The sequence below is a fragment of the Podarcis tiliguerta genome (genome assembly GCF_965153285.1).
Source record: "Podarcis tiliguerta genome assembly, chromosome: 6".
In the NCBI taxonomy this organism is placed as follows: Eukaryota; Metazoa; Chordata; class Lepidosauria; order Squamata; family Lacertidae; genus Podarcis; species Podarcis tiliguerta.
In genome coordinates this window covers 10,155,333-10,299,511 of record NC_139539.1, presented here as the reverse complement: position 1 = coordinate 10,299,511, position 144,179 = coordinate 10,155,333, and the positions used below count along the sequence as shown (strand labels likewise).

Sequence of the window (144,179 nt, the reverse complement as noted above, 5' to 3'; positions counted from 1 at the left end):
AGCATTGCACATGGTCAGGGAGTTATTGTTCAGCAACATCTGGGAGGGCACCCCATTGCCTTCCCCTGCTTTATACTGAATCAGACCATTGGATCCATACAGCTCAGCATTATTGAATTGAAATTGAAATTGAAATACTTTGTCACTTGTACAACTTGTATACAGTGAGATCACACAAGCACCCCCCACTCAGCTCTCTTAGTCTTAATTACCTTCGTTTACTGACACACACCCACCAAACCCGAAAGTCAGTTGCCCTGCTATTATCTTTTCATTCAGCAGCCTAACAGCCCACGGATAGAAGCTGTTCTTTACCCTGTTGGTGCGACTAATCATGCTTCTATATCTTCTGCCCGAGGGCAGGAGATCAAGAAGGTGCCGGCCAGGGTGTGAATCATCCCTGAGAATTTTCCTCACTCTCCTGAGGCAACGTTCTTTCGCGATGTCATCCAGCGGATTCACAGGACAGCCCATAATATCTTGTGCTGAATTCACCACCCTCTGTAGGCACTTCCTATCAATTGATGTCAAACCAGTGCACCACACCGTGACACAGTATGAAAGGACACTTTCTATTGTGGACTGGTAGAAGGAGATCATCAAATGTTGATTGACATCGTTCTTTCGCGATACTCTGAGGAGATGGAGTCTACACTGAATGGCCATTGCTTTCCAGGATTTTACACAGGGAGTCACCATCCCTGGACTATGGTATCAGGTAGGGCTTCAAGCAAGAGCAACACGGGCATCGTGCTGTTTTCTGCAGGCAGAGCCTTTTCAACTACGATGGTCAAGTAGCCTTAATTCAGTCATGATGTGCATACAAAGTGAGTCCATTCCTTCTGTCTCTTCGTTTCGTTTTGTCTGTTTGCCACACAGATGCCACCTGCTTACTTTAAAACGTGGGATGGAAAAATAGAAAACAACTGCTTCCTTTAAAAAGTGGAGTGGAAAAATATGCACAACAACATGGCACAGTTTCCCCTTACTAAAGTGTCAATCCCAAAATAGCACAGCCATGATTTCCTCTGTCAATGCTTAATAGATTAATACTAAAAGTGTAGGCCACCTCATTTGGCCAGAAGAGAAGACTCCCTGGAAAAGACCCTGATGTTGGGAAAGATGGAGGGCACAAGGAGAAGGGGACGACAGAGGACGAGATGGTTGGACAGTGTTCTTGAAGCTACCAACATGAGTCTGACCAAACTGCGGGAGGCAGTGGAAGACAGGAGTGCCTGGCGTGCTCTGGTCCATGGGGTCATGAAGAGTCGGACACGACTAAACGACTAAACAACAACAACAAAAGCGTAGGAATGGGAAGCCAGTGCTTAAAGCCCTAAAAGGTAAGGGACCATTAGGTCCAGTCGTGACTGACTCTGAGGTTGCGGAGCTCATCTCACTTTATTGGCCAAGGGAGCTGGTGTACAGCTTCTGGGTCATGTGGCCAGCATGACTAAGCCACTTCTGGCGAACCAGAGCAGCACACAGAAACGCTGTTTACCTTCCCACCGGAGTGGTACCTATTTATCTACTTGCACTTTGACGTGCTTTCAAACTGCTAGGCTGGCAGGAGCTGGGACCGAGCAATGGGAGCTCACCCCGTTGCGGGGATTCGAACTGCCGACCTTCTGATTGGCAAGTCCTAGGCTCTGTAGTTTAACCCACAGCGCCACCCGCATCCCTCTTAAAGCCCTACTTGGCTACAAAATTTACTGGGTGACTTTGGGCTAGTTGCCAGCTCTCAACCTCATCTGCCACATAGGCAGGGCTGGAACGAGGGTGGGGTGAACAGGGTCCTTGCCCGGGGTCTTTGATTCAAGGGTCCCCCCCCCAAAAAAACCCCATGATAAATGTTGTGTCTGTTTACAAGGATAACATGTACTAATTAATGGTTTAACAAGCAATCCCTCTTTTTTCCCAGGGAACTCTGGGAATTGTAGCTCTGTGAGGGGACTAGAAATCACCTAATAACTCTCAGCACCCTTAGCAAACTACAATTCCCAGGGTTCTTTGAGAGAAGCCATTGCAGTTTAAAGTGGTATGACACAGTTTTAAAAGCATAGCGCAGATGAGAACCAAGTTTGTTTCGAAGTGAAGTCCTATTCTTTTGAAGAAAGCACTTACGTACAGTGGTACCTCGGGTTAAGTACTTAATTCGTTCCGGAGGCCCGTACTTAACCTGAAACTGTTCTTAACCTGAAGCACCACTTTAGCTAATGGGGCCACCTGCTGCTGCCGCGCCGCTGGAGCACAATTTCTGTTCTCATCCTGAAGCAAAGTTCTTAACCTGAAGCACTATTTCTGGGTTAGCAGAGTCTGTAACCTGAAGCATATGTAACCTGAAGCGTATGTAACCCGAGGTACCACTGTATAGCTACGTCAACTTGGTAACGCTGTGGTTTTTTTTAAAAAAAGATGCACAACATCTACCCACTTTGAAGAAGGCATAGACAAACATCTGAAAATGAAATATAAATAAATTCAGAGAGGGGTGGTATAACAGCATTCATTTTCAACTTGATTAGAAAAAAAGAAACCCAGAAGCTTTAGGATAACTTACCACAAGGCCTTGGATGGGCCTAAGCAGGGTTGCAATCCTGTTGCATGGGCTCTGTAGGCTTTGAGGACATCTCAAACTGCCTCACCTGTTTTACAGGTGCAATGATTTAGACAGCTCTCTGGGGCCACACAGTGGCCAAGAGAAGTAATGCAAAACTGGTGGCTGAGGTCAAGAAGGCAGTTTAGGCTCTATAGCCTGGGTAGGCAAACTAAGGCTCGAGGCCCAGATCTGGCCCAATCACTTTCTAAATCCACTGTCCCTCAGACCTTGTGGGGGGCTGGACTATATCTTTTGGGGGGAAATGAACCAATTCCTATGCCCCACAAATAACCCAGAGATGCATTTTAATTAAAGGACACATTCTACACATGTAAAAACACACTGATTTCCGGACCGTCCGTAGGCCGGATTTAGAAGGTGATTGGGCTGGATCCGGCCCCCGGGCTTTAGTTTGCCTACCCATGATTTAAGGGGTACCTAAACACCATCATATTGGGGATATGCCCCTAAGGGGTGAGGAAATTCTGAACTATAGGCCTAACTAAACATTTGTTAAACCTAAACATTAGGAAGAACTTCCTGACAGTAAGAGCTGTTCGACAGTGGAATTTGCTGCCAAGGAGTGTGGTGGAGTCTCCTTCTTTGGAGGTCTTTAAGCAGAGGCTTGACAACCATATGTCAGGAGTGCTCTGATGGTGTTTCCTGCTTGGCAGGGGGTTGGACTCAATGGCCCTTGTGGTCTCTTCCAACTCTATGATTCTATGATTCTATGAACTATCACCTTGTTTAGCATAAGATTAGTAATGATCAACAATGAAAGATTTTCAAGGGTCCAAATTCTGCAGCCACCACCAGAATATCCTGCATTTGTAGAACAACTGACCAGTGATCCAACCAAACATTTGTAACATTTACAAGCTCTAAGAGCTACCAATTCAACCAACACCCAAAGTTAAATGCTTACTACTGATTACAAAGATGAAATATTGTTCTCTTTTTGCCCAATCCACTGAGAGTTTCCTAACCAATAGGCTCACTTTATAACCAGTAGTCAGGGGACATCAAGATGCCAGGCTACAGATTGCCTCGGATGATCACAGGTTAGCATAAACATCAACCATACTTCCAGATGATACACAAATGTCTGCAGCTGAGCTGAAACAGTTACAATCACACCCCCACCCAAAAACAGATACCTCCAAATAGATAATCAAATGAATAGCCAGATCATTTCTGTACTCTGAGAAAACAAGATTCTGTCCTCAAGGTGCCTGGTCTCTGAATTGTCTACAAGTCCCTATTGGCACTGATTTAAAACAGAAAAGCAAACCTTTTGTTATAAATCAGAGCTCATACCGGCAAGCTTAATCAAACAGCATGAAATTTAGTTCCAGTTCCGGGGGGGGGGGGGGGGGCGTGTTCATCAGAAGGAACAGCTGCCTGCTGTCAAACAATAGTGTGCTTCCTTGTTGGAAAAAGTGTTTAATTTGTTTTCCTTTGTTTACTTCAAGCTGATTAGTCCCGCAGATAATGATGGAAGGGTCTATCACAAATTCCAGATTCCACAAGCGATCTCAGGTTGTGAAGGATGCACACTGCAGATGAAAAAGAAACCATTTGCATCTCTATACACAAGATACAAATTGTTAACTAGAAACAATAATTATCGTTTGCAACTCACTTGAACCAAGCTTGCTTGTAGAGAGCTGCTCTCCTATGTGCAGGTAGACATACTTGGGATCTATGAAGATACAGTGGTACCTCGGGTTACATACACTTCATGTTACATACGCTTCAGGTTACAGACTCTGCTAACCCAGAAATAGTACCTTGGGTTAAGAACTTTGCTTCAGCATGAGAACAGAAATCGTGCGGCGGCAGCACGGCAGCAGCGGGAGGCCCCATTAGCTAAAGTGGTGCTTCAGGTTAAGAACAGTTTCAGGTTAAGAACGGACCTCCGGAACGAATTAAGTACGTAACCAGAGGTACCACTGTAGTGGTTTTGCCCAAGTGTTTTCACACAAAAAGTCCTGGGCAGAATTGCACCCCTCCAAGATTTATCTCAGTAAGTTGTGTATTTTAAGGACTGTGTTATTTTATGGATTTCATGTACTCATCTTTCTTTGACTTTGTTGTAAACCACAGGAGCAAAAGGCAGGTATATCATCTAAACAGACAGACCGTGACAGCAGACCCACAACTGCTGATGGCAGGAAGTTAAATAGGTTTATACTCACATGCCAGTTTGTGAAGTTTTAGCTATTCAGTCTCCCCCCCCCTTTAAGGACCCCTTTCCCAGCAATGAAAAAGAAACAACAGCTTTCATTAAGCAACAGGATTCTGTTCCAAAAGAAGGAATCCTAGCCTGTTTTGCACTCAGCCAAGCAATGTGAAGTTTTAGCTGAAACAGCTCAATTCAATTCAGCTGCCTTTCCAACTGTAAGTAACAGAGGAGAATTTCACAAGCTGGTGTAATGTAACCATGTAAGGGCAATAGGGCACCACTTGTACAATCAAACTCTAGTTCCTTCCCTTTCATGGCTCTTTTGAGATCTGAACTATTCTTATCCGAGAACAGCACAGGCGATTTAACTGCACACTGAAAAGAGTCTTAAAAATACATCTAGAAAAGCTTTCTAGGCTGGCCATACTCTTTTAGCCGGGCAAGAATTTTAGAGACCGTGATGTAAGCAGAAACAATACTTCAAAGAAGAAAAGAGTCATGTCCTGGTTGGAATTTATTACCAATCCTCAGATGTAGGTTAAAATCCAGTAAGATGTCACACTGATTAGGATATACATTAAGGACATGGAAACAGACAATGGAACATCTTGGGCTGAGACTTGGATTACTTAATGGTTTGTATTATTTGAAATAAAGATAATAAACAAAGTTTAACAGAACTAGTTCAGCCTCACAGAAGCATTTCTTGAGTGAAATTAGTTTAGCTGGGGCAAAGTTTGGTCCATTAATTTCAGTGAGTCTACTCGGAGCACAACTTAGTTGAATAGATTTCTTCAACTTTCCCCAATTCAAATAGTGAATTGAACATAAGTAAAATACAGGAAACAACGTAACTGCATAATATAACAATGTAACTGCATGAATAGTACATTTCCGAGCACAATGCAAAGTGTTGGTGCTGACCTTTAAAGCCCTAAATGGCCTCGGTCCTGTATACCTGAAGAAGCGTCTCCACCCCCATCGTTCAGCCCTGACACGGAGGTCCAGCTCCGAGGGCCTTCTGGCGGTTCCCTCCCTGCAAGAAGTGAGGTTACAGGGTACCAGGCAGAGGGCCTTCTCGGTAGTGGCGCCCGCCCTGTGGAACACCCTCCCATCAGATGTCAAGGCAATAAGCAACTATCTTACTTTTAAAAGACATCTGAAGGCAGCCCTGTTTAGGGAAGTTTTTAATGTTTAATGCTGTATTGCGTTTTTAATATAGTGGTACCTCTGGTTACGTACTTAATTCATTCCACAGGTCCGTTCTTAACCTGAAATTGTACTTAACCTGAAGCACCACTTTAGCTAATGGGGCCTCCCGCTGCTGCACGATTTCTGTTCTCATTCTGAAGCAAAGTTCTTAACCTGAGGTACTATTTCCAGCTTAGTGGAGTCTGTAACCTGAAGCGTACGTAACCCTGAGGTACCACTGTATTCGGTTGGGAGCTGCCCAAAGTGGCTGGGGAAACCCAGCCAAATGGGCAGGGTATAAATAATAAACTATTAATTATTATTATTATTATTATTACTCCTCCAGAATGCCTCTCCACGAGCCTCTTGATATTTAGATATTTGAGCCAGTGATGTTGGAAATTTGGAAGGTGGCAACAAATGGTACATTGAGTAGCATGCTGGATTTTGGTTGGGGAGACCTGGGCTCACACCATTCAACAGCCATAAAGTTCAAAGAGTGATCTTGATGCAGTCAATGAGCCTAGCCTATCTGCTGAAGGACTCATGTGCAAGGCCAGACCTGGCCTTCAAACCCCTACAAGCTTACAAGCACTAGAAAACACAGCTCCAGCAGATGTGTCTGTTGCTCCTGCTGAAATAAATATACCTGAGCTGCTGTGCTTCCTCTCGTATCTGCTCTACCCACCACTGAACTTGGCAAACAGATGAATTCTCAGTCGACTGTAGATATTGCAACACAATACTCTGAAAAACTGTCCAATTCAGCAGCTAACACAAGTTATGATGGAGTGTGAGTTATGGGTCAAGGGAAAATATTAGTTCAAATATATTCTTGTTCTAGGATGGCAGAACTATGTTTTTCTATATACCCTTTCTGCCTATTTTATAGCTACTGTACTTTTCCATGTATAAGACTAGGTTTTTTATTTTAAGAAGCATGCTAAAAAATGGGGGTTGTCTTATACATGGGTAGTGCATAGAGTGGATGTTTGAATTGTTGCTGCCATGGGTGTTAATGGCTTTTGTGTGTGTTATTGGTTGCTGTGTCAATGGGTGGTGTTGATTGGCTGATGCTGCGGCAATTGGGCGGGTGATTGGCAGCTTCTGCCAGCAAGGATACAGACGAGAGGAGGATTTTGTGATGTTGTGTGGGTGAGCGGTTTTCTGCAATCCCCCCTAAAAAAAGGTCAACAACACTGGGTTATCCTCCACAAAAAAAGCTCAACTCTGTGCCATCTCCCCCATTTTCTTAATTTGAGTCCCCCAAAATAGGGGGTGTCTTATACATGGGGGCATCTTTTACAAGGAAAAGTACAGTAGCTTGTCTGACATGAATCCTGAACAAATGAAATGCCATTAAGTTCAACTTTCCCTATCCCACTAGTATTAATCCTCTAAAATGAACTGAATATTTAGGCAAATCTATGCACACTATGTGGGACGTGGGTGGCGCTGTGGGCTAAAGCCTCAGCGTCTAGGGCTTGCCGATGGAAAGGTCGGCGGTTCGAATCCCCGCGGCGGGGTGCGCTCCCGTTGTTCGGTCCCAGCGCCTGCCAACCTAGCAGTTTGAAAGCACCTCCGGGTGCAATTAGATAAATAGGGACCGCTTACTAGCGGGAAGGTAAACGGCGTTTCCGTGTGCGGCTCTGGCTCGCCAGAGCAGCGATGTCATGCTGGCCACGTGACCCGGAAGTGTCTGCGGACAGCGCTGGCCCCCTGGCCTCTTGAGTGAGATGGGCGCACAACCCTAGAGTCTGTCAAGACTGGCCCGTACGGGCAGGGGTACCTTTACCTTTTTATGCACACTATGGCTCAGCTTTGTGCCTGAGCTGTATAATGTTTGAACACCTGTTGCCAGTTACAGCAGTAGAATGCTCATTTTTATATAATTTCTATAAGCAATTATAGCAGGTGCTGATGCTTATTGACCCATGAGTTATGCAAAATGCTTGCCAATCATAATTCTTAATCTGGATAATTGGAACACCAAGAGGTAAGCAGTAATTTAAATATCAACACTTTTGGCTAGCTTTCTAAAGTATGCAGTCTTCACCTGTATTTTGGCAGCCATGTGAGGAGATACTATTTATGGTGTAAAATTAAAAACGGTGCAAAGTTTTAAGAAAGCTACTTGCGCTTTTCACAACATCCTCTGTCTCCACTTTGTTCTAAGAATTTAAGGTCTCAAATATATAAATTAAATGTTCATAAATTTACAAGGCAAACACATACATAAGTATATAAACCACATGTGTGAAATAGTTCAGGAGAGCAATCCTGAAACCATTTTGACTCTCCCAAATTGACCTCAAATGTTTCTCTGCAAAGAGGAAGGAAAGGGGGAAGCCTCTCCATTGTCCTTTGCTTACCTGTCTTAAGGGCGTATTTGTATATGAATAGGGTGAGCCTGTGACCTGGATTCAGGAATTAAAGTATTTACCATAAAGTATTTACCATCACAAGGGGCGTGGGTGGTGCTGTGGGTTAAACCACAGAGCCTAGGACTTGCCAATCAGAAGGTCGGCGGTTCGAATCCCCATGACAGGGTGAGCTCCCGTTGCTCGGTCCCTGCTCCTGCCAACCTAGCAGTTCAAAAGCACGTCAAAGTGCAAGTAGATAAATAGGTACCACTCCAGCGGGGAAGGTAAACAGCGTTTCCGTGCGCTGCTCCGGTTTGCCAGAAGCGGCTTAGTCATGCTGGCCACATGACCCGGAAGCTGTATGCCAGCTCCCTCAGCCAATAAAGCAAGATGAGCGCTGCAACCCGAGTCGGTCACAAGTAGACCTAATGGTCAGGGGTCCCTTTACCTTTTATTTACCATCACAAAAGAATGGCCAAGATGCCCAAGTAATGCAATCGCTGGGCATTGTCAGGTATCCTGGCAGACAGGATTTCTGTTGTAGACCGCCTCCTTCTGTGATGTATGTATGTATGTATGATGTTTTTGTTGGGATACTGCCGGGAAGACTGGGGCATCAGGCAGAACCCCAGCTGGGTCCAGCCACCGGATGGCAGCCGGTCTCCCTTGGAACAGCATCAATCAGCAACACGAGCCTTAGATATGTTTAGAAACCCGGGCACGCTCTGTCAGCAGAGTGTGTAAATCTTCTCACAGCAGAAGAGGCGGACAGAGAAATGTGTAAGTGTAATGTACAGCATTTTATTCAGCATAGTTCAGGACCAAAGGAAAACATGTCTGCTTCCTTTCGTCTTCGGCAAAACAGCAGAGCACAAAAGCTATATACAAACAGAAGTTCCCAGCGAGTGCTGGAAGTAAACAGGCATGTGACACACAAACGTCATGCCTGTACCCTTTTAAGGTGGAACAGAACTATATCCTAACAGTTTTTAGGGGTGGTCTTGAGCTACAGGTATATATATATCAAAAGTATATATAAGGGATTGCATACCATTGCTCTGGGTTCCCCTTCCCTCCTGCATGTGGTGAGTGAGGACCCTGTTGCAAGTTTAATAAACATCAGGCTTACTAGCTGCTTCTCAATATTCTCTGGTTGGCCTCTGTTATTTTCTCCTACCGACAGTGAACCCACTTGAGGATTCTATATGGGCTCTTGGATACCCCATAAGGGAAAAGGAGGTTTTTTTATACAACAACTTCTTCAGGTGCCTTTTCGTCATTCCTACTGATGAAACTGTATCAAACCAGGTATCTTCTGCTAAGTGCCTCTGCCTCTCAAGTGAGGCACTGTCCTGAGAAGCTGCTGCCATATACATATTTACCTAAAATTCCTACTTACTGCAGCAAACTACTGGCACAGCCTCCAGAATATACCTGGATTTAAAATGGAAGTCTCCTCCTATATGGGAATGCCACTACCACCTCAGGTTTGCCATGATGTTTTAATATACCTGGCTGCTGCTATCTCCAAGTTTAAAAATAAGCCTTTGGAAATCTAAAAGGTAAAACAGCTGTGCACATCAGGTCAAAAGTGCAGCATAGTGGATGTTAGCCAGAATCAGGGGAGTGACAGATAACAAAAGTCTGTCTTCTCAATCTATTCAAGCTGTGGTTTCCCCTAGGGCTCTGTGAGGCAGATAGAATATAAGCCTTCCTACCTGATGCCAAGTTAACAGGTTATTAGAATAGACTTGCAGAATTGTGTTTGCTCAGCTACTGGGTAAAACCTAGAATCACAGAATTGCAGAGGTGGAAGGGAACCCAAGGGCCATCTAGCCCAGGGGTTGGCAACAAGTCCCCCGTGCACTGCGCTAAAGCAGCGCAGGACGTGGAGACCTGCTGAGCAGCGACGGAAATCACGTCTGCACACACGCAGATACTGAAAATCGCTTCTGCACACGCGTAGACACCGAAAATCACTTCTGCACAGGTCCAGACACTGAAAATCACTTCTGCGCAGGTGCAATTTTCAGTGTCTGGGAATGCACAGAGATTTCTGGCGCTGTGGACATGTGCAGACGTGATTTCCGACATCACACTGCGCCAGTCCGGCCCACGGATGATCTCTGTGGGAGTGATCCGGCCCATGGCCGATAAACCTTGCCGGCCCCTGAATTCTAGTCCAACCCCCCCACAATGCAGGAATCTTTTTACATTGTTCCCCTTAGAAAAACATGGTCAGCTTTTCTAATAAAGGAAGTTCTCAAACTTTGGAATACCAGAAAAAGAAATAGATCTCTCCAGAAACAAGCCATTGTACTCTGCGCTTTGGATTTTAAATTTTTTGTAATTCACTTCAGGTCTCCAGTGAAAAGAGGCGAACAAATAGAGTTCTAAAAATAACCACCCACATCGGACAGCGTCGGGATGAGGGCAGCATACACCTCTTATTCTGGGGTGTGACATTTGGTGAGCCTGGGTGTGTTTACAGCTCCTTCAACCACCGACCCAACTCAAACTGAACTCTAAACACAAAAACTTTCTTCTAAGCTTACTAAACCGAGTGCTTAAAAATCAGCCAGTTCAAGCTCCTACGATCCTTATGACAACTAGTTTACATACTTCAGAATAATTATATTTATCACAGGATATCAATGTACTGCATTTCCTCACATTTGAGATCTTAAAAAGCAAAGGGAAGTTCTCTTAACTATTGGCTTCTTGCTGTTCAGGAAAAAAACCTGCCAAGAAATACACATAATTTTCTTTCTCATGGGAGAATATATAAAGAATGAGAACCCTAGAGACAAACGTAATTCACAGATAAATGTAGCAAAACCATTTCTGCATCTTTCTAGCCAGTTAGGTGTGCCCTCTGCAAACCACGTATAAATGAAGGCAAAACGTGTGAGAACAGGGATGGAGAGAAAACCTGCAGCTTTGCAGATGGTATTCAGGGTCTCCGCCCCTGTGTTTTAGAGTTCTAAGTAGAGAAACAAATGTCATCTTGCATCTCATGGCAAGAATGATGTAAAGTTTAAGAATCTGGGACAAGAATCTAAGAATCTGTGGTCTATTTTAGCTGTTAAGTATTACCATTGCAATCTATCATAAACACAAGCCTATTTTTAAATATAAAAATAATCAATTTAAATTGCCCTATGTAATCGATATCAACAATGCTGTAATCTTCAGAATTAGTCTCTTTTAACAGTTTCACCTGTTATGAGCTGAAATGACACACTGAACTTCAGGTGCTTTCCAACAGTTTTATTTTATAACAAATTTCACATCATGCTTCTTCATCATGCTTTAGAAATTCCTAGAAAAGGAAAAGAAACAGTTACAAATGTACACATTAAGCTTAGCAAAACAGCACAAGAAGCTGGCAAACTGAGAATGCACAGCTGCATTAGTACCCGAGAGAGAGATATGAGATTCAACAAAACTTACTTGGATATTATACCATCGTTCTTTGCAAGGCGCAGGATTGAGTCATCAGATTCCCCCTGAAACAGAGAAAATAAGTTTAACTGAGTGGCAAAGGCCTGTTCAAGTGCTCTACATACAGAGCTTTAAGATGCTCTCCTGCAATCGGTTTTTGGAATGCACAAGCCAACACTTGACCAGGGTAGGGTCCACAACTGATTCGCTTTCCTTTTTCCTCAGTAGAAGGGGAGGCAACGATTCTTATGAATACTTACCTGCGAGTAAGCACAACTTAACACTATGGATCTTGCTTTTGAATAAACTTGGACACAATGTGGTTAGGCTATTTTCACAATACTAGCCTAACAATACTAACAATTTTTTAATGGGTGCCTTAGTCAGATTCTTACAAGAACGTAAGAATAACCAGTAGGATCAGTCCAATGGCCCATCTAGTCCAGTATCGCATTCTCAGTGGCCAACCAGATGTGGTTTGGTCACTAAATGTTATTCTAAGATGGTAACTATCAGTTCTCAACACTGCTTACCTCCCTGTGACAGAATTACATTACTAAGTAGTAGTGTAGCCCACTGTCTTGAGATGACTTCAAATTAAGACTCACTCTATTCATTCCAGAATGATGGTGTGTAATACAGAATGAATGATTGCTTCTTTCAGGAGCAACTACCCATGGTAGCCTATTCATTTACTGATAGATGGAGCTTGCAAAGAATTATTGCACACACAGAGAACAGAGAACTCTTGAATGCCACTGTGAGTTACCGGTAATTCATCAACCATATTTTCAGACAAATGAAAGGCTTCAGAACAGTCCATGAAGATGGTACTCAGTAATCCCTGCAGTGGTATCCAGCTCTGTTCATATTTGCTTATGTTAATCTAGTACAAGTTCATGTAAGTATTTGATACCACTTGCAAATCTGTTTTCAATACGAGCCTCATGAGTTAAACATGAAAGACTAAAAGCCCAATCATAAATATATTTATTGATTTCCATGTGTGCTACTTCTAAGTTAATGTGCCTAGCATTGCAGTCCAGCAACTGAGTCCTGGAAAAAGGATGTTTAAATGTTACTAGTGTGAAGAGCCCCTTTACATTACTCTCACAACCCAGAGGATGACAATTTCCTTATTTAAAACAGAATTAACTCCAAGACCTAGTCTCTTAACCTTAAATGAGCTGCTACTCATAAGGTAAAATATGTCAAATTAAAGTGCGAGCTGCCGTTTATATAAAAGAAGAAACCCAACATGTAGTGAGACCACCTCCCACAACAGCCAAACACTGAGGTGGAAAGACAACAGAAGTTATACTACTGGGGAAGAGAAACCATTTTAAGTACATACTTACCATTCTGCGAATTGCTCCACAAATTGCGTAAGTTTTGCATTGGCCATTGACTCTGCCTGTGACTTTATCAACCTGAAATGGGAATCAAGACTACATTTCAACATGTTAACTGTTGTGCAGTTATACTGGAAAACACAATGCATAGAAGATATCAATTATCGGCAGTGAACCCCTTGCAAATCTAACCAGGGAATTTACAGAAAGCAAATTAATAGTTTAAATATGTATGAAAAATGTATTTGCCCAGATTTACTGGATTACTGAAATCTGGGACAAATGTCAGCCATGTCCCATGTACACAAAAGGATTAATTTTTCATTTCTATTAATCCACAATACATCCAAAAATTAATAGAAATTTGTTTAAAACACAAAGGGAAGCAATGGAACAGATGATACTAACCTTTATGAATAAAAACAAAAAGTCATGCAGCAAGCAGTATTAGACCAACAGCACCCAGGGTTCAAAGCAAAAGAATGGCAGGGAAGGAATGTGACCTACCCCTTGTTTTTATTGTCTTATATTTTTATAAACTGCTTCGCGGTTTATGTTTAAATAAATAAGCCCCCCCCCCCATGTGCTTCCTTTGGACTATGAATGCTGTTCTCTCAATACTGCTTGCTACAGGAAGCAGCCCCTGTAATTTATTTTCACCTGCAGCAGGAAGTCTAGTAAAGGAAGTAATTCTACAGTCCCATGCCCTCTGGACCCAGGAGCCTGAGAGAAGCAACCATGATTATTGCTACGCTGCTGTAACTTTCAATACTCAGGGCCAGATCCTGAAAGGCAGAAAGGAGTGGAAAACTGCACATTATGCAGGGACACCATGTTGTAACCAACACTGGTTCTCTTTGTGACTGCAGTCAACTCCATGCGACCTTGTGTTAGATCAATGCTTAGCCAACTTTTTACACTTAGGCTTCTTCCTACTGTAGCCATAATAAGCCCATAGGCCTCTGGAGCTAGGAATGCATTTTTCACATAAAGTCAGCAACCCAGGCAGGTTACAAGCCTCATTAAAATGAAATTCAGTACCAAAAAGAAAACACATTCATTAACGCCTTTCAACTTGTACATTCTAATTAATTATATTTTACTCACCTCAGAAATATTCATCTGGATGGAGGCATGGTCTTTAGCACCAATTATCCGGTTGCTAGCAGAGCTGAAGGGAAGAAAAGAAGCCCCATGAAAATATATAAAAGTTCACGGCTAGAAAATCTTGCACTGAAGACAACCACCATAGTCTTACAGCAGCTGCACCCACTCTTGGCATGCCTGGGACACCCCCTGCACTCTTGAAATACATGGAACTTAAGCCCTGGGCATAGCTCTTTCTGGAATCCTCAACTTAAGCCTTTCTGTATCTTAAATCCTGCTTGTAACCACCTTGAGCTGGCAGGTACATGCACCTATCTATGCACCCATCTTTTTTTCTGCTGTAGCAGCCAAATAGCTCAATCTTATTATTCTTGTTTATTAAATTTGTATACCACCCATCATCTGTAGATCGCAGGGTGGTTCACAATGTAAAAATACAATACAGTGGTATCTCGGGTTAAGTACCTAATTCGTTCCAGAGGTCTGTTCTTAACCTGAAACTGTTCTTAACCCGAGGTACTATTTCTGGGTTAGTGGAGTCTGTAACCTGAAGCGTATGTAACCAGAGGTACCACTGTATAAAAAACAAGCACAAAGCAAGAACCCCCCTCTGACAACACATTTAAAAGGTTATCAGATGTTAATCAGCCAAAGGCTTGGTTGAAGAGGAACGTTTGAAGAGGCACCTAAAGGTGTAACCCCCACACCCTCCCCCCCAAACCCACAACTGCCATAGCTGTCAATGTTTTCCTTTTTTTAAGGGAAATTCCCTTATTCCAAATAGGATTCCTCGCAAGAAAATGGAAAAGTTGACAGCTAGCAACTGACAAATCAGTATATCATAGTTTGGTATTCTAAGAATGAACCCCAGTGAGCCTTGGGCTCACACACTCCCTCAATCGGCATGGGCACAAATAGAAGTTTGGAAGCTTTGTTTCTGTTTAAGATTAACTGCAGCTTCCTATGTCACCCAAACCTGGACATACTGTGCTCAATCTTAACTATGGACAGTTGAAACAAAGCCAACTTCAAGTTATAGTTTATCAAGCTAGCTTGCTTCAAGTACAGTCATACCTCGGGTTAAAGTTGCTTCAGGTTGAGCGTTTTTGGGTTGCGCTCTGCGGCGACCCGGAAGTAACGGAATGCGTTACTTCTGGGTTTCACTTCTTGCGCAGATGCTCAAAATGACATCACACACATGCACAGAAGCGGCGAATCGCGACCCGCGCAGATGCAGGTTGCGTTCGCTTAAGGATGCAAACAGGGCTCCGGAACAGAACCCGTTCGCATCCAGAGGTACCACTGTATCTGTACTTAATATTAACCAGCTTGTCTCAGGTTGGATGACACACTGAACTGCAGAACCTCCTGTACTCTTCCTCCTGTCATGCCAGGAAGTCAGGTTGGGAGCACCTGAGCCCAAGGAGTGTTATTGTAAGGCTAAAGCCATGATTTAACCCCATGCCCGAATGTGCCATGACTTTCTTCAAGTTGCCCAAGGCAGGCTAGTAATTTCCATGGATAAATTAATACGCACCATTTACGAGGAACGTAGAGATCCACAAACTCCCCAGCGTCGTTCTGCATTGTGTTTTTCTAGGGTTTTGCCACAAGTGACGTGCAACAGGAAATTTCTGACAAGATATGTTAAAAGGTCAGTACTTAGCAGATGGTTGTGACTGAAAATTACAGAAAAAGCCTCACCCCCAGCAGTCTCTGCAACTTATCAGAGTCATTATCTTCCAGCATCTTCCCATCTCAGTTATGCACCTATTTAAAACTACATTGTGTGTATTAATTTAATGAAGCAGGAATATTTCTTTTGAAGTGTTTATTTCTATTTAAACTCTCAGTTGTAAGCAGGAGCACTTCCCTAGAATATTAAATTATAACAATATTTTTCATTTTCAGGTGGTAGCCCTGTTGGTCTGATGCAGTCAAAATAAATAAATTTTTTTAAAAAATTGTCCAGTAGCACCTTAGAGACCAGCTAAGTTCGTTCTGGGTATAAGCTTTCGTGTGCATGCACACTTCTTCAGATACTGGACAATCTTTTTTATGTTCAAATTAACTGCTGTTGTATGATATTTCTAATGCCATAATGATCAATGGGTGTTTTCCATTTTAGCAGCAGGAAGCCTCTTCAATGCAAAGTAGGGTCTGTTTACTTGAAAACAATGCAAAATTATTTAATATATCAGGGAGGTGGTACTCAACTAAGTCAGAGTAGATTGCCTTCAAATTTTCAGATGAGATTATCTTAACAGCGACATACTATCTTTACAGCCAGAGTTGTGTCTCCTCATAGTAAAACTCAGAAGAGACATTCATAACATGTAAATGAATAATCCATGAATAAGAATTGTAAGATTCAGAATTACACACCCACTCCACACTGTATGGCAGCCTAGACTTATCTAAATACATTCCCTCACCTAAATCCCACTGTCATCTCACCTCTACTGAACAATTCCATCTCCCACTTAAGTGGAAGATATCGTTAAACGATTAACAGATGGAAAACACATTTGTGCATTTACTGCACTTCCAATAAACGGAAAGTAAGTACATGAACAGCTCCTCCTCAAAGCAACAATTTCTACCTGCCAGATATTAAGAGTACAGGAAATTGCCTTGTACGGACTCCGAAACAAGGGTGTTTGCAAACTGAACACAACAGGTTTTACCTTTAAAAAAATGCTCCCTTTCAGGCTGCAATTCTCAATTCACACTTAACTTTCCAGATACGGAGCTGCCTTATGCAGCACCAGACCTTTAGTCCATGTAGCTCAGCTCTACCTACACTGGCTGGCAGCAGCTTTCCAGGTTTTCAGACAGGGTTCTTTCCCAGCTCTACTCAGATATGCTGATTATAGAATCTGGGATAAAAGGTAAAGGTAAAGGTACCCCTGCCCGTACGGGCCAGTCTTGCCAGACTCTAGGGTTGTGCGCTCATCTCACTCTATAGGCCAGGAGCCAGCGCTATCCGCAGACACTTCTGGGTCACGTGGCCAGCGTGACAAGCTGCATCTGGCGAGCCAGCGCAGCACACGGAATGCCGTTTACCTTCCCGCTGGTAAGCGGTCCCTATTTATCTACTTGCATCCAGAGGTGCTTTCGAACTGCTAGGTTGGCAGGCGCTGGGACCGAACGACGGGAGCGCACCCCGCCGCGGGGATTCGAACTGCCGACAATGCGATCGGCAAGTCCTAGGCGCTGAGGTTTTACCCACAGCGCCACCCGCGTCCCAGAATCTGGGATATCTGCATGCAAAGCAGATGCTCTGCTACCTGGATTCATTTCCTGCAACACAGGTAAGATGCACACAAAAGCCTCACAATAAACTCTAATTTCTATTTTCTCAAAATTCCTTGGATACATCTACCGAGCAAAGTGGCTATGAAATCCTGCTTTTAGGCAAAAGCCAGTACCAACTCTGCTCATCCACATGCCTATTTGTTTAAAGAAATTCTGAAATTGCTAGTCTGCAGCTGAAATCGAGGATATATATTTAAAATATTTTGCATTTATTGCACCTGCCATACAATGTGTGTGTGTGCACGCACACGTGCAAACACTGGCACCTATGAGTGCATTATGCATTAAACATCCCTCTTGAGTCATGACAACAACCAAATCCAGTGTACTGTAAAGCCTTTGACTATTCACAACTCTCTCTTAATGCAGGAACTGTTTGTAAACAGGGAAATTGCAGCACAGCCAAGAAACCCCAGAGTCAGCCACGATTGGACCTAATGGTCAGGGGTCCCTTTACCTTTACTTTACACCGCCCCCTTCATCTGAGGATCAAAGGGTGGTTTACAAACACAAAAGTGCATAACACAGTAACAAACTAAAACACCCCCCCCCCCCAGTTTAAAAGGCCAGATTGTTTAATTAGCCAAAAGCCTGGGAGAAGAGGAATGATTTGGCCTGGCACCTAAAGGTATGTAACAAAAGTGCAAGTTGAGCCTCCCTGGGGAGAGCATTCCACAAATGGGGAGCCACCACAGAAAAGGCCCGTTCTCATGTTGTCACCCTCTGGATCTCTAATGGAGGAGGCACATGAAGGGCCTCGGAGGATGATCGCAGGGTCTGGGTCTGTTCATATGAGGAAAGGCAGTCCTTGAGGGTATTGTGGTCCTGATCCATTTAAGGCTTTATAAAGGTAAAGGGACCCCTGGCGCTCATCTCGCTTTATTGGCCGAGGGAGCCGGCGTACAGCTTCCGGGTCATGTGGCCAGCATGACTAAGCTGCTTCTGGAGAACCAGAGCAGAGCACGGAAACACAGTTTACCTTCCTGCCGGAGCGGTACCTATTTATCTACTTGCACTTTGACGTGCTTTCAAACTGCTAGGTTGGCAGGAGCAGGGACCGAGCAATGGGAGCTCACCCCATCATGAGGATTCAAACCGCTGACCTTCTGATCGGCAAGCCCTAGGCTCTGTGGTTTAACCCACAGCGCGACCTGCGTCCCATTTGGACTGGTTATGGTATGGTACATCAAAATGGGTGGTTATAGGTGCATCAGGCTTTATACCAGCACTTTAAATTGGGACCAGAAACTTAACTGGTAGCCAGCGGAGTCGGGCCACAGATCAGTGTCATATGCTCACACCATCTTGCAAGCCGGCCACTGAATTCTGCACCAGCTGAATTGCCACCTTGGCCGTTATTTGCACAGACAACCTGTTGCTGCCCGGAAATCAAGGTAGGTTAAGTGAAAGGCTGAGGTTAGGTTAGCAATTCGGGGGCAACAAAAAAAGAACCGGATCGTCTGCTGGCAGCAGCTTTCTAGGGTTTCCGACGGGGATCCCTGCAAGAGCCAGAGTCGCTCTGGGGGGAAGTCAAGTAGGGTGTGTGGAAATCTAAAGCGCCTTGAGGCACACAAGCGAGTATATATATATATATATAATTTTATATACTAATATACTGCTATACTAATATATATACATAATAGTAAGTAAAATAAAAAAATTGTATATATATATATAGGAAAAGGGTCTCCTTCATGTCCCCTCACCCCCGGGGCTCCCACCTCGGGGCACAGGAAGAAGGCGACCCCCGGGAAGAGGGAAAGCTGGGATCGGGCGGAGGAATCAGCTCAACCGAGTACGCGCCTCACCCCCGCTTTCAACCGGCCACCTCAGGGAGGGAGAAATCACGGCCCGCCCGCCCGAGAACACGGAGCAGGCCTCACCTCACCTCCTCACACGCCGCGAGCCCAGGCCGGAAAGAGAGACCTAACGTCACTCAGAAGCGACAACAAAGCCCGCAGCGGCGGCAGCGCGCAGGCGCAAGGGACCACGAGGCGTGCGCGGCGACGTCACGCGCACACAAGGTTTCTAAGGAGGGCCGCGCCGTGAAGAGTGTCGGCTTTCGAGTGGGCGGGGCAGAAGAAGCCGTTATGGAATGGGCGTGGCTAAAGAGGGCGAGTGTTGGGGGGGGCGTTTCGGGGCTGTGCGCAAAAAGGCGGGAATTTGGAGAGGTTCCTCGCTGAGGAGAATGAAGGGAGCAAATGATATTATTATTGCTTCGTAACATTTAATGCGCCTTTTGACTGAGAAGAAAACTCAAAGCGGTTTACAGGGAGATGATAAAATCAAGAAAGAGTCAGAACCGTGCTTTCAAAACCTACACAAGTTAAAATACTGAAAACAAATAAAATCACTTCCTAAGTACCTGGGTAGGTTTGTCTGAACAAAAATGTTTTCAGCAGGCCGGGCAAAAGGCTTCTGCTTGATATCAATAGGCAGGGAAAAGATACAAGCAAGAGACAACGGTTCACTTGTATTTCCCACATTACCTCATATATCACGACAAGGAAAATAATGGACAGTGCGCACAAACTGCAGCTAGAGCTTTAAAGCATTTGGAGCACATGTTCGCTCCCATCAAGTTGGTTTAAATGTCGCTGGCAAGAGCAAGAGGAAATTGCAGTGGGCAGAGTTCCATGTTGGTGTGTGAGGGCAGAGGAGGTGGGTGTGAATTGAGCAGAAGGGAAGGCGAGGCGAGGGATACCCCCTGCCCGAATTTTGGCCTTGCAGAGGGCGCCACTGAAATTTGAAAGACCAAAGTCTGCCCCTGGCAAGGGAAGGAAAATACCCACTGAAAATAATTATTCTGCTCGGGTGTTGGTACACTCGGGGCCTTTTTTGTTAGCTCACGGGAACTCCGTTCCGGCACTTCTCAGGTGGGCGCCATTGCCATTATAATAGAAAAAGGGAGGCGTTCATGGTGAATTCTGGCACCTCTTTTTCTAGAAGAATAGCACTGGGTACACTCATGTTTGCAGTTGCCTGTTTGCTATCAGATATAGTAGAGCAGGGTGTGGTATATGTCTGGGTTTATGTCTGGTAATCGGGCTGCAAAATGGCATTTACAGGCAATTTTGGGGTAATAGGTAAAATGTCTGAGAAAACCTGGATGTATGGCAAGTATGTAAATGCCTTAAAAATTCCAAAGCCCCAAAAACTGTACATTTCAACAGATGTTCCCAAAATAAGCTCAACAACTTCGGGGGTTGGTGACAAAGCAACTCAACAACCTTGTCCGGATTTTGGGAATCATATTCTTTGGCGATCACTCATAGCCGAGTAAGATTGCCTTCCATCAACACAGTTTTAAAATTGAGTCCTTAAGTGAGTATGGCAACCCTAGCTGTCGACTAGCCAGCTCTGTAGCACATGTGCTTTGCATTTTATTTGCATTTGTAGACAGTTGTGAAATGCATATACATGCTTTTAATTAGTATGATATGCTCCAATGCTCCACGCACCTAGCTGTGATGCACACTGTACTGTAGGGTGCTAGAGGAAAGTTCTGAAAGAAAATTTATCAAGTCCATTTTGATAACCTCTTCTATGAAAAATTCGGGATACAGCATTCTTGGGACAGTTACTGGGCCTAGGAACCCACCCGCCAAGCATGGCCTGCTACGGCTGACACTTGTCCTGCAACTCCATACTTAGTGACTACAAGCTGTCGTTTTAAATTTGCCACAGTGCATGAGCTCGATGCTGCATTGCTGGATGTTAAACCAAAGGTTTTTTGTTAATTGAATAAAAATAATGGATGCAATGCTACATGGCAAGACCCCAGATCCAGAGAAATTTTTTCTATCTGGACCCCAACATTACGAAAGCAGAGCTCTAGCTAGTCCAGAAAAAGCAATAGCACCCCCCCCCCCAATTACTACAGGCAGATCCTAAAAAAATAAATAAATAAAAATCTATCTGCAAAGGCAGGCACTTATAGAAGGACATATAATAAGGGTTGCAATTGTTGTGCTCCCAAGCCTTCTCAAGCTGCTTGCTTCTGTAACATTTTGAATGGGCAACTCAACTCTGGTCACTTATCTAAATATATCGCTGATCAACTGGCATAAAAAGGCAGGCACTGAAACAGATGCCCTGTTTGTACTTATAACTGGAGCGGTCGTAATGAGCTATTTGTGGATTTTTTTTTCTATTTATACAGCTGCTGAGAAGAGTCAACTTCTCATCAGCTGAGGAATGAAATGTGTAACTAATTTATCATGCTTACGTACATGAAGTTTTCTTCAAGCCCATCAGAACTGAACTTTGTTTCAAATATTTATTGCAAAGTAATTATTATGTAGTTTACTTTTACATCTGTATCACACTGCCAAAAAATTCAAACGAAGTAGGAACAGCAGGCTTTAGTGGCATTTTGGCCTCAGGAAATCAGTAGAACACTGCAAAAATTAGAAATACTGTACTCTGGTACTGTAGACTAGATATGCTAACGCAGGGCTAGCTCAGATGTGGACTGCAATTCCAGCAGAATGGCCAATAGCCAGGGATGATAGGAGTTTTAGTCCAAAACATCTGGAGGGCACCAAGTTGGGAAACCTTGTGCTAAAGTAAGTGTGTCAGCTTCCAACACTACTAAATCTAGAATAATGCAAAGTATATTTTATACTGGTGGATTTTTAAACATAAAATTCTTACTTTACAAGTTTATGGCATGTGCTTAACAAAACCACAAATCTGCAAGCTTGTATCTTCAAGGTAGAGTATAATTCGAAGTTTCACTAAAAAGCACAAATATAGCAGAAAAAAATGTGAATGTCTGCTATAGCCTTATTTTGTTTACATTCTTCAAAGTTTTGCCACAAATTGTGTCAACTGAAATCTGTTCATCTCTGTAAAAAACAGGAATGTATAAGAAAACTGCACGCAGCTGGTTATTTAGAATTCTAGGTAACCCACCCCAATGTAACAAATCTTTGTATCTCTGGAATATGTTCCAAAATCTAGTCATTTTCCCCATAGTAGTCCTTACTTACTTACTTATTTTGCATAGGTGGAGGGGAAAAGAAGAAAAGGACATGTAAACTGTTTTTTAAAGGAATATTTATGACACTAACCTGAAGTATCTTCAGGTGTGCTTGGTTATAAAATGGGTATCAAAACATTCAATTACACAGCATCTTATTAACAAATCCATTCATTTCCTTGGAAGAACATAATCAGACAATATACAAAGCAGGAACTTAAAATTTACGACAGCACAAAAATATTATTTACATAAATATACAAACTTCAGTCCAGAGTGTTTTCTTGGGCTGAAGGTAGACAAGCACCATTATTTACATAAGATTACATAATTTAAACCTCAACTGTTAAAGAGACTAGTATCTCTCTCCAACGAAAGCCTGGGATTTTACAGTGGATCTATGTTTGGTTGTAATAATATTATTTACCACACAGTGGCAGCTTTTGCATGAAAAAGGAACACAAAGAGGCATAGCTGATTGAGAATATGAACCAAAAAGATAAGGTAAGAAAATGTGAACAGCACCCTTCCACACCCCTCCCCTCAATTCACATACACAACAAGAGCCAAACTGTTTCTATACAGGTTAAGTCACAGCAATAAGATTCTCAACATACAAGTCAATTTGCAGAGTTCAAAATGGACAATTTGATACTCAGTTCTTCATCTTTAGGTCCCTTGAAACAACATTTCTCTTGAGTTATGTATATGATGCTGGACCATGGACATCTTTGAAGGCTTAATACAAACACATACCCTATATATGATAAAAGGACACTGGTAATCCTTTGCTTAACACATGGGCCAGTTGTTATCTGTAGGTACATTTGTGCAGAGATGAGAGGAAAAAGGAGTCCAGATCTTGATTGGAGGCTACAGTCTTCATCCTAGAACTCACTACTTTCAAGAATTATAAATCCAGTTCACTAACAGAACTGATGTACCCATGCATTTTCCCTCGGGTATTCAGAACAATGAACATGCTCTGAGTGAAGATCAAGCCTTAAAACATGTAAAATAAATTATCTTTCTGCCCCACAGCCTGAATAATATTCTGTGCAAATTAAATATATGATAATACATTATCCAAAATTCACATACGTCATATTGGAAATTTACAGCCTCCAGAAGCTCAAATATATCCCAAAAGAATCAATCTACTTCTCACCTCATCACCCCTGTTTTTGGTTGGACAAGGTAATGATTGCTTCAGCTGGGGGGTGGGATAAGTTGGCAACTATTTCAACTCAAACACAGTGTGTTAATACAAGTCAATTGTGTTCATGATGCAAGACTGATAGGTTTTTAAAAAAGCAAATTCTTTCAGTTTCAGGGAGAGGATTAAATGTTTTAACACTCTGTGAAGCCATTTCTAAACTTTATCTTGGGAACAGTTAGGATGTTGTCCTGCATTGGCAAAGTTTACTGGGAAATAAGCATACTACAGCTCACATTTTGAACAGCACTAGTTAGTAAGCTATATAGCTCCTTGTACTACATTATGCAAAAAGATGCTATACTATGACTAGTGTTATTATAGCAAGATGTATTAACACACAAGTCTTGGTCAGAGAAGCATTCTTAACTAGGATTGCTGCAATTTCAGTGACATCAAGCTGGCCTTATCTAAAATATAAAATGGTTTTATATTCATGCATAGGTGCTAGAAACAGGAACCAAAAAGACAAGGAAGGTCTCTTCATGTACAATAATCTTATCTGGAGTTTGGCATTGAACACTGCACACCCTTTTTCAAATGTTTCTAGCACCAAACTTTGCTATTCTCTCTCCCCTTCTCTAGTTTATTTCGTGGCTACTCAATACATATACCCAAGTTAGAATTTATGGCATTCTGGGTACTGGAAGTCATATAGCCCTCTTGACTTAACCATTTTTGAGAGACAATCTACAGGCAGAGATATTAAGAATTGTGGACTATACCACTTCAGACTGCAGCTGTGGTGGTAGCTATTAATCTTTGAATGATCTCTTGTGTGAGAAACTCCCTGTATTTAATAAAAGAGCACATCAGGAAGAACGCTTTATACTATACATGGCTTTTCACCAGTGTGCTGGTTTACTACACATCGGTGTGTATGTACTGTGTGCTTGAAAACATGATTCTGTGTCTGCACTGGTACAGTCCACAATTATGCCACCTTTGTCTACTATTTCATTCTGCATGATGTATAGAACTGGCCAAAATCACAGTTAAAAATAAATAAATCTATGAACATATCAAATCACAACACCCAAGAATATTAATTTTGTTCCCTGGCAAATATCTCTCTCTCACACACAGACACACAAACACACACACATTGACTTGTATCACAATATTGCTTAGAAAAGAAATTCAACAGCGGTCAACTTTTCTGTTACAGCACAAGAAGTTAATGTTGTTCATCCTCAACATCTGGATGGTTAAGCCAAAAACACCTGGCTAACAGTGGTAGAAGTATCATTTTTATCAACGCCGCTGTGTTGGATATTAACCTCAATGAGTTTGGCTGTCTGAATGTGCAATGAAAAGTCAGGTTCATGAGAACCATCACAGTGGCAAAAAGCTTGGAAGAACCAATTTTTCTGGTTTGTTTTTTTTTTTTTTTACAAAAGATTATCGAAGTCAGACATGCCTTTTTAGTCTCACCAGCTTAATTTAGAAAATGACAGCTGCACAAGCTGAGACACATACACTCGTCAAGAGCACACAGGAAAGACAATACATGGAATACATTGTTTATAAATAAAACAGTTCATCATTCTAGCCTACAGCAAAGCTGTGACAAAAAGATGCCACCTTTGGGAGCTACAAGGCCAAATTACCACCATAAAAATCAAAGGGCCTTCAGTCACACTCTGAAGGACAAGATAAAATGGAAATCGTTTTGCTATAGCTGCCTTGATCAACAAGTGCAATGTTTGGGAAATGTTTCAATAAAAAAGAAAAGTTTTTAAAATCATGAACCAAGTAGAATATTGTTTTCAAATATACATCTCTTCTGGAAATTATAGTAGAGATACAATGGAATTTTCCTTATAGCACAAGGTGAACAAAGGCAAAAGGATAAATTGCTGTTTTAAGTTCAGAATTTGCCACTAAGCAACAAAAAGAGAGCAAGAGAGAGACTGACTGGTACCAGCCCAGCTAAGTCTTAGGCACGTCTTTCTTTCTGCCCCGCACCCACCTCCCCTCCCCGCAAAAGAAGACAAGTTTCCATGGTTTTAAAATGCAAGAATTCTCAGAAATGCTATTGGAAGCATATGACGTTTTGGAATGGAAATGATGCTCTTTTAGATTCAAGGAAGGGGTGTGGGGAGAGAATGATAAAAGTTTAAGGAAATGAAAAAGTAGCAGTATTTGAAGGGAAGAACAGATTATATCCAAGGGGTGGGGGGAAACGGGTGGGGGGTGGGAAGCTAAATTAGGTTATGACCAGCAGCATTTGTGGCAAATGGCGGCAAACAATTTGTGCTTTAGTGTCCAAAGTTCAATGTCTCACTTCTGCCACTTCTCACACATGGAATCTGTGGTGTCTGCACCATCTTGGTAGCTCCACAAAAAATCCCACTGCAGTCTTCATGTCGGGTATATACACAATATTGTTCAATATTGTGGCACGGGAAAGGACCAGAGGCCAACACCCAAAAATCAGCGTCTAAGTACTGGCACTTCTGCTAGAATGCAGCTTTGGCTAGGATTGCTGTGTAAGACGTCGGAAGTGAGGTAACACTTGGTTTTCAGGAAGGTAGAGGGCTAGTTCCAAAGCCACAAGTACGGTAAATTCAAATCCAATGAGATCTCTTCTGTTGAATCTGAATCTTTCTTCTAACTTCTGTAAGGACAGAAAACCAGTAAAACAGAACACGAGCTGGTTGCTACAGATTACACCAGTATTTAGTATGTTTTGCAGATGTTTAAATGGCATTTTGGCCATCACCAATCTTTTTGAACCTGAGGGCCGCATTCTTTTGTGTGCAACCTTTCGGGGGCCACGTGCTAGTGGTGGCTAGGGCTAGAAGTAAAGGAGAAATAAAAGCTGTTGTGGCACTATTATTATATTAGATAGCTTACCTGCCCCAAGGGCAAATCCTGGAGCAGATTATGACAATTTAAAGATACAACATTAAAATTCAGTTTAACACCTGAAAGAGTCTATAGGTAAGGAGGTTGTCTTTCGCATACTTGCAACCAAAGTCATTTAGGACTTTAAACAAGAATGTAAGCAACTTGAACTGGGTGTGAAAACAAACTTGCAATCTCTGCCGCTGTTTTAGAACAGGGGTTATGTGAGTTCTATATGAAAACTTGGCCAGTAACTTGCTTGCTGCACTCTGGTCCAGTTGAAGTTTCCATGTTGGGCAGCTCCACATAGAGCATGTTGCAACAATCCACCCTGGAAGTTACAAGACCATGGGGTACAGTGGCCATGCCAAGCCAAGTCCGAAAGAGCTTCCAGTGGTGAACCAGCCATAGCTGGAAAAAGGCGCTCCTAGCCACTGAGGCTATCTAAGACTCCAGTGACAGCACTGGATCTCCCAAGTTATGGTCCTGCTCCTTCCAGGTGAGCACAACCCCATCTAGAACAACCTGTCTCCCAGACTTGAAAACATGGGACACATCACACCTCTGTCTATTCAGGATTCACATTCAACTTGTACATGTAGCCCATCACTACCTCTGAGGACTGGTCACTTCAATTGCCTCTCCTGATTCAGACACAACTGAGAGATTGAGCTGAGTATCAGTCACATGACACCTCGCTCCAAATCTCCTGATAAAAGCTCCCAATGGTTTCAGTTATGTGCACAGGGGACAAGATAGAACCCTTTGGGATGCCACAGGACCACTCCCATGGCATCAAACAAGGATCCTCTAATAACTGCATTATGGAAATGGCCTTGGAGGTAGGAGCAGAACCACTGAAGTACAGTGTCCCCAACCCTGAGTCCCTGAGCCGTGGTCAACGGTATTAAAAAGCTGCAAAATGAACAGGGTTGCAACTCTTCATCTCTCCCCTGACAAGAGTAATCTATGACTCTTCCTTTTCTCCTGCAGAGTTGACATTTCAAGGTGCAAGTTTCTATCTCCATCCCTCACTCCTGCCAATCACCCTGAAACATCTCTCCTGTCAAAAGGGTACAAGCCTACTTCTGGTCTCAGTGCTAAAAACCATTACATGTTTTCATTCGAAAATTATATGCATAGTTTTAGAAAACAATGTGACTTGCAAGAACCAGCATTTCCAGGGGTCTGGATACTCTTGGGATGTTATTCTGGCTATACTTACATCTATAAGGTGTTTGACCTCGTGCTTCTTGAGATCACTACTAATCTTGGCTGCAAGCAGCACACAAGCACCAGCACACAGTTTTCGGTTCTGTTTGTTGAGCTTGCCTTGCAGGACAAGCTTTTCGAAGTAAACGTAAGCCATGGACACAGTTACTGGCTCCAGGTTGCATTCCATACTCAGGTTCCGCATCTCCCGCTTTAAACTGTGGGCACAGAAAGAAGGAAAGAAAGCTAATTTTGCTTCATATAAAAAAAAGGTTACCACAACTTAGGAAACAAGACTCTCAGTTCTTGAATTCTTATTTCTGCTTCTTGCCAGATGGTCTGTGTTTGCTGCAGAAGGTAGCTGATGTTTTGTATGCTTAGGAGGAGGAAGAAGAGGGCTCGTTTTTGCACACATCCATTGTGATGTGGATCAAGCAACATGATATGCATTAGGCCCCAGTAACATTTGAATTGCAAACACATGACTGCATTAATTGAAGTGTCCTCTCTGACTTTATTTGCATCTGGAGAAAGGAGAACTCATTCTAATCTTGCAGGTAGGCGTTGAGCGAGGATATGGGTACAGGTTAAATCCGTGTCCAGGGCAGCTGTGTACCAGCTCCATCTGGTACGTAGGCTGAGACCCTATCTGCCCACGGACTGCCTTGCCAGAGTGGTGCATGCTCTGGTTATCTCCCGCTTGGACTACTGCAATGCGCTCTACGTGGGGCTACCTTTGAAGGTGACCCGGAAACTACAACTAATCCAGAATGCAGCGGCCAGACTGGTGACTGGGAGCAGCCGCCGAGACCATATAACACCGGTCTTGAAAGACCTACATTGGCTCCCAGTACGTTTCCGAGCACAATTCAAAGTGTTGGTGCTGACCTTTAAAGCCCTAAACGGCCTCGGTCCAGTATACCTGAAGGAGCGTCTCCACCCCCATCGTTCAGCCCAGACACTGAGGTCCAGCACCGAGAGCCTTCTGGCGGTTCCCTCACTGAGAGAAGCCAAGTTACAGGGAACCAGGCAGAGGGCCTTCTCGGTAGTGGCACCCGCCCTGTGGAACGCCCTCCCACCAGATGTCAAAGAGAACAACAACTACCAGACTTTTAGAAGACATCTGAAGGCAGCCCTGTTTAGGGAAGCTTTTAATGTTTGATGTATCACAGTATTTTAATATTCTTTTGGAAGCCGCCCAGAGTGGCTGGGGAAACCCAGCCAGATGGGCGGGGTATAAATAATAAATTATTATTATTATTATTATTATTATTATTATTATAGCTGCCACAGTGAGAAGTTGCTTAAGACTGCAGTGTTTGTTCTTGGCTGATGTTTGAAGGCTTCAGGGTTGAGGAAAGAACATGCACGGCTCTTTATCAGCGGAAAGATGGGGGATGTGGTGTGACCAAGTAGCGATCTTCAGGTGCCCAAAGGAGTGTTAACCCAAATGGGAAGAGGAAGGGAGACACAAAATCAAGAAACCCCTCCTTCCTAGCTCAGGGGTCGGAAACGTCTTCAGCTTGAGGGGGACATACTCCTTTCTGGGCAACCTTTCAAGGGCCGGATGCCAGTGGACAAAAGTGAACGAGGCAATGGATGTAAATGTTAGCTTTGGTTAGTTTATCCATATGCTCACATATGCCTCTCTGCCTGCCATCCAGGCAAGCAAGTGGCATTATCAGAGTGAAAAGGTATCTTCCAGCCAGGCAAAATAACTTGAGGCTTTGAAGCAGAGCAGGTAAATTGTGTGGCCTTGGGGAGACTCTCAAGGGCCAGACAGAGAGGCCTAGACCTGAGGTCTTACACCCCTGATTTCAATGATCAAGGAGTTCCTATCACCTACAGAACCATCATATCACACCCCAGCATCATACACTGCTTTCTAATAGGATCTTGACAAGTTATGGTGCAAGATGTCAAGCCAAGTTTATACGAGGTCATTGTGGCACACATATTGGGATACACCTGAGTAAACCTACATAAGAGTGGTCTGAAAGTATTTTAATCATATATATTAATTACTGTTTGGGAGGAAAGAACCATGTTTCAAAGTGGTTTAGAAACACAGTAATGCACCCTCCTATCATCTTTGCCATCCCTGTTTTAATTTACCTTCTGATTTTGCTTAGCGTCAGCTTGATGTGAGGAAACTTCTCTTTAAAGGTCTCGTTCATATCCTTCTTAAGGTCCGATGGTTTCACGTATTCTATTACTGTGGTCTAAAATAAAATAAAGGAAAAGGGTTTACAAATCCTTACGCTGCCTTTACTGAAAGAGAATGAGAATAAGGATTAAGGATTCAAAGTGTCTCCATGAGAAACTAATCTACAGTAAGGGGCAAACTAGGTGGTGCTTAGAAGGCTGAATTCAGGGTCTCCCATCCCAGCTAACTCTCTCACAACTCACAGCACTGAACATCTTTTTTAACAAGATGCACAGCCTTCTTCTGTGACCAAGAGCCCATGAGCTTGGGTTTTGACTATTAGCCTCTGTCTTGTCAATCATAGAGCAAGTCTTGTCTTCCACACATTAGGCCGGACAGCAAATGATCTCAGCAGAGTTTAAAGCTTAGCTTCAGCCATACCACATCTTCAGAGCACGGTGGCTTGAGATGGTATCCTGCAATGGGAAGTTCCTGCTATTAACCATCATTTGCCCTTGTACAGGATTACAGCCAAGTACTCCTGTATCTAGGCCATCATTGCAGAATCCTCGATGAGAAAAGTTTAATCTCTCCGAGGACAGAAGGTTTTCAAAGCTCTTGGGTAATCTCTTAATCCCGTAATACTTGGCACTTCAAGAGTGGTGCAGGACTGCAAATTTGAACAGGTTTTCTCTACGGCAGGGCGCCCTAGGGACTATTAGCAAACTCCCAAGGAGCCTAGAAGGTAATGTTAGAGGTTAACTGGAGAGTGAGGGAAGGTGGCAAATCTCTCCCTCCCATGCCTTGACCTTTTGATGCAGTGAAGCAACGGTTCACTTTGAGCCCATATAATTGGCTAGATGAAATGTGGAACTTTTGAGTTCATTAGGATTTACTCGCTGGATTAGACAAGGGCTCTGTCTAGCCTACCACCTGTTCTCCAATAGTGACCTGTCAAATACCCCTGGAAAGGTCACAAGCCACACATGATTAAGGATCCCCCAGTGTGTACCTCTAGGAACTGGAAATACTTAGCATTTGTGTTCACCTTTAATGGGTTTAAAACACTTCATACACATTCTCAGCAATCCTTGCAACAATCTTGTTATGGAAGATCACTATTATCCCTATACTGGAGATGGGGTTGAAGAGGAAACTCTGAAGAGTGGTGGCTTGCCCAAAGCCACTTGGTAAATTCACGCCAAGGTGATTCAGCAAATAAATTATATTTTTAAAAAATGATTAAAAAGAAATCAATCACCTGCTCAGCCTTGCGTCGAGACAAGAATGCTGACACCACCTCCCACAACAGCTAGTATAGACAGCTAAGTACTGAAAGCTACATTGCGCTTCCAGAAGAATGGAATAAGCACCACATCTCACTTGTATTTATAACTTGCATTACACCCCCACACAGAAAACAGGATATATTGTATTTTTAATCTTGTGTGGAAGCTGCCCGAGGAATGTTTACTGATGGGTGGCTATAATTCCAAATTTAAATGAAACATGCAAAATTTGGAAAAGGAGACATTTTTATTTGCACAGGGTTGTACGAAGTCAGAACCCAGGATCTGTACTACACTATGGCTACAATGCCTTATTTGCGAATTAATTTGCTCTACACCAGCTTCGTACCATGTACGATGCAAAGATGAGGACACGTTTGTGCTTCCCACAGGGCCACTGAGGATCCTCCAGGAGATTGGGGTTGTACTCTGCTAACTCGCCAACTTCATTTCCTAGAAGTAAAAAAGAAAAGAAAAGAAATGTACTAGGAGTTCACTGGCACAGTAAAGGAGAGCTTTAAAGAAAAAAACATGCAAGAAAGCCCTTCTAAGTGGTCATCACTACATCATATGGGAACAAATAACACAACTCATTTTTGCGCTGTGCAAAAATTCCATAATTCCATTTTGCGCTGTGAAGAAGTGGTTTCGAGAAGGTTCAGATAACAACAAAGGAAGGCTTTAGGAAACAAAATAACTAGCATTCAAGAAGACTTTATCCACGCGGATAAATGAACCCATTTATCAGAGCAGATCACTAGACAGACCAATCACCAGCTGTACCACTTCAACCCAAAGTCTAGCTTGTTTCTGCACTTTGATGAATAATAAACCCTCTATATTCAGAAGCTCCGATATGTAGAACAAACATAAAAAACGCATCCCTGCATGGCAAAATTACCAATTTCACAGGGCCCAGGAATCTCAACATGATCACTCTGCAAGAACTTGCAACCCATATAAGGGAGGCTTTGGCAGGGGTGCAATGGGGCATTCCAATAAGTTTCAGTCCCCCTATCAAACTACAGTTCCCAGGATTCTTTGAGGAAAGCCATTACTGTTTGAAGTGGTATTATACGGCTTTAAATATATAGGGCAGATGGGGCCATACTGGGCACAGAATGCTGACAACTTGAGGGGAGGGCAAATGGAAACTAGATGGAATGGCGTATCCTGAAAGAGTACAATCCTAGAACCCTGAACAGAAGCATTATATATTACATGGTTTTCTTACTGGTCTCACTTATATTTCTATAACTGTCTGCATCTTAAGCAGAACTGGCTTTCTAGTTTCAAATTCAAAAGGTGGCATTCATAAATTAGGACTTTTGAAACAGTTTGCAAAAGCCAAATGTTGGCGGGATAGGATATTTATTAAATGCCAGCTCAGTGTTACAGTAAGGTTGCTGGCACTCTGCCCAGATTCTTATAAGACCCATTTAAGGCATTGCCCTGATTCTCAGAAAATGTCTTGCCTGTATCCTTATGCCTACATATGGTTATGAAGCCCAAATAAATAGTTCTTTTTAGATGGTCCTGATATTTCAGTGCTGAAATTAAGCAACATCTAGGAATGAAATATTCCACTCAACCACAAGGAAATCTGATTAAATTGGTAGCATTTAAGAGCGGCTTTGTGTATATTCAGCATGCCTGAACATTTACTGCAGGGGCATGGAAGCTGGTATCCTATCTAGGCAGAGTTTTGCTTTTTGAAATTGTTACCCTTTTGATTATAAAAATACAAGTCTGTAGCCCTTACTGAGGGACTACTGCCCTGGTAACTTCTTGGAATTATTAAATGAATAACTAAAAAAAATAACATGATGGGAGAAATTCAGCAGATTGGTCTGTTTGTCTGACTTTGCACAAAATTGATGATGATAATAATAACTTCTATCCCATCTTTCCTGCTGAAGAAGCCCAGTTATCCACTCTTCCTTAACAACAATTGGTTGAAAACATGCGCATGAACCAGGCAGTGAGATGGGCAGAAAACTAGTTTGGACAGGCAGAATACAAGTGGAGATTGTGAAATGGGACTGCATATCTTCTGAGCAGGGACCTGTCATTCCTGTGCTCATTATTCTAAAGTATCATGTACACTAAAAGCATTCTATTAATACTACTATTCATTACTGCTAATGCTACTACTATTAATAACAAAGGGCCTTGAACCCTTGAAAGCTCAGAATCTTCTAACATATTCTAGATGGAATTCAAATTCTCTAAATGGAATTTATATTCTGATTCCTCCTAATCTCATTTTGGCCAATCAAAACCTATCGCTGACACTATTTCATCATCACCTTTGCCCTTTTTTAAAAAAAAAAACAATGTCAGCATAGAAGGACAACAGAAGGGCATAGAGGAGTCACATGGTGTTTACCAATATCTGCTGTGGAAGGTATTGTTTTGGCTGTTGCAGTTTTATATCTTGATCCACCAGTACTCCGCAGAACGGAGGCTCGGCACACAGGGACAGGACCATGGACGTCATTTTTGCGGCCAACGAGAGCGTTCGTCGGATACAAGAACTTCGCGTAAGACACAACCTGCAAGATAGCCAGTCCCAATTAACGTTAGCATAGTCACCGTATGATTTTTGCAGGGATCATTTGAACTCCGGACTGCAAGTTTAAAATTTCTTCTCTTGCAATAAATAGGAAGCCCCTTAGAATCAACTCTGAAGACACAGACTGTCTATCTCAGTTTAACTGCTGTGTCTTAAATGCAACCGATAGTTTGGGGAGAACTGGAGAGCTATTTAAAAAACAAATAGCTGCCATTTCCCCAGATAGCAGCTGGACCCCAATTCACTGTGTTTACAGTTAGAGTAAATCTGATGAATTGTACACACACACACACACACACGGACCTAATAGCTTTCGGCTGGAATTCTAAAACGCAATGGACGAAAGGGAGGCAAGAGATTACGTTAATGCTCTGTTATAGTTTCCAGGTTGAACTGAACTGCTGCTTTTAACATCTTTCTGGAATAACTTTCTAAATGCTCCACAAATGGATTCTCAGAACCTAATGCACCAAAGTGTTATTGCACTGGACAAATACCATATCAACTAGGCTCACTGTGTTCTGGTGATCAAATGAGATTTCCCCATATCTTGGGCTTTGGTTTAATTAACAGTCAGGGATGCTTCTTCAATGGGCTCTGATGGGAACATGATCCTTGGTTAATTGAACATTAACAGATCCTATCTTTTAGCTACCAAACTCGCTATACCTGCGTGGATGGGGCCTGGAGGAAGAAATAGAGTCTGGGCACAGACTTCACCAATCTGCTGTCTCCAGGGGTTTGGGACTACAACTCTCATCGGTGCTGGTGCTGATGGGAGTTGTAGCCCAAAACCTTTGAAGGGCACCAGGCTGACAGTTTTGCATTATCTAGATCAGTGTTTCCCAAACTTGGGTCTCCATCTGTTGTTGGACCACAGTTCCCATCATCCCTAACTAGCAGGACAAGTGGCCAGGGATGATGGGAATTGTAGTCCAAATGCAAATGGAGACCCAAGTTTGGGAAACACCGATTTAGATACTTCACTGGCTGTGTGGAGGAGCCTTGCGAGTTTCAAACCACATGCCATTTCCATTGGGGGAAACTGACGCTGCTGTGAAATAACAGGATTCCTGCCATACTCAAGCTGATGACTGCACATGCTCCCCATGTGGAAACCGATAATGCAAAAGTCTTCCCATCAGCCAGAGAAACAGAAAGTACTAAACAACCTTACCTATGATCACATGCAACCAACTAAACATCTAGACCAGAGGTTGCCAATAGGCTTCCTTTCAAATGCTGCCGTGCTCTAACCCATTAGCCCTAATCAGTTCAATCAACCTTTATTGGCATACAAAGAAGACAAGAATACATGAATCGAAACAGAGAACTGGCATCTGCTCACAGGAGGAGACGCTTTGAGATCAAACTATACAGGCCTAGGAAGTTAAAAAAGTACCACCCAAGTCTTATGACAATGTAGTTTCATGGCATTGCTCAGATATTCAGCTACTTTCTCCAGATCTCTCCTTAAGAGCATGGGGCTCATTGGCTGTGCTGCCTGGGGCTGATGGGAGTCCAACAGCTTGTGTGGGTGCCGCGTTGGCTACCCCAGCCCAAACAGTATCAGAAGAAGTCAAAAGAGTTTGTCTGAATTGCATTGAGAGAGCTGAAGGATCCGCGGGAGCACACGTGGGCTTAAACCACCAGGCTTGCTCTTGATTTTTGTATCGGAACTGATGAGGCCCCACAACTTCCAAGAACAAGCAAAGAGATCCACCGTTCGCCAACGGGCTCCTTACCTTGCCATCAGCTCCTAGCTCGACCCCTTCCATTCCTAGCACCATCTCCGTAGAGACCGAAACGCCACCAGAAGGATGTCTCTGCTTCTGCCCCTCTAGTCTCAGTTCACTGTTAAGGGCAGAATTGGCAAGACAGGAATTAAAGCTGTTTCTTCTCATCCTAGCTCCGTAGTAAAAAAACCAAAAAAAGAAACAAAATAAAAACAAGCCCCTCAACACAGCTAGAGATTAGGAGGCCAATTCCCACGTCTTCTCTGCTGCCATAAACATTTGTTCTTAAAAGGCTCAAGACATAAAAACTCACTGAACCAGCAAAGGGGATGTAAGCAATGGCCCTGAGATCTTCCTATTTTTAAAGTAATTTAACTCGAGGGTAATTCATACTTTATTTACACACACAGAGAGAGAGCTCGACTTTGCAAGGAATTCCCATGATTGGACACAGAATTCTGAACACATTATTGCTAGTTTTGGACGTGATCCCTGAACTGCAATTCTGGGGGTACGTGGGATTCTCAGGGAGAGGAACATGAGCTTCAACTACGTATTGCAAAATCCACATGGATGTGAATCCAGCTGTGGGAAACCATTTGACTACTTTGTCTACTCTGTCCTTGACCTTTTTTTTAAAAAAAAAAAAATTAAAATCTGCACAAAATAAATTTTCTTGTGTTTGCTAATCCATTTATAGGCTCTTTAAATCCAAAGCCAACAATGGATTGAATGTGTTCAATGATTATGTACAAATCAGTTTCAGACATAAGCAACACATCAATGACCTTGGGATTTCAGCGCTAAAAAAATTCAGTCAACAAGATTTGAAGAGATACCCAAACATACTGTTTATCATCTTATTGCGCACATGTATCTGAAGTAGGCATGTGTATTTAAGTCTTACTAGCTAGGTATATAAAATATACAGAAAAATGTATTCCTTTCCTAAATTATCCATCAGTAGCTGCCAGATGACATGTTTTACAGTCTTCTGGGATTTCTAGTTCATAACTGCACTATCCGATACCTCGCCTTGTTTCAACTCCCCCACCCCACCCCTATCATTCATCTAGTTTTCAGCAAATGCTCTTTAGAGTGACCTTGCAGTGTTCCCACTGAGCTGGAAAGAAAGTTTCCCATAGTCTATTTATGGAAGGCACATCTGTATGTCAAGTTCTGTCATAAAAATATCCGTTTCCTTCTTCAGTGTGCTATGCATATGAGCTTGAGTGACAACAGAAATCGTGTTCTGTTTGTTCTGTGTTTGGCCAGGCCTGATTAAGCGTTAGATATATGCAGAGGAGAACTGGAACATTTTTATCGGTTATTAAGTAGGACATGCCCAAAGAGCTGGAAAGTAAATGTCTGCTTACGCTGACACCCTTTTGAAAAGCAACCCACTAGTGAAACCAAATGTGTAATTTTTATTTACAGTATTCATACACCAGTTTTTCAGGCAGAGCTCGGAAAACGATTTATAGGAAATAAATAGTGAAAAGCAAATGGTAATCATGAAATAAATGGCATTGCTTTCAATGATACCGTTCTTTTTATTTGTAGTTGCTTTATTTTATCTTCTGCCCAGTTTTGGTTACTTAATTTAAATCATATCGGTGGAATTTGTATTGTTTCATACAGTGTTCACTTTAAACTCTTAAGTTAGCTTATTTGTTTTGTTTTACACTGATTGTTTTTGTGCTTGTGTTGATATTATGGTTTATAATTGTTTCCAATGTGTTTAGGACCGTTGAACTTCTCATTTCTTTGGCACATTGTGAACCACTTTGGGCCCAGTTTTCTGGAAAAGTGGCATAAAAGCAAACCAGTGATGATGTTAGAGCATCAGTAAAAACCATAGAACATAAGGAAATAGCAGGGAAACCAGGGTTCAAATCTTCACCCAGCCATGAAGCTAGCTGGGTTGCCTTGGGCCAGTCATTGTCTCTTAGCCCAACGTACCTCACAGTGATACTGCGAGGATAAAATGGAGAAGCACCATGAAGCTCCTTGGAGAAAAAGTGGGGGTCCAAATGTAATAATAAACAAATAACCAATTAAAAGTTATCGGTCTGACAAAAATAGCAGCTACTCACCTGATCCGAAAATTCTCCCCGTAGGGCATGATAGAAAAAGCCACACACAAACTTCGTTTAGCACAAATTAATACTATCCTAAAAAGAAATACAGACAGGGTACAGTGAATCATGGAAAATAACTTGCATTCATATCTAGCCTTCCTATCTTGAGTTAGAAGAGCTCTCTGGGAGCGGCGAGAACCTAACTTTGTAACACACACATACACAACTTAGCCATTTTCTCCTTGCTTTTTTAGCCCAACGGCCACATTTCCGGAAACCCTCCTTTAAAAAACACACACAAATAAACAATATTTTCAGTAAAGATTTTCATAATACAATTAAAAAACGGCTACCAAAAATACAAATACAGTGGTGCCCCGCAAGACGAATGCCTCGCAAGACGGAAAACGTGCAAGACGAAAGGGTTTTCCGTTTGCAGAGGCGCTTCGCAAGACGAAAATTGACGAAAATTTTTGAGGTTTTTTTCCGCTCCAAAACCCCTTTTTCTGAAGCGCTAAGCTGCTAAAAGCATTTTAGCAGCAAAACTGCTAATCCCTTAAGCCTTTAATAGGCGTTAATAGCCCTTAAACTGCCAACAGCGCTAACAGCGCTAATCCGCTAATGGGCTTGCTTCGCAAGACGAAAAAACCGCAAGACGAAAAGACTCGCGGAACGGATTCTTTTCGTCTTGCGAGGCACCACTGTAGAATAAATAGAATATGAAGCCCTCTCTTAAAAGTAATTCTTAGCCCTAGCAACACATATGTTTTTGACTACATTCTTGGTGGTTTAGTCCACAACATCTGGAGGGCATCAGGTCGGGGAAGCCTGCTTTTGAAGCAACACTACATCTGAGATTATTCCCACATAAGAATAAAATGACCTAGGAAACTATCTTGAAAACCAAGTGTATTTTGCTCTAACTTTCCCATTAGCCATGAGTTCTCTACCAGTCCTCCAAGTATCTGCTTCAGTAGGGCACAGAAATATCAACTGCCTATTGGGCAGAGATGAGAAAGAAGCATAGGCACTGAATTCGACCTCCATGATGGCACTGCGTAGGCCAACCCAGTTGGCTATGTGGTGCTGTTGGTGTCAGATAGTTTTACTTGAGAGTAGGCCCATTGGAATTAATGAGCGCAACTAAGTTAAGTCCATTAAATTCAGTGAGTTAAAAATTTCAGAAGATAACATCACCTTAAACTATATTCCTAATAAATGGGGCTTAACAAATGGTCAACGTAAATGGACTCTCCCTTACATCTGCAAAAAGATTAATACTGATACATTGGAAAGACAAAAATATGGCTTCCTTTGATTTATTTAAACCATAGTGACTCATGAATCAATGTATACAGGAATACAATAAGTCTATCTATCTATGTATATATTATATATTTTTATAATCCTAATTACATTTTAACGACACTTCGTTATTGCTATTATATAATGAATTCTCTTGCTTTTCTTCATCTTCCTTTCCCCCTTTTTTCCTCTCTAATTTCTTCTGTATCATTTACTCTAATCTACTGTGCTGTAAAATTTTCAATATATTTTTTTTTAAAAAATAATCTCTGTGTTTATGCAGAGTAAGATTTGTCAGTGTTTCCCAAACTTAGGTCTCCAGCTGTTTTCGGACTACAGTTCCCATCATCTCTGACCACTGGTCCTGCTTGCTAGGGATGATGGGAGTTGTAGTCCAACAACAGCTGAAGACCCAAGTTTGGGTAACACTGATTTAGATGAATGCCACCCATAATCCCCCGTTAGTAAGGTTTTCACATCAAGGTGTTTTGCACCAAACATGGTCACTCGTGAACATATAGGCCACAGCTAGTGTAGAGCCATTTGCCATAATTTAACTGCAAGGTGGATAGGGGTTCCTTCAGTTACAGAAAGGTTACCTGCTGTTCCTTGTGTCATACTGCCTCATGTTCTTGATGAAGTGGATCTTCTTCAAGCCTTTATGTCTCGGTGATCCAGATACGTGCTTGGTTCTACGATTTAAGAAGGTAAGGGGAAATGCGAGTAAGATCTGGGCAAAATGTAAATTAAAAGGGTAATTAAAAGGATGCACATGTCGGAGTCGGAATGAGTACACATGCAGGACCTGAGGAATTTGTCTTGGAAAAGGGTGTAGGAGGGAAAGGACTTGCAATGCATGCAACAAGAGAAGGTTAATGCTGCTTTTGAACAAGTACCTTCGCACACTGGCACATTCCACTATGTCTTCTAAAAACTCTAGAGAGCAGCGCTGGGAGATAAAACGCCTTCTGCAAAAATGCACAACACCACGAAGAGCGAACAATATTAGTTCATGGTCTCCGAGATCAGCAAGCGTTCTCAAGCACAACAGTGGCCCGGCATGCAAGCTTTCCCGAGCTGTAGCTTTCAACTTTCAGGGAACACCTTTCATACGGATCTGCTGAGGAATTTCCAAGTCGTTCGTAGAAACTCTGAATATTTTTGGTCATGGGTAGAAAACATCAGCCAAAAAACAACCACCCACCATGCCAATGAAGGGTTCAGCTCATATACCCCAATCAGAAATTGGCTCAATATATTATTTTGCCTAGGCTTGCAGAGCAACTATTTACAACATGCCTGCTGTCCTCATTACACTTCCTTTATGGCTGGGCAAGGCAGCTATGGTAGTGTGCGAGTGAGGACCGGCTCTACCATTAGGCAGAGTGAGGTGGCCAGCAGTAGTGTGTGCTATGAGGTGCAGCACACTGCCAGTGCTGAACGGCCAGTCCAGTCAGTTTCTGTGTGGCAGCAGCAGCACAGTTTGTGTGATCTGGTCCTTCAGTGAGTTGGCCCTGGCCACAGTGCTCTTCCTGGAAGCCAGGCACTGCTGGGAGATTACTGCTCCCCCTCCTCAAACATGAGCAGGGGGAGGCTTACAGCACCCCAACTTTACCCATAGTACAGTGGTGCCTCGCAAGACGAAAAGAATCCGTTCCGTGAGTCTCTTTGTCTAGCGGTTTTTTCGTCTTGCGAAGCAAGCCCATTAGCGGATTAGCCCTATTAGCGGTTTAGCGGCTATTAGCGGCTATTAACGGCTTAAGGGATTAGCGGATTAGCTGCTAAAAGGCTATTAGCAGCTTAGTGCCTTAGAAAAAGGGGGTGGGGAGCGAAAAAACCCCCAGGAATCGCAAGACATTTTCGTCTTGCAAAGCAAGCCCATAGCAAATTCGTCCTGCGAAGCACCTCCAAAATGGAAAACCCTTTCGTCTAGCGGGTTTTCCGTCTTGCGAGGCATTCATCTTGCAGGGCACCACTGTAAAATGGTTTATTCTGGGCCTGCACTGCAACAAAAGTGTGGGGTGGCAGCACCCTCTACACGCAAGTGACTCTCCTGGTCTGAAGATGGGACTTGCAGGCTCATGCTCTGAAAATCATCTATGTAAAAAAGAAGAAGAGAAGACTTGCCTGCAAGAAAAACTTAGTATGAAGGTTGGAATGTCTCCCCAAAAGAGATACCGCTAGTGGATTTTTAAAAATGCATCCCCATGTAACAAAAAACAAAAGAAAACAAAAACGTGAATAGCAAATTATGGATAGTGCTACTCTAAATCTCTCTTGATTAATTATTAGCTGATTAAAAGTCTAAGCATTCTAAAGCAGGGTCTCCCACCTGCAGCTTAAAACTTCTGCCACTTCCTTCTGTGCAGTGTGAAGCTCATCTCTATTGTGGCATTCAGAGATCCAGTAAGTTTAAATGAACAGGGCAAGTAGCCTGTACACTCTGGAAACCCCAGATAACTAATGCCACCACAAAACATCTCAGTTGGCTGTGACCATCTCCTCTGTGGCTTATTTAAGATGCCAGGTAATTCTGCCTTTCCTTATCCGCTAATCCATCTCAGGTTCCTTATCAGTTAATCCAAAAATTAGGTTTTCACCGCCATGTGGTGGCTTGGTCTTAAGACATCCAGTTCTGGGAAACAAGCGCCAGAGGGTATATTTAATTATAGCCATCTTAAAACAGTAAATTGCTATACAATGGCAAATCCAAATTACAAACCTTCCTTCTCACTTATTCAGGACAAGGCCTTTCTAAAATGAAGTTATTTGTGCCTTGCAACTAACATGTCAGTTGTTCTCCTCTATATAATTCACGGCACTAAATGCTGCTTGTAAACAACCATCCATCCATCCTGGAAATGGTTTATTATAACTCCCATCTTGCCTCTGCACTGAGAGTGATAGCCTCCGAATTAGCATATGAAATTACATAAAAACTAGTCTCTGGAACGAAAGCTGCAAAGGAGCTATTTCCACAATTAGTCACTGCCACCACATCCATTTGCTGTGTTCAAGTTATTAAAATCCCGTGTAACTATACTTGAAAACCATCTGTTTTGGAAAGCCTTTTGGAATGTCCTTTCTAACACTGCCCTTCTCTTAAGAACAAGCTAATGGAAATTCTGTTCCTTCAGCAGTAAAAGGGCAAAGAAAGCAAATGTGTTTAACAAGTATCCTGGGAATTTGCAAAGGGATCTTGCTCTGGTGTGGATCTTGGTTGCTTTTACTTTCAGGTAAAAAATAAATAAATCCATTTCTAATTTCAATTGGTAAAGGTGGGAAGCCTCAAGCCTGGGGATCCGATGTGGCCCTCCAGGCCTCTCTATCTGGCCCTTGAATTTTCCCCCAGGCCACACCCCCTCATGAGCTAAACCTCTCACTGGTCTTGCTTCACACACTGCTAGAATTGTGTGCCTGGTTAGAATGTGCCCTTGCACTCCAATAATTCTTCTTGCTTGCCCAGGAGAGGGATGCTTAAGTGTGTGTGTAGAAAGGAATCTACTGTCCAAAGGGGAAATTAACATTAGTTGCTCCGCCCACTTTTTTGCTCCTGGCTCCTCCCACCTCACCCTGGCCAATGGTTGCCTAGGAGGAAATGTGGCCTCTTCAAGCAAACAGCAACAAAACTTTCCCTAATAATAATAATAATAATTTATTATTTATACCCTGAACATCTGGCTGGGCTTCCTCAGCCACTCTGGGCGGCTTCCAAAAAAATATTAAAATACTGTAATACATCAAACATTAAAAGCTTCCCTAAACAGGGCTGCCTTCAGATGTCTTCTAAAAGTCTGGTAGTAGTTGTTCTCTTTGACATCTGGTGGGAGGGCGTTCCACAGGGCGGGCACCACTACCGAGAAGGCCCTCTGCCTGGTTCCCTGTAACTTGGCTTCTTGCAGTGAGGGAACCGTCAGAAGGCCCTCGGAGCTGGACCTCAGTGTCCGGGCAGAACGATGGGGGTGGAGACACTCCTTCAGATATACTGGACCGAGGCCGTTTAGGACTTTAAAGGTCAGCAACAACACTTCGAATTGTGCTCGAAAACGTATTGGGAGCGAATGTAGGTCTTTCAAGACCGGTGTTATATGGTCTGGGCGGCCGCTCCCAGTCACCAGTCTGGCTGCCGCGTTTTGGATTAGTTGTAGTTTCCGGGTCACCTTCAAAATTAGCCCCACATAGAGCACATTGCAGTAGTCCAAGCGGGAGATAACCAGAGCATGCACCACTCTGGCGAGGCAGTCTGCAGGCAGATAGGGTCTCAGCCTGCATACCAGATGGAGCTGGTAAACAGCTGCCCTGGACACGGATTTGACCTGTGTCTCCATGGACAGCTGTGAGTCCAAAATGACTCTCAGGCTGCGCACCTGGTCCTTCAGGGGCACAGTTACCCCATTCAGGACCAGGGAATCCTCCACACCTGCCCGCCTCCTGTCCCCCAGAAGCAGTACTTCTGTCTTGTCAGGATTCAATCTCAATCTGTTAGCTGCCATCCATCCTCCAACTGCCTCCAGACACTTTTACAATAGGACGGCAAAATGTTGTTCAGGAACAAGCAAGCAAGCAGCTGAAAAATCTTACGTTCCTCTCCACAAACTTTTTAGTTTAGAATATAAATAAACGGAAATAGCTTGGAACAATTTTCTCACGATAAAGCACCTCTGTTTCAGAGAACACACCCCACATAAAGGAGCACAGAACACTTTTCATCACTGCACACCTCTTGCCAAGATCTCGATCAGAGCTAGAAACTACTGTATTATATCCTTGACAGCTTTGGGGGCCTCTGTTGTGAGAAGAGATTAATACGTTTAATAAGCCTAACCTAACATTTACCTAACCTTAATTAATGCTACAACCTTGCGTACAAAATTCGCTTGGCAATTATTTTTAGCAAAGCAAGTGGAGTTGAACAAAGATGAGACACCACAGGATTTGTTCCAAGGTTACAACGAGCTCTGGGCCCAAGAAAGAACTGCGGGAGACTTTCACATCAAACTCAACAACTATCAGTTGTGGTACAAGTGCTGACTATGGCTGAAACTTGGAAAGGAACGTCCGTCAAGTGTATCCAGCCCCACCAATGCTAGCTTGCATTTACTACTTTATCGGTGAATCATCTGATGAAAATGTAAGAATATAGGAAACGGGCTTATACCAAGTCAGGACACTGGCCCACCCAACTCTGTATTGTGTACTGCAGGAATAGCCATTGTGGTGCCCTCCAGATACAACTGGTCTGCAACTCTCATTATCGCTGACCATTGGACATGTTGGATTGAGGTGGTGGGAGTTGGGGTCAAGCAACATCTGGGATGCACCATGTGGGCTACCCCTCATCTACCTTGACTGGTGGTGAGTCTCTAGCATCTTCCCGTGCCCTACCTATAAATGCCAATAACTGAAATATGAACTTCTGCACACAAAGCAGGTGGATTGCTAACATACTATGACTCTTCTACCTACAGACTGCAACAAGGGTGGATAAAAATCATTGATATACTTTTTAAAAAAATAATCATAATCAATTTTTACAATTCAAAACAGATTTTTTAAAAAAATTAAATTGGATTATTAAAATAAAATGCTTTTGGAGGAAAAATCTTTGTAGAGATAGTTTTCTATTTAAGTTACCGTATTTTTCACTCTATAAGACGCACCAGACCACAAGATGCACCTAGTTTTTGGAGGAGGAAAACAAGAAAAAAAATATTCTGAATCTCAGAAGCCAGAACAGCAAGAGGGATCGCTGCGCAGTGAAAGCAGCGATCCCTCTTGCTGTTCTGGCTTCTGGGATAGCTGTGCAGCCTGCATTCGCTCCATAAGACTCACACACATTTCCCCTTACTTTTTAGGAGGGGAAAAGTGAGTCTTATAGAGCAAAAAATACGGTACATTATAGTCCAAGGGCTATTCATCAGGAAATAAGGATTTGTTTAAGTTTTTCATGTGTGCTAAAACTTAGTCTTTTTTTAAATTGTTTAACCACATCAATTAACAAACATTGATACATATGCTATAATGTTATTTTAGTTAAATAATTTGTTTAAATTGTTATTAAGGAAATGATTATTTTTCTCCTTCTGATAAAGTACAGCAGAAAAGTTGTCCAAATAGAAACAGTTCACTTATTAAACCTCACAATAATGTCATAATTATTGGTCTATGTACTTCTAATAGTATAACGAAATCAGTAATTTTTGATAAAACTGTAAAAACTACTCTGAAAATTTATTACTGTATTCCAAAAATGAAACCTTCATCTGGTTGTGAATGTAAATATACCAGCAAGAATGAGTTTTTCTGTAAAAAAAAAAAAATCAAGTCTTACTGACTAGTGATTTAAATCAATTTTATTTAAATAAAATGCATCCTGCTTTCAACCTTCTCTTTGTGAAAAGCTAAACACGTAAGACCACAAAATCTCTATGCACATGGAAAATCAATTATAGTTGACTTGCAAAAATCACCTGTGTACTTAAATTACCAATACTATTCTCGCTCTGCAATCTTACACATATAGAGATTCCCTGACAATTCAACAAAAAATGGTGTTTAAGAATGATTAGCACATCTAATATATAGATACTGTATATAGCCTGTACATGTAGCTTTGCAGTATAATTCTTTCTCCAAATATCCATCATCCCTGGCCCTCAATGAACTGCAGTCTTGGGAAATTTTAAAGGCATCATTTGAAAACTTACTTTTTGTCCAACAAGCCTACTTAAAAACAAAACAAAATAGTATGTTACCACACACACACACTCCATCATCTGTCATGATCTCTGTTTCACAGATAGCAATCATAATCCTCATTTTATCGACTAATGGAATTATCCCAAGAACAGGCCACATACTGGGTCAACGGTGTCAGGATTAGCTCTTGGCTTATAGTTCACTGGACTATGTCGGCTTATTTCTGCCTATTTTCTCAGCAATGTTCTGTGGATTCAGGGCACAAACCCAACTGGGCTATAATAAGCTGTGCATCTGATCACTATCACCCACTGAAAGAATTGTAGCTAAGGAAACCCAAAGCTCATTGAGAAAGCTGGACAAGACCTGTCCAGCAAGCTTGCACGTTCATGCCAATGCTAGAACAACTATGCACTGATATGATTGCTTTACTACTAGGAGAAATGCTCTTAAGTTTTACCAGTTAATCCAATGATGCCACCATGACGCACATGCAATGCGATGTAACAGCATTATGCCTAGTTGGTGGTCATTTGCTATCATAATTTGCTGGGCCAGGCTGAAGGTCCATCTCGTCCAGCATCCTGTTCTACAGAGGCCAACCAGATACCTGCAAGAAGCCTGAAGGTGGAAAATGAGTACAACGATGTTCTTCCCACCTGTGATTCCCAGGAACTGGTCTCCAAAGGCATATAGCGGAGGTAGGACATAACCCTTGTGGCTAGCCGCCATATTGCTAAATGCTTATCTAAACCACTGAGCCTCTTGGGCTTGCCAATCAGAAGGTCGGCGGTTCGAATCCCTGTGACGGGGTTAGCTCCTGTTGCTCAGTCCCAGCTCCTGCCAACCTAGCAGTTCGAAAGCACGTCAAAAAGTGCAAGTAGATAAATAGGTACCTCTCCGGCAGGAACGTAAACAGCATTTCCGTGCGCTGCTCTGGTTTCACCAGAAGCAGCTTAGTCATGCTGGCCACATGACCCAGGAAAACTGTCTGCGGACAAACGCTGGCTCCCTCGGCCTGTAAAGCAGATGAGCGCCGCAACCCCAGAGTCGTCTGTGACTTGATATAATTGTCACGGGTCCTTTACCTTTACCTTTTTTACAGCAGAATCCCGTCAACAACTTCCTTTGCCACTTGCACACAAGCCAAGAAGAACAAGGGTTGAACACTTTCAAAAGTCTTGCTCATGTACTTCAACCTCGGCAACTGCATTATGATGGTGTGCGGAAAAACAATCTCTCAAGGGCATCTATGGAAGGAATGTTTATAGGTAAGGGTAAAGGGACCCTTGACCATTAGGTCCAGTCGTGGCTGACTCTGGGGTTGTGGTGCTCACCTCGCTTTATTGGCCAAGGGAGCCGACGTACAGCTTCCAGGTAATGTGGCCAGCCTGACTAAGCCGCTTCTGGTGAACCAGAGCAGCACACAGAAACGACGTTTACCTTCCCACCGGAATGGTACCTATTTATCTACTTGCACTTTGACGTGCTTTCGAACTGCTAGGTGGCAGGAGCAGGGACTGAGCAACGGGAGCTCACCCCATCGCGGGGATTCGAACCGCCGACCTTCTGATCGGCAAGTCCTAGGCTCTGTGGTTTAACCCACAGCGCCACACCGAGAAATATTGGTCTCTGTGACTTCTATAATCTGCATGTGTCCGCTTATTTTGCATTATCAGCCCGCTTTTTTGATGCAGGGCAATGAGGTCACTCAGGCCTCCTTCCTTAGTCAGGTACTGCCTTTATAAATCTAAAGGAAAAAATCAAGTTGGGAATCTTAGCATGCTCAGATCTCACCCAGTGCCAATTCCTTCCTGTAATACACACAACCAGCATGGTCAAAACCCAAAACAAAGGTGAAAAATGCTGGTACTTTTTGTTTTGTTTTTCTTATTGGTAGCCTAGCTGGAGGCCAAGGCAACTCGTGGGAACTTGATCCCTTTGCTATGCAACAAGGGCAGGCAGTGAGCTCATTCAGAGATCAGAATTGCACAAAGCTGCCCATCAATCCCCTCCAGGCATATGGATAAAAAGATACAGATTGGCTCCCCCAGGGGACGCTTTTTAGCTCGCTTTGACTACAGGGAGAATGGATTGCTGCTGTACTCACACCCACACAGCCCCCAGTGCGTGCATCTGGCTAAAATTAGGTTCCAATGCTCTTTGAAAAGTACACAAAGCACTAGTTTCAAGCACTACCTGCAATAAAAAACAGCTACACACAGCTACTGATACGATTCTTTAGTACAGCCTGTATTTAACTTGGAAGAATGCAAAGCACCGGGTGTCCAACTTTATATATAGGGATATGCCAAGACCAACACTTCAGAAGCGGATAAAGGAATTCCACAGGACTCCTGCAATATGAAATGCAACCCCTCTACCATTGTCCGTCAGGCTTTAATGTTACTGAATAAAGGGCTGCCAAAAGCAGTCATACCTAGGGACAAGTCAAAGAAATAATTAGGAATCTGGCATGGGCAAGAATGACGCAAATGGGACAATAGGTAACACCAATAGCTGGTCCTACAAGGAAATTTTACAAGCTAGAATGGGAATCTAGGAATTAGCAGATCAGGCAGGTGTAAAGAATGTATTTAGGAAAAGACCCCCCAATTGTTTTTCTGCTATACTTATAGTTTCTGTTGCTACCAAATGTTATATTTTTATTCCTTGTTGAAAGCCACGCGGAGTACTTTGCAACAGGGCAGCTGTGATATTCTGATCCAGCTCACCTACAGCACTTGGGATTTCATGCCGCAGAAGTGAATCCTAAATAGCGAGAGCTATCCAGCGTTTCAGTTCTGAATATGCATCCTTGTTAATCCTTCCCTTGCTTCGCCCCCACAAAAGCTAACTGGCCAGCTCTTTTGTAATCCAAGTTGAAAGTCATTAAGGAGATGGATCTAGCCTTCAAAGTTTAATTGGCTGCATAAACTGGCATAAGAAAATGGAGTATCTCTCACCACTGGACAAAAGCATCTCCACGGAAGGTGCTAGTGAGGTTGCCTCCCTCACTCTTTTTTTGCAAGTAACTCTGAACAAACTAGCTAAGAAAGCCTGAGATTGGCTTTATTTCAACTGGAAGTATCTGTTTATCTTCCCAAATAGGCTGGTATTTTCCAGTCTGTTGGTTTAAAGAAGATATCCCCCTCCCTAATGAAAGCTAGATTAGATGGGCATTTAAGATATGACCTTGTGTTTTTAGAATATTTCACAAGGTTTCGTTAAGTTTTACATCTGTTTCAGGATATTTATCCTTGGGGAGCAGTCTATAGTAATTACGTGGTGTAGGGAGGGATATTTATACAAAAAGGGGGTCAGCCCGCAACCAAAGCCCCTCCTCCAAACAATCACAGTGACCTACAACTACTGCAAATAAAAAAAAACATCCTTGTCCCACTAGATTTCACTGAAGTAAAACCATGTGAAAGAGTGAATCACCATCATCGTTTCATTAATGAATGAAATTTCAGCATCTCTATACGTCCGCCTTTGCTTAAGCTAATAATTCCTATTTCTATTTGTGTTGTGCTCTAAGGCTAGTTGGCACCACCATGATGCAAGATTCGAGAGACCCGGTGCCTTGTTAGCATGTGAAACCTGAGACTTCCTCCAACTGAGGCACACACAGCAGATCAGATAACCTTTCTGACTTCCGCGCCACCATCTGCTGCACTGGTTAAGTCCCAGGTATTTGGATATTCAGATTCAAGTTGCATTCATAAACCTAGCAAAACTAGGAGTTATTGTGCGGTCTACCTGCTCCCCCAAATATCTTATTACAAAAAGGGATTTACCAAGATACATGCAGCATGGATACCACAGACTGCTAACAACCTGGTTTGTTTAGGGGCTTTTTTTAAAAGAGAGAACCCCCCCCCTCCCATGCAAACTATGGGTCTAGGTTTAGTCATCTAAGTTCAGTAAACAGAACCCCGGATGCAGCGAATCACGCAAAATTCACACAACAAAATGTACTGGCAACCGATGAGCCTGGTATGTGACAAATCACTATGTCAGAGTTCAAAGGTGTTTGCAAATGGGATCATAGTGAGCAAAATCTGGAAAGTCGCAGAAACCTAAAATTCAACAGAAGCCATTGAGAAATTTGAGGATTCCCCACTAAGAGTTGCCAGCCAAGTCACCTGGCAGAAGCCCATCCGTGGCAAATCAATTCCAACGTACACTACTAGAATCACAAGGTCTACTCTGTGTACCAGTTTTCCGCCCTCGGGCTTCCACCCACACTGCTGGCACTCCTTAAGAGTGCACATCTAAAAACAGAATGTGCGTGGAGCTTGTCTGTTTTATTGACTGACACAGAATAGAAACGGTAGGTGTGACCCTCGGTCATCAATCCAGAATACACTGGTACCTCGGGTTAAGTACTTAATTTGTTCCGGAGGTGCGTACTTAACCTGAAACTGTTCTTAACCTGAAGCACCACTTTAGCTAATGGGGGCTCCTGCTGCCGCCATGCCGCTGGAGCCCGATTTCTGTTCTTATCCTGAAGCAAAGTTCTTAACCTGAAGCACTATTTATGGCTTAAAAAAAGGTAAAGGTACCCCTGCCCGTACGGGCCAGTCTTGCCAGACTCTAGGGTTGTGCGCTCATCTCACTCTAAAGGCCGGGAGCCAGCGCTGTCCGAAGACACTTCCGGGTCACGTGGCCAGCGTGACAAGCTGCATCTGGCGAGCCAGCGCAGCACACGGAATGCCGTTTACCTTCCCGCTGGTAAGCGGTCCCTATTTATCTACTTGCACCCGAGGGTGCTTTCGAACTGCTAGGTTGGCAGGCGCTGAGACCAAATGACGGGAGCGCACCCCGCAGCAGGGATTCGAACCGCCGACCTTTCAATCGGCAAGTCCTAGGTGCTGAGGCTTTAACCCACAGCACCACCCGCGTCCCTTCATTTATGGCTTAGTGGAGTGTGTAACCTGAAGCGTATGTAACCTGAAGCGTATGTAACCCGAGGTGCCACTATTAGTCTTCAGCCTTTTAAGACTGGGGTGCGAAAATGGAATAGGATTCGACATCATGTAAATATATTATATATTTATAAGGTTGGAAGCTGCCAACGCAATCCACCCTAAGGCTGGATTGTCATGCAGTGGCTGTGCTCTAAGTGGTGAAGCCCCAGTGGCTTGGAAGAGTAGTTAGTTTGTTTTGCAAATGATGGTTGCGAGGAACTCTGGACTCCCTAGATCAGTACTGGTGAAACTGTCCTTAGGAAGATATTGTGGCCTGATGTATTTTTCCACTTGAACGTGCAGGAGTAGGGGTAGTGCTGGGAATGATCTTTCCAACCATTGCATTTTATACAAGCCACCCTGGGGAGAGCATTCCACAAATGGGGAGCCACTGCAGAAAAGGCCTGTTCACGTGTTCCCACCCTCCGGACCTCTTGCAGAGGGGGCACAAGAAGAAAGGCCTCAGATGATGATCGCAGGGCCCAGGTCGGTTCATATGGGGAGAGGCAGTCCTTGAGGTATTGCAGTCCTGGGCCACAAATAATAAAACCACATGTCTGGGTAGGCTTGCCTTAACGAAAATGTTGTTAGCAGGTGTCAAAACCACACAACAAAGGTTCCTGTCTGGTATAAAGACGTTAATAATAATAATAATAATAATAATAATAATAATTTTTGTTTCTATGGAAGCCGCCCAGAGTGGCTGGGGAAACCCAGCCAGATGGGCGGGATACAAATAATAAATTATTATTATTATTATTATTATTATTATTATTATTATTATTATTATACCCCGCCTATCTGGCTGGGTTTCCCCAGCCACTCTGGGCAGCTTCCAACTGAATATTAAAAACAACACAGCGTCAGATATTAAAAACTTCCCTAAACAGGGCTGCCTTCGTTGTCTTTTAAAAGTAAAATAGTTGTATATTTCATTGACATCTGATGGGAGGGTGTTCCACAGGGCGGACGCCACTACCGAGAAGGCCCTCTCCCAGGTTCCCTGTAACCTCACTTCTTGCAGTGAGGGAACCGCCAGAAGGCCCTCAGCGCTGGACCTCAGTGTCCAGGCTGGATGATGGGGGTGGAGACGCTCCTTCAGGTATACAGGACCGAGGCCGTTTAGGGCTTTAAAGGTCAGCACCAACACTTTGAACTGTGCTCAGAAAAGTACCGGGAGCCAATGAAGCGCTTTCAGGACCGGTGTTATACGGTCTCGGTTTCAAAGTACAGTTGCTGCAGCACCAAGAGTTTTCGACAGATGCCCTTGGGCGATGGTGAAACCTCCTTCCTTGGAGGTTTTTAAGCAGAGGCTGGATGACCACCTGTCATGGATGTTTCAGCTGAGATTCCAGAATTGCAGGGGGTGGACTAGATGACCCTTGGGTCCCTCCCAACTCTACAATTCTATGATTAAGTAAGAATTAATACCATATTTTTCGCCCTATAGGGCGCACCGGCCCATAGGGCGCACCTAGTTTTCGGGGGGGGGGAATCAAGGGGGGAAAATATGATTCCCCCCACCCCACCCGCAACTCTGGGAGCAGCGGACAGGCTGCACGCAGCCTGTGCGCTACTCCAAGACCTTCTCCCTGCTTTTGCGGGAGGTGGCGGAATTCCCCCACCTCCCGCAAAAGCACCGCGCGCGATCCTCTGGGGCTGGCGATGGGGGGAAGCGCTGCTTTCCCCCCACCGCCAGCCTCCAAACCAGGTCGGAGAGTAGCGGGAAGGCGTCGCGCACCTTCCCGCTGCCCCCCATCCTCTGGGGCTGGCGATGGGGGAAGCGCTGCTTTCCCCCACCGCCAGCCTCAAAGAGCAGACTCTCCTGGCTTCAGCGAAAGCAATGTGAAGCCTCCGGAGCGCAGGCTTCAGAGGCTTCGTGTTGCTATCGCTGAAGCCAAGGAGCCTGCATTCGCCCCATAGGACGCACACACATTTCTCCTTCATTTTTGGAGGGGGGGGGAAGTGTGTCCTATAGGGCAAAAAATACGGTATATATTGCAAACACACACACACACACACACACAGGGCTCACCAAAAGTGAAATCCTGTAAACCTAAGAGAAGCCCTAAGAAATCCCCATTTGTGACGGGGTGGGGGAGTGTCAAAATCTGGTATATTGTTACAGCAATAATATGGCCTATCTATATAGTCTTTTACAAGCAGATGCCAGAAGGCTGAGGTAGGAAGATGAAGGATGGATTTCAAGTAGTACCTATATGTTAATTAAATACCAGGCGACGGTGCCAATATACCATGGTTATGGCTCTGCAGTTCTGGGAAGCGAAGCATTAAAAAGCAAGGGGGATTTTTATTTGAAGACATGGAAAGCCCTATCTGTAATGAAGCTTTCGCTCATCAAGTTTAATGGCATATTGTACATTAGATATAAATGTCAGGTTTCATGAAGAATTAAGACTTGAGTAAGAGATGGCTACCGGGGGGAACTGGGCCACAGGATCCGATAATCAAAGACGACAGCCAACATCATCTTCATCTGTTCTTGAACTTTTGGTTATATTTATGGGACTGTTAAGAAGGAGGTTACAGAATGAACACAGTTTTTTTAAGTTCCAGATTTAAGCACAGCAAAAAGGGCCGGAATGTACTAATGAATGCCAGCAGTCAAAGGAATACAGTCATACCTTGGGTTACAGATGCTTCAGGTTGCGTTTTTTTGGGGTTATGGACTGCTGAAACCCAAAAGTACTGGAACTGAATACATCTGGGTTTCGGCAGTCGTGCATGCGCAGAAGCGCTAAATCACACTTTGCGCATGCTCTGCAACATGGCTGAAGTGTTGAAGCTCACAAAATAAAACACCTTAAATATATGTTGACAAAATATGTTGACAAAACATATTTTAGAAGTAGGTGATAACCTTTAACTTTGCAGGTTGAAATGACCCACATTTAACTGTGTAGGATAATTTTTGCATATTATCCTATACTTGATACACAGGGATTCCCAAACGTCTGAGTTCCTTGAGCCCTTGATATTACAAATTTGTCACCAACCCCAACTCAAATCCCTAGGAATGCAAATAAAATAGAGTCAAGAAATGCAAATATATAATCAACATGTATTAATCACGAATCACCATCACTAGGAACCATCAAATGTAAAATAATAATAATAGGGAAGGAAAACAAGTGAAAACAACAATACCATACTTCTTATCTAATAAGATGCAGGGGACGACAGAGGACAAGATGGTTGGACAGTGTTCTTGAAGCTACGAACATGAGTTTGACTAAACTGCGGGAGGCAGTGGAAGACAGGAGTGCCTGGCGTGCTCTGGTCCATGAGGTCACGAAGAGTCAGTCACGACTAAACAACAATAAGATGCATGGGACTGATGGGCATGTGAATATCGGGCTAAAGTTTGTGCATCTGAGTCCTAAGTCAACATGTACTTCAGGGTTCAGCCTGTTTCTCTGCTGAAGAGCACTAACAAGGCTGAATCCAGCTTTGGTTGCCTTTAAATTCCCTAGGTCTTTATTCATCCCACTGGCATGTGGTTGGCCACTGTGGGAACAGGATGCTAGACTACACGGGCCTTGCGTATGACCCAGCAGACCTCCTCTAATCTTGTAAAAGTACGCCTGTATTCTGAACATTTTAACCAGGAGATTAAAACTGGCCGAGTCTGCCCCTGCCAGGGTTATGAGAACCCTGTGGATAGGTTGCAATAAAAATAGTTGGGTGGAGACATAAGGACAATGCCACACTGGAGGTCACAGAAGGACTTCGACTTCATAGACTGGAACAGGCAGTTCTTTCCCAGGGACATAATCCCTTTTGTGATGTCATCCCCTCCTCTCCACTCTAAAATTAAGTCTTATCCTGCAGGAATCTTTATTACCACCTATTTTACTTGTTCTTGCTCTCTGCTGGAGGCAGGCAACAACAAGAGCAGATGTGGGTTGACGACACCCATGCGGCAACTGGAGCACCTAGGACCCTGCTGCAGCCAACCCAAAGAAGGAAGACAGGGATTTGCCTTGTCCCGAGTCAGACCATGGGACTATCCAGCTCAGTCATTGCCAGTGCTGCACGTTGAGATGCCGGGGGATCGAACCTGGAACTTTCTGTGTGCAACACAGATGCTCTGCCCCTGAGCTATGGAATTATGTCATGCAATCATGCATTGCCTGCAGTTCAGTGTTGTGTTTTAAATTAAAGAAAAATACACATTTAGTTTAGTAGCCAAGGCATAACTAATCTGCACCAAGCAGGAAGGAGAATACACTTCTGCTCAAGTATGTGTTAAGTGCTTGGCAGGATCAGGCCTTCATCTAGCTCAGCCTTTCTCAACCTGTGGGTCCCCAGATGTTGTTGAACTACAACTCCCATCACCCCTAGCTAGGAAGGCTCAGGGTTGATGGGAGTTGTAGTCCAACAACATCTGGGGACCCACAGGTTGAGAACCGCTGATCTAGCTAGTCCAGTATTCTTTGCAAGAATCCCAGCAATCAGAAGGTAGTCTCATATGCTTTACACGGCAGCAGATGCACGTAGCCTCCCTTCTCAAAAACTTCCTTGATAGCTGAGTCACTGTACCAATGTCACCACCCAATTAAACACAGGTTATTTTTATCTCTGTTCCGCCTTATTACAGATTACTGGCAGATCTCCTCCTTACACCTAAACTATGTGTGATTGTAGAGCCATGATTTAGGGCTGGACGTCTTGGCTGCGAGCCAGAGAACTGTCGAGGATCGTGGAAAGGGGCTCAAACCATCCCAGTGGGATGCTGAATTTCTCTCTCTGAACAGCTGGCTCCCAAATCATAGTACTTAGCATTTGTGTTGTGTTTTACAGCGTGCAAAGAGCTTCACATACTACAATCTTACTGAAAAGGTTTTGCAAATGCCACCCTGTGAGTTAGGCTAGGATTACTGTACCCATATTGGCACAAAATAAAATTCCTCACCCCCATATATCTGCAACTGATCACTGTGCTAGATTTCATCACATCAGGAGGTCCACTCCCAATGCTGCAGGAATCAGGCCTTTGGTAGCAATACCCACCCTTTTGAACTCCTTCCTGTTACATATCTGGCAGGGAGTATTAGAAACTCAGATATATAAGCTAGGTTCCAAATGACTCCTTAAACCAAGGTTTCCATTGCCAGAACGGAATGTCTAGTTGCCTCTTTTTTGGAAAAATGGTTTTAAAGTCTTATTTTTCAAATGTTGGGATTGACTGTGATTGATTATCTGTTAAACATCTGGCTAGTTCAGACGACAACCTTAAGCTAGGCTGAGAACTTTGAGAACTTAGAAAAGAAAAAGTCACCTGACCCAGGGACAGTCCCCTTAATGGTGACATGGACCATTCATGGCACAAGAATATTCTTCACAACTGTGGCAACTAGACATTCCATTTTGGCGTTTGCCTGGTGCCTTCATTATATATCTTTAGGTGCCAGGCAAAACCATTTCTCTATAACCAGGCCTTGGGCTGATTAACATTATATGGGCTTTTAAATGTTTGTTGGAAGAGGGTTATTGGTTTGTTTTTGTTTTATTACATATTTTGTGCTCTCGTTTTGTATTTTTCTGCTGTGAACTGCCCTGTGATTTTCAGATGAAGGGTGGTATATACAAACTTAATGACTAATAATCCCTATGATCGTTCCCTAGATGTTTATTCTGTTATTACTATTATTATTATTAATAGTAATAACAGAATAAACATCTAGGGAACGATCATAGGGAAAGACTGGTATAAGGCAGCTTCCTTTGTTACACTTCATCAGCTCTAACTAGGCTACAACTGATCCCTATGATTTATTATTATTATTATTATTATTATTATTGAAAAACTCAATTCCTGAATTGTTACAGAATAAGAAAGGCGGAAACCTCATAAATCAACACTTCCAAAATTATGGGACCTGGGAAGTGGCAAAACGTAGGCTCCTTTTCATCTGCATTTTGCTCTGAGCAAATATTGCAGTTGTGCCTCTTTCAGAGTTCTTTACAAATCATGACAGCTTAAAAACACTTCATCCTATTTCGCATGGCAGGAAGCGGAGATATTTGACATTTTGAGAAGAAGTGGGCTGTGAAAACCCCCGGAAAGTGCTTAAAAAAATATCCATCTCTAGTCTGAGACATAAAAGCACATTCACGGCCGTCCGTTGCAAGCTTCCTACTCATTTGAGAGAAGGAAGGAGGATATTTGTGGCCCTCAGGCATCACCCAGATGACTTATAAAGCACAATCATTTTACCTCCAAGAGGTCACTCAAGTTCCAATTGCGGTGATCCTGGAAGCGAGTACTGAAGACTGATTTTTCAACATGTGGTATACTGCTGGCTAAGTGACCAAACCAAGCATCACAGTAATTTAGAGTGGCAGCAGCTGCTGTTGTATGCAGGGAGCTGCCTTCTAAAGATTTCAGACCACTGTTCCATTCAGCCCAGTACTGTCTACTTTGAGAGTGGATCTCCAAGAGGAATCTTCTCCAGCGCTGCCTGGAGATGTCAGGGACGGAACCTTTTGCATGCACAGAATGTGTTCTGACACTGAATTATGGTGCAGACAGCTCTGAAAAGGATGCAGTTGGCCCCTTTACAGAACCGAGGAAGCAGAGCCTGCTCCTCTGCCAGTTTAAAGTCAAGAAACAGCAACAAAAATATTTACAGAGTTCAAGGGACAGATATGTATGACGTGTTCAGTTTCTAGCACACACCATTCCCAGGAATCTGGTCACAAAACCACCAAAATGCACACCATTGACAAAAGCTGCATAATGGATTGGCAGCGGTTAATTTTATATAGTCACACAGAGAGAATGCTTCTTGCTAGGGCAGTTTTGCTCATATGCAGATTGAATCAGATCAAATCAAATGAGGTTTCCTTAATCAGGCGACAGACAATACCCAGTTATAAGAAGAGTCATCCCACAATGGCTTAATCCTAGCCTCTGAGAGCTATGATGTTACAGGGACCACAACTACCATCATACCCAAACGCTGTTCTTGCTGTCTGGGGCTGATGGGAACAGTATTAGAAACTCAGGTATATAAGCTAAGCGTCAAATGGCACCTTGGATCTAGGTTGTGGTCGCCAAAATGGAATGTCTGTTCACGATCGGGCTGGACTAAATGACCCTGGGGGTCCCTTCCAATGCCAGAATTCTATGATTCTATGATCTCAACTACATTGCTTGATCTGTAAAGGTAAAGGTACCCCTGACCATTAGGTTGTGGCGCTCATGTTGGTCTATAGGCCGAGGGAGCCGGTGTTTGTCCGCAGACAGCTTCTGGCTCATGTGGCCAGCATGGCTAAGCCGCTTCTGGCAAACCAGAGCAGCGCACAGAAACACCGTTTACCTTCCCGCCGGAGCGGGACCTATTTATCTACTTGCACTTTGACGTGCTTTCGAACTGCTAGATGGGCAGGAGCTGGGACCGAACAACAGGAGCTCACCCTGTCGCAGGGATTCGAACCGCCAACCTTCTGATTGGCAAGCCCCAGGCTCTGCAGTTTAGACCACAGCGCCACCCACGTCCCTTGCTTGATCTGTAGCTTGCTCTAAATTCACTGGTCCCAGTATGCAAGATGGAGAAACACACACAGCAGAAATGAAATTATCAATGGACCAAGGCAGACTGTGGTCGCCAACCTGGTGCCCAGAAATCTCCATGTAGTCGCAATTGGACATCCACCAGTAGCAAAACGCACCTGGCTAATTTCGAACAATGGATGGGAGCTGAAGATCAACAACATCTGGAAGTCTGAAGGTTGCCCATTCCACTGGGGCTCTCGAGGCAAAAGTCAACCCCTTGAATTACGCCTGGATGTTACACAATTTATGAAGGATTATCCGGCCATTTCTATTTTGGTATTTTCGGTAGCACAGTTGTGACTCACTGCAGGAAACAAAAGTCCCTTTTCCTTCTCACACGCCCCGCGAGGCAAAGATCCTATTTCCACGGCACAATGCAACAGCCTCTGGAATTGTGCAGCAATCAGCCATTTCGCAGGTAACTGAACTCACATTTCTAGCCCGGAGGCATCTGCTGTCATCTCCACTATCAAGCATGTTACAACTCCCAGTCCTGTCCCTGTTGGGTAGCAGAACTGCACTGAGCAACACTTTAAGCAGCGAGCAACCTGACAGCCAACACAAAATCAGAGCACTAAGCTGGGGGCACTGCTTGCAGCATCCCCAATAAAGCTTGCCGTTGCTGTTACAGCTTTTTATTGTCGCCCCCGCCAGCATGAAGCTCTCTTCTTCTTCACCTACAACGGAAAGCCACCTCTCCCCGCCTTCAAATCCCTCCAAACACACCATTTCTATGATGCTCTTGCAAAAAAAGCAAGCGACGCAAAAGACTTGAAGCGCAGCAAAGTCTAACTCTGTGCCACTGCATTCATTTGTTCACAACAACCCCAATTTGCTCTTTCACCCAGTCCTCTGTTCTCTCTCTCTCCAGTCTTGCTTCTAGACTGCACACTCTTTAACACAGGGACTCCCTCATTTGTGCAGAAGCAGCAAAGCGCAATGTTTCGAGAACTGAACTCACCCTCTATGTTAGAAACTGGGATAGAAAACCTAGGAGCTAAATGGCTTCTGGGACCTGGGTTGTGGGCGCCAAAACAGAATGTCTAGTCGCCACTGCGGGGGGAGGTCGGCAACACTTTTTATTTATCCTTTTTGTAAGCATGAATTAATATACAATTCACGTAAGTGGCACATTGTTAATATTACAATTTTATCAGAAATTGCTAATAAGTGTTTCATTTAGTGTTGACAATAAAAATATTGGTACCATACTTCAGTTTTCAAAACACTCCTCTCTTTATTGTTAAACTCCTTAACATCTCGTCTATCCTTAACATATAGCTTGAGGCTTCAAAGCACATGCATTTCAGCAATCCTTGAGTGTCAGCCAGGCGCAAAAAATGGCACCCAGACTTCTTGAGGTGCTTGGAAATGGAGAACCTTCAGGTGCAAAATGCACCTGGCACCCTGCTAATTTCGAACCCTGCTCACCATCTTTTCACCTGCCTCTATGAAGCAGATTTCATTTCGCCAACCCATCCTTGAGTATCCTAGAAGGTAAGGAGTAGAAAGCTTTTTGCAGCGACTGAACAGCCAAGGGTCAGAAACCCTTTGCAATTCTGCTGCAATTCATCCGCTGAAGTACCAATAGATGGGGATCGGCCTTCCACCCACCAACTGTCCTAATGGGTCCTCCCAGCCCAGTTTCTATTCTGACGGAACAGAGGGTCCTGGTCTTCGGGTCCAGGGTCCCCAAACCAGTCAAGGCCTTTCAAACATGCTAAATGGCAGTGTCTTTCTAGCAGGAAGCTGAAATATAGAGCCATTTGCATCTGCTGCTGCTGATCTATTTGCTTACCCAGATGCGTCTCTCTCTCCCTCCACCCCCTTCAAGGCCGCATTGGGACTTCAGAAGAACATAATCAAAAGCTGCGTAGTCAGGCAGATGTCTTTGCCTTCCTCACATTTCTCCGAGCTTTCATAACCTGTCAAGTTTTCAAAGCCCTTCAGCTATCTTGGATGCCACTGAGAGAATCTGGCCTCTCCCCCCCCCCCCCGGACCAGTTGCAGAAATTCATTTTAAATCTAGCCCTGCCGCAATGTGCTCCCCCCTTCTCTCCACACCTTTCCCTTTGAGAAAACCAAGGGACCAAAAGCAGGAGCAGAAAGCAGAGGGATCAAAACCTAAAAGGAAGCTAATTTAAAAAAGGAGTGGCGAGAGGAGAAGAAAAGGTAGAGCACACCGGGGGTTCTTTTATTTGGCAATCATAGCAAGCGTGCTGCCTATGGGAAGGTGTGCAGCGACAAACCCACTGTTTTCATTTGTTGCCAGGAGGGCTTAAGGCAGGAGACCTTTTTTTCCTTATTATTAAAGCTTTTTCATGGTACAACAAGATAAAAGGAACTACCGTATTTTTCGCTCTATAAGACGCACCAGACCACAAGACGCACCTAGTTTTTGGAGGAGGAAAACAAGAAAAAAAATATTCTGAATCTCAGAAGCCAGAACAGCAAGAGGGATCGCTGCGCAGTGAAAGCAGCAATCCCTCTTGCTGTTCTGACTTCTGGGATAGCTGCGCAGCCTGCATTCACTCCATAAGACACACAAACATTTCCCCTTACTTTTTAGGAGGGAAAAAGTGAGTCTTATAGAGCAAAAAATACGGTAATCTAAATACAGTCATACCTCTGGTTGCGAACGTGATCCGTGTGGGAGGGACGTTCGCAACCCGCAGCGTTCGTAGCCTGAAGCGCCATGTCTGTGCACGACGCAATTTGGCGCTTCTGCACATGACGTCATTTTGCGCTTCTGCGCATGCGCCAAAACCTGGAAGTAACCCGTTCCGGTACTTCCGGGTTCGGCGCGGTCCGCAACCCGAAAACACACAACCCGCAGCGTTCGTAACCCGAGGTATGACTGTAAAAACAAAAACAGATGGGGGGGGACGCAGAGTCTGCTCTCAAAGGTAGCTCTTGTCTCACACAGGAAGTGGGGGACCCTCCCAGAGTCCCATCTCTCACCTTGGAGATTTTCTTTCTTCTCCCAGCCTCTCAACCATCCCATCCCTGTCTGTCTCTCAGGGCCCTTCCATCAAGGCAGGTGGCATTTCCCAATTAGCGTGGAAAACTGTGTCAGGGGAGCCTGCATAGACACCATGAGTTTCAAGCACATGGCTTCCGCCAAAGGAGCCTGGGAACTGTGGTCCGTCCCCCCGCAGAGCTACAATTCCCAGTGTCCTTAACAAACTACAGTTCCCATGGGAGAAGCAATGCGCTTTAAATGTATGGTGTGCACAAAGTCCACATATACAAGCCTTGGATTATCAATGCATTCTGCAAGGTGCAACCTGGCCAGTGGCTCTTTTGAACTCTGTAGAATCATAAGAGTTGGAAGGGACTGTGAGGACCATACAGCATTCTAGCCCAACCCCCTGAAACATTCGCCCAATGTGGTGGGGCTCAAACACTTTTGGTTTCTGCTTAGATCCACACAGCTCGCTCGCTTGCTCCCCTAACACAAAACCCCACCTTTCCCCCTCCCAGCAGCATCCCACGTCTACCTGCACACTTCCAGTAGCATCCCATGCAAGGAATAAGTGAGAATGGCTAAGCAAAAACCCCGAGGGCTTTGAAAAGATCCAGTGTTTGGCATTCACTTTGCCTCTCCTATGAAACATTTTTCTTCTGAGGGATATTGACAGCATAATTGCATATGGATAACCAGAAAGGGTCCTGTGCAGAGGTGGCCACAAAACAGGAAAATGCACCATGCTTTCAGATTGATGAGTGGGCCAAACAGAGTGGAATATGTATTACCTATATATTACCTATTATGTCCAGTGGAAGGCGAGAGGTGGTTTGGGGCGCCGGATTTTGGAGTCGCACAGAGCACTGCTGAAATTTGGGGCACCAAGGCCCACTAATGGAGTAACAAAGCAGCATACAAGTCCCTTACAAGCTTACAAGGTAGATGTGTACTAAATAAGAGTTTCCTTGCACACATCCCCATGTTTTAGCATTTAGAACAGATGCTTGGTCCTAGTTACAACCTGCCCCTTTTCTCTTCCTTTGCTTTGTAGTTTGGCTTTTTCTAACAAGATAAAGGCACCCCACCTCTCAAAAAGGCTAAAAATACTACTATTATCTTTTTCGCTTGCTGCTGCGATTGTGCTCCAAGAAAACTCCTGCCAAGGAAATGCTGAAGCCAACTGATCTGCCCTCCTTAGGAAGAACGGCTTTTAGATTCTGTTTCAAAAGTGCAATTCCTAATTACGGCTTTGCTGTACCCTTTCCTAATTGTGTAACTGATCCTCTTGAAATGTCAACATGCCATTTGAGTTCCGAATATTTGCTCTCAAAAGACACCCAAAAAAGAAGAAGAGAGAGTCAAACACCACATACTAAATAAAGCTGCCCTGACCTCTTATGTAAGAACAGCCTGAGTCAATATCATGTCAGCCCTACAAGTCATTAATTTTGAAGCTTGCGGGGACAAGGTTTTAATGCTGTTTTCTTTATTTGATGCTGAGCAGCTATTCTCCAGCTCCTCTCTCCACCCCCTAAAGGGGCACAGATATAAATGATGTGAAGTTTCCCACACTGCATCTTGTTTGCACTTCCAGGGATACACATCAGCACCACAAAGCCAGCAAAGTTCACCTGCCCCAAAGACCTTTCAGTCTAAACCTAGCTGGCTCGCCCCAGAAGGGCAAGACCACCTCCAAGCCTCAGCTGGAGAGTTTTTGCAATTGCAAAAACTTTGCTGTCAGCTGCTCATTAATGAGGCACAAATTCACCTCCACCACACTTCAATCCCCCTGGATCACACAGCTGGAATTATGGTCTGCTGCACCATGGCATTCAGGGACAGGGTCGACAACAAGGTTTCCAAGACCCAATCACAGCACAGGCGGTGGGTTTGGGCAGGTGTTCTTCCACGTTCCTCATGTACTTCTTGTGCCCATGTTCCTTCCTGTGATATTTACTGTGCATGGGAGAGGAGGTCTTGTAGCCTTCCCTGGGACAGGGCTGTGGCTACAGAATCTGCTTTCCACTAAAGGTCCCGGGTTCAATCCTTGGCATTGCCATGTAGGGATGGGCTGCTTTCACGAAACCCTGGGCAGCTGCTGGCAGTCAGTGTAGGCTATACTGAGCTGGGTGGGCAGACTTGATATAAAGGCAGCTTCATATGATTCCCCGTCTTCCCTATCATCAGAAAGGGATATTACGGGATGTTTACCTAGCAATGCCACTTTGCTCCTTCCATTGCTTCCAGAGGATGGAGAAACTAAGGAAAGCAAGGCAATAAGAGAGGCCACCTGCTCCCCTGATTAATGTTTCTGGAAGAAATCTCAGCTGAGGGTTGTTGTTGTTTAGTCGTTTAGTCGTGTCTGACTCTTTGTGACCCCATGGACCAGAGCATGCCAGGCACTCCTGTCCTCCACTGCCTCCCGCAGTTTGGTCAAACTCATGCTGGTAGCCTCGAGAACACCATTCAACCATCTCGTCCTCTGTCGTCCCCTTCTCCTTGTGCCCTCCATCTTTCCCAACATCAGGGTCTTTTCCAGGGAGTCTTCTCTTCTCATGAGGTGGCCAAAGTCTTGGATCCTCAGCTTCAGAATCTGTTCTTCCAGTGAGCACTCAGGGCTGATTTCCTTAAGAATGGATAGGTTTGATCCTCTTGCAGTCCATAGGACTCTCAAGAGTCTCCACCAGCACCATAATTCAAAAGCATCAATTCTTCGGCGATCAGCCTTCTTTATGGTCCAGCTCTCACTTCCATACATCACTACTGGGAAAACCATAGCTTTAACTATATGGACCTTTGTTGGCAAGATGCTGTCTAGGTTTAGTTTGGTTTATTACAAATCACCAGCTGGCTCATACTACGAATTTTATTTGTACAGCATTTATACCCTGTCCTTTAGCCAAGAAAGGGCTTGCAAAAAATCGGTCCCAAACTGGTCCCTTCCCTAGAGGCTAAAACCCACCAGCTACTACTTCAATGGCCATGTTCTATCCTACCTGGTGCCAGGCTGCCTAGGGCTAACCTGGAGGACACTGGGTAGCTGGATTACAGCATATCATTAATGAAAGCAAAGGGATGGGTCAGGAAGAAGACTCAGTGGTGGAGTCTGTGCTTTGTGCATGCAGGTTCAATCTGCAGCTAGGAGGATAAGGTTACGGAGAAAGGATTATCTTAAGAGTCGTTGCCCATTGATGCACAGACAACCCAAAACTAAATGGAGGAACAGTCTGATCCTGTAGGGCAGTTCTCTCTGTTCTGAGCCTTTAAGGGCTGCACCTGGTTGTTTAAGCAACACCAGGGAAGCACAATTCACAATACAGACAGGAGGCACACCTGCTGCCTTTACCTGACAAGCTTCCAGCCTTGCATTTTCTGCCAGTTACGTGCATCTGGCAAACTGGAAGGAGATCTGGCAAGAAAGAGAAGCTTGTTCAAAGGGTCACGGCAAGGGCATTGCGCAGCAACCATGCTGTGACAGCTCCTTTTGAATGTGGCTTGGCACAAGAAGAGGCTGAATTATGATTTCTATGATGCAGGCAGAGCCTGGATGCTGCTGCAGCCTGTATATTTTAGTTCGGGGTTGTTCTAGATCTGCAAGAGGGGTCACCAAAGCACCTGGCTTGCTTATACGGGCTGAGCCAAAGGGCTGCTCTCCAGAAATTCTGGGCTCATTCTCAGTGACGGATGACTGATACGTCAGTCACAACGGGAAGCCTGGAACTTTAATCCTGTTTATGCCAGGATTGAAAGGGAATCACAACCAGTGTTAGAAGCTCAGATATATAAGCTAGACGCCAAACGGCTCTTTAAACCGGGGTTACAGTCCCCAAAACAGAATGTGTCATTGCCAATTGGAGGCCAGGGGGCTTGAAAGCCATATTTTTCAATACAACTTTTTGGTTCCTGAAATTTGTGCTGATTGTGCAGATAAAATATAACAGGATGTGTTGTTAGCGTGTGAAGGCAGGCAAGATCCAAGGATTCCCAGGCACACACCTCCAGATGGTGAAGACGTCAGGCCGCATCCTGGCACCTGGGCATCTTCACTTGGTCACAGGTGAACGATAGCCAGGTGCAAAATGCACCTGGCAAATTTCAAACGCTGATCACAAGAGGACTGCAGGAAGAGGTCACAGAGCAAAAGGCTTTGCGAAGGGGCCAAAGGGGGAGGGGAGAAGGGTGCATCCTTGCGCCAATGAACTAATTGCAATGCCAAAAGTCTAAGGCAACGCCACCACCGTTGCATTTTTAGCACTCGGTGCTAAAAACAACAACCCCGCTTTAAGTGTTCCCTACCCAGCCAGTCCAATATTATGTACAACCTATGAAATAGAACCCTTCCTCAAGTAATGCAAGGGAGGATTCAATGGCTAGATAAACAGGGAAAGGAGACTGCAATGTGTGGTTGTTCCTGAAGAAGGAATTACTAATGCCACAACAACAAATAATTCCAATGAGACAAACCAACCAATAGCTGGACCAAGCAAGGGGCAGATATACAAGCCATGTCATTGTACTAGAACTAACAGGTTTATATAACAGGAGAATGGATTTTGGATGAACAGTAGGAGAAACTTCTTAACTGCAAGGGCTGTTCAACCATGGATCCAGGTCGCTAGAGCGGTGGTGGCTTCACCTGCAGCGAAGGATTTTGAAGCAGAGGCTGGATGGCCTCTGTTGAGGATGCTCAGGACCCAAATTTCCTGCTTTGAGCAAGGGTGTTTTTGCTGGATGGTGTGTGTGCTCCCCTCTCAGTCCACAAAACAACTCTGATTCATTTCAATGTTTTTGATTGCATCGTTTATTCTGCTTGCCCTAGAGAAGTGAAGGGAAAGATGCAGGCCATTGGCTACACCTCCTCAAACCCCGGAAATCTTATTTGGCCATCGCTCCGGGCTCTGAGAGAACGATTGCCCACACAGTTCTCAGGCATATCACTGCAGCTGCGAGAAGCCTACTCTTTGCAAAATAATAAAAGGTTGGTATTCAGGAAACTGAATTCCGCTTCCCAAGAGCTTGTTTTGTTCCATCTTAGCGCTAACAAGAATTGCAGTACGCGCACACACAACTGTGCAGTGCTTACGCCAGCTCAGAGAAGAAGGTGCCATCTATGGATAGAAGAATATCAGAAGAGGGCTGCTGTGACAGCACAAGCGACTATCTGCTCCAGAATCCGGTTCTCACTGTGGCTCACCAGAAGAAGAAGAAGAAGAAGAAGAAGAAGAAGAAGAAGAAGAAGAAGAAGAAGAAGAAGAAGAGTTTGGATTTGATATCCCGCCTTTCACTCCCCTTCAGGAGTCTCGAAGTGGCTAACATTCTCCTTTCCCTTCCTCCCCCACAACAAACACTCTGTGAGGTGAGTGGGGCTGAGAGACTTCAAAGAAGTGTGACTGGCCCCAGGTCACCCAGCAGCTGCATGTGGAGGAGCGGAGATGCGAACCCGGTTCCCCAGATTACAAGACTACCGCTCTTAACCACTACACCACACTGGCTCCCATGGGACGCATGCAAGCAAGACTTGAGTGCAACTGAGCTCTCCCCACTTGAAAATCCCACAAGTGCATGCTGCCCCCAACTGTGGAATACCAGTATCAATGTGCTGCGAACCCTGCCACACTGTTAGCCTAGGGTGTGCCATTTTAAGGGGTGCAACTTAATTTTTCCAAATTTCTTCAGTGAGGGGTTTTATAAATATGTTTTGGGGTGTGTGAAATTCAAATCTGCTATTACCGATATTTTTTGTGACTGGACAGCTTTTGACTCGCTAAGTCTTTCTTTGATGGAGAAGCCCATGAAATGCTTTTGGAAAACCAGAGCGTTTTAATTTTGCCTTCTGAAAATGTCAGGTAATGCTAAATAACAACAACAACAACAACAACAATAATAATGAGCAATAATAGCAACATACAATATAACTGCTTGGCAATCATTTTGGCTATCGTTTTTAATTATTTCTATGCAATTTCACACACATTTCACTTACCAAGCAAAACTAAATTACATTAATTTAACAAAAATATATTTTAAATTCCCAAGTCATACTACAACCTTTTACCACCCCTCATTTTTGGAAGCTGAAAGTTGAAAAATCCAATACGCTCTCCATGTTAGCCCAAACCCAGCTTCTTTGGAGCCATTTTCGCACACCCTGGCTCAGAAAACACATAGTAGGGAGCAGAATCTCAACCGATGGTATGTAGGAATCTCCCTTATACCAAGCCACACCACTGACCCACCTAGCTCAGTATTGTCGGCTCTGACTGCCAGCAGCTTTCTGGGGGTTCAGAGTAGAGTCTTTTTCCAGTCCTTTCTGGAGATGTCGGAGATTGGACCCGGGATCTTTTGCACACAACGAATGTGCTGCACCACTGAGTTCTGACCTTTCTCACTTGCCATGTGCCCAGCCTCTGCCTTCTGGACAGCGTGCAAGCACAACTGGTTACAGAGTTCCTAATGGTAGACAGAGATTTTATGTGCACAGAACCCTTTGCTACAGTCTACCCAAAGGTTGGAGGTCAGGGGGGCATGACCTGAAGATGAACACAGACCCAGGGAAGGGGAGCATGGCTGTGATGCCACCCCTCTCCAGGCATTGATTGAACATGCAGGCTGGATTGTGGGAAGAGAGACAGGATCACAGGATCCAACCCATCCCCAACAGTTTTGCATCCCAAGATCTTAAATGGAACAGACCCCTCACATACACAACACATTCCTTACTAACTAAGCTTCAGCTCTCTCAATTATTGCACATCTCTACAGTAGTACTAAATTATCTCATGTCTGTACTAAAGTCAGATGTAATGATCCTTGCTTTAAAATAAAATAAAATCAACTGAGGTGCTAGCGGAGAGGTTAGTCAGCAACATCAGTTTTGCAAGCAGAACAGGAATAATTATGCTTTTGGTAAACACGAGCTCTGGGATGCCACAGGCTCAGGCTGGAAATTTCTGAACCCGACAGCCTGACTTTCATTAAAAGCAGCAATTCTTAATTCTTCCCTGCAAAACACTTGGCGTTCCTCTTCTCCGGAGGCTCGCCCTCCAAGCTCGACAGCGCACAACAAACCTATTATAACCGAAGAGCCAGGGCAAACAAACAAAGACAGGGCAGTGAAGCAACACAAACATACGAGGGAAATAGTTTTTGTCTGGGCAGGGTAATTTACAGGCCAGATCAAGGGATTTACAGGCCTACCGGGAACACATTGTGCCCAGGTTAGAAGAGCACAATAAGAGAGGTTTGCTCTGCTCTCACAGGGCTGGCATTTGGTGGATTAAATCACACATAACAACCCCTTCTCCCAACCCTAACTGGTCAACAGATGAGTAAAACGTGTAAGTTATTAATGTGTTAAAAGCAGTTAGCAGTCAACCTAGAGAAAAACATATTCATGACAAAAGTGAGGGTCTTTAGAAGACTCATAGAATAATAGAATCATAGAGTTGGAAGAGACCACAAGGGCCATCGAGTCCAACCTCCTGCCAAGCAGGAAACACCATCAGAGCACTCCTAACATATGGTTGTCAAGCCTCTGCTTAAAGACCTCCAAAGAAGAAGACTCAGACTCAGGTACTCTCAGAAACTTGGTGGAAGGCCATCTATGGTTCTCCTTGAAGGTCTCTTGACTCCATCGACTTCATCCTACATGGCCAATGGTCACAGATGACAGGAATTCCACAACAACTGGGAGACAGATCATCCACACCCTTGATTTATTGAGCACCATACCAGGCCACACTCGGCAAGCGTGATGGACTTAAGCTCCTGAGCACTGGGTAATCAAAACGCCACTATTCTGACCAGCTCGATGCATTTGCTTCCTCCTGGACCCTGCATACGGGTCACAGACACAATCTCCAGGTACTCTAGGAGAGTCAATGTCATGCGAATTAAATGTGGCATGCAGCACCCTAGACAAGAGTTTCAGGGATTGCCAACACCTGAATGAGAGTTGTATTCGTGCGCCATTGTGAAGCACACAGTGGACCGGAATCTAAGGGTCCCATTGTTATCAGATGACACCACAATACACATATACTTATTTATGTTCTTGATTATATGGAATGTCTGGTAGTGTGCGGGCCATGACAAAATAATAATAGTCTTTTAATAAGCCTCTCTTGCCTTGCCTTCCTATATTGACATGGACAGACTCTGGAGGAAGGGGAAAGCAAATACTGGCTTGAATTTTTCGCATCCCATTTGCATCCTGTTTTCCCAAGTCGCTCAGGGCAACTGCATCTCAATAACCCCTTTGGGCCACTCATTCTACCAGGCCGTTGCCAAAAAGCTTCATGTAGTAATAAACACTAAAAGCAAAAGATTTCTGTTGTAAATGGAACACTCCGACTCTCATGGCCTTTTGCTATTGCTCAATATTTATTAATACTGTAATTATTCCAAGTTGTTAGGGGATTTTTTTTTTTGGGGGGGGGTGTTCTTTGACATTTTCACTTGTTTGCCCTGAACAGTTGAAATGGCTTGTATGTGTGTGATGAGACTCCTTGGTTGTGCAAAGCTTGCTGTAAAACAAAACATAGCATTTCTTATTGCCTGCTTAGGTTTCCAGCTCCTAGATATTGGGTTGGAAGGAGCATCCTTTAATCCATCGGCCCACTTATGTTAGGATATCACTGTCTTGTATTGTTTTGCTAGCTGATGGATTTATGCCATTCTATTGCACCCCTCGTATATATTTTATGGTATTTAATAGGCTGTTCACTCCTTTCAGGGGGTGTGTGTGGACTTCAGGTCAAAAAAGTGGCATATAATATACTGCAAGAGGATCAGCGCCCCATCTTTATTTACTCTCTTAATATGTTTCTTCCTACAGAGATGCTGCTGCTAAATTTATTTACTGTTGTCTAAGAGACTTCAGCGGCTCCTGCAGGCAGCCATGAACGACTGTTGGTTTGGGAATCATAGAATTGTAGTGCTGTAATGTCGTTTCTGTGTGGCTAGACAACACACAGGGAAAATCTGAGGTGGGAGAGGGGTCCAGAAAAAAGTTGGGCTTCTGGAAGGATGGGCTGACGGAAGACTACTCCCGAATCTTCGAATGGGACATTATCATCAACTCAACAGAGATAAAACCACTTGACTCATCTCTAAGCACAACACAGGGCTTGGGTCACCACTGTGCGCCATTCCTTGAACACACAAGCACAACCTTACATGCCCTTTGGTAAAATCTGCTTTTCCTCTCAACATACACACAATAATTTTAAGGACTCTTAAGGAGCAGCTGGTTTATTTTTGAGCAGCAAATTAAAGAGCATCCCCAACAGACCTAGCAAAACAAAGGCACAGCTCATGCCACCTTTTGCTAAGTCCCATAAGGCCAACACAGAAACTGAATTCCACTAGTGGAATTCTCAAGAGCATCCTCAAAGCACAGTCGAGTTATGACTCCCAGGAGAAGTTACTTAGGCTCTCATAATATGAAAGGGAAAGAAGTAGGGTGTTAATTTGGACTCATCACCCGTCCTCTCCGTAGGGCAGTGAGGCCCATAAGCAGAGCGGGAGATATTCCCTAGGGTTTGGGGGAAGCAGAAGCTTAGTTCCCAGCAAAACATTAATTTCCCAGCAAGAAATGAAAAGAAAAGATGGACTTACGTTAATAGGACATTAAAATGTTGTAAGACATAGGCATGTAAGTTTATCATCAGTCACTTTATCTGTATGCCAAAGTTAAAACCTTTCTCAAGGCGGCCATACCACATATTTTAAAAAAGTCACAAGCATAATAATACTAGTCATAAACATGAAACAAGCCATCAGAAAGTACACAGTCAAATTGAACAATTTCCACATAATTCCCAAGAACCAAAATAATGATAGAATAAAATAACATCAACAATAGCAGCAACCCTATCCCCTGATAAGCCTCATAAACCCTATTAGCCTATTAGACACCTTATTAGCATCTAAAACCAAATGCTTTTGGGGGGCTGGGAAAGGAAAGAGAAGAATCCACATCAAAAGTAAAGATGCCAGGAAGACTCTCTCATCCTTTACACACTTAAGATAAAGAGACTTGTTGGAGCAAGTCTGCAATCCTGCACAGACTTGCTTTAGAGTAAGCACCGTTTACAGTGCATCTGTTTGGATGTTTACTCACAAATACTCCACACTGAAGCCTGCACTGGAAAAGGGCCCTAGCTCAGTGATAGAAGATCTGTTTTGTCTCACGTTCAGCCCTTGGAGCTGGGAGGGAAGGGGCTACGGGTGAACCCTGCATGAAACGCTGGAGAGATGCTGCCAGCCAGTGTAGACAATATTGAGCTACATGGACTAAAAAAAAGAGAAAAAGTCCGGGCAGGTAAGTTATGGCTGTAGTCTTAGGGCGGCTCTTCTTCGATAAAGAAAAAGTCAACAATATAAAAGCAGGTGGGCCTTTTTAACCCCTTCGTGCTCGTTTGTTTATTGCAGCGTTTACAAATGACGCCGCTGGGGCAGCCTTTAGCTAGCTATAAAACAAAACAATAAAATCACACACCGACGGCAGGATCTCCAGCCTGCAAGGGACCGATTATATCTGCCCAGCAATCCAATAAAACGGACAGGTGGGCGTGGGGAACAAGGAAGAAAGGGGCGACTCTGAGTAGGTGTAAGAGGAACCGATTGCCTTCGGAGACAAAACCCGACGTAAAGAGGGGAAGCGTTTGCGCAGCGCAAGAAGACTGAAGACAGGACACATATGTATATATGTGCATTTAGATCCGGAAACTGGTCAAACGCAGGCACCTGCCCGAACTCCCCCTCCCACCCCGCTTTTTCCAAAAAGGACCCAGGAATCCGAGACACACCTCCCCCCCCCCCGGGCCCTCCTCACCTTTGCCTCTGCACTTCCAAGGGGAACCCTCCTCCGGCGGCGGCGATGCTCTGGGTGGGGCTCAGCAGCCCCGCGGGGGCGACGCCCGGCTTCGCCAAGACCCCCGCGGCTGCGACGGCCGGGGCGGGCACCACGGGGCAGAGCGGGCTGCCCAGCAGCAGCTGGGGCAGGAGGGCGGCGGCGGCGGCGCCCAGCCCGCGGGAAGGGTCCAGCTCGGCGGCGGCGGCGGCAGGCAGCAGCAGCCCCGGCGGGGTGGCGAGCAGGAGCCTCGAGGCGGGCAAAGCATCGTCGTCGGGCCGCTCCCCGGGGGCCGCGGCGGAGGACGAGGGCGGCGGAGGCGGCGGCTGCTGCTGCTGCGGAGACTGCAGCGGCGTCTTGCCCGGGGCCAGGCACGGCGGCCGCCCGTCCAGGGAGATGTTGTTGAGGAAGAAGAGGGCGGCCTGCCGCCGGCGAGAATCCCCGCCGCGCTTCCTCGCCGGCGGAGGCGGCGCGGGCTCCCCGGGCGGCGGCGGAGGAGGCTCCGGGGGCTCCCGGTCTGCGGACGAGCCGCACGCAGCCGCAGCCATTCTCTCCGCTCGCTGCTGCTGCTGCTGCCACCAGCGGCCGCCCGGGCAGCCGTCGCGGCCGCCCCAAGCCCGGCCGGGTGGAGCCCTCTTCTCCGCGCTGCCCAGCGAGAGGGCGCTCGCCCAGGCGGCTCGCAAGGCCATTGGCCGCGGCGCGCCGCTATGCAAATACTCGAGGCGGCCCCCGCCGACCAGCCCATTGGCTGCCGCGCTTCCCCATTGTCTGCCTGGCGCCGCCCCGTCGCCTCCTTCCGCCCCGCCGCAAAAGCGTTTTTCTTTCTCCCTCGGCGCCGCCTCTTCCTCCCTCTTGCCGAACGGAGTCGGCCGGGTCCTAAAGGGCGCCGGGTTCCGGGACCTGCGTTTATTATTGGGCAGGGCGAGGGGACGAGGCTAGTCCTCATGGAGGATCGTGGGGTTTTTCCTCTTTCTTATCCTTGTTGAATCAGGGGCGGGTGGGGGAAAGCCGGCGGCCCTGCAGATGTCTCGCTGGGTTTGGTTTGGTTTATTGTATTTCGGTGCCGTTTTTAGTGCAAATGAATCCTAAAGCATAGCTGTCAACTTACAGATTGGAAAATAAGGGACCAGCAGCCTCGAGAATAAGGGATCAGCAGCCAAAATAAGGGATTTTAGTCAACCGGCTGAAATACAAAGTTAAAAGGGACCAGATAATTTGGGAGAGCAGCGCCGGTTTTTAGCCCTTCGTTTCCAGAGGTTGCTGCTCAAGACACCAGCTGATGAAACACTGCAATTAAATAACTACAAGCAGCAACCACTTTCCGCGCAAAACCCTTCCGCAGTTTGGTCAAACTCATGCTGGTAGCTTCCAGAACACTATCCAACCATCTCGTCCTCTGTCGTCCCCTTCTCCTTGTGCCCTTGCAGATGCAGCTTGAATTGTATGAAATAATTAACAAATAATCAATGACACAATTACAATTTAAAATGAAACCATCTATATGACACTGTTAACAAAACAACAACAAAAAAATAATCACAGCTAAACGCTATTAACAAAACAGCAGCTGAAAAATAAGCTGAACGGCACCATTACAGCAAAATCCATATTATATGGTTAGCATATCAATATGGCGTTTATAATCTAAAATAATACTAACAGCATTAACAGAAGAGCAGCTAAAAAAACGTAAGCTAAGCACTGTTAAGTTCATACAAACGTTCTCCACGACCCCATGACTTGTGATCATTAAGATACACATAAAATACACACAATGTCCATTGTTAAGCCAGTGCAACCAGCAGCTGCGCTGGCTGTGGTCCTAAGGTAATGTGCCATAGGGGAGACCATGGGGCTCTTACCACCAGTGGAAAGAAGAAGAAGAAGAGTTTGGATTTGATATCCCGCTTTATCACTACCCTAAGGAGTCTCAAAGCGGCTCACAACTTCCTTTCCCTTCCTCCCCCACAACAAACACTCTGTGAGGTGAGTGGGGCTGAGAGACTTCAGAGAAGTGTGACTGGCCCAAGGTCACCCAGCAGCTGCATGTGGAGGAGCGGGGAATCGAACCCGATTCACCAGATTACGAGTCCACTGCTCTTAACCACTGGAAAGGTGGACTGCAGCTCCTTCACTGGTTGTGCCATGCGAAGTTGGTAGGCTCCTCCAGTCAACAGCTTACCTGCATCATCCTGTGCCAACTGCAGCTTCCGGGCCAACATTAAGAGCAGGGAGAACATTGCAGAAATCATATATTGGAGTCACCAATGGCTGAAACATTGGCGGCCAGGTTATCCTAGTCCAGGAACTGCTGTCGCTGAAGTTTGTAGCAGGCAGGCTTGATCACTGAGCTCATCAGGGCCTCCAACAATAATGATGGATCAAAGAGCACCCTGGACTATGCACCTGTTCCTTTAGATGGAGTGCCAGCCCATCCAATACAGGTAAGGCGATCTATCTTCCAGATACCCACAGGGACTATGCCTTTCAAGGATTTAAACTGCACGGCATAGCTCATAGCTTCTCTGAGTTATTCAAGCCCCTTCGCCACGGCAAGGCAGTGATCAGTTAAAGCTATGGTTTTCCCAGTAGTAACGTATGGAAGTGAGAGCTGAACCATAAAGAATTATTGATGCTTTTTAATTATGGCGCTGGAGGAGACTCTTGAGAGTCCCATGGACTGCAAGCAGATCAACCCTATCCATTCTGAAGGAAATCAGCCCTGAGAGCTCACTGGAAGGACAGATTGTGAAGCTGAGGATCCAAGAGTTTCGCCACCTCATGAGAAGAGAAGACTCCCTGGAAAAGACCCTGATGTTGGGAAAGATGGAGGGCACAAGGAGAAGGGGACGACAGAGGACGAGATGGTTGGATAGTGTTCTCGAAGCTACTTACATGAGTTTGACCAAACTGCAGGAGGCAGTGGAAGACAGGAGGGCCTGGCGTGCTCTGGTCCCTGGGGTCACGAAGAGTCGGACATGACTAAACGACTAAACAACAACAACAACAAAGGATTTAAACTCAGTTTATAGGCCCTTCATCCACTTTCTACAGGGCGTGCATGACCACACCTGCTTCAGATATCATGGAGAAGAAGAGCCGAGTGCCATCGCCATGAGGACGACATTTTGCTCCAAATCCCCCACATACAGCTGCTAAATGGCACAGGGGACAAAATAGTGCCCTGAGGCACCCCAGGGCAAAAATTCCATGCTTGGATGCCTTCTTTTTTTGAGCGTGGCCCAGTCACTCACTCTCAGCCTAACCTACCTCACAGGGTTGTTGTGCAAATAAAATGGGGAGGAGCGTTGTTGGGAAAACAGAAAGGGCGGGAGCTGGAGACTCATGAACGTTGCCTTTATCTGCCTTCTTCATTATTCGTGAGGACAATTGTGAGAATGAAGAGTTCTAAATGCAAGGTTCTTATAGAGATAGGTGGCTTTGCCACTACTCCTAGGGTGGCATAAGGAGCTGGATCCGACTGGTGGATCTGGGTCCCGCCCCCGCAGGTCACATTTGACAGTTGGACAGGACCACTCTCCTGTCAATCACCTGGTGTCACAATGATGGCAGGGGATCCATTTTTGCATAGCATTGTGCATGGAAGGCCCAACTACTGTATCAGCTGATTGTTGACTCTTGACATGCCCTGTGGACAGAGTTTTGCAACCCCGCTTTCAGCTCTGTTTTGCCTTTACCGTTTTGACATCAGGTAAAGGGACACAGGTGGCGCTGCGGGTTAAACCACAGAGCCTAGGACTTGCCGATCAGAAAGTCGGCGGTTCGAATCCCTGCGACAGGGTGAGCTCCTGTTGCTCGGTCCCTGCTCCTGCCAACCTAGCAGTTCGAAAGCACGTCAAAGTGCAAGTAGATAAATAGGTACCACTCCAGCGGGAAGGTAAACGGCGTTTCCGTGCGCTGCTCTGGTTCGCCAGAAGCGGCTTAGTCATGTTGGCCACATGACCCGGAAGCTGTACGCCGGCTCCCTCGGCCAATAAAGCGAGATGAGTGCCGCAACCCCAGAGTCGGTCACAACTGGACCTAATGGTCAGGGTTGCCTTTACCTTTTTATAGGGCAGGTGGGCAGGCCAAATAGGGAGGCCTAGTGGCCTGAGGTTCCTCACCCTTACATTAAGAGGAGACAGGGGCCACCTCGTCTGGCCACCTCCTGGCTGCTGGAGTCTGTCTTACTAGGGCTGCACAACAGTGGCTTCTGGTGAGCATCAGTCCAACTCATGAGCAGGCCAGCCTTGGGAGGAGGAGATAAAGGCAAATTTCTCAATGAGCACAGGTGCAAGCCTTCAGAAGATCTGGGGGTCTTAATAGACCACAAGCATTGCAGTCAACAGTGTGATACAGCAGGGGGGAAACCTAAATGCGATTATAGGCTGCATCAACAGAAGTATAATTCCACATCAAGGGAAGTAGTAGCACCACTCTATTATGCCTTGGTGAGACCCCACCTGGAATACTGTGTCCAGTTCTGGGCGTCACAATATACGAAGGATATTGACAAGCTTGAACGTGTGCAAAGGAGGGCAACCAAGATGATCAGTGTCTGGAAACCAAGCCAGAGTTGATTATGTTTAGCCTGGAAAAGTGGAGACTGGGGAGATATGATAGCCATCTTCAAATATCTCAAGGGCTGTCTCATGGAAGAGGAAATAATAATAATAATAATAATAATAATAATAATAATAATAATAATAATAATAATAATTTATACCCCGCCCTACCCTGCCAGAGCTGGGCTCAGGGCGGCTAACACCAATAAAATCACACTAAAAACATAATGGGAGGGGGGGGGACCAATTTAAAATACAGGTTAAAATGCAATTTAAGATGCAGCCTCTTTTTAAAAGTAGCCCATAGATCAAAACCATAAGGGAAGGGAAACACAAGGGTCAGACTGAGTCCAAACCAAAGGCCAGGCGGAACAGCTCTGTCTCGCAGGCCCTGCGGAAAGATGTCAAGTCCCACAGGGCCCTAATCTCTTGTGATAGAGCGTTCCACCAAGCCGGGGCCAGTACTGAAAAGGCCCTGGCCCTAGTTGGGACCAATCTAACCACCTTGCGACATGGGACCTCCAAAATGTTGTCATTTGTGGACCTTAAGGTCCTCCGCGGGGCATACCAGGAGAGGTGGTCCCATAGGTATGTGGGTCCTAGGCCGCATAGGGCTTTAAAGGTCAAAACCAGCACCTTAAACCTGACCCTGCACTCCACCGGGAGCCAGTGCAGTTGGTAAAGCACTGGATGAATGTGATCCTGTGGCAAGGACCCCGTAAGGAGCCTCGCCGCGGCATTCTGCACCCGCTGGAGTTTCTGGATCAGCTTCAAGGGCAGCCCTGCATAGAGCGAGTTACACTAATCAAGTCTGGAGGTGACCATCACATGGATCACTGTGGCCAGATCAGAAAACAAGTTTGTTTTCTCTTGCTACAGACACTAGGATCCAAACCAATGGAAGAATTTCTGGCAGTAAAAGCTGTTCAACAGCGGAATAGATTTCCTTGGAGTTTTTTAAGCAGATGCTGGATGGCGACCTGGCTTGGAAGCTTTAGTTGAGATTTCCTGCATTGCCGGGGGTTGGACTAGATGACCATTGGGTTACCTTCAAACTCTACAATTCTGTGATTCTGTGATTGTAAAGGCTCCGTACCACGCTCCGGAGAAGGAAAATGCCAATGAACACAGCAGCATGTATGGTGCCAATAGCTTATATGCCTTGGGAAATGACTCAGAGTTTTATTATGACATTAAGCGTTTAAGAAAGACTGAGCTGATTGATTTAATCATGCCACTCCAGACTGCGGAGAGCAATGCATCCTCTTAATGAAACGGGCATACAGCACGGATATGAACGAATGAATCAAAAACATCCCTCTTCTCCACTTGCTGCAGAAGCTGTTGTATGTGACTCATTGTCAAAGGAGTTGCAGGGCTTTTTTTGGTGGGTGGTCGTGGTCACGTAGAAGGAAGGAGAGGAAAACAATGAGAGGTCAGAGAGTGGGGGGGCTAAGGAAATACATTTTCCAAATCAGTACAGAAACCAGTTTTCAGAAATGCATCGCTGTTTGCTTGCTTAATTGTGGAGCACAAACCCTCGGGTATTGCCCAGAGGAGAAACTATAGCTCAGTGGTGCTGAAATAACTTAGTCACATATTAGCATCTTCCTCTCGTTCCAAGGTAGCGATGACTGAACAGCCTGGCTGCTATACACCTATTGATCTTCCCTTTTAAAGAATTCTGCACAGTCATTGTACCTCCAGCAATCAGAGAAATAAAAATTATTATTCCTACAGATCAGGCTCTGGATTGTGTGAAGAAGTTATTTCTTTTATCTGTCCCAAATCTTCCATCCTTCTGCTTCATTGGCAATCAGAAAAATAAAAATGGCTCTGCTGCTTTTCTGTTCTTGAACTCTGGACCTAGTAGCCATTGCAGATACGCAGACAACCTGTTTATTAAACATTCAGTTGATTTGTTTGCAGATTGTTAGATGACATGTCAAAGCAAGCGCCATCCATTACTTTCCAGTGCATTTTCCTGTCACCCCTTATCACAAAAAAGATCCAATCTTTTGGAGAAGTGGCTTTGTTACATAAGACCTTCCGGTGAACTATGTTGTTGTTGTTGTTTAGTCGTTTAGTCGTGTCGGACTCTTCGTGACCCCATGGACCAGAGCACGCCAGGCACTCCTGTCTTCCAATGCCTCCTGCAGCTTGGTCAAACTCATGTTCGTAGCTTCGAGAACACTGTCCGGCCATCTCATCCTCTGTCGTCCCCTTCTCCTTGTGCCCTCCATCTTTCCCAACATCAGGGTCTTCTCCAGGGAGTCTTCTCTTCTCATGAGGTGGCCAAAGTATTGGAGCCTCAGCTTCAGGATCTGTCCTTCCAGTGAGCACTCAGGACTGATTTCCTTCAGAATGGATAGGTTTGATCTTCTTGCAGCCCATGGGACTCTCAAGAGTCTCCTCCAGCACCATAATTCAAAAGCATCAATTCTTTGGCAATCAGCCTTCTTTATGGTCCAGCTCTCACTTCCATACATCACTACTGGGAAAACCATGGCTTTAAATATACGGACCTTTGTTGGCAAGATGATATCTCTGCTTTTTAGGATGCTGTCTAGGTTTGTCATTGCTTTTCTCCCAAGAATGACAAACTATAATGACACAATTACGCAACCTGAATTTTCCAGGGTTGCTGTTCCTGGGCGACTGGTGCATCACATGACATGACATCACATGACCTGGGATTGTTGGCTTGTCTGGTAAAGCCCGTGTAGGTAAGAAAGGAAAAGTTAATGAGTTAAGTTGCAACCCCAGCAGAATGTCACTCTGACAGAAGATGTTTGAAAACTCCAAATGCATGTGCCCAGAAAACAGTAGATCTAACTGAAACACATACTTGGAGATTGGCATGAATAGTTTATTATTATTTACTGGTTGCAAATTGGTGAGCACGGGCATTATATGCTGACCATAGGTGCCGGCTTCCTGGGGGCTCGAGCACCCACAAAATTCCCCATGAAAGGGCCGGGCACTCACAAATTTCGGCTGCATGGCACCCATGACCCCAGGCACCCACACTCACAGGGCCAAGCTGGCATTCCTGATGCTGACAAGACCTCACTCCTGTCAGCAATCGTGCTGCAGCATTCTGCACTAACTGCAGCTTCCAGATCAAGAACAAAAGAAGCCTCAAGTGGAGAGCCCTGCAGTAATCCAGTCTTGATAGAACCAGTGATAGCGGCAATGAATCTATTATTATTATTATTGCTTTTTTCTTTTATATATATATATATATATATATATATATATATATATGTATATATATTATTTAGACACACATACAAAACAGTAATGTACGTACACTTACAAACAAAACAAAACAAAAAGGTAAGGGAAAAAGAAAAATACATAAAATAGGTAAATAATAATACACTCATGTGGCTTCCCTCCGCCTCTACCTTATTTCTCTTATTAAACTGTTATTTTTTCTAGGTCAACTTTACAGCTTAGTCTAAGCATATCAGCATGCTATCTTTAGAGCAGGTGTTTACTCATATATTCTTCAAACCATATCCGTTGTGACCTTAATTTCTGATTTGTTTGTTATCTTATTGCTGCAGTTAATTTCACCAATTCTATAAATTCAGATAATTTATATAACCAATCCTCTTTTGTGGGTATGTAATTTCCTTTCCTTTCCAATTCTTTGCAAGTAGTAACCTGGCTGCTGCAGCTGCATATAGAAACATTTTATCTCTATCTTGTGGTACCTCATTTCCTATTATTGAGTACAGTGGTACCCCGCAAGACGAATGCCTCGGAAGACGAAAAACTCGCTAGACGAAAGGGTTTTTCGTTTTCTGAGGTGCTTCGCAAGACGGATTTCCCTAAGGGCTTGCTTCGCTAGACGAAACAGCCCTGCCTCTCGTGTCATGGTGACAGTCACTGTACGCATGCACGCTCGCTTCCCTGCTCCTCCGGCTCCCTCCCACCTTCCGGCTGATGGTTAGTGCCTCGCGCCGCTGCCCACCCCCCTCGCGCGCTCCCCTCAGAGAGCCGTTGCCGCCAGCAGCCAGCATTGCAGACGGAGTCGCGCTCCTGAGCCCCACCGCCCTCCAGCAGCCATGTCGCATGGTGGCCACAAGGCGCGGGTGAGTCTGAGGTACCGGCTGCGGCAGCTGCCCTGCTTCCCCCCCCCGCCGTTGTTAGTGTTTAACTGCAGTGGTGCTTCGCAAGACGAAAAAACTCGGACAATGAAAAAACTCGTGGAAAGAATTAATTTTGTCTTGCGAGGCACCACTGTATATTTATTATTATTATTATTATTATTATTATTATTATTATTATTATTATTATTATCAACATCATCATCACAAGGTAATTGTATAATCTTAGAAGGGGTGTGGCTTGGACTTCTGAATCTGTCACTACACCAGCCACTGAGAAAGAGAAACAGACATACAGTGGTACCTCGGGATGCGAATGGGATCCGTTCCGGGGTCCTGTTCACATCCTGAATAGAACTTAAGATGCGACTGCGTGTCTGTGCGCGCACAGGTCGCGTTTCGCTGCTTCCGCGCATGTGCGTGACGTCATTTTGACTGTCTGCACATGCGCAAGCGGCGAAACCTGGAAGTAACACGCTCCGTTACTTCCGGGTCGCTACGGAACGCAACCCAAAAATACTTATCCTGAAGCATATTTATCCTGAGGTATGACTGTACAGGTATGACTGTAAGGGACGTGGGTGGTGCTGTGGGTTAAACCTCAGAGCCTAGGACTTGCCAATCAGAAGGTTGGCGGTTTGAATCCCCACGACGGGGTGAGCTCCTGTTGCTCGGTCCCTGCTCCTGCCAACCGAGCAGTTCAAAAGCACGTCAAAGTGCAAATAGATAAATAGGTACTGCTCTGGCGGGAAGGTAAACAGTGTTTCCATGCACTGCTCTGGTTCACCAGAAGCAGCTTAATCATGCTGGCCACATGACCCGGAAGCTGTACGCTAGCTCCCTTGGCCAATAAAGCGAGATGAGCGCCTCAACCCCAGAGTCGGTCACGACTGGACCTAATGGCCAGGGGTCCCTTTACCTTTACCTTTATGACTGTACAGGAGATGAAGTGGGAGCGAAAGAGGCAGAGGGAATGTGGACGAACAGAAGCCTGTGAAGAAGAGAAGAAGAGTGAAAGAAAGCATGTGCTTGAAGGTAGGACAGAAGCCTGGCAAGGAAGAACGAGCGTTGAGAAGAGGGAGCATGAAACTGAGGCAGAGAAACAAACAGAGTCAGGCAAAAACCAGGGAGAGTAACAAGAGACAGGAGCAAGGCATTGACCATGGGTAGGCAAACTACGGCCCAGGGGCTGAATCTGGCCCAATTGCCTTCTCAATCTGGCCTGCAGATGGTCCAGGAATCAGCGTGTATTTACATGAGTAGAATGTGTCCTTTTATTTAAAATGCATCTCTGGGTTATTTGTGGGGCATAGGAATTGGTTCATCCCCCCCCCATAGTCCAGTCCCCCACAAGGTCTGGGGGACAGTGGATCAGCCCCCTGCTGAAAAAGTTTGCTAACCCCTGACATTGACTGAAGCAGGTATAAGGCAAAAGAGCATTGCCCATGGTGAATTAAGAAAGGAGAGATTACAAAGGAGTCAAAGGGGACGACAAGTATTTCCAAAGAAAGAAGAACCAGAAATGAGAGGAAGGAGCTTTTGCATGTGGTGGTAGAACAAAGAAATGAACCTAAGGGTGTGTGTACAGTGGTACCTCAGGTTACAAACGCTTCAGGTTACAGACTCTGCTAACCCGGAAGTAGTACCTCAGGTTAAGAACTTTACTTCAGGATGAGAACAAAAATCGTGGGCCGGCGGCACGGGAGGCCCCATTAGCTAAAGTGGTACCTCAGGTTAAGAACAGTTTCAGGTTAAGAACAGACCTCTGGAACGAATTAAGTTCTTAACCAGAGGTACCACTGTACTGATGAGAAGAGTCCCAACCATGAAAATGAGATGGCTGGGGTTCATCAGGTGGCTCTGAACATAAGAGTCATGCTGGATCTCTGAAGGTGCTTGAGAGGCAGGAATGTAGGAATTCTCCCATCCAGCAACTGGTATTCAGAGGCCTACTGTTAAGATGTGGGTGAAAATATCAGACGACACAGCGATTCTTCAAACAGCTCTTCTTTATTCACAGGCCAGAACAGAACTGAACTGAATGGTTCAGCCAGCCTGCTTATATAGAGCTCCACTACAACGCAACAGTAACCACTTTTTGTAACTATCCAATCACTGAACGTCACTTTCAACCCCTTATTTGCATATGTGGACCTGAGTGAAAACTATCTACAGTATGCACACTGTACCAACACGGCTACCTACCTGTAACTTAAAAAAAACACGACACCCCAGTTTGAAAACTAAGGATGTCTTTGCTTTGACTTCTGTTCCAGGAAACCTATCCTAGAACTGCACTTTGCAGAGCCCATTTGTGAAGGTAATTCTTCAACACAGTGGACGCCCAAATGCCTCATGTTTTAGGCTGGTGGTGTCACAATTGGAGCACATAAAATTATTGAGCACACCAAAGAAATGTAGCAACATCTCATACTTCCTCTGTGCAGGGAGTTGGGGATTTAGGAGAAACCAGGCCACTGAGTTTGGAGCATCTGGATATCCACTCACAAAAGCTGCATTTAGTAACCTGATTTTGCAAGTCTGGTGTGTGTGTGTGTTTCATAAGGTGATAAAGGTGTTGCTATTCTCCTTCCTATGTGAGGACACATGCCAACCTTAGAAGTGCCATGCTGTATCCACTAGGTGGCAGGCGCAGACCAAAAGAGGCAAGGGCCCTTTGAAAAAGGACAACGGATTTAGTGCCCCCACCATTTCCACATGTGCCAGCGACTAATGGCTAAAGCTGCGTCAGAGCACCCAACTCGCTGCTGACGCGGGCAACACTCGCAAAATGTACGAAGGCATGGAGAAAACCTTTGGACCAACCTGTCAAGGGAAACTGCATTGCTGAAAACCTTTGTCGGGAAAGATCATCACAGATCACAGCAAGCAGATGAAATGATGGACAGGGCACTACCAAGCAGTCGCGTAGCGTGGGGGGGTGCAGGGGGGGCCGGCCGCACCGGCCGCAACATCTGGGGGTTAGGGTTAGGGGGCGCAAATCCACGGGTTAGGGGGTGCAAATTACTTGCCTTGCCCCGGGTGCTGACAACCCACGCTACGCCACTGCTACCAAGAACTGTACTTGTGGGAAAACATGGTCTCTGACACAGCAATTGACAGTATCTGGACTCTGTTTGGCGATGTGGTTCAGGAACAACAGGATATGAATGACCTTCCCAAGGTCAGTGTGAACCGAGTGCTAAGTGCCAGCACTGCTTACAGCTTGGCTGGTGTGTGCCAGAGAATATTTATTTCCTTGTATGCCACCTTGTTTTCCTCTGTCCTCTAGCTTTGACATTTAAGCTGTCAATATGTTTTGGAATCCCTTTGATGAAGGCCTGTGTTATCCACATCATTTATGAGGATTCTGTATATGAGTTGTGTTTTGGGCACCAGAGTCATTTGCTGGGTATGTAAATATTCAGGGCATGGACTCACGAACACAAATGTGCATAGCATTTGCCCATGCTAATTTATATGCCTAGATGTGTGATGGAAGAGGAGCCAACTAACTTCCCATGCAAATGACCCCCCCCCCAATGTTCAATTAATTTGCAGTCAGCCAAAGGTCATCCTTTGGTTGACAAAGGGACGTGGGTGGTGCTGTGGGTTAAACCACAGAGCCTAGGACTTGCCGATCAGAAGGTCGGTGGTTCGAATCCCCGCAACGGGGTGATCTCCCATTGCTCAGTCCCAGCTCCTGCCAACCTAGCAGTTCGAAAGCGCGTCAAAGTGCAAGTAGATAAATAGGTACATCTCCGGCAGGAAGGTAAATGGGGTTTCCGTGCGCTGCTCTGGTTTGCCAGAAGCGGCTTAGTCATGCTGGCCACATGACCTGGAAGCTGTACGCCGGCTCCTTCAGCCAATAAAGCGGGATGAGCGCCACAACCCCAGAGTCGGTCACGACTGGACCTTTAAAGGTCATCCCAGATCTGGTCCTCTTCAACTCATTGAGCCCCAAAATTTTCCTTTCAGATCAGGCTCTGGATTGTGTGAAGAAATACTTTTATCTTTTATCTGTCCTAAATATTCTAACAATTAACTATATTGAATGACTATGAGTTCTAGAGTCATGAGAGAGGGGAGAGAAAAAAACCCAGTCCACGTTCTCCAAGCCAGGTATAATTTTATAAACGTTTATCATTTCACCTCTTCCTTGGTTTTTGTCCTAACTGAAAAGTCTCAAATGTCACCTTTCCTCACATGGGTCAGGGGGCACTCCAGCCCCTTGATCACATTTCAGTTGCTCCTTTCCAACTCTGCTATATCCTTGAGGGAGAGGTGACCAGAACAGCACACATGGAATTCCTAGGATGGAATTTATTTTTTTAAAAATAGTTGCTGTACAGTGGCGTAGCGTGGGGGGTGCAGGGGGGCCCGGCCGCACCGGGCGCAACATCTGGGGGTTAGGGGGCGCAAATCCACAGGTTAGGGGGCACAAATCCACGGGTTAGGGGGCGCAAATTACTTGCCTTGCCCCGGGTGCTGACAACCCACGCTACGCCACTGTTGCCGTACACTGGGTCAATATCTTCACAGAGCTATCCACTCCGACCTGGAGGTCTCGTCGCTGGTCAGTCACTGCCTGCTCATGCCCCAGCATCACTTGACAGCTGCTTACACTGAACTGGGCCATTTTATTGCCCATTTGCTCAGTTTAGAGAGGACCTTTTGAAGCTCTTCACAATCTCTTTTAGTTTTTAGTTTTAACGGCCCTGAACAGGAAGTCTGCAGTCAGCTCCCACGTTGTTCACCCCTGATATATGGAGAGCAGCTGCTATAACATCTCCCCCCCCCCCCCAAATTTTTAACACAGAGTTCACATAAAATAAGATCACTTATTTTAGGGTAAACTATGCAGTGGTTTAATCAATGCAGCATTTATGTACAATCAGACTGGGTACTTGGCAATACGTAGGTGTTTTTTGTACCATGTGCATATCAAGATCCAGAAGTTTTTCTTTAGTGTGTGGCACCTTTCCCCTCAAATCCCCGCGATGGGGTGAGCTCCCGTTGCTTGGTCCCTGCTTCTGGAACCTTTTGGATTCAGAGTAGTTGCTCTGGCACTGATCTACAGCCCTCTCCTTGTGGATCCACAGGACATTGGATGTCCAGGCCCCTGCAGTGTTGCTGATTTTATAAAAGGAAGAAAAGATAACGGTCCCATAGGGATGGGTTGTATTGGCCGCAGAAGCAACAAAATACCATGTTTTGCAAGTCACCGAAGCTGCCAGGTCTGCTGTAGCTCACTGTTGTCGTCTCTGGTTTGCAGCAGCCCTCCAAAATATCAGGCAAGAGCATTCCCCAGGACCTGATCATTCTAACTGGTATTGCAAGGGACTGAATTTGGGACCCCTGCATGCAGAACATGGTTTCTCTGTCCTTACATTGCAGTTGTCTCTTGATGCAACACTTAATGCATCACAGTGAAGGTATGGCAGGGCCAATCTGGTTGAATGCCAGAGAAGTGGCGGAACCTGGACAAAAGGAACCACAGAATAGCCAAGCAGAACAAACCACCTCACTGCCAAAATCTCAAGAGAATTAACCAAAGAATTCCGTAAAGCTCTCCAGAGTGCCTTGACTGTCAGTAAGTTACTAGTCCACATGAATTCACTTGTCGGTCAGGGATGTGAAGCAATGGCGCCTGAGAAGGCTTGAGCTGTCCTGGTTGATGTCAGTAAGAATAACTGGCCACTGAAGGGCTTCATATCACAGCAGAAATATCTGACACCGGTTCAAGTGGTAGGATCTGCCCCAGCGTGAAAGAACATTCGGGCTATGTCTCTTCGTCTTCATTGTGGCTGGAAGCAGGGCTGCGGTTTGCTGTTTCTTTTAGATCTTCTTGCACGTCGGCTAGGATCTGGGCTGCTTTGCCATTACGCCTGCTTTGAACAGGCTTCTTAAAGGCTGCGAAGAGCAAAAGAGACAAAGGCGTTAGCAGGTTTGCAATGCATTCTGGGATAACGAACTGTGCAAGTTTCGTTTCAGTCTCTGGCACCTCATATAGAAGAGGTGGGCCGAAGGTAGATCAGGAGAGCGATTGCAATAGATCACCAAGTGTGAAATCCAACTTAGGCCCTATTCACCACCTACAATTAAAACAGCACTGTACCACTTTAAAGAGTCACGGCTTCCCCCAAGGAATCCTGGGAACTGTAGTTCGTTAAGGGTGCTGGGAGATGTTAGGTGACCCCCATTCCTTTAGACAGGTACCATTCCCAATCCCTGGGAAGAGATATTGGTTGAAGCAGCTTGCGGAGTCTAAAGATTGGGTTTCCTGAAAGCATCTCCCCCAGTTTCCACGTTAAGAGCCACACAAATGAACAGCTCCCTGTCTATGACTTGGTTGCATGAGGGCCAGATTTCATGGCACTTTTGGCACAGTGCCAAAGATGAGCCACCGTCAACAAAACAAAACAAAACAAAACAGACAATGAGAGTGATGAATGGTGCCATGGCTAGGTTGGGGGCCCTTTCAAGCCCCTTAGTCCTTGGCCAGCGCCCAACCTGACTGATTGTTGGTGCTGGACTTGGGTTTCATCCCTGTCGCAATAATTTCAGTGTTCTTTTTTCCTGGTTGGAAAAAATAAACACAAATGGCTATCCTTGCCCCTGATGCAGGTTCTGTAAAAGCTGGGGCAGAATTCTGTCCTAAATCCTAATCCTGGTCACAGACACTGGATTCAGCATTTCAAGAACCTGCTGCATTGAGAGCAGTAAAAAAAAAGGACCCTTGGACGGTTAAGTCCAGCCAAAGGTGACTCTGGGGTGCAGCGCTCATCTTGCTTGCAGGCCGAGGGAGCCGGCGTTTGTCTGCAGACAGCTTTCCGGGTCATGTGGCCAGCAGGACTAAACCGCTGCTGGTACAATGGAACACTGCGACGGAAAACAGAGTGCACAGGAACACTGTTTACCTTCCTGCCGCAGTGGTACCTATTTATCTACTTGCACTGGTATGCTTTCAAACTGCTAGGTTGGCAGAAGCTGGGACAGAGCAGTGGGAGCTCATCCTGTTGTGCAGATTTGAATTGCCGACCTTATGATTGGCAAGCCCAAGAGGCTATGTGGTTTAGACCACAGCACCACCCGTGTTCCCCTGCTACCTTTGAGAGCGGTAATGTAAAGGCAGATGGGCAGCTGCTTGCAGGCCTGGATTAAATTTGCAAGCACTGGTATTTGAAAATACCAGTGTCCATCCCACCCCACCCCTGCCGCCACTGCCTACCATTGTCTTGCCCTTTGCAATTTTAACCCCTTCTGAGCTCAGCCCTTTGCAGGGAAGGGCCGAGCCTTTTGCCAGAACAAGAAAAAGGAGCTGTCAACATTTTGCGTCCAGGTTCATCAGACCCGTCAGAAAGGCAATGTGATAGGAACAGAAGCTTGTCAAACAAGCCCTCTTGCCTTGCTGACAATATCTCTCTCACATACTCAGTCAACATTGCTCTCTCTAACTCACATGCATACACACACAACCAAGCACACACTTTTTGACTGCGCAAACAGAGCCAGGGGTAGCGCTTTGGGGATGGAGAAAAGTATTTAAACTGTGAAGAGGAAGGGAGGGTTGTTGGTTATCCCCTCCGCCCTTTTTCAAGTGCCCAACCTTTATCCATTTCCTACTTTGTCACCTGCAGGAAATGCCAACACAACACATTCCATTGTTAAGAGGTTTCCCCCTCTACAGGGAATGGGGCTTAACAATAAACACCGTTTGTGAAAAATGCATTCCCTGCAAGTCAATAACATTTCTCCGGAAAGGCTAAGCAAACACTGAACTGTGTACCTAGTGCACCTATTCAATTTACGTGTTGCCAAGCCTTTCTCCTACTCTCTTCTCCCTCCCAGGTTGCCTTGGGCTAACCCTTTGCCAGAAAGCCAGCCTGGCCCCCAGACTCTGGAGTCCTCCCTGCTTGCGTTCCTTATCACGGCGGACTGTATCGCTGTGGACAAACATTTGCATAGCCTGGAATTCAGAGAGCAGAAGAGAGTGCCTGGCCTGTGCATAGGAAAAGCTAGCTCATTCTTTTCTCAAATGAGCCACCAGAACAAACAAAGTTCAGTGGACAGGGGCCACATCCATTTAAAGCGCCATGGTGCCATTTTAGACTGTCCTCCCCCCCAAGAATTCTAGGAGCTGTTAAAGGCGCTAAGAGTTCTTAGGAAGCCTCTATCCCCACTCAGAGCTACAATTCTCAGAGACGGCTCTGTGAAGAGGGATGGATTGCTAAACTACTCTGGAAAGCATAGCTCTGTGAGGGGGATAGGGGTCTCCGAACAATGTAACAAGTGGCAACATAGGCAATTTAAATGTGAATGTGGCCTAAGTAAACAGGTGAAGTGTTATGTAAGACATGAAAAATAGTATACAGTCGACGCTCGGGTTGCGAATGTGATCCGTGCGAGATGCACATTCAGTTGTTAGATTATGCTGAATTAGATAAGATGACTGGAAAGATTAGATACCTAAGAGACCAAAAGTTTACAGAAAACTGGGGGAAATTTGTTAAATATCTGGAGAATATAAGTGATGGTCAAATAACGCTAGAAGGTTTCAAAAAAGCACTGTGAATATGCAAGAGACATTGTTAAAAGGAATGAGATGGAAAAAAGATATAAGTAATGACAATGGTAAAAAAGGAAATGCAGAAACTAATAGTGACTACGAAAGATTTACGGAAAAGCTGAAGGAAGTCCAAAATCAAAGATCTGGAAACTGAAATGTGAAATGTGAATATAATGTATGTTCTGTTTTGTTTTGTTGTAAACTAATAATATTTTTTTTAAAAAAAGAGATGCACATTCGCAACCCGCAGCCTTCGCAACCCACAGTGTTCGCAACCCGCACCTGCACATCTGCGGGTTGTGATTCGGTGCTTCTGCGCATGTGCAAAGCGTGATTTAGTGCTTCTGCACATGCACAACAACCGAAACCCGGAAGTAACCTGTTCTGGTACTTCTGGGTTTTGGCGGTCCGTAACCCGAAAAAACGCAACCTGAAGCGTCTGTAACCCGCGGTATGACTGTATCTCACAATACATGATTCTGAACCCCCTGTTTGTACCCTTTGTCAGCGAATCGTGTCCCCTTTTCCGCTTCTTTTGCGATCTCTGGGTGATCTCAGTTGTGCAACAATATTTTTCTTTCTTGGGAGCCGCTTGGAGGCTTTCATCATCACAAGTGCCCATCACCTAATAGAGGGAAATTATTCAGACATGAGTTGCAGATGTGCAAGTTAAATGTCCCGTAGCATTTGGGAACCCCACCTTCCTTCCTTCAGTTGTGCTCAAGTTTTGCACTCAAAAATCAGGTCTGATCGGAAAAATTCTTTTCCTCCTTCTGTATTCCGCAAACAAGACACACTTTCAACCCTGCCTACAAGTCAAACACAGCTCATTTTGGATGAAAGTCAAGTCCTTTCATAGGTCGTTCTAGGTGAGCAGTGTATGATTAGCCAGAGTGATGCCCTTACCTTTGGCCATGCTAGTTGGATACCCTGGCTATATTAGGATTAAGGTCATAACTTGAATCATAGAGTTGAAAGGGACCACAAGGATCATCTAGTCCAGCCCCCTGCAATGCAGGCATCTTTTGCCCAATGTGGGGCTCGAACCCACAGCCCTGAGATTTACTCTCATGCTCTACCAATTGAGAAACTCAGCTTTGGAAAGACAGCTTCCATTCCTTCCAGCTTTCACCTCCTGTATTTTAACCATGGCACCAGCACTTCATTTTGGGATGTGTCTGTTGCAAGTCTTCCTTTTAGTGATTGGTGGGACTGATTTAGCAGGGACAGCCGAATACATTCTGCTGCCTGGGGCAGAGGGCAAACGTTTGGTGCTCCCCATTGCACATACAGAAGCCAGCTGGGCTGACATGAATCTGACTGGAACACTGGCAATGGGGCAGTGTCTCCCACTGTAGCTGATGCCAGCTGGCTAGCATAGGGGGCACAGGGCAGGTCAGATGCGGCACAAATCTCTGTCCTCCAGCTCAGGGGAATGGACAAGGGGCTCGGCAGGAATGCCTTGGGGAAAATACTCAAATGTCCATCAGAATCTGCCACCTGAGGCAGTTGCTTCACTCTGCCTAATGATTGGGCCAGCTTGCAGCCCAGCTGAATCTCATAAGGCCATGCATCTCATGAGCTGCCCACTTTGTCTCTACACTTGTCTGCCCACATGCGACGTTGGAGCAGGATCCTGGCACACCACATGGAGCCCCCTTTCTCTAGTGGCTTCTCGACTTAGTTGAGAGCATAAGGTTTGATTAGCATTGCCAAAGGTTCTCAGAAGTGGGGAATCTCTTGTTTGTGGCTTAATCAGACCCACCAGACCTCCCCATTTAAACCACGGGGCAGTTTTGCCTTCAACCTAATGTCATATATGACACCAGGCTGGGTAAAGGCATGGCTGGACCAAAAGGGGTTTGCGGTGGCTTCAAAGCCATGTGATGATGATGATGATGATGATAATAATATATTTTTTATACCCTGCCCATCTGGCTGAGTTTCCCCAGCCACTCTGAGCAGCTCCCAACTGAATATTAAAAACACAAACACATCAAACATTAAAAACTTCCCTAAACAGGGCTGCCTTCAGGTGTCTTCTAAAAGTCAGATAGTTGTTTATTGCCTTGACATCTGCTGGGAGGGCGTTTCACAGGGCAGGTGCCACCACCAAGAAGGCCCTCTGCCTGGTTTCCTGTAACCTCACAGTGGGGGAACTGCCAGAAGGCCCTCAGAGCTGGACCTCAGTGTCTGGGCTGAATGGTGGGGGTGAAGATACTCCTTCAGGTATACAGGACCGAGACCGTTTAGGGCTTTAAAGGTCAGCACCAACACTTTGAATTGTGCTTGGAAATGTACTGGGAACCAATGTAGGTTTTCCAGGACCAGTGTTATATGGTCTTAGCGGCCAATCGAAGTCACCAGTCTAGCTGCTTTGATGTACTATATTTTTTCTTTGTATAACACGCCACTGTGTATAAGACACCCCCCCCCTATTTTTTGGGACTCAATATTAAGAAAATGGGGGAGATTGCCCCCGTGTATAAGACTACCCACTTTTTAAACATTTTTTTTTTTTAGTAAAAAAACCCTAGTCTTATACACGGAAAAGTACGGTACTTTGCAAGGGCCAACAACAGCTGATTCCTTGGGTCTTGCATTACACCGTGCCTTGCCTGCACGGTTTGATTTCAAACTGTGCAAGCGAAAAATAGTCATTGTGACATCAGCTGAATGACAGGTGGGCACATTCGGCCAAGTAAACCCAGTGTTGCCCAGTTGCCTCCTAAATGAGTCCCACACTGAGAATGGGTTGTGCTTTGCCAGAAGGTAGACTCTACTTGGTGTATGTGTTGGGGGGACGGGGCAGACAGGTGTATGTGTGGGATGATGAGCAAATACACAAAAGGGAACAAACCTCGCTATCGGATGTATTGGGCTCGTCAGATTCTTCATTGACCGACTCAGAATCTCCGTTACCTAAAGGAAACGATGGCAGATGAAAGATCAGCTGTTGGAGGACTTGCAGTTTTCAGAGGAGGAGCCACACTGAAGTCAGAAAGCAAATGACAAGCAAACAAAACCTCTCTCTCTGTGTGTGTTCCCCCCCCCCCACACCCAGATGTCAATCAGTTGAGAGATCCTTCTCCCTTGATTTGATCTCCTTATATGCAAATCAGCACACAGCTGCCTTTAAAAAACAAAACAAAAACTTTCCCACTAGCACAAAAATCCTGATTCTCTGGTCTGGGCTAGAGCTTCCCAAAATCAAGCCATACAGGCCAACTCTACTTTCCAGCTCAGCCAGTAAAGTTGAAATTACGGATGTGACTTTTGTTGTTGTTGTTGTTGATATAGGAATAGGGCTTTCCCTCCTCATACAATAGGAGGGCCAACCAACCATTTTACTGCAGCACCAAGAAGGAGTGGGGAAGGGTCAAGTTTCTAGTCCTCACAGATGTAGAGAAAATTTTAAAAATGGGGGTTTTCCTGTGGGGGCTATAATTAGGAAAAGCTTGTGATTTCCTTATTGTCTTGAATCAGGGATCATTCCCTTTGCAACTTCCTATCGTGTGCCCATATCTCACTGGTTAAGTACATGGTCTGCTTGCAGGAAGTCGTAGGTTAAATATCTGAAATCTCCAGGTAAAAAGGCCAGGAGGCAAATGCCTGAGACTTTGGAGAGCTGCTGTCAATCACAGCAGACAATACTGATCTAGGTGAACAAATAATTTGAGCAGGTGAGGCTTGCTTGGGTTGATATGGCCACAGGCTAAAGTGAGAAGTTTCTGGTCTTGCTGTCCGAAAAGCCTTACAGGGTGCTGGAGGTTTCGGTTGAGCACAAAGACCTACTGTCTGTTATAATCAAAGTTTACTTAAATTGGAGGCACAGTGTGTTCAAACAATGCAGTCGTCCTGGATATAAGGAGTGAAACTACCGGTTGAGCAATAGAAGTTTCTTCAGAAGCCACAGAACTTAGATGTTGTTACTGAGAGTATTAATTACAACCATTAGGGGAAATGTTTCTCAAGTTTTGGAGTGCAGTTTGATGTAAGAGTGGTTTGGTCAACAAGGGATGTCTACATTTCTTGCTGAAAGAAACGGTAGCTGTGTCAGTCTGTTACAGCAACCACAGAAATAGAGTCTTCTGGCACCTTAAAGGCTAATGGAACTTCCAGTTTGTCTCTATTTTTGGGTGGGATCCAGTCATATACAGGCAAATTCAGGTTGGGCAGTTACAGTTGATTTGGAGGTATTGGGCAGTAAACCCACTTCCCCCCCAAAACCAGACTTTTGGCGATAAGGAAAGTGTCGGGAAAATGCATGGCAAAGTGTAGGGTAACACTTGCTTTGAGGCAACCTCATCCAATGTTCTCACAAACAAGTTGAAATTAAATGCTAACTAAATAGTTAATAGGGACGCGGGTGGCGCTGTGGGTTAAACCACAGAGCCTAGGACTTGCTGATCAGAAGGTTGGCGGTTCGAATCTCCAAGACGGGGTGAGCTCCCAGTGCTCGGTCCCTGCTCCTGCCAACCTAGCAGTTGGAAAGCACGTCAAAGTGCAAGTAGATAAATAGGTACCGCTCTGGCGGGAAGGTAAACGGCGTTTCTGTGCGCTGCTCTGGTTCGCCAGAAGCGGCTTAGTCATGCTGGTCACATGACCTGGAAGCTGTATGCCGGCTCCCTCAGCCAATAAAGCGAGATGAGCGCCGCAACCCCAGAGTCGGTCACAACTGGACCTAATGGTCAGGGGTCCCTTTACCCCTTTACCTTTAAATAGTTAACACCGTCTAATCTCCCAGTGAGCAAATCATGGTGACGATGTTGTTGTTGGCGTCTGTCTGTCTGAAAAGATGACGGCGTGTTTCATGCACCTGGTCCTGCTAACTTGGAAAAACCCTACAACCTACCAAGAGAAATGTTGTTCCCTATCACTGTCTCTCTGAAAGTGCAGGTTACCTGGCTGGTCCACTTTCTGCTTCTGCGCTTCAAAAGGCAACTTTGTCTCTGAATCGGCTGTGGCGTCGCAAGATGCCGGCTTGCACGTGGGAAGTTCTTGTAGTGAAGAGATCTGCAGAAGGCACAGACAGATGTTTGTGGCCAGAAATATAGCAGTTCAACACAAACACACTCACACCAATAACACCCAGCCTCCATCATGGCCACAGACCAGGAATCCTCAAAGGCAGATTCCTCCAACATCTGCAGCTGTAAGGAGACGGGTGTATTTCATGGACTGTCATATGTGGAGCTGTAGCGCACAAGGAGGGATCTCTAGTCAATGAATAGCTAGCCTAGCCTATCAAGACCTGTTAGTTGCTCCAGGACACTTCTGAGTCCACATGTATGTCCTGCCTCAGCTACAGGACACCTCTCCAAGGTGCTGATCTTATGTTCCCCTGCTTACCCACCTCCAGCACAGCTGGGGTGATCAGCTATGCTTGGTGGTGAGTATCTCCATGGACCAAAACAGCCTCCATGGAACATCACACATGACTAGCCTTCCTTCTTGATGAGATGGAGAAGGGATGTAATTGAGTGGTAGAGCACAAATCTTGCATGTAGGAGGCCTGGGGTTCATTTTTCACCAGAAGGCACCTTGGTGGGGCTGGAGTGACCCCTCTCTTAAGTGTTCACAGAACTGCAGTGAATCAGAATATACACTACTTGGCTATATATGCTGGCAGTGTAAGGTAGCTTCGTATGTTCATGAGACCTGTGTTCAAGTCCTGCTAAACACAAGCATCACTGTAAGAGAGAATCATATCGGATTCACAGAATGTGAACCGTAAGTCGTGTCCAGCTCAGACAAGACCCACTGAAATTTATGGACTTTAGTTAGTCACACCCATTAATCTCAATAGGTCTGATTTTAACATTGGATACAGCTCCCACGAGAACATATGAACTGAATGATGCTCATGTTCAGTCAAAGGTGACATGACTGATGCAGCAGACAGATGTTTCCTGAAGAGGACCCATGAAGTGTGGATGATGTAGCCACATCTTTCAGCATCTTTGCATACATATTATGGGACTCTGATTGGGTCTGACTTCATGTGAGTATTCAAAGATGTGACTATGTCATCTACACTTTAAACACATAATGTGCAAAACATCTGCATGCCACATTTGTCCTAGCCCTTTGCAGATATACTAAACAGGTAAAATGTGTGGAGGCCTGGGGGCAAGAAGGCCTTGAGGCAGCTGACTCTCCACCAGATGTATACCTGCTTGTTTCAAGGTCAGAAGAAGCCCATGCAGGGACAAGTGTATTCACACATATGTACAATACAGGAGTAGGATTGGCTGGCAAGTATTTTATTGTGCCATTTTATTGTTGCATTTTATTTATGGATGCATATGTTTTAATGCTTATGTAATTGGTTTCTATACTTGTAAACACTCAGAAGCCTGTTTTGGCATTAAGCGGCATATAAATCCATCTACCCCTCCATCCCTCCATCCATCCTCAATGGTGAACAAGGTGATTTGCTGCTGTGCAAATCAAATAGGCTCTTGCCTAACTGTTGTCCTAGGTCATAGGACAGGTAGGAGGGCAAAAATATTTCAAAGGATAAAAGTGGCATAAAAAACATAAATGGGAAATGGTTTTGTTTACAAACAGAAGTGACATTTGTCCTAGCCCTTTGCAGATATACTAAACAGGTAAAATGTGTGGAGGCCTGGGGGCAAGAAGGCCTGTTCAGAAACAGCCTAACACAAGAACTCTTGGAGCGGTTTCTCTTACCAGTGATGCTGCGAGGTTCTCTTTTGCTCCCACGCTGAGCTGCTCTGACTCTTTGCCCCTGTGGAGACGTTCAGCTGCGTGGAGCCAGGTGGACAAATCACTTTTATGAAGGATGGGGTCTTCAGCTGACCTTTTAATCGGACTTCCAGGCTCCTCTTCCCCTGAGGACGGTTGCCAGTTGGCTGCCTTCAGTTTCTCTCTTCCTCTTCCATAATCTGATAGGTCTAGGGGTACTTCTGTGAGATACTCCCTCATGACTTCTGCCTTCTCTGCTTGCTCCAGTTCCTCCCTGTCGATCAAAAGAAATCGCCCTAGCGTTCCCTCACTAGAGTCTCCTGAACTGGACCTTTCCTTTTTGCACTCCTTGCCTGCCCTCAGCAGGGAAGGCGATCGACGCTCGGTGCAATCTAAGCCGTCTTCCATCTTGGCATTGCATTCCTGCTGTTGCATCAATAAATAACGGAGCTTCTCTTGATGATTAAGAAACTGGAGTCTATTCTCCAAATGGCGGTCCTTCATGTACACCATAGCACCTGGGAGATCGAAGATGGCAGCTTGGTCTTCCCAGTCGTCTTGTGACTTCATTCTGCCTTCTGCCTCTCTGGCCATTAGTAAGCGGTGAGGGAAACCACTTTCCCTGCTGCTGGAGTGACTCTGGAGCCCAAGATGGTGCAAGGCAAAGTGTTGGCCGGGGAGGCAGGATTGCTCCTTTCTGGCGGCAAACTTCAGAGCCTTGTAAGATGAAGCAAGTTCCCGGCAGTCCGATTTGCTGGCTCTTAAATAACTGAAATAAAGCATGACTGTCAATGCTACTCAAAAATCTGCCAAGAGTCACAGGGTAGTATTCAACTACTGTCAGGGCTGGATCAAGGAGTTTTGCTGCCTGAGGGTGCCCTTGTCTTTCTAAGGGAGCTGGGCATGTTTAGCCTGGAGAAAAGGAGGTTAAGGGGTGATATGATAGCCATGTTCAAATATATAAAAGGATGTCACATCTCTATGGGGGAGGGAGGGAGAAAGGTTGTTTTCTGCTGCTCCAGAGAAGCGGACACGGAGCAATGGATCCAAACTACAAGAAAGAAGATTCCACCTAAATATTAGGAAGAACTTCCTGACAGTAAGAGCTGTTTGACAGTGGAATTTGCTGCCAAGGAGTGTGGTGGAGTCTCCTTCTTTGGAGGTCTTTAAGCAGAGGCTTGACAACCATATGTCAGGAGTGCTCTGATGGTGTTTCCTGCTTGGCAGGGGGTTGGACTCGATGGCCCTTGTGGTCTCTTCCAACTCTATGATTCTATGATTCTATTCTATGATTCTATGATTCTTCCCCAAGGCACATACAGAAGCCAATTGGATTGGCAGCTGAGTCTTACCTCAATACTGGTGAAAGGAAAGTATCTTCCACCGTGCTTGAGGGCAGCCAGGTAGTGGAGGGGGTACAAAGCGCGGTACCCACAGCTCTCCCTGCTCCCTGCCCCTCAGCACCTGCTGCCTGAGGCAGCTGCTTCCCTCTGTCTCATCACAGAGCCAGCCCTAACGTGTCCCATTAGTGGAAGGACTTCTGGTTATGCAATGAAACTTCCCCTCTTCTCCTTTCTCCACAGGTACCAAACCCACGTGTACCCCACTTCCCAAATCGGCTGCAGACAGTTGGGAGAACCCCTAAATAGCTTTAGGGGATGCATGGGGGAGAACGTTCTATTGCACAAACAGCGAACCTTGCACTTAGAGAACGAGAGTTTTAGTGCTGTATTGGGAACCGTAATTTGAAATGGTTCAGGCTGCATTCCAGCTGGGTGCTCACTTTCCATTTATTATCCTGCACTTCTGGGAATTAGACTAGATGGTGCTTTGGGTCCTTTCCAATTCTACAGTTCTATGACTCTAGACTCCATAGTGAGTGACTTTGTTTTGGTCAACCAGGACAGAAGGTCGAGGTGGTGAAGCCATCATCTAAGTGCTCCCGATTCACCATGCCATGCTATATTCAAATGTAGTGAACTTAAAGTGCATTGTTCCTTTAACAACATCTAGTCTCCTGATAAATAAAAAAGACAGGAAGCTATTTTTATATGCAGTGACAGCAGCGAGAATATTGATGGCTCAGAAATGGAAGCAGGAGGAGCTACCTACATTAGAAGAATGGAGAATGAAGATGATGGACTTTGCAGAACTTGATAGATTGACAGGAAGGATCCGAAATCGACGAGATCAGAGATTTACAGAAGATTGGGAAAAGTTTACAGAGTATATGCATAATTTAAGTGAAAAACAAATAACGCTTGTAAGCTTTAATGAAGCTCTGTAAAAAGAAATGTTAGAATATGAGTAAAACAAGATTTAACTTACAAAAATAATAGATGGAAGGTTTTCGAAATGTGTAAGAAATTAAGAAGGGAAGGAGTATCAGTCAAGTTGAGGGAAGTCAAAAAATGAGAACGGATGTAAAAAAGATGTATGAATTGTATTAACTTTTTATTGGAAAACTGAATAAAAATTATATATATAACAACATCTAGTCTCCTGATTCCTCTCTCACCTTTGTTTTTTCCTGGGAGAAATCCTGCTGCAGGCCTGCAATAGAAGCCATGCCAGAAATCTGTATATAACCCCTGGTAATAAACCAGTTCCATTACCAACACCTGTGTGGGACCTGAATTCACTGGTCAAGTTTCAACACACAGCACACATCCCATTGCAAGCACTTCAATAAGATGTGTGGGCTGTAGCGCTATACTGGAATCTAGATCTAAAAGCTGTTTCACATGGTGATCTGTCCTCCTTTTCTCCCTTTGCAAGCCAGCAGCAAGGATGTGATCACTGGTGATCACTTTTTCTGTATGCCACCATACACAAAGGATCTAGAAACTTGGTTTCCCACCCCTTCAAATGAAAACTGAAAATGCAAGGGAGAGGCCTGGGATATTCTTGAAGAGACCAGGCAGGCCCTTGTAGCTCACGCACCCTAGACTGCTACTACTACTACTACTACTACTACTACTACTACTACTACTATATTTATACCCCGCCCATCTGGCTGGGTTTCCCCAGCCACTCTGGGCGGCTTCCAACACAATATTAAAATAAAGTAATGCATCAAACATTAAAAGCTTCCCTAAACAAGGCTGCCTTCAGATGTCATCTAAAAGTCTGGTAGTTGTAGTTCTCTTTGACATCTGCTGGGAGGGCGTTCCACAGGGTGGGTGCCACTACCGAGAAGGCCCTCTGCCTGGTTCCCTGTAACCTCACTTCTCGCAGCAAGGGAACCACCAGAAGGCCCTCGGCACTGGACCTCAGTGTCCGGGCAGAACGATGGGGGTGGAGATGCTCCTTCGGATATACTGGACCGAGGCCATTTCTTGAGTTCTTACTTACGCTTCAAAGCTGGGAATTCGATCAGATGCTGGGAGTGGGGGCGTTTCACTCGCAGGGGGTGGGACGGGACTTCCTGGGCAATCCCTTTCCTGAGAGCAAGATCTCGAGCCAGGCCTCAGTAACGCAATTGTTCCGTGCAAATGGTTAGCTATCCTCTGAGAAGAATGCTAATAACAGAGGGGAGACAGGAAGAGGAGAAAGGCTTTGTTGCATTATTTCAAGACTGCATTGTCTGGGGGAAGGAGGCAAAAAGAGGAGGCTGAAGGGAGTGGGGAAGTCTCGTTTAACATTTTCAAGAGGCAGGGCCAGAGGTGTAGGAGGGGTGAGGGGGGCCATGGCCCTGGGTGCATTTTTTTTTTTTTTAGGGTGCATTTTTCTCCTCATGCTGCACCGCTTTGCAAGTCCGATCCCACATTCCAGGCTAAAAAAGTAGCATGAGGCTGTGTCAAAATAAAATTTAAGGTCTTATATATATAATAAATGTTCATAAATGTACCAACCAAGCATGTACATAGGTCAGCACAGGAAGACTGACCTGAAACCATTTTGACTCCCAAACTGACCAAATGTTTGCTCTGCAACGAGGGAGGGGGTGTGAGGGAACTTTCCCATTGTCTCAGGAATTGGGAAATCACCATCTCAAAGGGTGACAGACTACCAGGAAAGTCAATCAGATAAGGCATTATCAGATAACCCGGCAGACAGGAAAAACAACAACATTCAGATTTCTGTTGTAGATCACCTTTTCTGTGATGTAGGTTTGTGGGGGTTGGTCTTGGGTTACACCCCTTCTGTGACGTATGTATAATGTATGGAGGGGTGGTCTTGAGCTCCAGGGCAGGGAATTTTAATTCACACTTCAAAACGACCTTGAAGTGTTAATTTTAATTAACACTTCAAAACGACCTTGACAGATTAGAGAACTGGGCCAAAACAAACAAGATGAATTTTAACAGGGAGAAATGTAAAGTATTGCACTTGGGCAAAAAAAATGAGAGGCACAAATACAAGATGGGTGACACCTGGCTTGAGAGCAGTACATGTGAAAAGGATCTAGGAGTCTTGGTTGACCACAAACTTAACATGAGCCAACAGTGTGACGCGGCCGCTAAAAAAGCCAATGCAATTCTGGGCTGCATCAATAGGAGTATAGCATCAAGATCAAGGGAAGTTATAGTGCCACTGTATTCTGCTCTGGTCAGACCTCACCTGGAGTACTGTGTCCAGTTCTGGGCACCACAGTTCAAGAAGGACACTGACAAACTAGAACGTGTACAGAGGAGGGCAACCAAAATGGTCAAAGGCCTGGAAACAATGCCTTATGAGGATCGGCTAAGGGAGCTGGGCATGTTTAGCCTGGAGAAGAGGAGGTTAAGGGGTGATATGATAGCCATGTTCAAATATATAAAAGGATGTCACACAGAGGAGGGGGAAAGGTTGTTTTCTGCTGCTCCAGAGAAGCGGACACGGAGCAATGGATCCAAACTACAAGAAAGAAGATTCCACCTAAACATTAGGAAGAACTTCCTGACAGTAAGAGCTGTTCGACAGTGGAATTTGTTGCCAAGGAGTGTGGTGGAGTCTCCTTCTTTGGAGGTCTTTAAGCAAAGGCTTGACAACCATATGTCAGGAGTGCTCTGATGGTGTTTCCTGCTTGGCAGGGGGTGGGACTCGATGACCCTTGTGGTCTCTTCCAACTCTATGATTCTATGATTCTATGATTCTATGATTCTAATTGTCTATATAAGCACAGGCACACCTTTGTTCTGGGCCCTCCTCCTTTCTCCTGCGTGGGAGGGAAGCACCCTGTTGCAACAGATCAATAAAGATCAGGCTTACTAGCTGCTTTGTTTTAAATATTCTCTGGTTGGCCTCTGTTATTTTCTCCTATCAATAGGGAATCCACGTAAGAACTCTATACGGGCTCTTGGATAAGGGAAAAAGGGTAAATTTTGTTTACAACAGCTGTCAAGGCCTCTGGAGTTGGAAACAGGCCCATGCCCTTCAACTGGGTCTCAACAGCCCTGCTTCATCCATTGCCTTCCTCTTTCTTCTGGTTTCGGAAAGATAGAGAATAACAAGTTAGCTAGGGAAATGCTTACCATCTCCACAGCACGTTCTCCCTGGAGAAGGATGTTCGGAGAGACTCTGCTACTTGGGGAGCTTCTCTGTCCTGGAGACTGATCTGGAAGAAGGAAAGAGAGGATCAGATGTTTCAAAGAATCATAGAATCTTGAGTTGGAAGCGACCACGAGGGCCGTCTAGTTCAGCCCCCTGCAATGCCAGAAGCTTTTGCCCAACGTGGGCCATGTATTTGAATGCAGAGGACCCATCCAACTCTGGTCTGTCGCCCTCAGAACTTAAGAACCTAAGTCCAGAGGTCCATCTAGTCCAGCAATCTGTTTTCATGGTGGCCAACAAGATGTCCACAGGAAGTCTACAAGCAGGGCCTGAGCAGTGCTCAGTGGAGGCTGGTTCATAAGGGCAAATGGCACATTGCCCCACCAACCTCAACCAGCCCCTGCCTGCCTGCCTTCTTACTGACATGCAGTCTAGGGGGCATCAGTGGCCGCCAACTTATTCTCCCCCAGGCTTAGTGTTGCCCTTAAAGACCTCAGCAGGAAAGAGGATGGTGACAAAATGAGAAGGAGTCTGCTCAGTATACCTGAAGGAGCGTCTCCACCCCCATCGTTCTGCCCTGACACTGAGGTCCAGCTCTGGGGGCTTTCTGGTGGTTCCCTCACTGCGAGAAGTGAAGCTACAGGGAACCAGGAAGAGGGCCTTCTCAGTGGTGGCACCCACCCTGTGGAACACCCTCCCATCAGATGTCCAGAAAATAAATACCGTATTTTTTGCTCTATAAGACTCACTTTTTCCCTCCTAAAAAGTAAGGGGAAATGTGTGCGCGTCTTATGGAGCGAATGCAGGCTGCATAGCTATCCCAGAAGCCAGAACAGCAAGAGGGATTGCTGCTTTCACTGCGTAGCGATCCCTCTTGCTGTTCTGGCTTCTGAGATTCAGAATATCTTTTTTCTTGTTTTCCTCCTCCAAAAACTAGGTGCGTCTTGTGGTCTGGTGCATCTTATAGAGCGAAAAATACGGTAACTATCTGACTTTTAGAAGACATCTGAAGGCAACCCTGTTTAGGAAAGTTTTTGACATTTGATGTTTTATCGTGTTTTTAATATTCTGTTGGGAACCACCCAGAGTGGCTGGGGAAACCCAGCCAGATGGGCGGGGTATAAATAATAATAATAATAATAATAATAATAATAATAATAATAATAATTATCTGTTATTGCTTTGACTCCACTTACTGTTGACCTCTCTGCCTTATGCTCTACCAGTTCCAATGGGTGCCAGCCCCCACCGCTGAGCACCTCAGGAGGTTGCCTACGAGGGCAATTCTGCCCTGGGCCTAAAAGGGTTCCCTAGCCCTGCCGCAGAGCAAACTGGGGCCAGCCCCAGGAGAACATGCCTCCTGCCAGCGGACGGCCGAACGGTTCGTCATACTCGTCTTCTGCTTCTCGGCTTGTGGATTTCTCAGCGCTGGATTTCCTGCTCTGTGTGGAGATCAAGGGCAGAGGCGAGTTGGGGTTGGAGTTCCCTTCTCTTGACGACCCTCTCAGAGGCTTCTGTCTGTCCCTGTGGAAACACAAAGGAAAAGAATGAAAAAAGAAACTACAGCAGGGACGCGGGCATCTGACTGAATTGCACCATTTGCTTGAGGAGTTAACGCTAGAATCCGCTTAATCCAGGCATCCCCAAACTCGGCCCTCCAGATGTTTTGGGACTACAACTCCCAGCATCCCTAGCTAACAGGACCCAGTGATCGGGATGATGGGAATAGTAGTCCCAAAACATCTGGAGGGCCAAATTTGGGGATGCCTGTCTTAATCTTAATCACCGAAGAATTGATGCTTTTGAATTGTGGTGCTGGAGGAGACTCTTGAGAGTCCCATGGACTGCAAGAAGATCAAACCTCTCCATTCTTAAGGAAATCAGCCCTGAGTGCTCACTGGAAGGACAGATCCTGAAGCTGAGGCTCCAAGACTTGGCCACCTCATGAGAAGAGAAGACTCCCTGGAAAAGACCCTGATGTTAGGAAAGATTGAGGGCACAAGGAGAAGGGGACGGCAGAGGAGGAGATGGTTGGACAGTGTTCTCGAAGGTACCAGCATGAGTTTGACCAAACTGTGGGAGGCAGAGGAAGACAGGAGTGTCTGGTGTGCTCTGGTCCAGGGGGTCACAAAGAGTCAGAAACGATTAAACGACTAAACAACAACAAGTCTTAATCTTTACCTATAACATTTATAGCCCACTTTTCAGCAGTTATCATCTCCCCTTGACAAGGCAGCTTATAATAATTGCTCAAAATTATCCGCTGCAAGAAAAAACAAGGACACGACGGAAATGGCAGCTAGTCAAACTTCTCTCCTCATTCCCATCGCTGCAGCTCCTACGAATTCCTTAGTCTAGACGTAAGTAATGCAAAAGCTCCACCTGCTGGTAGCTATGGTTACCTTCAATAGCAGAGGTTCTCTGAAAAAAAAATGCACTTCTGTGCTCTATAATGCTGTTCAGCTAACTCTAACGGACTTCGGGTGAAATCCTCTGTCATCACGGCCTGGTGATAGATATGTTTATCCACATGTGGTGGGAGTGCCAGAAAATAAGAGAATTCTGGGAGGTTTTTTATAATGAAATTTTAAAAAATGTTTAAATTTTAATTCAACAAAAAACCTGAGGCGTTTTTACTTGGTATTATGTCACGAGAAATGACAAAAACTGCCTGACCTATATTTATATACGTTACCACCATAGCAAGGATGCTAATAGCCAAAAGTTGGAAAAGTAACAATATTCCCACGAAAACTGACTGGTTAGAAAAAATGATTGAATGCTCACAGCTCGGAAAATTATCTGGGAGATTAAGAGGAAACACCACACAAAGAGTTAACAAGGATTGGTCAATATTTAATGATTATCTATCTATCTATCTATCTATATATATTAAACCACGTGTTGTGAAGAACTTACTCTGTGCTGCAGAGCCTCTTAATTTCTTCTTTCAGGCTCTTGTTTTCCTCTCTCACCTTGTTCATTTCATTACCTGTAATGGAGAGAAGGAAGAGGTTTCTGTATTAGGTGAAGCTGGATGCATTCTCTGATTTCTAACGCTCAGAAGTGGGCATACACAGGTGGCATTTTGCAGCCATCTCCCGATGTTGCATCCCCCTACTCGAGCTTCAAGGACAATGTTCCACCCATTCTTTACTAAATAAAGAGAGATGGACACGACTCTCGTGCATCGCTCTCTCTGACTGTGAGGAGACACCAGATTTCCTCCGCGCTTACTGAGGATGAAGATGTGCTGAAGGCTCTGGAAATGGGCCTTGCCAAACTCGCGTTGCTTCTTCTTCGCAAGCTCCTGGGTCACTTGGCATCTGTCACAGAGACCAGCTCGCAACCTTTAAAAGGTAATTCAGAGACAAGGAGAACGTCACCTCTTGATTTTTATTTTTCTGTAATAATTTTTATTTGATTTTACAAATATTAGTTTATAACAATCCAAATTACATATCTTTATTTAGAGATTTCTCCAAATCTCTGGACTTCCCACCTTCCCCTCAATGGTTCCTATTGTACATTATTCCACATTATTGTACATTATTCCACATATGATAAAAGGTACGAGAACGTCACATCTTTTGAGCAGAGAAGCTGTCCTGGAATGATGGCCTGAAAGACACACACCCATCACACTTAGTCATTCCTTCTATAGTGGTACCTCAGGTTAAGTACTTAATTCGTTTTGGAGGTCCGTTCTTAACCTGAAACTGTTCTTAACCTGAAGCACCGCTTTAGCTAATGGGGCCTCCCGCTGCTGCCATGCCGCCGGAGCACGATTTCTGTTCTCATCCTGAAGCAAAGTTCTTAACCCAAGGTACTATTTCTGGGTTAGCGGAGTCTGTAACCTGAAGCGTATGTAGCCTGAAGCGTATGTAACCCGAGGTACCACTGTATTTCCAAAGTTTCTGATTTCCAATGAGAGCCAGTGTGGATCAGTGGTTAGAGTGCTGGAATTACTGCTCCGTGATTGCATTCATGGGATTTTTGTCTATCACATGACGGTGTATGTTTTGATTCCACAAAGTGGGAAGTGACGGAGACAGGATGTTTGTGCTACTGTCTTCCATGAAGTGGGACTATTGTCCTTTGTTCTTTTTCCTCTTTGCTGTCTGATGCCAGAAAGAGAGGGAGCCATGTTGCAGTGCTCCGTGTGTGTTTATATGTAAATAAAGTAGATTAGCCAAAATGCTGAGTTGCTGAGGTCTGTTACGCAAACTGCGAAGACTCTGTGGATCCCTAAGTGTGCCGATGTCTGTTGGCATCGGTCGCTGTGATGTTCGGGCAAAAGAAAGCTTTTGAAGCTCCCAAACGATCGACCAGGAGGGAGAGAACATGCCAGTCAGGCATATGCCTCTGCCAGGGTCCTACTCGAGTGTAGGCTGAACTCCTGACAGGACTAAGACCCAGGAGACCGGGGCTCAAATCCCCAAATCGAGAGCCAGTGTGGTGTAGTGGTTAAGAGCGGTAGTCTCGTAATCTGGGGAACCGGGTTCGCGTCTCCGCTCCTCCACATGCAGCTGCTGGGTGACCTTGGGCCAGTCACACTTCTCTGAAGTCTCTCAGCCCCACTCACCTCACAGAGTGTTTGTTGTGGGGGAGGAAGGGAAAGGAGAATGTTAGCCGCTTTGAGACTCCTTAAAGGGAGTGAAAGGCGGGATATCAAATCCAAACTCTTCTTCTTCACTTGGCCGTGAAGCTCACTGGGTGACTTTGGGCCACTCACTGCCTCTCAGCCTTGCCTACCTCTCAGGGTTGTGGAGGGGATTAAATGAGGAAGGGGAGAAAGAATGATGTGAAATTATTTAGGTACGCAGTGACAGCAGCTAGAATTTTGATGACCCAGAAATGGAAACGGGAAGAAATGCCGACGAGGGAAGAATGGAGAATGAAACCAATGGAATATGCAGAAATGGACAAATTAATGGGGAAAATTCGGAACCAACGCGATCAGAGATTCACCGAGGACTGGAATAAATATATCAAAAATGTATGTGAGGAGCAATTAACGCTTGTTGGCTTTCAAGAAGCTCTGTGAAAATGATTGATAGAAATATTGCTTAAAAGATATGTTAAGATTAAGATTGTTAAAGCGCAATATAAATTTAAGAAATGTGAGTAATAGTGATAATATGGAAAATTGTCAGATAGGCTGAGGGAAGTCTAAAAGATGTATATGTTAGAAGTGGATGTTAAACATGGATGGAATGTATATTGGAAATTGAATAAAAATTAATTATTAAAAATAAAAAAAATAAAAAATAAAAAATGAGGAAGGGGAGAACCTTGTATACCACCTTGAGCTCACTAGAGGAAAAGGTGGCACATAAGTGCAATAAAATAAATAAATGAATCAATGTTTGGGCTGTGAGTGCCACAACTTATAAAAGAAAAAAACCCAGCACCATTTGCGAGCTTCAAGGTTTTCAGGGGTGCAAAGAAATCTTGGGGGAGAATCCTCCAAAAACAGCCCCCAGGGAGTCAAAGAAAGATGGGCAAGTGGACTGATATGGGTTTAGTGGGTTTATTTAAAAAATAAATATGCCAGGAATCTGGCAGAGCAGTTCCAGCAATGTTTGGCCTTTTAAAGGGAAAATAGGATCCATTGAATAAGGGTGAGATGAATTAAGAAAAATGGAATGTGGATCTAAGGAATGGAGTCATTTGTTTCAATTACAGGTTATAAAAAAACAATGAACCCTGTAAAGGAAAAATTAGTGTTATATATATATTACAGAAGACTGAATGTTATGTTTGAAAAGAAGATTCTTAAGCCTATTTGTAGACTGTGTTGCGCTGATAAATGTAATCTGAATACTGAAATACTGTTCAAAGGGGAAGAGGGGTTCATTTATATTTATACTTTAATCAATATTAATTTTTTAAAATAGCTTGGTATGGGAATATAAATAAAGAGTGTGCCTTTTGGACTCATGGGCTATAGGCTGCTATCTGAGATGCACCAAGTATCCCCTAATTGGGAAGAAACAAAATAAAAAAAAAAATCCTTCTAGTAGCACCTTAGAGAGCAACTAAGTTTGTTACTGGTATGAGCTTTTGTGTGCATGCACACTTCTTCAGATACCACGAAAGCTCATACCAATAACAAACTTAGTTGGTCTCTAAGGTGCCACTGGAAGGAATTTTTTTATTTTGTTTTCACTATGACAGACCAACATGGCTACCTACCTGTAACTAATTGGGAAGGTGTGTATACCTTGAATACAGAGAGAAAAGAGAAATAGAAACAGAAGCCTTTTACAAAGTAAGGCCAAAAGGTCAAGGGAAAAAAAGATGTACTACATTACTATGCATAGCATGAATGGAGAACCTGTGGCATGCCTAATCTACATCTCTGGGGATCAGTTAAGTGTGTACTGGAATTCACAGTGCTCTTATTTCTCAAGCATTCTCAGATGGCAATTGAGGCTGCTGATGGTAGCGGCATCGGTGGGCAGCAGAAAAAGCTGGGTTGGCATAGCTAGCACCTGAACTGTTGTACCTGTTTTCCAACACTTTCACGTTCTCTTTTAGGACTTTCTGTTGCTCTCGTAGCTGGTGGTTTTTGGCGAACAGCTCTTCGATTCTCTGGGTGTCTCTGATACAGGGAGAGCACAAGGAGCAAAATGAGGTCGGCAGATTCCCACACCCTTAAACAACATAGTAAGCTACTATAGACAGAGTCGCATTGTTGATCCAGCTTATAGAATCATAGAATCATAGAGTTGGAAGGGACCACAAGGGCCATCGAGTCCAACCCCCTGCGAAGCAGGAAACACCATCAGAGCACTCCTGACGTATGGTTGTCAAGCCTCTGCTTAAAGACCTCCAAAGAAGGAGACTCCACCACACTCCTTGGCAGCAAATTCCACTGTCGGAACAGCTCTTACTGTCAGGAAGTTCTTCCTAATGTTTAGGTGGAAACTTCTTTCTTGTAGTTTGGATCCATTGCTCCATGTCCACTTCTCTGGAGCAGCAGAAAACAACCTTTCTCCCTCCTCTATATGACATCCTTTTATATATTTGAACATGGCTATCATATCACCCCTTAACCTACTCTTCTCCAGGCTAAACATGCCCAGCTCCCTTAGCCGTTCCTCATAAGGCATTGTTTCCAGGCCTTTGACCATTTTGGTTGCCCTCCTCTGGACACGTTCCAGTTTGTCAGTGTCCTTCTTGAACTGTGGTGCCCAGAACTGGACACAGTACTCCAGGTGAGGTCTGACCAGAGCAGAATACAGTGGCACTATTACTTCCCTTGATCTAGATGCTATACTCCTATTGATGCAGCCCAGAATTGCATTGGCTTTTTTAGCTGCCGCGTCACACTGTTGGCTCATGTCAAGTTTGTGGTCAACCAAGACTCCTAGATCCTTTTCACATGTACTGCTCTCAAGCCAGGTGTCTTTTGGACTCATGGGCTATAGGCTGCTATCTGAGATGCACCATGTATCCCCTAATTGGGAAGAAACAAAAGCTTGCTCAGTACTGTTCATACCTAGGGAACCTTTGACCCTCCAGCTGCTGCTGAACTAGAATTCCCAACAGCCTTGGCCATTGACCATGCTTGTTGTGACTGATGGAAGTTCAGCAACATCTGGAGCAGGGGTCAGCAAACTTTTTCAGCAGGAGGCTGGTCCACTGTCTCTCAGACTTTGTGGGGGGCTGGACTATATTTTGAAGAAGGAAGAAAAAGAACGAATTCCTATGCCCCACATATAACCCAGAGATGCATTTTAAATAAAAGCACACATTCTACTCATGTAAAAACACCAGGCAGGGCCCACAAATAACTCAGAGATGCATTTAAAATAAAAGGACACATGTGATTCATGTAAAAACATGCTGATTCCCGGATTGTCCATGGGCTGGATTTAGAAGACAATTGGGCCGGATTCGGCCCCCAGGCCTTAGTTTGCCTGCCCATGATCTGGAGCATCAAATGTTCCCCACATCTGGTTTACACTGGCTGGCAGGGTTTAAATGTGGGATTAAATTTGGGGCCTTCTGCCACTGAGGTACAACCCCAAACAAATTGTTGTTAGCAGTGGGATTCAAATCCGCACCTCTGAGGATGAAAGGGACCTGAACGCAACACCCAAGACCATTTGGCCATCCTGACACCCCACCCCATGCTTGATGTGGAGACGAATAGACTGATGGAAGTTTGTAGCATAATCCATGCTGAAGAAAGCGCGTAAGGAACAGGCGTTGAAAAACTGCTCTCCACTGTCAAAGCACCTGTGGCAGCCATGTTCTCTCCGCCATTTTGTATGAACCCAGCCACAGCTGTGAATGTGTTCCCACGACAATTGTCTTTGGGGGGGGGGGCATATTGCGTGAACCGGCCCCAGATTTTCTGAAATGGCCTCAAGTCCATCTTAGCCACAGCAAAAAAGAGCATAATATGTGCTTCACTCACCGGCATCTCTCATTGGTGAGCTCGTTCAGTTTTGTTTGCAGGCCTGAAAGAGTTAAAAGAACATTTGCATGAGACTCTGGATCCTCGCTGCATGTCACATGACACTGTCACATGATAAGCCTAAAGCATGTTGGTAAAGGGGGCTTTCATTCAGGCTGGCTAGCTGGCACCAGTGGAGGCTGGTCCATTGCCCTGGCATGGTAGACCCCTCAAAAAATGCCCCGTCAGCCCACCACCCTATGCCACTGGTTTATGGCAGTGGTGGTGAAGCAGAGGCAGTGAAAGTTGCGTCTTGGGAAGAGGTGTCTGTTAAAGAAAATTCTGGGTTGAGAGACTACTCAGCAGCCCAGCTCATCGGGGTCCAAGTCCCCTGTGGGTCCATGCGGTCAGTAAAAGAAGAAAATTCCAGCCAAGCAATTTGGAGCAAAACAGCAGTCAATAGACTTAGATCCTTCATTGTTGCGCAACAGGTTCCAACAGCAGTAAGAACCCTGAACATGGGGCGACATTCACTTTTAAAACTTTCCCTCCATATCCCAGAACACAGTTTGCACAGCATCATCAACACATCATTGCTACATCACTAAAATGTCAGAAAGGGGAGGGTTACACAAGATTAGCCTAGACAGATGCGTCAGGGCAACACCCAAATACAGTGGTACCTCGGGTTACAGACGCTTCAGGTTACAGATGCTTCAGGTTACAGACTCCGCTAACCCAGAAATAGTACCTTGGGTTAAGAACTTTGCTTCAGGATGAGAACAGAAATCGTGCTCCGGTGGAGCGGCGGCAGCAGGAGGCCCCATTAGCTAAAGTGGTACCTCAGGTTAAGAACGGACCTCCAAAACGAATTAAGTTCTTAACTGGAGGTACCACTGTAATTTTTAAAACTAGGTATCTTCCCTGAGCTGTCAAGTCGAAAGGATACATTCAGCCATAATATTTGTAACATGCATGAAGGGCTAAATTTGGGCCCTGTATCTGAAATTCCCCACCCTTGCTGTATTTACCTAACCAGAAGTTCTGCTGACCATGCTTCTCTTCCTGAATTAAGCACTGACCTTTTTTTTTAATCTTCTTTTAAAATGCCTCTCTTACCTTGGACTTCCTTCTCATGCAATTCCTTCAGTTTGTTCAAGAATTCAGCAAAGTTTTCTGCGGCCATGATCTCCGTGTGGTCACGGGGTGCGCCCAACTTGGTGGGGCAGAAATGAAACCAGGTGCTTCCTGTTCAGTTTTTTCTCTACCATCCGGTTTGTAGTCTATAATGAAAGCATGAATAAACGTAATGAATAATATCAAATGGGTCAAACTGGGTTTTTAATAATGTAGAATTGGAAGGGACCCGAGGTCATCTAGTCCAACCCACCGCAATACAGGAATTCTGCCCACAGCTGTCCCTGGGTGGGCTCAAACCATCAAACTTCTGGCTAATTCATTGCGCCAGAGTTTATTAAGCCTAACCCCACCCCCAATAAACACGTGCACGGCCCTTCTTTCTGTGCTAAATAATAATAATAATAATAATAATAATAATAATAATAATAATAATAATAATAATAATAATTTTTTATTTATACCCCGCCCATCTCGCTGAGTTTCCCCAGCCACTCTGGGCGGCTCCAAATCGAGTGTTAAAAACAATACAGCATTAAATATTAAAAACTTCCCTAAACAGGACTGCCTTCAGATGTCTTCTAAAAGTCAGGTAGTTGTTTATTTCCTTGGCATCTGAAGGGAGGGTGTTCCACAGGGCGGGTGCCACTACCGAGAAGGCCCTCTGCCTGGTTCTCTGTAACCTCACTTCTCACAATGAGGGAACCGCCAGAAGGCCCTCGGAGCTGGATCTCAGTGTCCAGGCTGAATGATTGGGGTGGAGATTCTCCTTCAGGTATACAGGACCAAGGCCTTTTAGGCACACACATTTTGTTCACAAATGAGGTTTCTCATGGGTTTCTAACTTAAAAATGACCTTGTAGACTTATCACATTAAGCTTTCTTCGGTAACAGCATATGCAGTTGCCAACTGGTACAGTGGTACCTCGGGTTAAGTACTTAATTCATTCCGGAGGTTCCTACTTAACCTGAAACTGTTCTTAACCTGAAGTGCCACTTTAGCTAATGGGGCCTCCTGCTGCTGCCGCGCCGCCGGAGCACGATTTCTATTCTCAACCTGAAGCAAAGTTCTTAACCTGAAGCACTATTTCTGGGTTAGTGGAGTCTGTAACCTGAAGCGTATGTAACCTGAGGTACCACTGTATATGAATGGAGTAAGGAGGTGGAGCCTTAGGAAAATCAGGAGGCGAATGTTTCAACAACCTGTCTGGGCCCATGAGCACATTTGGAATTTTGAGGACATGCCATGGGCATCAGGCATGAAATGGCTGCTCTAGCGGCAAGGCATGTCACAAAATGGCAGCCGCAAGGTGTGGCACAGCCAATCTTGTAAATAAGTGTGCAATGGCTCCTAACCACCACCACCCCCCTCTCTCAAAGTTTACTGGCCCAGCTGCCTCCCTATACTTGTTTCCGTCCGGTGCAGCACATCTGCAGTATTTTAAAAACAAAAACAAGCAACTCATCAGTGCTCAGATTGTATCAAAATCTATTTTAAAAACTGCATCATTACCTAGTCGCCTAGAGAAAGACTTTTGCTCGCCATAGGTGAACAGGAAAATGGCTCCGAAGCCCGAAATAAACTTAATGAGCTGGATTACATTCTAAACTACCCGCTTCTCACAGGCAAGTATTGCGTTTGCACAGATGTCCTTTGGACACCTGCCTTAATCATTACCCTTAAGTGGTGTTTTATTTCTCCGGTGGTTTTCCAAAGGTGTCATTAGTTTCAGAGGCTTTGCAAATCCCATTCAGGACCATTGGCAGGCTCTAATGGGAAAGGCTTTCATGAAGACAAATCTTTCCAGAAAGCTCAAATTGCATTGATACCTATGCCTGGAGCCCCACCCTCCTGACACCCAGGGCTCACTTAAAGGTAGCACGTGCATTTGTAGGTTCAGTAAGTTGAAAGCAAGGAGCTGTTTCTTTTTTCTTTTAGAAAAGGATCTTGACGTTTTCTACATGCGCACACAAAGCGCAACACCACTCAAGCAACTCAGAGGCCCGTTAATCATTCTCTAGGGATTGCTTTTGTGGCATTTTCACCAGGTCTTTCCTAATCTTGCCGTAGCGGAGAAGTTTCCCGGCTTCCGAATGAAATTTCGGTGTGTTATGTTACACAGAGAAGTCATTTGATAGCTGCTTGCTAAACAGGAAGGATGACTCTCATCAGCCAAGTGGTGCTCTTGCAAAAGAAAAAAGAAAAGAAAAGAAAAGAAAAAAGAAAAGAAAAGAAAAGAACTTCATTCATTTAATCTGCACATGCATTATCTACACTTCATAACATACCACACTTGGGTGCGGTGGGGATCAGTATGTGGAGAGGAAAGGGTTAATCTTTCCCTTCTTCCAGTTCCCACCTGCCTGAAAATTCACCCTTCCTTCTTGGCAGTTAGGCTAAAGTGACTCCCATACAAAGCACACAGCTCCCTCCCCTCCCAAATCCTGGGAACTGTAGTTTAAGGGTGCAAGGAACTGTAGTTCTGCAAGGGGTCGATTCTAGTTCCCAGGAGGGGAACTAGAGGGAACGAGAACTTTAGGGGAAGTCATTTGCTTTAAATGTGCTTTAAATGTATGGCGTGGACGTACGTTCTGTTTGCTTGCTGAAAGGACTAGCTAACAGGAGATGGGAAAGACTTTTGACTGAAACTGTGCTGCCCATTAGCCACCACTTAGCTAGCAGTTTAAGGAAACAGGAGATATTCTGGATTGGTAGCATTGGAGGAGCAAAGGTCATGAGCAAAGGTCATGTTGGAATGTGAGGGCAAAAAGAGACAAGGGGAAGGTAGTTAAACCTTTACCAAGACACCTTCAGGCAGTGCATAGATAGATTCTGTGGTGCAAATGAGGACAAATACCGGCTAAAGCAAGGGTATAGATTTCTGTTTTGGAACTTATCAGCAAGCTGAGAAGTGTCTCCCATAGAAATGGCTAAGTACCGCCCCGCTTACTCTGTTCTGCCTGATGCATATTCCATTCTATAAACCGAGATAACAGGATCGTATAATCAATGGCAGGGAAACAAATTATCCCTGGAAATGAATTGCAATGATATCCTCATAAACTTGCAACCACTCCTGAGTGATGACGGGTCAGTGCCCCCCCATTTTATATAATGATCATGCAAATAAAGAGGATTTATTTATAAGTTCTGGGCCCAAGGCAAATAATGAGGTCCTTAATTGAGTTGCCCTTTGTCTTAAGCATAATTTATAAGAATGGTGTCTGATAGGTGCATTAAGTTACTTCGGGGGTTCGGGTGGGGCAAGCCAAGATGTTTTGTCTTACTAACCATCTAAGCCCAAATGGACCCTTCCTAGTGGAGAATGCAAAAATGAAAAGTTTTTCTAAAACCCGTTCTGTGCCAACGCCAGTGCTTGCAGAAAACAATGCATAATGGAAATTGTAGCTGTTTTCTCTTTCGATCAAGGCCAGAGCCTAACACTACATCCAACAGAGTTGTCTCATTTGTGCAAGGATTTCCACTTGTTCTAGGTAAAGGTAAAGGGACCCCTGACCATTAGGTCCAGTCGTGACCGACTCTAGGGTTGCGGCGCTCATCTTGCTTTATTGGCCGAGGGAGCAGGCATACAGCTTCCGGGTCATGTGGCCAGCATGACTAAGCCGCTTCTGGAGAACCAGAGCAGCGCACGGAAACGCTGTTTACCTTCCCGCTGGAGTGGTACCTATTTATCTATGTGTACTTTGACGTGCTTTCAAACTGCTAGGTTGGCAGGAGCACGGACTGAGAAATGGGAGCTCACCCTGTCACGGGGATTCGAACCACCGACCTTCTGATCTGCAAGTCCTAGGCTCTGTGGTTTAACCCACAGCACCACCCGCGTCTCACACCCACTTGCTCTACTTGCCTCCAAAATACCATTCTGGGAGTTTCCTAACTCTCTAGAGCATTGTGTATGTGTGTGTCAGTCAATTTTTGAGGGAGGGTGAACCAGGTGCCCCCCATGCAGGTGCCCCAGTGTGGCCCAGACCGGTCCTCCTCTCTGCCCGCCAAGGGCTACGTCAACCAGCTGGGCTCTGCTCTGCTCAGGCTGGCAGGGGGCTCAGCGCAGCTCCACTTTGCTCTGGTGGGGTCACTACAGCGGCAACCAACACTACACCGCTGCCCCCCAACTGACTGTCAGGGACCATGCTGAGGAGGGCTGCACTGAGGAGGAATGGTGGGAGCCACCCCCTCCCCCTGATCCTGAATCTTCCCAGGAGCAGGAGGACAGTATAGCTTTGGAGCAGTGGTTTGCAGAGGGGCACAGTTTGGAAGGCAGTAGCTGGGAAACACTGGATGGGGAACAGCTAGGAGAAGAAACACTGGAAGAGAGAGAGTTAACAGATTGATTCACAGTCTCTGGATAGCATTCACCCCTTTCTCCAAAGACACAGAGAAAGTGTTAGAACAGAAAGCGCAGAGGGTACAAGCTCAGATTGCAAAATGTTGGAGTGACATAGATTGATAGGGACAGAAGGGGGGACTGAGCCTTAATTGGGAACACCGCCATTTCTAGGGAGACGTGCTCTTCTCTCTCTCACTGTGATTATTAAAGAATCGAATTGGTAAGATGGTACCTTCATTTGATCTTCTCATTTACTGCCATGGGGGAGGAAGCTGATTCCCCAAAGCCTGACACCCTCCTTGACTCCCCCCCCCCATCCCCATGCAGAGTACTTCCTATCCACGTGTCCCCACTACTACATCAACGGGACACAGCTCACACATCCTCCACTGTCCTGAGAAAACCCCTTCATCTCAATTTTATTTTATCCTTGGGTAGAAAAATGCACACCAATAAATAAGTTTTAGAGAGGGGCTAGATTAGACGTGGACATCTTTTTAAAAAGAAAAAATCAAGACTCCTTACACTTTGATCCGCTCCCCCTTTCTTTCCACCCAGGGCAAGCCCGGCCCTCTGCCTGCCCCTCAGAGTTGGCGCGTCATCTGGGGTTGAGACTCAGTGGCAACGTCCTCCCAGCAGCTGCTATGAGATGCCCAACGGAGGAGGCTGGCAATGGTGGCCATGGGGAGGCAACGGGGTGCTATCTTGCAGCCGCCATTGCCCCTGCCATCGCTCAAGACCAGCGCCAGCTCATCTTCCTCACTGAGTTTGGCAGCACCGGCAGGGGAAATAGGGATATTCTGGGATCAGATCAGAAGCTGGGGTGGCGTTTGTAATTCCAGGACTGCCCCCTGGAAAATCTGTATACTTGGAGGGTATGAGTACTGTACATTCTTAGAACAGAGACAGTCCATCACCATCCAAACTATCATTCACTCTACAGTGGTAACTCAGGTTAAGTATTTAATTTGTTCCAGAGGTCCGTTCTTAACCTGAAACTGTTCTTAACCTGAAGCATCACTTTAGCTAATGGGGCCTCCTGCTGCTGCTGCGCCGCCGGAGCATGATTTCTGTTCTCCTCCTGAAGCAAAGTTCTTAACCCGAGGTACTATTTCTGGGTTAGCGGAGTCTGCAACCTAAAGCGTATGTAACCCGAGGTACCACTGTATTTCCAAAGTGGCAGAAAAGCTCTCTCCCCTTTAGTCTTCCTGCATGTTTTCCCCAGAGCTGTAGGGGCCAACTCTCTGGGGCCCTGGGTGCCCGAGCACCCACAAAATTCCCTATGAAGGGGCCGATCACTCACAAATTTCAGTGCCAGGGCCATGCATGCTGCATGGCATCCACGGCACTGGGCACTCATGGTCGCAGGGCCAAGCTAGCCCAGGGCTGAGTCTCAGCATGCAAAATGGGTCCTTAAGCCCTTAACCATGAACTCTGGCTCAGATTAAGTCCTCCGTGCCTCGGAAGGGTTGTGCAAATCTCTGTACGCCAGGTGAGCTGTATCAAAACGTGTGCACATGCATTGTGGCGTGTCTTGCATGCAGTGACAGCTCAGGAAGAAATGGTTCCTGGCTATGCCACCGTCCATGCCCTGCCGCAGGTTGCCTGGAGGGCAGAGGCGGCTGAGGTGTGGCTTAATCAAATGAACACAGAACTGCAAGTTCCAGTTTTGACACACGATCCTTTCGCTGCCCTCGACAAATAAAGGGTGCATTTTTTATTTACAAGCTCCTTAGGCTTGCCAACTGACCAGAAAGAAAGAAAAAAATCCGGAACCAAAATACCAGCCCAGCTAGTTCATTTGCTTTTATCTGAAACTTCCTGTGCAGGCAAAAAAATCTCTGACCACTCCATGGAGACAAACATTTGCTGCTGCGCACATTGGCAAATCATGCTGCTTTATGGGGGCAGCTGGCACAGTCTGGTTTTAAGGTGGGCAAATCTCTGCTCCATCTCTGAAATCACCCCTAATGTTGCAAGGCCCACAGGGCCAGACCCTCCAAGATTTTCCAGGGACAGTCCCAGAATTACAGAAGCTTCCTGGTTTCTGATTTGATCCTGGAGTGTCCCAGTTTTCCTCCCCCCGACTTCCTCCCATGTCTCGCAGAGCAATTAAAAGTGGGGTGGGTGTAGATGCAAAAAACCGGAGTTCTGTTTATATGGAAAATAAAAGCCTTACGCCAAATGAAGGAAATGGAGAAGCCCTTCCAATAATTCTGGAGGAAAAGGTCACCAAACCACTTTAAATTCTTTAATTGCAACATTGCAGTAGCCAGCCATTTCTTAGAAAATGTGGGGAGTTAATTTTTCAATGGAGCTTGCTACCAGGTAACTGGGTGAAGGCTGTGAAGCCTTATACTGGAATCCTAAGCATTTTTACTCAGCACTAAGTCCCACTGTGGGACGTGGGTGGCGCTGTGGGTTAAACCACAGAGCCTAGGACTTGCCAATCAGTAGGTCGGTGGTTTGAATCCCCACAACGGGGTGAGCTCCCGTTGCTCGGTCCCTGCTCCTGCCCACCTAGCAGTTCGAAAACACGCCAAAGTGCAAGTAGATAAATAGGTACCGCTCCGGCGGGAAGGTAAACGGCGTTTCCATGTGTTGCTCTGGTTTGCCAGAAGCGGCTTAGTCATGCTGGCCACATGACCTGGAAGCTGTATGCCGGCTCCCTCGGCCAATAAAGCGAGATGAGCGCTGCAACCCCAGAGTCGGTCACGACTGGACCTAATGGTCAGGGGTCCCTTTACCTTTAAGTGCCACTGAGTTCAATACGATTTACTCCCTGGTTTGTTCCTGATCATTCTCACAGTTTCTATTATTATTATTATTATTATTATTATTATTTCCCTGACAGGGACTTAAGGCAGCTTACAGCTAAAATCTTACTTCATTCCATTTATCTGTGGAAGGCGTTGTACACAATCCTGTAAGGTAGGTTCAGTGGAGAGGTTGCAATTGGCTCAAGGTCTCCCTATTTTCATCTGAGAAATGTTGGAAAGTCTTCAGTGCCCCAGTGGTATGTTATTTTTAAACATGGACTGTGTGAATAGCATAGGGATATTCTGAGCTCTTCCTTATCTTTCTGGCTGTTTTTCGAGGGTTGGGGGAATGGGCAAGTAAGTATTCCACCTAGTGGCTCTCTAGGAGCTATTAATAATGGCTTTCCCCCCTTCTTTTCATTTTGCATGCTTTAATTTGTTCATTATACTTTTATTGGGATGTTACTGCTTGGCACATATGTCTACATTCTATTTTAACTTGACCTGATTTGGAATCCACATGTATAGCACATTATTACTCCTCTTACATAAACCAACTGAGATTTTGTGCAGAAAGGGGAAAAGCAAGATCAAAAAGGACTGTTCTTGCACAAAACACCCAACAGGCTTCAATGTTCACAACCACCTTTAATTGACAATAAGGACATGAATTGTGGAGGAAGAGTAACAGTGGAACAAGACCAGTAATAATGGCTTTTTAAACAGGAAAGTCGCAGGCTTGCCAAAGCAACCTGGCTCTGTGACTATGCAAATGAAGAAGCTACAACCGCAAGTGATTCTGGTTTAGCAGGATCCAGAGCTGAGGCTGAATACATATCAAGGCCCTCTTCCCACTGGGGTATGTGAACCACTTTCACACTGTGCTATCCCAGGGACACTATGGTATAGGTGTGACTCACACGGACAGGACCAGCTTCTTACCTGCCTGGTTGATAATAGGAGACAGAGACCATCCACGTCCCTTGTTCCCTGCAGTGGTTAGAGTCTTGGACTAGGACCTGGGAGACCAGGGTTCAAGCCCATCCTCAGCCGTGAAGCTCAGGGGGTAGAATCATAGAATTGTAGAGTTGGAAGGGACCCTGAGGGTCATCCAGTCCAACCCCCTGCAATGCAGGAAACGAAAGCATCCCTGACAGACGGCCATCCATCCTTTGCTTGAAGACCTCCAAGGAAGGGGAGTCCAAGGTAGTCAAACAGCTCTTATCTCCAGAAAGTTCCCCCCTGATGTTTAGTGTTGAGTGGCCTAGCTCTCTGCCTAACCTACCTCACAGGGTTGTTGTGAGGATGGGAAGGGGGAGACCCGCGTATTGCACATGGAGGACATAAAGAAGAAGAAGAGTTTGGATTTGATATCCCGCTTTATCACTACCCGAAGGAGTCTCAAAGTGGCTAACATTCTCCTTTCCCTTCCTCCCCCACAACAAACACTCTGTGAGGTGAGTGGGGCTGAGAGACTTCAGAAAAGTGTGACTGGCCCAAGGTCACCCAGCAACTGCATGTGGAGGAGCGGAGACGCGAACCCGGTTCATCAGATTACGAGTCTACCGCTCCTAACCACTACACTAAATGCAATAATAAATAAAATGAACACCACAGCAGTGTGGGATCACACCCCGGGGCATCAATGTTTACCCTGCTGGGTTTGTTTTTGTGAACGGGGCAGTAGTGCCTGCCTAGTCTGTAGCTGTTTGAAAGACTTGCACAAATGTAGACACATCCTCCTTCTCAAATTGTCTACAATCTGCATTTCTAGCAAGGCAATCAGAATTATTTGCTGCTTCGAGCTTCCCTAGTGTACTGGAAAACATTCAGCACTCCCTGGCACCAATACAACACATTTTGGCACACTGAGGACTAGTGGCATTTCTGAATGTTGCACAGTTATTATTATTTTTTTAAAAAGATACTGTTACTTGAAAAACAACCCCCCTAATCCTGTGCTAGTTGATACTTCTCATTTTAGCACTACAGCATTACAGTATTTGGAAGCAAGTTTAATTAGCTGCACATGTAACTTTTGATAAATAAATAAGTCCTGCTTGGAGGTCAGGGTTTTTTGAATGTTAATCTTAATCATTTCCCCCCCGTCAATCTTAAATTCAGTTCTTCTGATTAAAAAAGCCCAAAAAACTCTCATGAGAACTCACCAGCATTTTAGTGGGAATTTCTCCCAATAAGACATTTGTGTACGTAGTTTAGACTGATGGACACATTTCTGCAAGCAATTTGCAGTGCCTTTGTATGCTATTTTCATCAATATGTTCATGGCGATGCACATTCCCCCCCCCCCAAGCCGTACATTTTGGCAAACAATGTTTGCAAAATTGGGGTAAGTGCGAAATTCGAAGGGTGGTTGTGTTTCGGTTGCAGGAGGTGAGAATTTGACAGATTCACCTTTAAATGCCAATGGAAAATGAATCTCTCCGCTGCCCAATTCCTATACCTACCGGTGTTTTGTTGGCGCTGACACTATTTGTGAAGAGGACGGGCAAAGGAGGTTAATGGCATGTGGCTTGCTTTGTGCGTTAGCTGCCTCACTGCAGATGGCTAGCTGGCTGCAACACCATCACGGAGGCAGTTGATCCAGGCAGCTTGCACCAAGTAGTCACCCAGCAGGTAGAGCAGAGACTACCGGCCTCATTTCGTGGGTCCCCACCCAGTGCATTTTCTCTTTCTCGGCACTGCCTATAGCGCTAGGGCAACCCTTTTGCCTTAACGATATCCAGGCAGGCAAGATGGAGAGAGAAAGCTGCAGGGCCAGTCTCAAAACCAGAGTAAGCAACAAGAGCCACCGCCTCCTCATCCCAAAAACTCATGCTCACTCACAATGCGGCAGGACCGGTTGCTTCTGAAACCAAGCCCTGATGAAGATGGACAGGGTGGGTCACAGAATCATAGAATGGCAGAGTTGGAAGGGACCAGCCACAAGTCCAATCCCCTGCAATGCAGGAATCTTTCGCCCGATGTGGGGCTCGAACCCACGACCCCAAGAGAATCCTGCTCTACCAACTGAGCTATCATCCAAGGATCTAAACTTGGCGATCAGGTGGTTTCGGCTGGGGAAGGAGGGCGACTGGCCCTAGGTCACCCAGCCAGCTTTGTGGCTGAATGGGGAATTGAACCCTGGTCTCCCAGGTCCTAGTCCAACATTCTAACCACTACACCGCACTGCCTCTGCACCACCTTCCTCAAAACAAAGGGCATGGTTTCACTGTCATGACCATGGCAGCTAAATGGTATAAAGTCGGCCTCTGAAAATGAGTTGCTACTGGGTGTGTGTGTCTTTAGCTCCAGTATGGAGCCTGCGCTTTATGTGTGGATGGTTTGGTTGGCTAGGTAAAAGGTAAAGGTAAAGGGACCCCTGACTATTAGGTCCAGTTGTGGCCGACTCTGGGGTTGTGGAGCTGATCTCGCTCTATAGGCCAAGGGAGCCGGCATACAGCTTCCGTGTCATGTGGCCAGCATGACTAAGCCGCTTCTGGCGAACCAGAGCAGTGCACGGAAATGCCGTTTACCTTCCCGCCGGAGCGGTACCTATTTATCTACTTGCACTTTGGCGTGTTTTTGAACTGCTAGGTGGGCAGGAGCAGGGACCGAGCAATGGGAGCCGTTTACCTTCCCACCAGAGAGGTACCTATTTATCTACTTGCACTGGTATGCTTTCAAACTGTTAGGTGGGCAGGAGCAGGGACCGAGCAACGGGAGCTCACCCCGTCGCGGGGATTCGAACCGCTGACCTTCTGATCGGCAAGCCCTAGGCTCTGTGGTTTAACTCACAGTGCTGCATCCACTAAAAAGGCCCTTGGGTAGCAGATCAGGAAAGAGCCTTGCCTGAATTCTTGGAGAGCTGCTGACTGTCAGTGTAGACAGAACTGGGCTAGATGGACCAGTGGTCTGACTTAGAACCATAGAATAAAGTTGGAAGGGACTCTGAGAGTCATCTAGTCCAACCCTGCGCAATTAAGGAATCTCCCCCCCCCATAATTTTTATTAAATTTTCTAGTTTACATTTTAGAATATTCATTTAAACAACCTTAAAATATCACTGACTTCCCTTCTTCTCTTTCCATGGTTCATTTTACAAGACATAAATCCCTGCATATTTTATATAAACTAAGCCGTTCAGTATTCCATTATTACATCCATCAAAACTTATTTACACTGTTAAATTTATCTTAATGCTGCCGACGTTTTCAAATAAACACAGTTCTCTTCCATATATATCCAAGAAATATCTTCTTTAAACTTACGTTCTTCTTGTTCTCTTATTCTACATGTTAGCAGGACTCCTTTTTTAAAAAAAAACATATTTTTTAAAAAAGCAAAACAAGATTCCTGCCCAGTCATCCCTGGCTGGGCTCGAACCACCAGCCTTCTGGTTAGCAACCAGAGGCGCTGACCCATTGCACCACCTAAGGCAGCTTCAGATGCTTGGCATATCCTGATTGGCTGAAGACTCATGCCCTTCTGCCCATGAATGAAGTTTCAGCTGACTGGGGACGCGGCTATTTCTGCACAGAACGAAATAGGTTGCAAGGAACAGCCTCTCCCGGTATGGATTTGCAACAATCCTGTTCATCACAGCTTTGGTTTACGATATCGAGCACACAGGTTAGCTGACATGCCAAAGTCAGAATTTTAGAGAGAGGTCTTCTCTTCTCTCCATGGAGATGCTAAGAATTGAACCTGAGACCTTCTGCACTCAAAGCAAGGGCCCTACCACTGATCTACAACCTTTCCACATAGGAAGCTGCCTTATATCAAATCAGTCCATTGCTCCGTGTAGTGCAATATGGTCTACAGTGCCAGTGTTTCTCAAACTTGGGTCTCCAGCTGTTGTTGGACTACAACTCCCATCATCCATAGCTAGCAGGACCAGCGGTCAGGGATGATGGGAGTTGTAGTCCAACAAAATCTGGGGACCCAAGTTTGAGAAACACTCGTCTACACTGAATGGCAACACCTGCCCAGGTATCTTTCCCGGCTCTACCTGAAGATACCTGGGGCAGAACCTGGGACCTTTGGAAAGCAAAATATGCATTTCACCAGTGAGCTATAACCCCTCCCATGATTTTTTTTAAAAAAGCAGGTGCTTTGAGTCTGATAAAGGCATCTTCCCCAAGAGCTCAGCACTCAAAAAACCCTTACTCCCCGCCACATGTTAGCTGAGCTACAGAAACTCTGAGATCTAAAAATTAAATCAGAATTGATTTTGACTGAAACAGATTGTTCATGTTAATGCTTGAACACTTTATCCTTTGGGCAGAAAGGGATTTTTTTTTTTTTTTTGGCTATTAGTTGGTTATTTGGTCATCAATGAAGCTCCCAAGTTCAGAGGCCGTATACCTTTGTTGCTGGGACAGAGGAATAATGAGAGGGGGACAGTTGCCTTTGAGCCCTATTGTGGGCTTCTTGGAAGCCTCTGGCTGACTGACAACTCTATGAAAAAGCACGCAAGAGGAGATGGACTCTTGGTTTCATGCAAGGCTCATTCCATCACACCCGTACTTTGCCTCGTTTACAGACACACAGTATAGGATGTGCAATATTGTTTTCAATGCCGACTTCCACTCATTTAAAAGTATGCAGACTTTTGTATCCGTTTCCCAGCAGAATGAGAAAACCAGTAAGCAGTTCGGGGCCAGATTGCCTTAAAAGGGGCAAGATCGCCTTAGCATGATCAGGGAATATCTGTGCTCCAAACATATGCAAGAAATAAGAAAGGAAGAAATCACCTTGCAGGGGCAGATTGACCCACCTAGACCACTATCCTGTTTCCAACGGTGGACAGCCGGACAGATAGGTCATAACATTGTACAAGAACAGATAGACAAAACCAATGAGCAACGTTGGATACTGGCAGATTTCGAATATCTCTCGAACCTCTACAGAACCACTCAGACAAATCTAGCATATATTGACCATCCAAGAAGGTAACGAAACCAAGATTTCATTTTCAAGGGCCTGTGCCTTGTGGAACACACATTAGCCTCAGTTCCTGGATCCGTTTGCATTACATGGGCACAATGCCAGCATCGGTTCTGGGTCCCCCCCCCCCCAAGCCATATGCTATGCTAGCAAGGGAAGTCACTAGATAAAACCATTTCTCAAGTGCAATAGCAAATACTCACATCAGACTGGAGCGTCTCTTCATCAGTCTTCTCTCTCTTTCTCCCCCTCCCCTTCCCACCTTGATACCTGTGACTTTGTCGCTCTATCTAGTCATGATGACAGAGAAACAAAAAGAGAGGTTGTGAACACGGCAGAGATAGGAGAGAGCAATGTGGGTAAATTTGCACAGACAATAAGACACTTTTTTTTTTTTTTTTTGCATTTCGGTCAAACTTGCTGTACAGGTTTGCGTTTCTTTAACCCAGCAGCAGAAAGGAGGTTCACTGGTACTGAAGCTGCTAAACAGGTTCTGCTATAACACAAAGAAGTGGCCACACAGGTTTGCCACCAACTCCACATAGAGATTTGATTGTTTTCCCATAATTACAGCTCGGTCTAGTTGGTCAAAGTCAGTCAATCACAGGAACAAAACAGCTCCCTCCCCCAATAAGGCATCTACTATTAAGATGGGAAATTTTTCGTTTCCTTTTACAGAATTGTAGCTTCCACAGGTGGCGGGTGGGGAACAAACCTCCCCCCCCCAAAACATGCCTAACCACTTGGGTCGGCTCTTAATTTCTCACGTCTCGTCAGCTCGCCTACAAGGGAGGGTCGTTGCGTGTTTAGTTTGACATTTGATCTTCTATTGCTGAGAACAGATTCCATGCTATTGTTCTTTGGGCAGCTACAAATCGGAGGACATTAAAATTCTCAAGCAAACATTTCCTCATTTGGGGAAAGAAAAGGGACTGATGTTGATCATGCTGATTCAGAACGAGGAAAGTTTACTGTGTTCTTGTTTTTTTTTTTAAAAAAAGAACAGTTTGCCTCAACACTTCCAAATTGAATTTGAGTATTGAAAGTTTGCCACATTCTGAAGTGATACCAAACGTGGCTGTGGCAAAAAGGCTTCCAGTTGTCATCGTTTCTGGGCTCCATCTCCCTCCATCTCTCAGGGCTTTTCTTCTTCTCTTATGCAGATCCTGCTGTTTCTGGTGTACCAGGAGCAAGTAGTGACTGCTCCTCTGAGTTTGAATCTGGGCCCCTCAGATGTTGTTGGACTCCAGATCCCATCAGCCCCATCCGGTATGGCCAATGGTCAGTGTTGAGGCTAACTGTACCTCAGCAGCATCTTCCAGGACCACAATCTTCCAACCTCTGATTTAGAGAGTCAGGCTGCATGCACAATATACCTTCAAAGCACATATCAAACACACTATTTCCTTCAAAGAATTAAAGGTAAAGGGACCCCTGACCATTAGGTCCAGTCGTGGACGACTCTGGGGTTGCGGCGCTCATCTCGCTTTATTGGCCGAGGAAGCCGGCGTACAGCTTCCTGTGGCCAGCATGACTAAGCCACTTCTGGCGAACCAGAGCAGTGCACGGAAACGCTGTTTACCTTCCCACTGGAGCGGTACCTATTTATCTACTTGCACTTTGACGTGCTTTTGAACTGCTAGGTTGGCAGGAGCTGGGACCGAGCAATGGGAGCTCACCCCGTTGCGGGGATTCGAACTGCTGACCTTCTGATCGGCAAGCCCTAGGCTCTGTAGTTTAACCCACACAGCCACCCACATCCCCCTCAAAGAATTATGGGCACTGTAATTTGTTTACCCCTCAGCAGCCTTTCTCAACCTGTGGGTCCCCAGATGTTGTTGAACTACAACTCCCATCACCCAGCTAGCAAGGCCAGAGTTTAGGGATGATGAGCGTTGTAGTCCAACAACATCTGGGGACCCACAGGTTGAGAACCGCTGCCTCACAGAGTCACACTTCCCAGCAACCCTTCACAAACTATGGCACCCAAGTTTCTTTGAGGTATATGGTGTGTTTTTAATGTGTTTCAAAGCTACAGCATGCGCTCAGCCTCAAACGCCCACTAAATGGTTTGCTGTAAAACTCCCGATGCCTGTCTTTAAACTTGGGCTGAGCTAGGAAAGGTGATATTCAGCAACGTTAAGATGGAAACGCACCCCTTGCTTTTAATGGTCTTTCATGGGTTGCTACACAAGGAAGGTGTTGTGGTCTAAACCACTAAGCCTCTTGGGCTTGCCATTCAGAAGGTCGGTGGTTTGAATCCCCGCAATGGGGTGAGCTTCCATTGCTCAGTCCCAGCTCCTGCCAACCTAGCAGTTCGAAAGCATGCCAAAAAGTGCAAGTAGATAAATAGGTACCTCTCTGGCAGGAAGGTAAATGGCGTTTATGTGCGCTGCTCTTGTTTCACCAGAAGCAGCTTAGTCATGCTGGCCACAAGACCTGGAAAAACTGTCTGCGGGCAAATGCCGGCTCCCTCGGCCTGTAAAGTGAGATGAATGCCGCAACCCCAGAATTGTCTGCAACTGGGCTTAACTGTCAGGGGTCCTTTACCTTTTTTATTCGATAAGAACTGCCAGGGTATCACTCTAGGCAGGTTTGCTCTCAATGTAAATCAGTCGCAGTTCGCCCTTGGTGATGTCAAAAAGCTGTCAAATCTGACTGTGATGTCATTGCATTTACTACTTGATCCCTGGTTGGCTGGGATCATTAAGGGGAAAGCACCCCTAAAAAGTGTGTGGGGGGGGGATTGGCAGGGGCATAGCAGCATATTCGGGGAAACAATGGGTGTGAACAGATGGGTTATAAAGGCCAGGACTAGCCGCCTGAAAAACAGTTTCTACGCTAATGCAATTCTGGTTCTAAACACAGCATAAGGGGTCTCTGTAGTATAGTGTATTTTAAAATGGAGTTTTAGAGTTTTTAGGGGGTTTTGAATGTTTTATGTAGTTTTGTAGTAGTTTTATGTAGTTTTGTGGTAGTTTTATGTAGTTCTTATGTAGTTTTATATTTCATTGTTCCGCAAGGGACAATGACAATAAAGATATTGTATATTGCATATATCGTATATATCGTATATTGGAGGGTTTTTGAGGAGAGCCAACCGTTTAAGAGGGCATGGAAGCACTACTTTTGCCCTGGAAACCAAAATCAGAAAGCACAGTCCTAATTTAACCACTTCTGAATCTCTTCTAGGAATTTCAGTTGCAACTGAGTGCCTGATTTATAATAAATACTGATGTACCTGTTTGACTTGAAGAGTCAGTGATCAAAGTGGATTTGCATGTTAACTCCCATAATGATCGGCTGTTACTCTGTCCTTGCCTGTTCCCGTCCTCTTTCATCACTGGGTAGAAGAACACACGCTTTCTTAGAACCAGACTTTGGGGATCATCTAGTCCAACCCTCTGAAATGCAGGAATATGCAGCTGTCCCATATGGGGATCAAACCTGCAACCTTAGCATTGTCAGCACTGTGCTCTAGCCAACTGAGCTATCCAAGCTGATTTGGTACCAGAGCTACAAGCTAGGCTTCACTGAGGTGTGGAATTCTGAAATCCACACTTGACAGCTAGATTTTTCTGGCACATTGGAAAAATGTGGATCTTTGGAATAGGCATTTTTTTGAAGGAGAGGGTCTAAAGAAGTAATGTGGACACAGAGAATGGAGGACTGCATGCCCAGAACTCAGAATGAGGTGATGGAGCTTTGAACATCTGATGTTTGCAATAAACTACAAACACTGGTCATCACCTTTACAACTTGATGGTAACTTCCAGAGGTTTCTGTAGCCTGGCCCGACCATGCAATTGTTCATTTCTTGTTTCCACTGTCAATGCTAGACCTACTCAGAGTAGACCCGCTGTCGTTAATGGACTTTGCCAACTTAGTTTCATTAATTTCAGTGTATCTGCTCTGAGTAGAACTAGCACTGGATGTATCTATCTGCCTTTTGAAATTTCACCAGGAGTAGCCCACACCCATTAAACCCCATCATAAGGGCTAGAAACTTGATTGTTATTGTTTTAAAAGAAATCCGAAGCCTGGGCTGGCAAATTTTGTACTTAGTTCCAAACTCTGTGCTTGGACGAAGCTTGCATGAATCCTAAATATAGGTCTAACCGTGAAGGCTCTTTGACATCAAGTGTGCCTGTTGTAGAGCTAACCGTTCACTGTGCTTCTATATATACTTTATGAAACATTGCAGTGGAATCTCCAGCTGATCCTTATGCAACACTCTGATGTAAGGACCTTGGCTTTCACATTTCATTGTGCTCACATCAGCCAGTTCTACAGGATAGCGAGGAACAACTATCCCTCACTGTTACTGCACATAAACCTTATGTAAGCAGTAGATTCGTAAACAGTCAGATAGTCACCTGACTGCTGATGTTCTTCAGGGAGATCTGTCCAAATGGTTAGCAGTCCGGCCTCTGAAGAGTTTCTCAAAAAGGAAATGAACATAGTGAGGGAGAAAAAGTAAAGTTTCTGAGTTTCTAAAGTGTTGGAATCTTTTGGGCAGCCCTCATGGCGGGTCCAAAAATATTGCCAAAATTCTTTGGGGCGATGTTTAGCTGCTCCACTCAGAAACCTGCCCTCCCACAAAGCAATGTTTTTCATTGGGCAAATGGTCTTTTCTGGGGGAGCATTCCCCCTCCCTTCATGTAGCTTTCCTCTGTGCACATTACGTTTTTCAACACCTTTTTTTCTATTCTGCAAGGAAACAGTGAGTCTCATCGTTTTTATACCCATTTTACAGATGAGGCTATTGAGGTGAGGCTACTCACTTATAACCAGTTACTGAAGTCATGGGACGAACATGATTTGTTTTGGGTTTCTTTGTACTCTAATATCTGAGAACATTTTGGACAATCAGATTTATTTTTGTTTGCATGTTTGTTTTTTTGTGGGAACATCATGTTTGAACGTATTGTTGGAAGATTGGGGGGGTGTGGACAGGAGAGAGTTAATGAGGCTGAATTGCCTAGAAGGTCTCCTTTCCAAGGAAAGCTGCCTTTTGTTATATGTTCATTCAAATTCCAAACCACTTTTTATCACTTGTGATCCCAGGGCAATCTACAACACAGATATAAAAAAAAAAATTCAAAACACTAAATATCACTTTTAAGCAGTTAACTTAGAATCATAGAATCATAGAGTTGGAAGAGACCACAAGGGCCATCGAGTCCAACCCCCTGCCAAGCAGGAAACACCATCAGAGCACTCCTGACATATGGTTGTCAAGCCTCTGCTTAAAGACCTCCAAAGAAGGAGACTCCACCACACGCCTTGGCAGCAAATTCCACTGTCGAACAGCTCTTACTGTCAGGAAGTTCTTCCTAATGTTTAGGTGGAATCTTCTTTCTTGTAGTTTGGATCCATTGCTCCGTGTCCGCTTCTCTGGAGCAGCAGAAACAACCTTTCTCCCTCCTCTATATGACATCCTTTTATATATTTGAACATGGCTATCATATCACCCCTTAACCTCCTCTTCTCCAGGTTAACACCCATCAATTAATTTACTGTTCAGCTTTGTCAGGTCAACTTTCCCCAAAGGCTTGAGTAAAGAGGTTGGTCTAACTACCCAAAACAGACACCTAAAACCTAATACAGTGGTACCTTGGTTCTCAAACGCCTTGGTACTCAAACAACTTGGAACCCAAACACTGCAAACCTGGAAGTAAGTGTTCTGGTTTGCTAACCTTTTTTGGAAGCTGAATGTGCTCTGTTTTGAGTGTTACGCTTCCATTTTGAGTCTTACACTGAGATCTGTCTGTTTTTGCTATTTATTTTGCGTATTTGTTTTTACGGCTCTTTTTGTTTTGTTTTTGTGACTGTGTGGAACCCAGTTCAGCTACTGATTGATTGATTGTGTGACTGCAGTACATTGTTTATTGCTTTGGTTTTATGGATCAATGGTCTTGTTAGATAGTAAAATTCATGTTAAATTGCTGTTTTAGGGGTTGTTTTCAAAAGTCTGGAACGGACTAATCCATTTTGCATTACTTTCTATGGGAAAGCACAAAGCACGCCTTGGTTTTGGAACACTTTGGTTATGGAACGGACTTTTGGAACAGATTAAGTTTGAGAACCAAGTTACCACAGTACCACTGACGCTGGTTGTAGCTCTAAGGGAAGGCAGTTCTATAGTTGGGTGCCTCTGATCTTGTTGGACAACAATTCCCATGATCCCCTCTGTTGGCCATGCTGGTTGGGGCTGATGGGAAGTGGAGTCCAACCACCTTTGGAGAGCCATGGGTTCCTTGCTCCTGATTAGAGCGGGGCGAGAGCTGGTTTTCAACACTGCAATACATCACCAGCTAAACATTGCAATATTTACCAATATATCAAGAAGTCTGAAATAAAGATGCAGCTATGTAGAGGTTTTGGTTGGCTTCACAGTTTCTCCGGCATCATGATTTGATGCCCCCTGTAAGTGGCAGGAGAAAGCTAAGCCAGGAGAGTTAGCAAGGGCTGCAAGAACTGAGAGAAGCATTGGCTGGCTTCATGGTTTTCCCCACACGATGATTTTTGCATAGCACATGTTACGGTAAAATCTGGGTGCGAGGCTGCTCTGCCACCCAGCTCGTCGGACTAAGTCCGCGGGTCCCTGTGGAGGAAAATGAGTTCAGCCGGAGACAGGAGCAAACTGCAGAAGATCCAAGTTTATTGCGCAACAGCTTCAAGGCGAGATTGAACAGTGAGAAAGGGGTGACATGAACTTTTGAAACTTCCCTCCATGTCCCAGAATACAGTGCAAAATACATCCCAGTTACATCATGAATACATTAAGAAGAGGTTGGGTTACACAGATTACATCATGAATATATTAAGAAGAGGTTGGGTTACACAGGATTAACATATAGAGGAGGGAGGGGGGAATATGCAGAGCTGGAGATATGCGCAGATAAGCACATCCTGAGTACCGGTGATGAGAAGACAATGGTCCATGTATGCATAGTCTGCCACCTGGCATTGCCCAGAGGAAAGGCTTGGCAGAGTGATTTGACAGGATTAGGGTCTTGACACCTTGTTTGAGGGATTATGGAGGACAGGGGAAGTGTCATGGAGTCCTAGAGAAATTGAGCAAATTGGCACGTTGATTTTCTATGAATTTTATAGATTTTAGTCCCTTTTGACATTGAAAATTGGAAATAAATGGATATATTGTAGCGAAGAAGAAGGTGAAGAAGACATACCCCCCCTTCCGTATCACACACAAACATCGTGCTTCACAATACAGTCATACCTTGGGTTACAGACGCTCCAGGTTGCGTTTTTCCGGGTTACGGACGCGCCGAAACCCGGAAGTACCGGAATTGGTTACTTCCGGATTTCTGCGGTCACGCATGAGTAGAAGAGCTAAATCGCGCTTTGCACATGCGCAGAAGCACTCATCTGAACCCGTGTGTGCGCAGAGTGCGCAGAAGCGGCGCTGCAGGTTGCGAATGCTGCGGGTTGCGAACGTGCCTCCCACACGGATCACGTTCTCAACCCGAGCTTCCACTGTACAGTGGTACCACAGGTTACATACACTTCAGGTTACATACGCTTCAGGTTACAGACTCCACTAACCCAGAAATAGTGTTCAGGTTATGAACTTTGCTTCAGGATGAGGACAGAAATCGTGCTCTGGCGGCGCGGCAGCAGCAGGAGGCCCCATTAGCTAATGTGGTGCTTCAGGTTAAGAACAGTTTCAGGTTAAGTACGGACTTCCGAAACGAATTAAGTACCTAACCTGAGGTACTACTGTATATTGCCAGGTCAAAATTATGAAACTGATAGCATGATATGGATTTCTGACACTGGGATTTTAGGTGCAAAATTCTTCAGGGACTGATCTCTATATTTTTCAGGAAATTGTGCCTACTTATGCTGCTTCCTAGCATCTTGGATGTATTTTAACTACCTCTTTTCCAACATTCCTTAATGTATCCCCCCCTCCCCAATAAGATTTGGCTCTGCAGAGTGTGACCATATGCAGATCACCCCACTAAGCCTCTACATTTGCAGCCCTACTTTGAGCACAAGAATATTCTTGGAACGAATGCAAAGATGAATTACTCATTGCATTGCCTATGCACTACTGTCCACCAGAGGCTGCTCATCAGCTTCCGAGCGGGTTGGAATTGCAAATGTTTGGTCCTTGCAGCACATTTCAACAGGGCCCCGGAGAGGAGAAGGTGTGTTAGCATTGCACAAAAAGAGAAGTCAAGGCATTGCAGTCATGGAAATAGAGCAAAGGCGAGGAACGGGAGCCACTGTGCACTTATAGATGTCCCTCGCCCTGCCAAAAAAAAGCCCCATTCTACATTTTTAATTGTGCGCTGTAGAGTTCAGTTACTCCTGATGTTTGTTCTACACAGAGCTCATGGGGGGCTGGTTTGGAGAGGGAGGGGAATTCCTCGCACAGTGTACACTTTGCATGTGTTATGTGACCCCTGAACCAAGGAGATCAGTAACCATACCACCTTTAGAAGACAATGAAAGGCAGCCCTGCATAAGGAAGTTTTTTAAAAAAATGTTTATGTTTTGATATATGTTGGAAGCTGCCCAGGGTGGCTGGGGCAACCCAGTCAGATGGGTGGGGCAAAATTATTATTATTATTATTATTATTATTATTATTATTATTATTATTATTATTACTATATAGGACGTACCTATTTTCATAGAAGAAGAGAAGTGAGAGCTGGACCATAAAGAAGGCTGATCGCCGAAGAATTGATGCTTTTGAATTATGGTGCTGGAGGAGACTCTTGAGAGTCCTATGGACTGCAAGAAGATCAAACCTATCCATTCTGAAGGAAATCAGCTCTGAGTGGTCACTGGAAGGACAGATCGTGAAGCTGAGGCTCCAGTACTTTGGCCACCTCTTGAGAAGAGAAGACTCCCTGGAAACGACCCTGATGTTGGGAAAGATGGAGGGCACAAGGAGAAGGGGACAACAGAGGACGAGATGGTTGGACAGTGTTCTCGAAGCTACCAGCATGAGTTTGACCAAACTGCGGGTGGCAGTGGAAGACAGGAGTGCCTGGCGTGCTCTGGTCCATGGGGTCGCGAAGAGTCGGATACGACTAAACAACAACAACCTATTTTCATCAGAGGAATGTTGAATGGTCTGGGGTTGTTGTTTGGGGAAGAGTGTCTTAGGGACTTTGAGCTGTAACCCTAATGAAAGAGGTTTTCTGTGGTCAAGGCTGTTCTCCTCTCCTTTCTTCATTGAGACCTACTTAGAATCTTTGGATAATCTGTGGCCATTTGATGTGCCCACCCTCCCTGCATGACTCCTACCTATTGTGAGCTTTGCATTCTCAGACTGAGTAACTATATAACCTTTAGAAGACATCTGAAGGAGCCCTGAAGAGGGAAGCTTCTTAAGGTTTAATGCTTTATGTATGTTTTTTATGCATGTTGCCCTGAGTGGCTGGGGCAACCCAGTCAGATGGGCGGGGTACAAATACTGGTATATTATTATTATTGTTATTATTATTATTCTGGCTTAAGAGACCCATGTGGAGCCATGGATGACTGTGGAAGCAGCAGAATGGAGCAACTGGGAAGACAGAAGGGCCAAGCTGTAGCTGGCAGGGCCATGAACCTGGCACCCTCTTGTGGAGCTCCATGGAACTATTTTATTTGTTGTGGGGATCCTACTCTGGCTATTTGGCAGTCTGGCACTGAACAGTCCAAAATGCTTGTTTGTAGAGCTATTGTACTACCAACCTTACTGTATGCATGTGAAACATGGACAACTTAAAACCTCATCTCCAACTCCTCAAAAGATTCCATCAATGGTATCTCTGAAAAATTGTACACATGCCTTGGGAAGACAGGTGAACTACAGTGGTACATCGAGTTACAGATGCTTCAGGTTACAGACACTTCAGGTTACAGACTCGGCTTAACCAGAAATAGTACCTCAGGTTAAGAACTTTGGTTCAGGATGAGAACAGAAATTGTGCTCCGGTGGCACGGCGGCTGTGGGAGGCCCCATTAGCTAAAGTGGTACCTCAGGTTAAGAACAGTTTCAGGTTAAGAACAGACCTCTGGAACGAATTAAGTTCTTAACCCGAAGTACCACTGTAATGCCAGTGTACTGGAAGAAGCAAAGATCACCAGTGTCAAAGCAAAGATTCTTCAACATCAATTTCATTGGGCTGGTCATGATGTTCAAATGCCTGATTATCGGCTTCCAAAGCAACTACTCTACTGTGAACTTAAAAATGGAAAGCGTAATGCTGGTGGTCAACAGAAGAGGTTTAAAGACTCTCTCTCAAGGCAAATCTAAAAAAAAAAAGTAGTATAAACACTGACAACTGGGAAACACTGGCCTGCAAAGTGCTCCAATTGGAGGACAGCCTTTACTAAAGGTGTTGTGCACTTTGAAGACGCTCGAACTCAAGACGAAAGGGTGAAACATGCTAAGAGGAAGGCACGTTTGGCAAACCCTCACCAACGCCTGCCTGGAAACCTATATCCCCACTGTGGAAGGACTTGTGGATCCAGAATTGGCCTCCACAGTCTCTTATGGACTCACTGTTAAAACCGTATTCATGGAAGACAATCTTACTAGGCTACAAGTGATTGCCAAAGAAGAAGAAGAAGACATGTCGGTTCCCGGTTGGGAGCAGCGAAGGCAGAGCTGAACCCCAGCACTGCCTATTTGTTGGCCTCACTGTGGTGCCTGCTGATTGACAGGTGGCTTTGTGGGCCAAATTGGACCCCTGGCAGTCCAATATTGACCTGCAGGGGCTGGAATCTCCCTGCTGCTGTCCTACAGGTTCTGCCACGTTTCACACAGAGACCCGCAGGATTAAAAATAAACAAATCTGGCGCCGGGCAACAGGAACAGCCTATGTTTTTGCCACGGAGAAACTCCCACAAAAATCGCATTACTACAGAGGTCTAAGGTTAACTAGTGCCCTCCTCTTGAGTTTGCTTGGTGGTTGTTAACACAGGTGTAATAAGGGGAAATTGATTGTGCAAAGGGAGCATAATCATTTCCTTCTATGCTGGCAGGCTGGGTTCCCCCTCCCCTCTGTGTACGAGCTAAAGGATAACCTTGGGGGTCTCCTCATTTTTGCCTTCTGTTCATGTTCCAGCCTTTCTTATCTGTCAGCAAATGTAGCCGATGCCTGTAATTCTGGAAATCAATGAATATGTAAACAGAAACTCAAGGTGAACTTTTAAAACCACTGCCTCACTTGGCAGGTAAGTACCCATTTGGATTGCTTAGGTGTGTCTGACAACAGGCACTTTTCCCTGAAGGGTCACATGATCCATTGCCTATGCCTTATTTTATTATTTGCCTATCGATCCTTCTCTCCTTTCCCTCAAACAATAATAAAGAAAGCTTTCCATTGTGAACGGGACAATTTGTTCTGAAGTCTGTCGAAGGCTTATCAGGAAGAGTGTATGTTCAGACAAATTGTGCCCCATGGTTTGGGAAGGAAGAAAGGAATGAATGAATGAATGAATGAATGCAGGTACAGTGGTACCTCGCAAGACGAATGCCTCGGAAGACGAAAAACTCGCAAGACGAAAGAGTTTTTCGTTTTCTGAGGTGCTTCGCAAGACGGATTTCCCTATGGGCTTGCTGCTAGACAAAATGGCCCTGCCTCTCGTGTCATGGCGACACGCACTGCACGCACGCACGCTCGCTTCCCCGCTCCTCTGGCTCCCTCCCACCTTCCCGCTGACGGTTGGTGCCTCGCGCCGCTGCCCACCCCCCTCGCGCGCTCCCCTCAGAGAGCCGTTGCCGCCAGCGCCTCTCTCTCCCTGGTGGCGGTTCCGCCGAGTCGCGCTCCTGAGCCCCGCCGCCCTCCAGCAGCCGCGTCGCGCGGTGGCCACAACGCGCGGGCGAGTCTGAGGTACCGGCTGCGGCAGCTGTCCTGCTTCTCCCCGCCCCTCCCCGCCGTTGTCAGTGTTTAAATGCAGTGGTGCTTCGCAAGACGAAAAAACTCGTACAACGAAAAAACTCGCGGAACAAATTAATTTCATCTTGCGAGGCACCACTGTATTCAGGTCAACTGTGTATCTGTGTGTGGCCCTTCATTTTAATAAATTTGCAACCTGTAACATTCGAATCAGTCCTAGAAGCTGAAATGGATCTGGGAGGGTGGAGAGATGGATTTTAAAAACATTTTCTATTATTATTATTATTATTATTATTATTATTATTATTATTATTATTAAAAATTGTATACCTCCCTCCATCCAATTAGTAATAATAATTTATTATTTATTTCCCCAGCCACTCTGGGCGGCTTCCAACCAAAGATTAAAAATACATTAAAACATCGGTCATTAAAAACTTCCCTAAACAGGGCTGCTTCATAGGGTGGTTCACAACATAAAAATACAAACCGAGAACAGAAAATACATAACAAAAAAGAAAAGAAAGCAAACCAATAACCCCACGCCCACATATAATTAGCAAATACAAATTCAAATCTACTTGCAGAAATCTGAATCTATCATTTACTAATTCAGTTAATTAAATAATAATAACTACATGAATATTAATGTACTGTATTAACAACTGATGTCGTTTTAGTGATGGTTTGAAGTTGTTCACGGCCTTGATGTGTGTGTGTGTGTGTGTGTGTGTGTGTGTGTGAATGTTTGGTGGTATAGAAATATTTGCAAACAAACGTGTTGTAAACAAAACCTGCTCTTTTCCCCTTGTGGGGTATCCAAGAGCCCGTATAGATAATTTTTATATATGAGACCTTAAATTCTTATAACACATGGGTTAGAGATGATGGGATCTAGGGTTGCCATACACCCGGAATTCCCGGACACAGCTGGAATACGGCAGAAATCACTGCAATGTCTGGGAAATACCAGGCAAATGGCAGCCTCAATATTTTGGTGGGAAAAAAAGCTCAGCAACTTTGCCTTAAAAAGGTCAATAACTTTTGTGTCTGGATTTTCACTTTTTGAAATATGGCAACCCTATGGGATCTGTAGTCTATCTGGCAGGCCACAGGTTTTCCATCTCACTCTTGGCCTCAGTTTTTCATCTGTAAAATGGACAGGGCTTAATGCTATTCAGGCTGCAGCCCCCAAACCCTGCAACTTCATCCCTGGGAAATGTGGAGAAATAACAGAGAACATTGGCAGTGAGCGAAGTGTACGTTTCTCATCAATGAATGATCAGAACCAGCTCCTGTGTGTCTGGGGTTAGGTAGGGCAATGGGTGGTTTAGCTGGAATATGATTTATACAATCTATTTGTAAAAAAATGAATGTGGCAAGTTGTGAGAAGGGGTGAGGGAGAAATTTGATTCACTTCCCCTTTACAGGCGAACTGACCAAATTCAGAACTTCTAAAACAATAGGCAAACTGGAACCCCAACAATTCTTTGAAATCCATATTTTGGAAAAACCTGTACTTCTGAAAAAATGGAATGTCCCAGTTTTGCCGGGACAGATGAGGCGTATGCCACTCTTAGAAAGGGATGCAGATATTAATGTAAGGTAAAGGTAAAGGTTGCTAGGTTGGCAGGAGCAGGGACCAAGCAACGGGAGCTCACCCCATTGTGGGGATTCGAAGTCCTAGGCTCTGTGGTTTAACCCACAGCGCTCCCTGCATCCCTTGTCATATATTAATGTAGTAGGCTATTAATATCTACATATGTATTAGGACAATAACACTATATCAAATTATATAAGAATGTATGAGAGTATATTACATTGGATGTGTGTGTGTGTGTGTGTGTGTGTGTGTGTATATATATATTCTTATCCATATCTTTGTTCTCCCCCCACACACACTTCCCTCCCCCTTTTTTCTCTGTATCACTTTATTTCTTTATAATTGAATTCATTTCAATAAAACAACAACAACAACAACAACAACAACAACAACAACAACAACTCTTAGAACAGGATGCTTGACTAGACAGGCCATTGTCCTTCCCCAGCAGGGCTGCTCTTTTATTTTTAAAGCACTGCTGTTTTAAAGTGCTTTTAAAGCTGTAATCCAGGGCCCATTTGCCTAGATGTAAACCCCAGTGGACTTAATAGGACTTACTTCTGAGTAGACATGTACAGGATTGAAAGTGTCCTTGCGACGCCTGTTTTTGAGATGTTTCAGTTGTGTGGTCTGTGTTTTGTTTTCCATAAGCCTCTCTGAGACGCATCTGGCAGAAGAACATAGTTGTCAAGCGTCCCTTATTTGGCGGGACACTCCCTTATCCCAGCGCCATGTCCCGCTGCTGTCCCTTATTGATGATGTCCCTTAAATAAGCCACTGAAGGTAATGGGGCCCTTTCTATGTCCAGCTGTGCTTTGTCAACAACAAATTGTTGCTGTTTTTTGAATATATGCTATATGGTAATTTATGGACCTAATAGGTATCTAAAGCCATTTGCACGCAACAAAATATGTATTTTAGCAAAGTAATTGTTGATCCCTTATTTTGGTTGCTGATTCCTTTATTTTCGAGGCTGCTGGTCCCTTATTTTCAAATCTGTAAGTTGACAGCTATGCAGGAGAATAAATACGAAACCTCAGAAAATAAACAGATACAAGCGGATGCTGCAGCAAACAAGCTTTCGGAAAACGCTCGCCCGATCCACCAAGCTTTCATCCCTTGCTACAAGCCCAGGGGCTGCACTGCAAAGTGATAACAGGAGTCCATTGCACAGATGATATACGGTTCAGTGAACCATGTGCCCTTGCAGGAGAGCCTTTGTAAAATCCGCTTTCCATTGCATGTGAGCTGCAGGCATTTCGACCTCGGAGAATGAAATATCTTTGGCACAGACAGGATTTGAGCTGCTCCCCGAGAGGGAGCTCAACGGTGGCCTTTATCAGAGTATGCGAGCTCGCAAAGATAAGGCTTCAAAGCCAAACACATTTTAAATACACCTTTAAAAGCCTTCAGAAATGTAGTTTCATAAATGTTTGTGTTGCCCGATTGATAGATAACGGTGGAGTGGTGTTATTGAATTGCTGCGCAGCCAAATACTTGCAAACAGTATTTGTTGCCGGTATCAGATGAATGGCTTACTTATTAATGGGTTTCTGAATATGGTTAGAAATCGCCCTTTCAGAGGCAGCGTTTCCCACCCGTTCTGCTTTGTGGCTCCGAAGGCATCTCGGGCTGTTTCTCGCCTGCCAATCCCAGATAGAATTCCTGTACAGGAAACGATTTGCATGTCTGGGTCGCAGAGCAATCGGGAAGCACAGGATTTGATATGGCCCTGAAGCAACAACACCAGAACTTTCAGATTCAGCTGGCATACCCTCCAACATTTCTCCGATGAAAATAGGGATGCCAATAATAATAATAATAATAATAATAATAATATTTATACCCCGCACATCTGACTGAGTTGCCCTAGCCACTCTGGGTGGCTTACAACACATATAAAAGCATAATGAAACGTTAAACATTTTAAAACTTCCCAGGACGGCCTTCAGCTGTCTTCTAAAGGTTGCATAGTAACTTATCTCATTGGCTCGGGTGTGTGTGTGTTTCATAACTGCATACCTTCCAACATTTTTCCAATGAACATAGAACAATCCTAAGGAAAAGCAGGACATTCCAGGATCAAATTCAGAGACCAGGACGGCTTCTGTAAATCCGGGACTGTCCCTGGAAAATAGGGACATTTGGAGGGTCTGAGCTGGAGAACATAAGGAGATACTAGCTGGAGCAGACCAAAGGCCTACACATTCTCTGCTTCCCATAATGCCCAGCCAAGGGGAGGAGAGAGGAAATGTTGGAACAATCTGATCATGGCTCTGTTAGACGGGGCGAACAAAGGCGCTGTAACAACCGGGGTGGGGAGGGTGTCGCCACATAGGGCGCATGTGCAGCATTGCTACGTACGATGCATGTGCTGTACATAGCGACGCCGCACATGCGCTGTACATAGCGGTTTGCCAGTGGCGCCGCTCCAGCGCCATATGGACGGTGCCGGGATCCTCTGCTCGTGGCTGTAGCGGCGATGGAGGGATCCCACCCCAATCCGTACGACGTTCGAGTGGCACCGGCGGCAAACCGCTATGTACAGCGCATGTGCGGCATCGTTACGTCCAGTGCATGTGCTGTACATAGCGGTTTACCGCCAGCGCAGGGATCCTCTGCTTGCAGATACAGTCGGAGGATTCTCCTCATGTTGCAGGGGTGCTGCCTTGTCACCCTCCCAGATGTGGAACCCAGGGCGCACCCCCCCACACACTGTGACACCACTGCTCCAGATTGTCTCATTTGCCTCACTCTTTAATGGTGGATGTGTCATCCGTAATAAACAAAAAACCTGCCCTTATTCCCTTATGGTTTTCACAAGAGCCCTTATAGTGTCCTTTGCAGGTTCTCCATCAGTCGGAGAAAATAACAGAGGCCAACCAGAGAATATTGAGAAGCAAAGCAGCTGGTAAGCCTGATCTTTATTGAACTGTTGCAACAGGGTGTTCCCCTCACCCTCAGGAGAGGAGGAGGACCCCCAAACAAAAGTGTGCCTGCCCTTATATAGACATTTTAAATTGCCCGCCCTGGAGTTCAAGACCACTCCCAGAAACATCATATATACATCACAGAAGGGGTGTAGCCCAAGACCACCCCCCAGACACATCATACCTACATCACAGAAAGGGTGGTCTACAACAGAAATCTGAGTGCGTTGTTTAACTCCTGTCATTGTTTACCTCCTGTCTGGCAAGTTACCTGTTAATGCTTACTTGATTGGATACCCTAGGGAGCCTGGCCAGTCTTTTGTAATGATAAATACTTAGTTCCTGAGCCAGGTCACAGGCTCACCCTATCCATACACAGACATACCCTTAAGACAGGATTTGTGAACGAAAAGACAATGGGGAGGCGTTTCCATTTTCCTTTGACCTTGCAGAGAAATATTTGGTCAGTCTGGAAGCCAAAATAGCTCCAGGACTGCCCTCCTGTACTGCCTCAGACATGTGGCCCATACATTTATGTACGTGTTTGTCGGGCACATGTATTATATATATATGACCTTAATTTTTTTATTTCGCATTGACGACCAGTTGCCTGTGAATACCAGTTTCTGAGAATCACACAGGTGGGTCGTGCTGTTGTGCTGGGATCCTGCTTGCCGTCTTCCCATGGGTACCTGGCTGGACACTGTGAAGCCAAGAAGCTGGACTGGATGGACCTGAGATCTGACCGGAGGCGGTTTTATGATAGTGTGACCAGGTTGGCTGCACCAGGTGCTGCGCTGCAGGGGGCGCCACAACGATGCTGTAGAACAGAGCGTGAGAGGTGTGTGCGCATGGGAGGGCATTTTAACGTCGCACAGAGCACTGCTGAAATTTGACAGCCCAAAGTCCAAAACTGTCCAAGAGGCCTTTTCCTATCCATTGGTAAATTGGAAGAGTCCACAGCTCCCACTTCTTCTTCCAGTGGCACTGTCCATTTCAAGAAGTGCTATACTACCTTAAACAATCTCGGAGTGGTTATCAGTCCATTCCTCCCCCCCCAGGGGACTCTGGGAACTGTAGTTCTGTGAGGGGAACAGTGGTCTCCTCACATCTCTCAGCGCTCTTAGCAAACTACACTCCCCAGGATTCTTTGGGGGAAAGCCATGACTGCTTAAGGTGGCTAGGCTTAATCTGGCCAAAGACAGAAAAAATAATGAAGCGTTCCAGAGCAGAGTGCATTACAGCTTTCCACTGAGTATCCATTGATAAACACAGTGCAGTGGATTCAGTGCACATTTAATAAAACCATCGTGTTCCATCATATTTGCTTAGAGGTAGATTTCATGCATTGGCAAGGATTGGGCTCAATTTGAGGTTCCTTCCTTCCTTCCTTCCTTCCTTCCTTCCTTCCTTCCTTCCTTCCTTCCTTCCTTCCTTCCATGATTCTCTGAGGCTACACTTGCCCCATACATTTAAAGCACTATGATACCACTTTAAACAGTCATGGCTTCCCCCCAATGAATTCTGGGAGCTATAGTTTGTTAAGGGTGCTGAGAGTTCTTAGGAGACACATAATTTGCCTCAGAGAGGTACAATTCCAAGAGTGGGTTAACAATAGGTTGCTGGAATTTCCTGGACATGGCTGGGATTTGATCATCAGAAACAGTGTCCGGGAGGAAATCGCTGAAGTGTCTGGGGAAAATCTGGACATATGGTAGGTATCCCATGTCAGAAGTGCTGATTTTCAGCTCACAAACTATTTCTTCTTCTTCTTCTTCTTCTTCTTCTTCTTCTTCTTCTTCTTCTTCTTCTTCTTCTTCTTCAAAAAAGAAAAGGCTCAACAAGTTTGAAATATGGCAGCCCTACTTAACAATCAATCCCTTTTCATAGTGAACTATGGCAAATGTAGCTCTGTGAGGAGAATAGGGATCTCCTAACAGGACTCAGATGGGACACGGGTGGCACTGTGGGTTAAACCACAGAGCCTAGGGCTTGCCGATCAGAAGGTCGGCGGTTCGAATCCCCGCGAAGGTATGAGCTCCCGTTGTTCGGTCCCTGCTCCTGCCAACCTAGCAGTTTGAAAGCACGTCAAAGGGCAAGTAGATAAATAGGTACCGCTCCAGGGGGAATAATAATAATAATAATAATAATAATAATAATAATAATAATAATAATTTATTATTTGTACCCCGCACATCTGGCTGGGTTTCCCCAGCCACTCTGGGCAGCTTCCAACAAAGATGAAAAATACAGTAAAATGTCACATATTAAAAACTTCCCTGAACATGGCTGCCTTCAGATGTCTTCTGAATGTCAGGTAGTTGTTTGTCGCTTTGACATCTGATGGGAGGGCGTTCCACAGGGCGGGCGCCACTACCGAGAAGGCCCTCTGCCTGGTTCCCTGTAACTTGGCCTCTCGCAGTGAGGGAACCGCCAGAAGGCCCTCGGAGCTGGACCTCAGTGTCTGGGCAGAACGATGGGGGAGGAGACGCTCCTTCAGATATACTGAACCGAGGCCGTTTAGGGCTTTAAAGGTCAGCACCAAGGTAAACGGCATTTACGTACGCTCCTCTGGTTCACCAGAAGTGGCTTAGTCATGCTGGCCACATGTACGCTGGCTCCCTCGGCCAATAAAGCGAGATGAGCACCGCAACCCCAGAGTCAGTCACAACTGGACCTATGATCAGGGATCCCTTTACCTTTAACAGGACTCAGCATGCTTAACAGACAATGGATCCCAGAATTCTTTGGGGAAGCCATGGCTGTTTGAAGCGGTATCACAGTGCTTTAAATCCATGGTGTGGATGTTCAGCTCCCATTCTGGAATATGGAATAATTATACTGGCTGACCTTAGAGGGCTGTTTTAAATATGATTGAGGTTATGTATGTAAAGACCTTTGAACATTCTTAAAGTGTTGCATAAGGGAGAAAAAAGACCTCAAAAGCAGCCTTGCTGGAACAAGACCAAATCTTTGTGTCTCTGTAGTAGTGTGCAGTAGATGTGCACACTGTTTTTTCTGCCTGCATTGATTCTTTCCTGCTCCAGAGAATGGTTATCTGAAGGACCAAGCCGCCTCGGAAGTCTCCTAAGTACCATAAGATCACGCTGAATAATTTAAAGAATATGCTTAGTCCTGGGAGAATGCATGGAAATTTTGATGCCAAGTGGCAAATAATAAAAATATTTGCACTAAGTTCATTTCTACAACTGCACATAAAAATACCTCCCCCTTCACCCCTCCAGGGTATATATCTAGGAGGGCGGGGGGAACAGAGAGAGAGAGAGACCTGTAATAAAATATAAATTCCAAACAGCAATAAAATGTTTATCGCTTTTGGGGTTATGAGTGTTCAGCTTTTACGGCTATGAAAATCAATTTACTGAGCTGAGCTTTACTGCAAAATCGAGAAGTTAAAATCTGAATTCGTTCTCCTGTAGCCAGATCTATTTATTTCCTAGTCAATACGGTAAGAGAAAGCAGGCACCCCCAGAGCAGATGTCACCCCGACTGACAGCCTCATAGAAAACCATCTTGTTAAACATCTGTTATGACCTGCCAGCAACATGTGCTGATCTTTCTGATTCCCTTTATGGGGAGCACGGCAGAGAACCTGGGCCTGAATGCTGAAGGCTACATTTGAGATCAAGTTCTCTTCTTCCAGTGTGGTGCCAGTGTGGTGTAGTGGTTAAGAGCGGTA

The 144,179-nt window shown here is 45.1% G+C and overlaps 3 protein-coding genes and 1 long non-coding RNA gene across 5 annotated transcripts; 1 reads left to right on the top strand and 3 right to left on the bottom strand.

Annotated features, from left to right (window-relative positions):
- Positions 1 to 11,593: 11,593 nt before the first annotated feature.
- Positions 11,594 to 19,514, bottom strand: RPS21 (ribosomal protein S21; the record flags this gene model as incomplete). Of its 2 annotated transcripts, XM_083447747.1 has the most annotated exons (6): positions 19,448 to 19,514; positions 15,779 to 15,875; positions 14,242 to 14,305; positions 13,141 to 13,212; positions 11,792 to 11,847; positions 11,594 to 11,660 (listed from the first exon to the last, which is right to left on the bottom strand). In XM_083447747.1, the coding sequence occupies exons 2-6, from the start codon at positions 15,826 to 15,828 to the stop codon at positions 11,651 to 11,653; spliced, it is 252 nt and encodes an 83-aa protein (XP_083303873.1). In that variant the 5' UTR covers positions 15,829 to 15,875; positions 19,448 to 19,514. The 2 variants fall into 2 exon arrangements, with proteins under 2 accessions (XP_083303873.1, XP_083303874.1); XM_083447748.1 differs by lacking the exon at positions 11,594 to 11,660 and having other exon boundaries at positions 11,788 to 11,847; positions 19,448 to 19,504.
- Positions 19,515 to 22,603: 3,089 nt separating this feature from the next.
- Positions 22,604 to 72,795, bottom strand: CABLES2 (Cdk5 and Abl enzyme substrate 2; the record flags this gene model as incomplete). Its single annotated transcript, XM_083447428.1, is given in 10 exon segments — positions 22,604 to 26,379; positions 27,835 to 28,039; positions 29,937 to 30,043; positions 31,606 to 31,709; positions 33,646 to 33,811; positions 35,577 to 35,685; positions 37,664 to 37,741; positions 39,553 to 39,645; positions 72,013 to 72,758; positions 72,760 to 72,795. Coding segments are annotated over 10 exon segments (1,785 nt in total). The 3' UTR covers positions 22,604 to 26,238.
- LOC310680758 lies at positions 26,387 to 62,573 on the top strand. The gene is made up of 4 exons (XR_014512914.1): positions 26,387 to 27,683; positions 28,156 to 28,378; positions 49,194 to 49,345; positions 62,227 to 62,573. It is a non-coding gene; the product is annotated as an uncharacterized lncRNA (long non-coding RNA).
- A 13,082-nt stretch (positions 72,796 to 85,877) lies between the features above and the next one.
- RBBP8NL (RBBP8 N-terminal like) lies at positions 85,878 to 124,445 on the bottom strand. Its single transcript, XM_083447417.1, has 14 exons — positions 124,276 to 124,445; positions 110,998 to 111,161; positions 109,900 to 109,942; positions 107,980 to 108,075; positions 104,706 to 104,818; positions 104,388 to 104,460; positions 102,826 to 102,992; positions 101,450 to 101,532; positions 99,348 to 99,514; positions 95,979 to 96,762; positions 94,187 to 94,298; positions 92,143 to 92,204; positions 89,781 to 89,907; positions 85,878 to 86,626 (listed from the first exon to the last, which is right to left on the bottom strand). Exons 2-14 carry the CDS (start codon positions 111,062 to 111,064, stop codon positions 86,496 to 86,498), a joined length of 2,025 nt encoding a protein of 674 aa, XP_083303543.1. The 5' UTR covers positions 111,065 to 111,161; positions 124,276 to 124,445; the 3' UTR covers positions 85,878 to 86,495.
- Positions 124,446 to 144,179: the final 19,734 nt, after the last annotated feature.

Bases quoted from the DNA above. Each gene is read 5' to 3' on its own strand.
- RBBP8NL (XM_083447417.1), bottom strand. From the start codon at position 111,064: ATGGCCGCAGAAAACTTTGCTGAATTCTTGAACAAACTGAAGGAATTG. The intron at 104,461-104,705 runs GTAAGCGCGGAG...TCTCCATTACAG, and splicing joins TCAGCACATCTTCATCCTCA to GTAATGAAATGAACAAGGTG. The intron at 86,627-89,780 runs GTACAAACAGGG...TGCTCTTCGCAG, and splicing joins ACACGATTCGCTGACAAAGG to CCTTTAAGAAGCCTGTTCAA.